A 116,200-nucleotide genomic window follows, 5' to 3' on the forward strand; every position below is an offset into this window, starting at 1 on the left:
TGCTTCCTTTACGTGTGTGTGTTCCTCTTTGACTCCCATCACCCTCTGGAACACAAACTTGGAGTAATCAGGACCCTACACCACCGGGCAGAACATGTTCCCTCTAAGCCTGAGGGAAAAAAGAAGGAACACACACAGGACAAGACTCAGCAGTCCATCTGCATCTTAAGGACAAAGGTCACTCTTTCGAGGATGCCAATGTTCACATTTTGGACAGAGAGGACAGATGGTTTGAAAGAGGAGTGAAAGAGGCCATCTATGTCCACTGTGAGCGACCATCTTTGAACAGAGGCGGTGGTTTACGACACCAACTGTCTGCCATCTATAATCCAGTTTTGAGTTCCCTCCCCAGACGCCTTAATGCCCACTCACATCCTGGGCCATCTGACCTCAGGAATTCACATGACAAGGTGGGGCCAGGTTTCACAATGAGCTCACCCGAAACCCTGGCTGATTAGGTCCCACACCCGCTTTCACACCTTGGCTCATGTGATTAGAGGATCACCAGGGGGTCCTTTGTCCCTCTTTGGGGGGATACTCCCACTGGGTTTAAATCTGGGACTCTCGGCCATTTGACCTTAGAACTGAAGAAGCTTCTCGGATGAGAGGTGAAACGTCTTCAAGCAACTTAAAGAAGTCCAGACGCTTTTCTTTCCAAGCTCCTTAGACTACGATGACCTGGATGATTTAGAACCTTCACAGACACAGTGCCCATTATTGTAATGCTTTTTTAAGATGATCAAAACTTTATTTTACTTTGGGTTAGCTGGGATAAGTGATGGATGGAGGGAATTTTACTTCAGTCAGAAATCCTAAACAGGAAGGAGGAGCAGAGTTACAGTGGATCACTATCCAGCAGGGAAACAAGATTTATTTCAATTTCTTGGCCATGAGTGAGATTTACTAAGTGGGCAAATTAGGGTGATGACACGTACAAAAGACAACAGAAGTGCTCCAGGATGCTAGGCGCAGTGTTGAGCTTTTATTACATAGTGGCTGCACAAGCCAGCAAGTACCAACGACCGGATTTGGTGTGTGGTAGTAAAAGTTAAATAAACATTTTGTTTTTAATCTACTGAAGCGCCTGACATGAGAGCATAGACGAACACTTCTGAGTGATTCTTGTTCATCATCCATGGATAACACCGCGGCAACTCCTGCTAAGCAGGCAAAACCTGATTTTACTTCAGCAGCACAGAAAGCGTCTGAAGGTAAGCTTAAAAAAATTATTGCAGGCTACATTGTGCAAGAGATGCTACCGCTGTGTACTGTAGAGTCACCGTCTTTAAAAAAAAAAAAATTATTTAAAGACTTTAATTTCTATTGTTTGTCCACTCAAGGTTTATAGGGATTTTAAGAAGTATTTAGTTAAATTACTTATTGAGTAATTAAGTTACTTTTCAGACACAGTAATTAGATAAGTATTTTAAATACAATATTAAGTAATTAGTAATTAATTACTTTTTTAAAGTAACTTACCCAACACTGGCCATGAGTGAGATTTACTAAGTGGGCAAATGAGGGTGACAATACCGTTACAGAGTGATCTATTAATAGTGCACCAATTTACATTCAGAGATGCATGCAGCCAGTTCGTTTCAGTATTAACTGGCTTTCTACCAACAGCAGCACAAAAACAGCAGATTCGATCATGGAGACACTGAATCTGCTAAACTAATTAAACATTGTAAGTGCAGGTCTTCAGTTTACGTTTCTTTGTGAAAACAGCACAGCAAAGGAGACTCAGTGAAGTTTTGGTATAAGGGATAAATCTTCTGACCAAAACTGCTGGGACTGTGTGAGGTCCTGAGGCTAAGAGTAAGGATTTATCCACAGGAGAGCTGCGTTCTTACAAACCATACCACTGTGTAAACTTGACATCTGTGGAACAGCTGAGCTGTATGTGTACAAGGACACAAAACATTATTTACCATCAGATCCCGAGCCCTCCGTGTGTTAATCAAGAAACTGCTGCTGTGCTACTTCCATAAATAATGAATAAATTGGGAGCTAAAGCTAAAAGAACAGTTTATTTGTACCATCTTCATGTGAACACATTCAAGAACATCACAGATGAAAGAAACATTAAAAACTTCCACACTACATAAAGCAAGAAAAATAGTTTATCTTTCAGGTGGTTTCAGAAAAAACAAAAACATCAAACAGCTCCAAGACTCTCTTTGAAAGAACTAAAAACCTTTATTCTCATGGTCCAATCATGAGTGAACTCCCCGATGAAGCCTTGTGTGCTAAAACATGTCAGAGTTTTAAAGGTTAAACATGAGTTTCCAAAACGTTTTGCTGGAGAACAATGAACTATTTGACTGAGTTTCAATTATTTACAGATGAGCAAAACCAGGACAGAGAAAAAAGGACAAAACTGACTCAGTAAAACGACAGAAAATAAGATCCCATGTAAATCTGTATTATGTAGAAGTTCAGCCCAGCAACCAGTTCAGTTCAACACAAGTTTAAATGATTCTATCTGAACTCTGTGGAGCCTGATCTCAAGCTTTTTGAGTCTGACACTGAAACCAGAGGATCTTTCTGTCTCTTCAGATTCACTGTGATCCAGTGATGGGAGTGATTTCAGCCCTGAGTGATCACGCTGATGTTTGCACAGAGCAGAAGATGAGGTGAATGTTTGGGCACATTGGTAACAGTGAAACAGTTTATTAGTAACGTGGGATCGTTTGTGTTTGGAGTATGAACTGAGATTCCTGAAGCTCTTGTCACACTGGTCACAGCTGTAGTTTCCTTCCATGTGTGTACGTTCATGATAGTTACGATTACCTGACTGTGAGAAGCTTGTGTCACAGTGTCTGCACTTGTACGGTTTGTCTCCTGTGTGGACTCGTTTGTGTGTTTTAAGCTCAACTGCAGTGGTGAAGGATGACCCACACTGATCACAGAGGTGCTTTTTAACCCCACTGTGAATCAGTTCATGTTGTTTTAAGTGATGTGATGTGGTGAAGCTTCTCCCACATTCTTTGCAGTATTTCAGTTTGTCTCCAGTGTGTCTACGTTGATGTCTTTTTAGGGTCTTTTGCTGACTGAAAGTTTTTCCACAAAGGTCACAACGAAAGTCTTTCCCACCACCACGGTGATGACAGCGTTGAGAACTGGATCCATCTGTGTCGCTCTGCTTCTAAACAAAGACACAAAGACAGTGTAAGTCAGTCCTTCAACATTTTTATGCTGAGCGTCGCCTGAAATAAAGAGCATCTCTGCAGACGTCCAATTACATTTTACTGTTTCAGTTAACACACTCAGTTTACTGGGCTGCAATAACTACAATTCTACCACCATAATACTACAGTAATACTAAAATCATAACTGACATGAAAATCTGAATAATCACTCAGAGCTGCTTTTCCATGCAGTAGAATTGCTAACATGCTAACACAATTTAATGAGCAGAGTTGTTCCAAACAGTCAGGCTAATCAGAATCAGAATACTTTATTGATCCCTAGGGGAAATTATTTTTTTGTTACAGTGCTCCATAATAAAGACATTAACAAGACAGACAATACACTAACTAAGAATAGTACAATATATACAGGCATATATATATACATACGTCGTTTATTAATAAATAGCTAAAAAAGAAAAAGAAAGAAAAAGAAAAAAGAAACAGAAACATGTGTGTTAAAATGACAAGATAACAATATAAATACAAACCTCACAGTAACTGCACTTGTAGAGTCTCTTTCTGGTGTGGATCTGTTGGTGTCGTCTCAGGTAATGTGGAGCTTTAAAAGTCTTCTCACACAGGTCACATTTATAAGGTCTCTCCTCAGTGTGGGTAAACATGTGGCGTTGCAACTGTGTGTGAGTTATAAACTGTTTGCCACACTGTTCACAGCTGTACACATCATGTCTGGTGTGAATGCGTAGGTGTCTATTTCGGTGCCCTATCAGGCTGAAAGTTTTTCCACAGATGTCACAGCTGTATGCCTTAATTCCAGAGTGGGTAACTAGATGAATCTGTAAGTTGCTACTGTGAGTAAAAGCTCTGCCACACTGATCACAGGTGTACGCTTTAACTCCACTGTGGATGAGTTGGTGTTGTTTTAGGTAACCCTTCCTGGAAAAAGACTTTCCACACAAGTCACAGCTGAACGGTCTCTCTCCAGTGTGGATGACCTGATGCCGTTTTAGTGAACCCTTCAAAGTAAAACCCTTCCCACACTCGTCACAGGTGTATGTTTTCTCTCTCTTTCTTCTGTGAGGTTTGTCGGCCTCCTGAGAGCGCTGACTTCTCGCTCCATGTTGGTCCTGCAGTGACAGAGATACAAACAGAGGCAGTGAGTGAAATGCAGTCGTGAAACAAACTGAACCTTCAAACTCCCTCCATTAACACTAGTTTTAAACCTGAAGGTGGAGTGTGGCACCAAACACCTTAAAGGTCTCTTATCCCCACCTGCTGGTAGTTCAAACACATTACATCCAACCTGGTGTTAAAAATAATTCATGACTATTTAAAAACACTAAAATCATGCCCATCCCTCCTGATTGTACACACACATACACACGTACACACGTACACACACATTATTTTATAATTTATATTATTTTGTTGTTTCCTATTACATATTTCTATAATTATGTATAGATTTATACATAATTATTCAGTGATAATAAATCTTATGTTTATTTGTTTATTCAAAAGGAACCCCATTAGCTTCCACAACAGATGTTGCTCGTCTTCCGTCAAATACAATCACATAAAATATTACACAATAAAGTGGATTCAAGATATCCACATAATTTGGCTCTTACATCCACAGTTTCACAACTGTTAAAATATGAGCAATCAATAATAATAGTATAATAATAGTATCATTAGCATTGAGGCACATTACACAAATTTCAAAAACAAATCATCTCTTACAATATTTACAACAACTAAAAACTCTGTAAATCGGCTTTTAAGTGTTCATTGAAGTTTTGAATAGTTGCTAATTCTCTAATTTTATAAGGCAATTTATTCCACTTAAAAGTTGCTCTAAATATAACAGTTTTACACAAAGTTACTTTTAACTCGAGCATTTACTAAATTGCAGTTTGTTGAAAACTGTGTAATATGATTATGTATTTCATCTGGATACTGCAGCTGAGCAGAAATAAATGTGGTGTGTTTAACAGAATTGCTTTCTTTATAACTACAAGTAAGCCATAGAATATTTTAGCCTGTACAGGAAGCCAAGAAAGTTGATTATGCATTTTATCAATATTAGTATAGTATGAACATCTTAGCACTAATCTGGACGCCTTATTCTGGACTAACTGAAGTCTGTTAAGATCTGTCTTATTAGCTGCTGACCAGATGATTGAACAATACTCCAGATGAGACATTACTAGTGCATTAATGACATCTTTCATAATTGAAGAAGTGATACAGAAAGAGCATTTCATAGCCATAGCTATGCCTTGTCCCATTTTCCTAATAATAGAGTCGATGTGCTGAGACCATGAAAGGTGGTGATTTATGGTAACTACTTATGAGCACCTGCAATCGTTCTGGTGCTGTGACATAAAAACAAAATGCTGACCCCTGACTCTGGCACACAGTTTTGCCTCTTTTGCTCATTTTAATGTGTGATTAGTGCACGATCAGCTGGGCCATATCATACCGTTCATAGTAATACTGGTATAATGTTGGGCAACGATAGGAAAGTGAAATATGACGATAGAATATGGGTAAAACGGGCATGCGCAGTGCCTTTGTTTTCATACGCAAATGGATGGAAAAGCAGGGCGGCAACGGAGAATGAGAAGGGTGAAAGCGGATCGTTGAATGAAACAGATGAACCAGAACTGGTTTGTAAAAATGCTGCGACTTCAGTGGTGTGGAACTGGTTTAGCTTTCGTCCGTCAGATACACAACAGAGCACTATTTGTGGTAGAGCGTGCTAGCAGGCCGTCGTTATTACCGTGTTTTTTGGGAAAATACGGCACACTTAAAATCAATCCTTTGATTTTTCTGAAAATCGACGGTGCCCCTTATAATCCTGTGTGCCTTATGTAGGAATTGTTGTTTACCAAACTGTTGTTGGAAGAAGTTGCTGTTGGAGGCTGTTTTAGTACCATTCTTTATTCATGGCTGTGTTTTTGGGCAAAATTGTGAGTGAGCCCACTCCCTTGGATGAGAAGCAACCCCACACATGAATGGTCTCAGGATGCTTTGCTGTTGGCATGACACAGGACTGATGGTAGCGCTCAACTTTTCTTCTCCAGACAAGCCTTTTTCCAGATGCCCCAAACAATCGGAAACAGGCTTCATCCGAGAATATGACTTTGCCCCAGTCCTCAGCAGTCCATTCACCATACTTTCTGTGGAAGATTAATCTGCCCCTGATGTTTTTTTGGGGAGAAGTGGCTTCTTTGATGCCCCTCTTGACACCAGGCCGTCTTCCAAAAGTCTTCGCCTCACTGTGCGTGCAGATGCGCTCACACCTGCCTGCTGCCATTCCTGAGCAAGCTCCGCACTGGTGACACTCTGATCCCGCAGCTGAATCGTGTTTAGGAGACGATCCTGGCGCTTGTTGGACTTTCTTGGATGTGCTGAAGCCTTCTTAACAAGAATTGAACGTCTTTCCTTGAAGTTCTTGATGATCCTATAAATTGTTGATTTAGATGCAATCTTAGTAGCCACAATATTCTTGCCTGTGAAGCCATTTTTATGCAACGCAATGATGGCTGCACACGTTTCTTTGCAGGTCATCATGGTTAACAATGGAAGAACAAGGATTTCAAGCACCACCCTCCTTTTAACATGTCAGGTCTGCCATTCTAACCCAATCAGCCTGACATAGGCTGTATCCCAATTCTGCAGCCTTAAAGGCCGCATTATAAGGCCGATTATGTCACAGCGACAGCGAGGCTGTCCCAATTCAAAGGCTGCTCAAAATGCAGCCTCAAATTTCAGTTCATTACCCTGAATTTTAAGGATGGGCCTGTGAAGCCTTCATGACCCAACATATCCCAGACTTCATAGCGCGGCGGTGGGTGTGGATAATTTTGCCGAAAAAAAACGGCGGAAGAGTAAACTTTTAAAAGTAAGTACTGAATATTATGTCACTTATTTATGTGCAAATGTTGAATAATGAAGAACATTAAAACATTACTGTTGGCCACATTTCGGCAAAGTTATGTGACATTAGTGATGTTTGTACTAACTTGGTTTTAAAGCCTTTACTTTAAAATATTCGCCTTTCAATAGTCGACCTTAATCTTACAGAGAATGTGATGATTTTATGGATAATTAAAGTCAGTCATATATCCACAAACACAACAAGCTGAAAGTCAGTGATGCTGCTCGGTTTGCAGTCCTGAATATCACGGCACAAGCAGGATTCACTGCACTGTTAATGTTAGCTATGTTATATTGCTGCCTCTGTTCGGTGGTGTCGAGCCAAACGGACTTTAACGTGTGTTTGAACGAGCTGACGGTTCACTCGTTAAGCTGAAAGAAAGATGCTTTAATCACAGGAGTCACACATGTGTCCACTGTACCATCTGGGAACTCTTCTTGTTTAGCACTCGTAATAACACAAACACTAAATCCTCCTTCTCTTGTGCTGTTTTGTAGCAGTGTATACACCTGAGACTGTCACCTGTCTGTCTGTCCTGCACTCTCTCTCTGTTTCTTTCTCTCTGATTGTGTAATAAAAGTATGAACATGTATTTATAAGTTACACTTGTGTTTGAATCCTGCAGCTTATCACACATTTGATTTCCATGTGTGACAACTGCAAGTGTCCAGAGTGAGGACAGACTGAGGAACCCACTGCTGCACATCATCTGTGAGGCTTTGCACCCCTGATGATCCACCAGGACAAACTCAGCAGTGTGTGAGGAAGAGGAGGAGGAAGAGCCAGCAGCAGCTGACAGATGGAGAGAATAGACAGACTGTTCCCTGTTTGTGAAGGACTGCTAGGAAAGTTTAAAATAACTAATTGTCTGTCCTGAATCAGTCTTATTAGGTAATGTTCAAATAATTTTATCATTCCAGTGTTTTCAGTGTGGGAGAAAGTACTCAGGGCTTTCAAGTTACACACTATGAAAGGCAGCAACAAGTTTAATATTCAGAAACCTAAAGTATGTATCAGCAGCAGAATGGAGCTAAAAATAAATGTTTGTTTCAGTTCTATGAAGCTTTGAGTATTTTGGATTAGTAGCACTGCTGTGTTTGTTGCATCATATTGCTGTAATTGTCTATATGCTTTATATATTCTGAGGTAAGTTGATCTATAGTGTTACATCATATTCTATAAGGATGTTATGTGTTTGTTTACTTTCTGCCCAGTTTGACCCATTTAGCAGAAATCAGCCTGTTTAAGGCTCTGATATCTATTCTGTATGACTTAAAGCAGTTATGACATGGTCTGATTTTCTCACCCAATAAAGGAATATTTCATATATCAGTCTACTCTTCATTCTATCAGAAACAGTTTTCACAGCTCGTACATTTGCTTTTTACACATTTATGTAAGCGTTGAGGCAAATTTAGTAATGCCAACAAATTAAACGAACAATATTTGTCTCTTATATATGATACATCTATATATACACTGTCAGAGATACTTGTCTTTGAGTGAAGTGATTAATATAATAACTATAATATTGGCCATATTATAGTTACATTACCAAAGTGAGATGACTTTAGTCTCATGAACAACATTAACTAATTGTTGTTTACTAACTAATCTTAAATGACTGTTCAGTACAGACATGAAGCCCAACAATCATGTTTTACAGTCCTGTGGTCTCAACCTCAGATACTTATTAAATCACACAGAGCTCATGTAGAAACAAATGAACAAAATATGTTCTCCTTCATTTCTGTCACACAAAGCTGTATGAAACGTTTCCAGCTGTTAGTATCATGGTTGCTAGGCAACCTGGGCAGCGCGATGGAGGCTAGACCGTCCCATTTCACAAGCCTACAAGCCTCGCACTTCTGGCCTTAGCGGTCTTTGAGTACGCGGCCCTTGAGGACCGTTGAGGCTGCGTACTTTAAAGCTGCAGAACCTGAATTGGGATACAGCCATGATGATCTCCAGCCTTGTGCTCGTCAACATTCTCACCTGAGTTAAGAAGACGATTACTGAAATGGTCTCAGCAGGTCCTTTAATGACAGCAATGAAATGCAGTGGTAAGGGTTTTTGGGGATTGAGTTAATTTTCATGGCAAAGAAGGACGATGCAATTCATCTGATCACTCTTCATAACATTCTGGAGTGCATGCAAAATGCTATTATAAAATCTTAAGCAGCAACTTTTCCAATTTCCAATATTTATGCAATTCTCAAAACTATTGGACACGACTGTATAACCTCTTTTTAAGTTTTGTGGATATTATACATGGTTATGCTCAGGATATGTCGGCCAATTTCCACTGGAAATGCCTTTTGGTTAAACTGTCAGCAAGGAATTTGCATTTGCACTGTTAAATTTTTATATAACTTTAATGCACATAAAAAACAGCTGCTTGTTTAAGTGAAAATACATTGATGGATTTTTTAATAAAGTTGTGGAGTTGTAAAGTATTTTGTCTAGTGTCAATTATATCGTCAGTTATATTGTTATCGCAAATTTTCAAATGTATATCGTGACAAATATTTTTGGTCATATCGCCCTGCTCTGTCTGTCACCTTCTGTGTTGAGCTCATTGTTTTCTCTGTAGTGGCTGAGCTGAGTCCAAGTAGCTGAAAATGTTCCTCTGCTGCTCCGTCAGACTCTTCTCCTCCTGCTGATCAGCTGGGACACAAAACAGATCTTTGTTAGGCTCCACACTGCACTGAAGAGTCAAAGTGTCTCATATGTTCATCTCACAAGACAAAGAACACATTTTTGCTTCCTGAGGTGGACAATTTATTGGAAACAAACACAAAAGGTTTGAGCACCGATACCTGGCATTGCTGGCATTGAAAGACGCAATGCCAGCAATGAGGATTGTCAAGACTAAAACCAATCATTAAGCAAAGACAACAGGGATCATTTGTTTCTGTTTATTTAGCATTCACAACATTTGTAGTTGCCTTCTGTACAGGGGAAGTCCACGCACACTGTGTGGTACCGCCATCTGCAGAAGGTGCATTCAATCTCTGTAAGAAAAACTAGATTGTCTGAGACTGAAATGATATTAACAAAAGGAGTGGTGATTTGTAAAACTTCAAGTGTATGATAAGGTGAAAACAAATACACAATTGCATGTCATGTAGTTGAAGGTTTTTTTTTCTTCTTTTGGAAGACACTGGAAACACTGAAAGTTACAAATGTATTGTACTTGAAACAAATTCAAAATAGGTGATAAAGCCAGCTGCACATGTGTGTCACAAGTAAATCTGGCTGTATAATAAACAGAAACAAGTGATCCCTGCTGTCTTTGCTTAATGATTGGTTTGAGTCTTGACAATCCACATTGCATCTTTCAATATGTTTGTGGGTGGATTTGAATGCACCAGTGTAAGTGCAGCCACTCAGACTCTACTCAGTGTGGTCATAGAAACAGGTGCAGATGTGTCACGAGTTAATCTAGTAGTAGGCTATGGCACTTGGCCACAGGTGGCAGTAGTGGACTGACCTCCATTTGAGACTGCTCCAGCTGCTCTGAGACAGTCAGTAGATCTGCTACAAATTGCAGATCATATGCAAGTTTTGGAAATTACATTATAAATATTCCGTTTTAATTTTGCACTCCAGTATGAACACAAATCCCCCAACTTGAGTATCACCACAACTTAACCTAATAAACCTACACCTTAGTTCACAGATTCACTTTGTCTAAGGTTTATTTCTGGGATTTCACACAACCCAGTATTCAGATCGTGAATACATAATGGGCTTGGATTTACAACATTATGAATGAAATGTGCTCTATTTGGAAGCAGCATGTCCCCCTCCCCTTTCCAGGGCTTGTGTGTGAGACTTTAAATCATCAAACTGTAAATTATAAACTTTTAATTGTTATTGATCCCTTTACCCCTAGTCCTAAAGTGTATATTTATTTTCTTACTCTTCTTATATTTATTGTTTGTTTACTTGCACTGCTGTAACTGGAGCCTCGTCGTCTCATCTCTCTATTTACTGGACTGTATGTAGCGGAGATGACAAAGTTTACTTTGACTTCAGCAGCGAGCAGGCACACCTCGCAAACGGAGGGCGCCTTACTCGCAGCAAATGGACGATAGAAAACCGATCGGTGCCTACAACTAGTAGCGGTTTTAGATACGGGCGACACGGGCGGTTGCCCGGGGCGGCATCACGGGCATCGGCAAAAAAAAAAAAAAAAAAAATTGCTCGTACTCATGCTGCCCCGACATCATGCCAGCGCATATTGGGAATGGCATAGGCACCGATCGGTTTTCTATCGCCCATTTGCTGCGAGTAAGGTGCCCTCCGTTTGGGAGGTGCGCCTGCTGCTTGCGGCACAGGGAGGAGAGGGCGGGGCGGCGGGGGATTCTCTGGGTCGCTGGAGATGCGTCTCCCAACTCGCAAAATAAAACAAAATAAAAACAAACCAACAAACACGAAAACAGCAGACATTATGATACAGACTTATAATTTGCACCGATGTTTTTCCTAAATTCTATACTTGAAAAGTGAGCGCGAGAGTCCTCAGTGCGCCTGCTGCTGAAGTCAAAGTAAACTTTGTCATCTCCGCTACATACAGTCCAGTATATAGAGAGACGAGACGACGAAGCTCCAGTTACAGCAGTGCAAGTAAACAAACAATAAATATAAAAAGAGTAAGAAAATAAATATACACTTTAGGACCAGGGGTAAAGGGATCAATAACAATTTAAAATGTATATTTTATATTTTGTTGATTTAAAGTCTCACACACAACCCGTTTTTAAAGTTTAAAAAAAGAGAAAGAAGAGGAGGAGTGTAGCGACTTCCACAGTCGCTAGAGGCCGGGGATTGAGCCTGCCTGACGCGCTGTCAACTTTACGCAATAATGCGAGAGGTGGAATTGCTTGCTTGTTTATTAAAGTGCTTGAAAAGTTTACAGAGCAATGCGATCGGCTCGCGATTCAAATTCTTAAAACATCACAGGCTCTAATGCAACAAGGGGAAACTCGTTGGCTGCAAAAACTACGGCTACCCAGCCCTCCTCTCTGTCAAAATCAAACCAGTGAAAGACAGACTGACAACGCCCTCTTAATGTCGCAGCTAGCACCCACGTGACTCCCGTTACACATCACCATAGCAACCAAACAAATGAAAACCCAGTGATCATTAAAATTCAATACATTTAATTATGGCTCCTACAAGGAGAAACGAGCAAAAGAAACAGGTAAGCAGATGTGTCATTGGATAATGGCAGGTCATGTATCCTAAAACATTAAGAATCAGAATACTTTCTTAATCCCTAAGGAAATTATGTGGGTTACAGTTCCTCCAAGAAGAAATGGTAAAAATAGTAACAGTAACAGACTAAACTCCAAACAATATATACAATAATATAATATTAATTAGTCTGTGTCAATTGCTGATTTGTCCTGTTCTCATTGTATGACGAATTATGATGTCTGTTTGGTAGCCGTTTGCATACTATGCATACGCTCTCTCTCTTTTCATATGTGTGTGTGTGTGTGTGTGTGGGGGGGGTGGGGGGGGGGGGGGGGGGGCAGAGGGAGTGTTCGCCCAGGGTGCCAAACAGGCTAGGACCGCCACTGCCTACAACATTCCCAATATGCGCTGGCATGATGTCGGGGCATCATGAGTACGAGCATTTTTTATTTTATTTTTATTTTTTTTTGCCGATGCCCCCACGACGATGCCGCTCCGGGTAAACGCCCGTGTCGCCCGTATCAAAAACCGCAACTGCCTATACTACTGCGCTTTGATGTCGCTCGTAAGGGTGAAACTCACTGTGAAACGTTTGAGAACCACTGCTACAGAACAATGGAGATTTCCATTATATGGTAACACCTGCAACTCACGTGACGCCCAGAATTGTACAATACTGATGCTTGAGAGCAGGCGTGTGATGCAAGTAAGTGTAGAGTGTTGAGCGCGTGATCAATGGTGAGAAAAACAACTCACGAAACTTGACCTTTCTATTAGTGATGGCCAAATGAAGCTTTCTGAAGCACTGAAGCTTGTATTGAAAAACGGTTCATTACTCGAAGCTTTTCAACACAGTCCTCTCTGGTGACATCTTGTGTTCAAAAATATGAAGAGCAGCTTGAATCCACAAAATAAAACCAACTGCTTCATAATGATTGCCCACTCTACAGAATGGAATTCTGTCTGATATTGGGCTGCTGTTGTGTACCACTTTTACGTGGTCTTGGTCTCGTCTTGGTCTCGACGGACTTTTGTCTTGGTCTCGGTCTCGACAGACTTTTGTCTTGGTCTTGTGTTGGTCTCGACGGACTTTTGTCTTGGTCTCGGTCTTGGTCTCGCTGTTTCGGTCTTGCTTTCTCAAATCGACATAGTGTTCGGAAGATTTGGAGTCAACCATCAACGGAGCGGGGGGGGTGGCTTACTGGGCTTAAGCCCGTGTCATTTTTTCAGAAGCATGGGGGTTTTTGGAGTGTAATTTGTTAGTTAGATGCCTGGCTGACAACTGTATAAAACAAAAACAACACACGAAGCACAGAGCGCACCGCCGTAAATTCCCCCTAATTCTGGTATGATCCGAGCTCAGGCACTAGCCGACTGAGCACAGCACCCGTGAGCGAGGGGGGAGAAGCTGCTGCCTGCGAGTTTGCTGCAGACAGAGGACAGCTTAAGTTTGACCAGGTACCAAAGCAAATCATTCGTACTGAACTAATAATGTAAATATGACGGTGTATCACAAAAGATTGATATCAAACTGATCAGTTGGTTGCGTTACTTACTCTTCGAGTGAATCAACAAATGGATAAATAAAAAGCCGAACAACAATGCTGATTTTTTAGAGAGTCTTAGCTTACATTTCATATTTTCAGTTGTTACCCTCCACGGCTAAACAAACTCTCTAAATCGGTTTCAATTGTGTACTGATGAACACAACAATGGACATAAGGAGCTTCTTTCAAAGAAAAAACTCAGGCAGATGTTATTTTATACATTATGCTTTGTATGTTGTTCAGTATATCTATGCAAAACAAGAAGAATTTCAATACACAGCAGTATATTCACAGATGAAACCAGATATTTACATACACTTTAGGGAGAAAACATGCAAACTTTTTTTTACTGTTAAACATCAATTTAGAGTAAACTTTTGTTTTAGATAAATAAATGTTGAAATATCTTTTGAATTAGTTAAATGTCAGAATAAAAAGAGTGAGCTGTCTATTTTAATCACTTTCATCAAATTTAGGAGTACATATACACTAAGTTTATTGTTAATTAATAAGAAAACTCCAGACGATTCCATCCTGAGCTTAAGAAGCTTCTGATAGGTTAGTAGAGTCCATGTGAGTAAATTGGTGGCACAGCTGTGGATGCATATAAGGCAAAACACAGAACCTGTTTCTTTGAAATGGGAAAATCAAGAGATGTCAACCAAAACACCAGGAAAAGAATTGTGGAGCTCCATAAGTGTGGCTCAATTTTCAATACAATTTGGCCATTTACAATTAAGAAATACAGACAATTTCTCTCTTTACTCTTAAATTTAACAAATATGTTTTTTATATTTATCAATCTAAATAAATAAACATTTAGTCTGATTTGATGTTACAAGTGTTTTTATCTGAAGAGTATGTAAATATCTGGTTTCAACTGTATATTTGATGATTGTCAGCACAGAGAGGGAGAGAGAGGAGCAGAGAGGGAGAGAGAGGAGAATGAGGACAGAACAGAGATGGAACAAGAGCAGGTGAGACACACATGTTAGTCAAATGGTTGTTTGCCAAAACTCATCAGAACATGTATCTAGTGCCTAGTGTAACTTTTTAGATACCATTTGTTACTGTTCAAATTCTATATTTATTAAGTTATGCAGGCTTGTTTGCACAACAAGGCTAAATAATTATATTAACTTTTCTGAATCTAAATAGTGTACTTTGGTAGAATTAAAAAATAAGTGTAGTGCAGGTCTATGATGATTTTCAGTGCTACTATCATCTAGTTCTGATTCTGGTTCTGTCTTGATTACTGTTGTAGTCCTGTTTTAATTCCGGATCAGTTCTGGGTCTGGTTGAATTGGGGTTTAGTCCCTGTGTCTTGATACAGGCCCGACTTTGTTCTGCCTTGCTGCTTAATTAAAAAACTAGTTTAAGGTGTCCTGCATATATATATATATATATATATATATATATATATATATGTTCATTCTTTTTTGAACAAAACTCAAAACAGAGCCTAATAATCTTTCAGTCATTTCTACCCTCACTTAATTTCCTTTCGCTGCTCAGCTCTCACACAGTGGCTCAGTTATGCTCCAATCCCTCCATATTGTGGCCAATCACATGCGAGGATATAGGATAATATCATTATGTGAAAAACAGAGAGGGTGAGAGATGCGACAGTCAACTGGAGCGTGCGTCTGTCCTCTCAGTAAGTGAGTGAGACAGTAGACAGCGGTGAGGAGGGCTGTGCGAAAGCAAAAACACATGAATATGCCCGACACCCGTAAACGAAGCAGCATCTGGCTGCAGTTTAAAGACTTTTTTTGTCTCGGTCTTGGTCTTGGTCTCGTCTCGACTCGGTCTCGTCTCAACTTGGTCTTGGTCTTGGTCTTGTCTTGGTCTCGATACCCTCTGGTCTCGGTCTTGTCTTGGTCTCGATACCCTCTGGTCTTGGTCTTGTCTTGGTCTCGGATTAGGCGGTCTTGACTACAAGTCTATGTTGTGTTGCTTTGAACGCGTATTTTTTGGTGTTAAAAAAATGTAGTTTATTTGTTTAATAAATAATTTTGACCAGTAAACTTTCCTGGTTTGAACATGCACCATGGTGTGGTCTTTCTTTGCTTGTGACTTCTTGATGTTGGTAAATACAATAATTGAAAAAATACCATGTTACATATAACATACATATAATAATGCACATTATGCAGTATGCTTCTGCTGTGAGGTCCTGCCTCCATGTACTTATGCAGTTAATCGCCGGAGGGGTATATTTATAAATAATATTATATTAGGGAAATTGTTCTATACATATTTTTGACCTGGGAGTAGAATTGATTGTGAAATGGAAAGGGAAAATGCTTATGAACTTGCAAATTCAAAACATGATGCATTTAAGGTAACCCTTTTTCATTTTTATTCAAGAAGAGAATTTGTTCCACTGTCTGATGGCCGAATCTGTTCCTTTTCGTGGAGATCATTTCTCCTGCCTTAAGGAAAATCCCTTCACATGGCACAGAAGAGGCTGGAGTGCAGAAAAACTGGTAGAGATGCAGTTATGGCTCCACAAACTATCAGCTAAAGAGAATAAATAAATTAAATTGCTGCACATTTTGTAGACTAACATTTTAAGATTATTTTTTTAAATAACATATATCTTTTTATAACATTAAATTAGGGGTGGGCGATATAAACGATATATGATAGAAACGATATAGATTTGGCCAACGATAGAGATTTTGACTATATCGCTCTATCGCGATAGCGCATGTTGATGATGTCATCAAGCTGCGCCTGTTTTGGTCGAAAGTATTGCAGCCGCTACAACCATTATCATCTGTAAAATATGTTCTCCTGACTGAAGTTTGGCCCGTGTATAGCATCCTGCTATGCGATTGCATTTGTCCCTAACCACCAGAATCCCTCACGTTAACTTTTATCGAGTGGAAAAAAAGTTGCCGTTCATCCACCGGCTTCACTGTGCTAATGTTATGCTAACATAGCTGTGTCGCTAGCAATCACGTAGCACAACATTATATACCAGGTAGTCCAACTTCGGTAACCCTGCAAACGCCACTGCTGTTTAGTTTTCTGTCTTCATTTATGTTGGGAGTGATAGCAGAGCTGTACGTTTGAATTAGTTTCAAAAATCTCTCAGTCAGAACATGGTATGAAATGTTTAGGTATAAACTAGCGAGCTAATTTCCTGTTAACTTCTAACTCCGTTAAATTTAATAAATTCTGTTTTCATGGATGCATGGATGTTAAACTTAATTGTTACACCCGATAAAGCAGCAACGCTGATGATTTTATTAAAGATGAAAGAATTTAGACTGTTTAACTCTCAGTGTTCGTTTGACTTTGGGACCTGAAGGGGACTGAGTTTTGGACCCAGATTACTCCTTACTACGGCAGCCGTAATGCTCTGGCAATCCATCAAGCAGTCCATCAGCAGGCTTACCAAAGTTGTACTAAAACATTTTTTAACAGATTTCTACACGCCAAAATCGGTTCAAGGTCAGTGAGCACAACAAGAATTCATACATAAGGTACACTCTCGATTTTTGAGAAAATTATAGGATTTTAAGTGTGCCTTATACTGTAGAAAGTATGTTATACAGAAGAAAAGAATATATCGTGATATATATCGTTATCGCACATGCTTCAAATTATATCGCAATATGAATTTTAGGCCATATCGCCCAGCCCTACATTAAATGTTACGAGTCAAATGGAAGTTTTTCTGAAGTTGTTTAATGATATTTATATTATGAAAAGCAGATTTTTGACATTTTAAGTTTTTCCCGTTTTCAGATAAAATAAACACGCACAAAACAAAAGCAAACACCCAGAACACAAAGCTGGAAAACCCACCGACCAAAATCAACTCAAAATACTCCCACACAACAGAACCAAATCTCTCAGTGGAATGATCAGTGGTTCGCTATCTGTCACCATCAAAACACTCCACAAATCCCAGGAATGATTCACTTCCTTCCATTTGAATCAGGTACCGAATCAGTTACGTGCGTAATGAAGCTTCGGACGTCACTGGTCACGTGACTTTTGCCAAACGAAGCAAGCTTCGACACAGTGCTTCGGAACCAGTGTGTTGTTTTTTTCGATACACGCTCCGGAGCGTCAGCTTCAAGCGGGCCATCACTACTTTCTATACTCGTGGCTCACTTGCACTTCTGATCTATTCGTTTGCACACTTACACACACACAGCTGTGGTTTCCTGTTTTGCTACACTCTGGAGAGCCTCGCCTTTAACGGTCTTCTCTCACAGAGAGCAACAGAAAACTTCATTCAGAAAACTTCGAAAAACTCGAGATTGACTGAACTCAGTTCAAAGTTACTTGGCACTTACCTTTAGATGTGAGAGGTAGTGATGGTCCGCTTGAAGCTGACGCTCCGGTGCATGTGTCAAAAAGATCAACACGTTGCTTCAGAAGCACTGTGTCGAGGGTTGATTCGTTTGGCCAGAGTCACGTGATTAGTGACGTCTGAAGCTTCATTTAGAACTTACTTTTTTTATTGAACTTTATTGAAACACAATGAGTATACAACATACAAACAGATGAAGTTTACGAAAGAACAGAACATGAACATACAAAATCAGGGGTAAAAAATTATTATATGAGTACGCGCAAAAATCAACATATATATATTGTTCTGAGAGGCTTCTTGTTGGTTGAGTCTGATATTGATTGTATGTACAATTCCATATCCTTATAAAAAGGCAGAAATATGGTGTTTTATTAATAAACTTGCATTTATGGATAAAAAATTTAGTTAAAAGTATTAACAAATTTATTATAAAAAAACATTTATCATTCTTCCTGGAGAACTTAAAGAAACGGAATAAAACATTTCCCCATCATTAAGAAAACTCCCTTAAAATATGGACAATAACAAAACTGCTAAATTCCTTCCAGAATCTCTGTGTAGAGGAACAGTACCAAAAAAGATGTGCCACAGTTTCTGGATGATCCCCACAGAAAGTTCAATTAGTATTTATGTCTCTTTTAAATTTTACCATATAGTGACTGGCTGGGTAACATTTATGAAGAATTTTATATGAGATTTCCTTCACCTTGTTTACAATTATATATTTATGGGATCATCCAGACTGTCTTCCAGGTGATATCTGGAACATGTCGGTTCCAGTAAGATATTATATATATGGGAGAGACACGATATCTTCTTGGAATAAACTAAGTATTCTCTTATTGCTGTTACCAAGTTCCTGTGAAAAGCAGATTTTTCCCACTGCTGACTCAGCTGGATCAGGGAGAGTGACTGAGGTAGATATTGAACTGTCAGTGTTTTTATATAACATTAAAGTACCTGAGGGTATGGCACCAAGCAGAGAATTCCTGAACACTGACTGGAAAATTATATAGTGTAAGGAATTCATTGTAAGTAAGTAGTACTCCCTCTTTATTAACCAGCTGAGCCACCAATAGGATCCCATTTTGGACCCAAGTTTCCAGGAAAAGTGATTTATTTTGAAATAAAATATCTCTGTTGTTCCAGATGAGGTATTTGTGTGGTGAGAAATTGTGTTTATAAATGAGGGTCCATGCTAAGAGGACCTGCTTATGGTTGCTTATGGTTTTTCCATATAAAATTAAAGAGCATGCGGTCAATGACTTTACTAATTTTCCTATCCAGATGTAAGGATAGAGCAGCATGTGCCAGTCGGGATATCCCTTCAGCTTTAGTAATTAACACTCTACCTGTCAGAGATAAATCCCTTTGCAGCCACTGGTTGAACTTTTTTAATGTTTTTTGTATAATCGGAGTGAAGTTTGACGAGCATCTTGACTTTTGGTCTTTGGATATTAACAGTCCTGGGTATGTGACTTCTTGTTTAACAGAAATGTTACAGATAGCATTTGCAGTGCAGTCTTTAATTGCTAGCAATTCACTTTTTTTTTAGATTTAGACATAAACCAGATGCCTCAGAGAAATCTCTAATAACACTAAGGGCTGGACGGATTTGATTTGCATTCTTCAAGAAGAGTGTGGTGTCATCAGCTAGCTGGCTGATGATGAGCTCTTTATCAGCTATGGTGATTCCTTGTATAACAGGTCAAATCTCGGGGTGGAGCCGTTAATCATTTTAATTGAGTTATTGCCATTCGTGTACAAGGTTTTGAAGCTTTACAGAAAAATTCTCCAAAGCTAATTTTTTTTCCAAAGAGTGGAAAATTAATTGATGTTCATTTGTATCAAAATCCTTTTAAAAATCCAGGAAGAGAATGAAGCTATTGTCAGATACCAAATCAGAGTAATCAAGTAGATCCAAAACCAGTCTAATGTTATTAGAAATGTGTCTATTTCTCATAAAGCCTGATTGTGTCTCATCGATAATTGTATCCAAGAACTCTTTAATTCTGTTATCAAGTACTAAAGCCATAATCTCATAGTCATTATTGAGCAGACAGATGGGTCTCCAATTATCAATAAGAAGTAAGTCTTTGTTTGGCTTTGGAATAAATGTTATGAGACCCTGAGTAAGAGTAGGAGGGAGGGTGTTATTCTCTATACTTTCTATGAAAACCTGCAGTAAGAACGGAGCCAGGAGATTAGAAAATGATTTATAAAACTCTGCAGTTAAACCATCTGTGCCAGGAGATTTTTTTTTCCTGTCCCGTTTGGCTCTTTTGCCATCAGAAATATTGTCTAAAGGCGAAGAAAGATGCCCAATGGATTTACTTTACCAAATGGACCATCCCAGCCTTGCCGTAATGGTCTATTTGATTCACCTTTTATTGTTTATTTTATTTTCACTTGCTGAATACGGGACAGACTTGACTGGGGGAAAGAAAGGGGAGAAAGAAAGAGGGAAAGAAAAACAGCTGAGGAGAGGGACGGGGGAAAAGGGCAAAAAACAAAAACCAACAGAATAAGCAGACAAAAAATACATATATCGATCACCTGGATCACCTGTTGAGAAAGAAAAAAGAAAACAAGCAGAAGAAAACGAGAGTAATAGAATAAACAACATCACAATGATATATGGGAATATGACAGTAAATACTAAATATTAAACATTATTGTGCAGCACGTAAGATCGACAGCGCACAGTGTGCTTTGAGGTAGGAGCCAAAAAGGGTGTAGTTTGTGTGTGTGATCACCCGTGTGTACACCTGTGAGCATGAACGCGCTTGTATTTAAAAGGTTCCTTAATGTAATGATCTGCTAGAGGGTGTGGGGGGCCACAGCCCCGTCCTCCAGGGCATGAAGCAGGTATGGAGGAGATCAAAACTCCAGACATCCAGAGGCCCCCAGAACACAAGAGACCAAGGAAGACCAACAGAGGGGCAGCCGCGCCACTATCCCAGAAAGAGCTGAGGAGATACCCAGATGAGGGGTCACTCAGCAGCCGCGGAGCAGAAGCCAGGGGGGGTTGCAGTGACGTGCCCGTGAGCTCCGCCGGCAGCCAGCTGTGCCTGAGTGACCGAGCCCCAGGCCGAGAGGCCGAGGGCACCCCACCCCCGAAGTGGCCCGAGTGAGCCCCATGCTCCAGGCCCCGATAAGCAGCCACCAAGGACTGAGCCGCTGTGTACCTGGACGCCCATCCCCGGACACAAAGAACCACCAACGCACCGATGTCTGAGGGCGTCCGCCACCGGCAGGGGAAGTGGTGGCTCCCCCGCTGACCCCAGTAGGCACCCCCATACTCTGCAACCCGCCAGGGAAAGGGGGCCCAGGCCCATCCAGGAGATTTGTTGGCCTTAAGTGCAGAAATAGAATTACAAACTTCCTCCACAGTCAGAGGGCTGTCACAGTGACTTCTATCTTCCACAACAATAGTTTTTAGGTTGTTAATATTATTGAGAAACCGTGTTGAGACATCCTCATTATATTTTGATTTGTACAGTTTAGTATAGAATTTGGCACAAAAACTTTGAAATTTCTCTAGGATTGTCAGAGACAATGCCATTAATATTTAGTTGATTTTGGATCTGTATTTTTCAAGCCTGAAAAAGCAGAATTTTGTTCTCCCTCCTCCAGCCACCTCTTCCTGGATCTTACAAAAGCACCCTCAGCCTTGTGTCGATATAAACCGTCCAATTTATTTTGAAGGTCTAGTAAAGTTAATTTATCTTCCTCAGAGATTTCTTCTGGGGATTTCTGGTAATAACCCACATGGAAAAGATATATATAAATCTTATAAAGTTTGTATCTGTCTTGTGTGAAACTTGTATGAAAAGCATACAATAGTGAAAACAGATATAAGATCCCTAGAAAAATTATATAAATGACACTTGTATGTTTTGGATACTTACAAAAACAATGTATGAAAGTGGCGACTTTCATGAGTAAATCATATAAGCCTTATATGATTCACTTTATGAAGTAGGCCACATCTTATCCAAGTCTGTCAATGGAAAATTGTACTTAGTAGTCAGTATAAGCTTTTAATGATATAAGTTTGCATATGATAGAATACTGCATGATGACCTTTTTATGACTTAGACTGATTGTTCTTTATGAAACTTGTTCTGTTATTTTGTCAGTTTCTTTCCCACAGTGATAATAGCTGAACAAGCAGTTTCACTCCCTGGAAGAGGAGAGCTGGACACTTTTATCTGCGCTCCGTAAAAAGAAGAGGGGCCGCGTCCTTCAGAATCACACACACACACACACACACATACACCTGCATACGCACTAACATTCCTCTGTCTATGAATAGACATATTCATTGTTGTATTACTCTTCTTGTGTATAAATAAAGACAAAATGATTAGCTGCAACCAGTGTGGCTGCCAGCACCCAGACAGATGAAAGGGAGAGACAGACAAAAAAGTAAAATAAACAAAAGGCTAAATTAAATTAGAGCTTAACTGTAATGTATTCAAACTAATAATAGCAAGGATAACAACCTGTAAACTGGTATTAACAACGAAACATAGTTGGGATGAAGACCATGCCCAGAATGAATAGAATGAAAGAAAATACATGATTCACACAAACACATATTAAATGAAATAGAGTGATTCATAAGGTATATTAAATTGAAAGTGTGTGAAAAGGAAAATGTCTCCAGCTTGGGAAAAGGTGAAACTGCAGATCACCCGCAGCCCCTGGTGGATACAAATAAAATATAAATAAAATATTGTAATATACTATTGCTGATATATGAAAAAGATAATAGCATTAATAATAACATAATATTAATGTGAGGTGGATAATTGTTAGAAGTAGTCTGCATCAAGCTTAAGGTTTGCTCAAATTCAGTACAATGACATATGAGATGAAGGAAATAAAGAAAATATCTAAACTAATTAAGTGCATAGAGGCACTTGACCTGCTTGGAAACCTGTCATCCATTGCTGAAATATAGAGCACACCTATACTAACTACTAATAAGCTAAACCCTGTATACAACAGCTAAAGTGGTGTCCCAGAAACGATGTGGGCTTCATAGATAATTGGCAAACCTTCTGGAGGAAACCTGGTCTTGTTAGGAGAGATGGCATCCATCCCACTTTGGATGGAGCAGCTCTCATTTCTAGAAATATGGACAAATTTATTAAACCCCCCAAAATATGACTATCCAGAGTTGGGACCAGGAAGCAGAGTTGCAGTCTTACACGCCTCTCTGCAGCATCTATCCTCCTGCTACCGCCCCAAAAACCCATCTCCATTGAGACTGTGTCAGCTCCCAAACAGACAAAAAACAAACTAAAAACCAGCAATAAACAACTTAAACATAAAAAAAAATCACATAGAAAGAACAATACAGTATCCACATCTGAACCAAAGAGTAAAACAGTGAAATGTGGATTATTAAATATTAGGTCTCTCTCCTCCAAGTCTCTGTTAGTACATGACTTAATAATTGATCAACAAATTGATACTGTAGCTCCTGTGAAAACTAAGGTCTCAAATCAGGAGTACCTGACTCCGTGGTATAATTCTCAAACACGTAGCCTAAAGCAGATAACTCGTAAGCTGGAGAGGAAATGGCGTGTCACAAATTTAGAGGATCATCATTTAGCCTGGAGAAATAGTTTGCTGCTTTATAAGAAAGCCCTCCGCAAAGCCAGAACATCTTACTGTTCGTCACTGGTTGAAGAAAATAAGAACAACCCCAGGTTTCTCTTCAGCACTGTAGCCAGGCTGACAAAAAGTCAGAGCTCTTTTGAGCCAACCATCCCTTTAACTTGAACTAGTAATGACTTCATGAACTTCTTCACAAATAAAATGTTTATCATTAGAGAAAAAATGACCAATAATCATCCGACAGATGTTATATTATCTACAGCTACTCTTAGTACCATTGATGTTAAGACTCAAAAACTTCAATAATTAATTCCTCCAAATCATCAACGTGTCTTTTAGACCCCATTCCTACAAAACTGCTCAAAGAAGTCCTGCCATTAATTAATTCTTCAATCTTAAATATGATCAACCTATCTCTAATAATCGGCTATGTACCACAGGCCTTCAAGGTGGCTGTAGTTAAACCTTTACTTAAAAAGCATCTCTAGACCCAGCTGTCTTAGCTAATTATAGGTCAATCTCGAACCTTCCTTTCATATCAAACATCCTTGAAAGAGTAGTTGTCAAACAGCTAACAGATCATCTGCAGAGGAATGGCTTATCTGAAGAGTTTCAGTCAGGTTTCAGAGCTCATCACAGCACAGAAACAGCTTTAGTGAAGGTTACAAATGATCTTCTTATGGCCTCTGACAGTGGACTCATCTCTGAGCTTGTCCTGCTAGACCTTAGTGCTGCGTTCGATACTGTTGACCATAATATCCTATTAGAGCGATTACAACATGCGGTAGGTATTACAGGTACTGTGCTGCAGTGGTTTGTATCATATCTATCTAATAGACTCCAATTTGTACATGTAAATGGAGAGTCCTCTTCACCCACTAAGGTCAATTATGGTGTTCCACAGGGTTCAGTGCTAGGACCAATTCTGTTTACATTATACATGCTTCCCCTAGGCAGCATCATTAGAAGACATAGCATAAATTTTCACTGCTATGCAGATGACACCCAGCTCTATCTATCCATGAAGCCAGGTAACACACACCAATTAGTTAAACTGCAGGAATGTCTTAAAGACATAAAGACCTGGATGGCCGCTAACTTTCTGCTTCTTAATTCAGATAAAACTGAGGTTATTGTACTCGGCCCTGAAAATCTTAGAAATATGGTATTTCTATTATTTCTCCCAATTCTTTTGATCTTTGGGCTGAAGGAAGGACAAAACTCGGTGTATCAATGCTCAATCAACAATCTTTTATTCTATACAATTCAACACTTTATGAGCATAAACCATCATGATGGGGAGACATGCATGCAGAGGGTCACAGCAAATCTCCAACTGGTGGAGGGTTACTCAAGCTCTTATAGCCTCTAGTGGCCCCCACCTAGTCGTAAAAGCCTAAACATTTACATTCTTTCTAACTCTCAGAGAGCCTGTGTTATGACCTTGGCTCCCTGTCTTTCTGACATAGAGAAAGGTGGGGGTAGAACTTCTGTGGAATGTGGTCTGTCTCTTCCACTATCAGAAAGTGTGGCTTACAGCAGTATAATGATTCACACAGTTCGATGATAGGGATAGGATAGCATATGACAAAATAAGAATCTTACAGTATCTAAGCAGATTCTTACTCTGGATGGCATTACCTTGGCCTCCAGTAATGCTGTGAGGAACCTTGGAATCATTTTTGACCAGGACATGTTCTTCAACTCATATATTAAACAAATATGTAAGACAGCTTTTTTTCATTTGCGCAACATCTCTAAATTTAGAAATATCCTGTCTCAGAGTGATGCTGAAAAACTAGTTCATGCATTTATTAATTCCAGGCTGGACTACTGTGATTCATTATTATCAGGATTTCCTAAAAACTCCATGAAAAGTCTTCAGTTAATCCAAAATGCTGCAGCAAGAGTACTGACAGGGACAAGGAAGAGAGAGCATATTTCTCCTGTTTTGGCTTCCCTTCATTGGCTTCCTGTTAAATCCAGAATTGAATTCAAAATCCTGCTCCTCACATCAAAGGTCTTAAACAATCAGGCCCCATCTTATCTTAATGACCTTGTAGTACCATATCACCCTATTAGAGCACTTCGCTCTCGCTCTGCAGGCCTACCTGTTGTTCCTAGAGTATTTAAAAGTAGAATGGGAGGGAGAGCCTTCAGTTTTCAGGCCCCTCTTCTGTGGAACCAGCTTCCAGTTTGGATTTGGGAGACAGACACTATCTCTACTTTCAAGATTAGGCTTAAAACTTTACTTTTTGCTAAAGCATATAGTTAGGGCTGGACCAGGTGACCCTGAATCCTCCCTTAGTTATGCTGCAATAGACGTAGGCTGCCAGGGGATTCCCATGAATCACTCTCTCTTGCTCTTGGCGAAGGCGGTCGCACTTTTTTTTCCTCCTCCTCTCCTCTCCTCTCCCTTAGCTACCCTGCTTAGCCTCTTGTGTCCTTGTCTAGTCTCGTGTTTTTTGTATTACTTTTCCCTGGAACACTCTCTCACAGTCTGTTCTCTAAAACCTAAAAGAGGAATAATGGATTAGATCAACTGGTCTCTGAATGCAATTGACACCCCTTCAACGAGAAGTCTGGGCTCGGGTGAGCCTGAGTGCTGAAGATATCTGCCTATTTGGAACCATGATAACAGGGTTCTTGCTGATCGGAGCTGGCTTGGCCCTGGCTTATCGAAGAATTAAGGAAGCGGAACCGGCTGTTCAAACCCCCACAAGGCTGCCCGCTGGGATTGAAGCGATGGGACGAGGCGTGAGTTTCTCGAAATGGGTCACTGAGCGCAGCACGGATGAGATCTTGGAGAACCGCACGGCTGCCGTGAATACTCAGAACAAGACCTCTGAGTGCAAACTGATTACATCTGGAGGGGCTCGCTCGGAATAACACCTCTGGGCGCAAATTGATCACATCTTGGGAAGCGCACTGCGGTCGTGAGTTCTCAGAACCTGCTCTTTGACCACAAGAATGACAACATCACGGAACGTAAGTTTGGATAACATCATAGAAAGCTCACGGCTCTCCAACGGGAGATTGAGAGACCAGTGTTGGACTGTTAGAACAGCTTTGAAATTCTTATGAGTTGTTCGCACTAAAGTAAAAATCATCATCATTTTATGCGGAGACCCCTTCAGCGCCAGCTGCGGTCTCAAGGCTGGAGCTTAACAACAACACCCAGATAACGACTGTGTTGAGACTGTTCTTCCCATTCTATGCAAGGCCACCTGGGTTGGCTGGAAGACTGTTTACTTAGCCTGGCAGGGCGAAGGACACTGTCTCAGCTGAACTCTGGACATACACACACACACACGCACGCAGACATATACACATGCAGATGTACACTCATCCCCCCTCCCCCTCCAAACGCCTTCGACGCTTATTCCCTTCCAATGCTGACGGTGGATCATGGAGCCCGGATGTACTGTCTACATTGGATGTCTCTTACCCTTTACCCACCCCTGTTGCTTGTCATGTGTTCCTTTGGTGTCTTAAGAGATTTTTTTCATGTGCTTTGTGCAGAAGTGTTTTTTTCTGTTCTCAAACTGATCTCCCTGTTGGAGCTCACTCTGGGGGGAGTTATTTTTTTTCTCCTTATCTTTCCTCATGTTGTGCTTTTCCATGTTATACCCCTCTGACCTGTCTTCCCCATGTGATGTTTGTGTAATGTATGTATGGTCGGATGGGTAAGACGGCGCTGGCACGGCTGGCAGCCTTAACCCAATTTCCCTCGGGATGAATAAAGTATAATCAATCAATCAATCAATGATGCATTGAGTTTTTCCTTTCCAATCACCTTTCTCACTCACTTTGTGTTAATAGAGCTCTCTGCATCGAATCATATCTGTTATTACACACAGCATGTCTTTATCCTGTTTTCCTTCTCTCATCCCAACCGGTCTCAGCAGATGGCCGCCCCTCCCTGATTCTGGTTCTGCCGGAGGTTTCTTCCTGTTAAAAGGGAGTTTTTCCTTCCCACTGTCGCCAAAGTGCTTGCTCATAAGGGGTCATATGATTGTTGGGTTTTTCTCTGTACCTATGAAGCGCCTTGAGGTGACTTTTGTTGTGATTTGGCGCTATATAAATAAAATTGAATTGAATTGAATTGAATTAAAGCTACAAGATTGAGAAGCTGAATTAAATATGTGGTCATTGTAAGCTGATGAGCAACTAACACTAAGGAGCTGCAAGCTCAAACATGCAGCTGTCTGTGAGCTCAGTTTTTTCCCTCACACTTCTGATTTGTTTTTGGCAGCAGCCCTTTTGCATCCTGACTCATGTGTGTAAAGCGTTCATGCCATCAGCAACTTGTTTTGTTGGTTTGAAAAATGAATAAATTTGTGATCATACTTGTGGATCACAGTGACACATAATGATTAGGCATATGATTTACAAATACAGATGAAGTTTATTCTAAAGTTGAAGGAGAAAAGCATTTTCAGTTGTGTCTTGGCTGTTGTTCCTTGTGAAGTGAGCTGAGGTTTTTTGTTTTGTTTGTATTTTTGTTTTTTTTGTTTTTTTGTTGTTTTTTTTTGACGTTGCTTGAGTGAGGAGTACTGTGACTTCTGAAGTAGCTCTCACCATGCAACCTTGATGATGATAAGTTCAGAGCCAGCTGAGAGCTGGGTTGTCTGCTTTGTTTCAGGTGACAAGGCAGAAAAGTTAAAACTCAGTTTCTTGTTTTGAAAAAAAAAAGGGAGGTTTTGTGTTTCTCAGCCAAGAACAACTACAATTTCATTTTCTGTTTTTGAGAAAGGATAATTAATAATAATAATAATTATAATTATAATAAAACAAAGAGTGATGTTTTGTTTAAGTGTTGAAGAAGGCTAATACATACCGTCTAGTGCATGATCTGTGAGCAATAAATGAAATCATCTTATTTACCTTTAAATAAACTCCAATTATGGAGACCTGAAGTCACATACTTAGGGTACACCCTCAGGTGAAGGCAGAAAGCTACTAAACAAAGAAAAGAAGCTATACAAAATACGCCACAGCCACAAAACTAAGCATTCACATTCTTTCTGACTCTTAGTGAGCCTGAGTTATGACCTTGGCTCCCTGTTTTTCTGCTTCCACCAAAGGTGGGGTTGACGCTCCCGTGCAATGTGCTCTGTGCTCCTTACTATCAAAAAAAAAAAGGTCCTGACTCTCTGAACACAATATTCTCTTTATAACTCAGCAGTATGAAATGTCATGAAACAGTGTAACTCACTCACAGTAAATCAGCAGTATAGCATAATACAAACCTATCTAATAAATCTAATGATTTTCACATTCTTTTAACTCAAAAGTATGATGCAAACTAAAACTACATACTGATTACACAAGAAGTATGATGTGGCCTACAGCAGTATCATGATTCACTCATTTTGATTACAGGTACAATGTAATATATAACGGCATAATAATCTCACAACTGCTACAAGCACATTTACCCTTCTTAACACACGCGAGAGAAAGGCAGCTGTTAAGAAAATGCCCTTTTGGGTGAGACAGGCCCACAGGCCCTGCATGCAAGCGTACTAACAAACATACATGTAATGAAGAACAGCTTACACTATAGCACACACTATACATGCGCCTGCATCTTTCATTGGTGTACACACAGGAAAAACTTAACAGAGTTTTGTTATCAAATGCTGAATTTATCCACTGCTGACATTTAACTCTCCAGCTCGCAGGACAATAGATGAAACGTTTGTGAAAATAGAGAAGAAAAAGAAAAAAAATAAAGACAGAGAGAGAGTCTGGTATGACCAAGCAGTAATCAGACAATAAATTTAGTTGGTAATACAATAAATTGTGAGATGCTTTCTGTTTGATTGATGCAACACAAGTAATTTACTGTATGAAGGAAATTCTGTTTTGTGACAATATTTTGAACGTGCATTTCTGTTGACCTATCATCTTAGCGCATTATAAGCTGATATGCAACTTCGTTGATTGATACTAGATTTGAAAAATAACTGGATTATAAAATAAGTGAATAAGATGTAACAACGGTTGAATTTAATTTCTTATTTCTAGTGTGTGGAGGAAGATTTTATCATGGCACACATCTGTTTACATGGGAGGAAACTCCTTATGTGATACGACATTTAGCAATTTGCTTCTGGTGTTCAGCACATCAGAAGGATGACTCTGAAATTACAAAGGGAAACGATTTTGCTGACAAAGCTGCAAAAGCAACAGCCATAGTAACCACAGTCTTACTAACAACTCATGAAAACCACACCATTCCACCATGTGTACTGCAGGACGAACAAAAAGCACCACCTAAAGAACAGAAAACAATGGCTAAAACACGGAGCAGTACTAGACACTGATGGCATATTGAAAATAGCAGGAAAACCCTGCTCGGGAGGTGAGCTGCATCATTGTGCAGCTCACCTCCCGAGTCTGGTCTGGTGGGTCTGGTGCTATTTTGGCGCTTGTCTCCGAGTCAGTGTACGGTGTCGATGGCTCATCAGGATGGATGATCTGAGTAATGGTCTCGATGATAAACCGACAATTTTACACTATGAATTTTGAAACTTCAGCAAAAGAATATGTGAGAACATGTATGACCTGCCAAAAACACAATACCCAAGGTAACTTAAGACCAAAAAGAGGACATTTTCCTACACCACCTCACCCATTTCATACAATTCACATGGACTTCATTGAATTGAATGAGTGTCAGGGCTCAAAATATGCTCTAGTAATCATAGATGTTTTCTCAAAATGGCCAGAAATCTACCCAGTGAAAAAAGCAGACGCTATCTCAGTTGCAAAGTGTCTATGCAACCATTTCATTCCAACATATGGTATTCCTACCCTGATAAGATCAGATAATGGAACCCATTTTGTAAATGACGTGATCAGCAAAGTATCTGAAGCACCAGTTTTCAGTTTAAAACACCATTGTGCCTACCATCCACAGAGTGCAGGATTAGTGGAGAGAACAAATGGCACTATAAAACAAAGGAAGAAACTGGCAGACCATGGCCAGAATATGTAGGCCTAGTAAAAATGTGGATGAGAATAACACAAGGAAATAACAAACTGTCCCCATTTGAAATCATACATGGGCGACCTTTTCCAGTACCAGTTATTAGCGAGCCACTAGATAAATCAATTCGTGAAACCACTCTGGCAGATTGGATGACTCAATTATTGACAGAGAAGTTGTTTCTAATAATAAACTGCCGCAAGACTCTTCTTCACCTATTTCTTACAGATTGAAGCCAGGTGATTGGATCCTAGTCCGAGTGCTCCAAAGAAAAAAATGGAGCTCGCCACGGTGGGAGGGTCCATACCAAGTGCTTCTGACCACTCCAACTGCCTGCAAAATAGCGGCAAGACCTTCCTGGATACACCAGAGCCACTGCAAGAGAGTTGAGGTCCGAGAGGATTCCACTTCCTAGTAGGGGAAAGTTTCACCCTCGCTTGGTTGCTTCAGTGGTGAGGGTGAAGTGCTGATTGAGCATTGCTCGCACTTCCACCTCCAGCCATTGACCAACTCTAGGGTAACCAAGCAGTAGGGTGTGACGGACTTGTACGCAGCCATGGGAAGGTGGACCCTCTTGGTTACCTTGACTACGACGCTCACAGGACCCCAGCTGACGCCAACAACAGCTGAACCATGAGGCAGACAGAAAAGATGGACACATGACAACTCCCACCTAAGAGACATGACGCAAGACCACATCCACCCTTGGATGAATAATGCCAGGTACCGCTATAGCCACGACAGGACCAGAGCAGAACCACTCCATGTGCTATAAACAAAACAAAGGTAACAGACCGCTTGGAAACACCACTAACTGCAACCGGACCGCTGGAGGAGGAGAAGGTGCCCCTGTGAACACGACTGGACCATCTAATGGCACATACTGGGTGCAAGGAATGGCCTGGCTATGTGGACAACGGGCATATTTCATACTGCCCCCAGGCTGGACAGGAGTATGTGCTCCTATATTCCTTTCAGACCACACTTTCAGAATGACTGCAGTAAACACCACTTCTACAGTACGCCGAAAAAGAAGATCAACGCCTCCTGAAATTCAACCACATGACGCAATATGGGGAAGCAACGTACCCAAGGAATTCAAACTGTGGACTACCGGACAGAAAGTAATCCACACATTGTAGGAACCGGAAAAAACATGCTGAGGATTGAAACTCTGGACTACCGTTTTGGACTTTTCCTGAACGCTTCATGCAAAATCAACGAACAGCAGAACCAGGAAATCAATGCATTACGAATTGCCGAGATGCAACATCGAGTAGCTCTGGACATGATACTAGCAGAGAAAGGGGGACTTTGTGTCCTCTTCAACAACACCTGCTGCACTTACATACCAGACAATGTACACTCATCAAATATGACTGACGCCCTGAATGCTTTGAGACAGATCCAGCATGCCCAAAATAAGGACTATGTAAGTGATACAAGTGACTGGTTTTCTTGGCTCCTGGCTAAAGGTGCTAAAAAGACTACTCATCGGAGTTGGAGTATTTTTACTTTTATTTTGTGTCTTTGTAACATGTATCCTGCCATGTCTAAAACTCATGATTAACCGCATAATTGTTTCCACTGTAGCTGCATACATAGCTGTGACACATACGATACACACGATACATACGCACTAACATTCCTCTGTCTATGAATAGACATGTTCATTGTTGTATTACTCTTCTTGTGTATAAACAAAGACAAGTGAAAGAACAGAGCGCACATCAAAGGGCCCCGACTCTGGTGTGAGCGTTCTGTGATCGCCCTTGCAAGTAAAAACTGCATTGTCTGTGTGTTTCTACCTTTAGACTCTTAGCTGAAGAAGTGTCTTTAGAATAATTATCTTGACAAAGTCTTTTATAAGTTTTTTCTATTTCTTTTCCATATGGGAAGAAGCAATTTTGCTTATCACTTCTTCCTCTTCAGCTTTCCTCAATTTAGTAATTTGACTCCCATATCTTCTCAAGAATTTGCATGCTTCAAATTGAAAAAGTTCCCAATTGGTACAAAAGGACTCCTCTGTGTTAGCTTTATTCCAATAATGAGCCATTAATTAATGTAAATTGCTCTATGATCAGTGAGGGGGTGGCAAGTATATTAACAGTAATATTATCTTTATCAATGTAGTCAGAAACAAGCCAGAAGTCAATACGTGATATCCTGGATCCTGTCTTAGTGCTCCAGGTAAAAAGTCTATCATCTGGAAATTTTTCTCTCCAGATATGCATGACATAAAATTTTGCCATGAAATTCTTTAAGTTTGCACGGTTTGAAGATTGCTGCCCTGGAGGCCATCTATCAATTGCATTATCTAAAGCGATGTTAAAGTCTCCACCAATTAAGAGGATTGAATTTGGGTATTTGGAGAGACAGAAATTACTTCTTTCTTCTAAAGAGTCAAGTAATTGATCATTTTCAGTTTTATTATTGTAACCATATATATTTACTGTAATGAAAAGTACTGTTATTGTGTCTAATTATTGAACAAAGGTAGTGATTGTCCTGCAGGTAGGGGGATGTTTTGGCCGCTTTCCATACAGCATCCCTGCAGAATCGGGAGGTGAGCTGCACAATGATGCCTCTGGGTCTGGTGCTATTTTGGCGCTTGTCTCCGAGTCAGTGTACGGTGTCGATGGCATCAGGCAGCCTGTGATTTTGTTCTGCCAGAACAGATCAGCATATCTCTATCACCTTTCCTCTTACGTCTTCTTTCTCAGTCTCCTTGACTCCATGTAGTCTGAGATTCCAACTCCTTGAATCCAGCTCAGATATTCTCTGATGGCCGTTGTCCACCCGGCCTTCCTCTTTAGTTACTTTTTTTTCCAGGTCGCGAACTTTCCCCTTCATGTCTTTCATTTCCGCGCACACAAAATCAATCGTCTTTTTGAGACCCTCAATCTTTATCGTATTATCTCTCATCATGTTTGAGTTCTCTCTCACCATGCTCTCGATGTTATCAGACCTGGTGTTTATTAGTGCAGATAAACTGGAAATTATCTGGTTTACATCAACTTCTTCAGAGCTGGGGATTTAAGAGGTGTAACAGATAGAGGTGGGAACTCCTTCATTTCCTCTTCGGCTAACGTGAGTGTTACCGCAGTAGCTGCGTAGTTATGGCAGCTATCCATTAGCACGTTACTGGGCGTAGCATTCTCCTCGTTAGCATTCTCAGGCATTGTCTTAGAATTGGAACTTTCCAGTCCCCTTTTTGCTTCTTTCTGATTCTGCATTTTGCTGCTTCTTGCCTTATGATTGTTGTATCTTCCCTTGTTTAGTGAATTGTTAGTGTTAGCAGCATAAATTTGAGGTTTTACCATTGCTCACAAACTTTCTGTGCAGAAATCGGTAGAGAGCGTCTATTCACTCCGCCATCTTGGCACGGCCCCCTATTTAGAACGTACCTGATTCAGTGGTTTATAAGCAGTTAATGGCGTTACTTTTTTCAGTAACGAGTAATCTAACTAATTACTATTTCTATCGTTACAACGCCGTTACTGTTAGTAACAAGAAAATGCGGTGCGGTCACGTTATTAATTTTTCAACAGACGGTTGAAGCTGTGTTCAGCTTACTGCACCTTATATCAGTTGCATAGAAGTAGCTGTAAGTAATCTGGACGCTACAGCTTCAAGCAAAAAAGGTAAATGGCTGCAGATAACTTTGTTGTTTGTAAAACTTTTGCATATCATTTTAAAATTGTCAATTTATATTTGCATTTAAAATATAACATATGATTCATTAAACATGTTTGTGGTTGTTACAGTAAAATGTATAACTTTTTCTATTCGGATTTTATGTTTTTGTCTGATTTTAGATCAATTGTGTTAGTACAGTATGTCAAAATGAAAACATGACTGTAGATTCAGACATGTGAGGTTGTGCTGAAAAGAATGATACCAAACAAGGCAAAGTAAATCGTTTTTAAAGGGAAAATCATAAGTAGTTAAAAATGGCCAATTATCCCCTGGAGCCCACAGGGTTAAACGTTTTTTTTAAAGTAACGCAATAGTTACTTTTCAAGTATTTAATTACTTTTAGAATCTTGTAACTCAGTTACTAAGTGACTTATTTGAAGAAGTATCTAGTAACTATAATTAATTAATTTTTCAAAATGACTTGCCAACACTGTTTATAAGGAAGTGAATCATTTGCAGGATTTGTGGAGTGTTCTGATGGTGAGAGATAGCAAACCACAGATCGTTCTATTGAGAGATATGGAGCCAGAGAGGGAGAGGAGAGGTTCTGTCGTGTGGTATTATTAACGTTTGATTTTGGTCAGTTTTGGTTGGGGTTGCCAGTTTTGTGTTCTTGTTGTTTGTTTTTTGCATGTTTATTTTATCTAAAAATGTAAAAAAAAAAAAAAAAAAACCTTAAATTGTCAAAAATCTGCTTTTCATAATATAAATATCATGAAATAACCTTAGAAAGACTTCCATTTCACTCTTTATATTTAATGTAATAAAAAATATATTTTATTTTTAAAGTAATCTTAAATGTTATTCTACAAATGTGCAGCAATTTAATGTGTTTATTCTTTTTAGCTGATAGTCTGTGGAACCCAGGACGACCAGATACCTGCATCTCTACCAGTTTCTGTGCACTCCAGCCTCTTCTGAGAGGGTTTTTTTTAAGGCAGGAGAAATTACTCCATGAAAACAAGCAGACTCGGCCATCACACAGTGGAACAAATTCTCTTCTTAAATAAAAATGAAAAAGGGTTACCTTAAATGCATCATGTTTTTAATTTGCAAGTTCATAAGCATTTTCCCTTTCCAGTTCACAGTCAATTCTGCCACAGGTCAAAAATATGTATGAAAATATTGGCCTAATATAATATTATTAATAAACATATTGTTCAGCTGTCCAGTGATTAATTGTATTAGTACATGGAGGAGAGCCTCAAAGCAGAAGCATACTCCATAATGTGTTGTACATTATAATGTGTATACTATATGTATTTTTAAATTACTACTATCTACCAACATCAAGAAGTCACAAACAAAGAGAGACCACACCGTAAAACCATTGCCCTTTCCTCTCCTCCTCTCATCGCTTTTGCCACCTTTCCTTCATTTTGTGCCGTATTATACTCTTGATCTCTGTCCTACTAACAACAACAACAACAAACCTTATTTATATAGCACATTTAAAAACCAGTGGTATACCAAAGTGCTGAACATGTGAGAGGGTCAGATGCAAGTAAAAAAGATGAAGGCCATGGCAAAGTACCAACCATGCTAGCAGGTTAATGGCATTAAAAACTGTCAGAAGATAATTATGTTTTGATCAGTTACATGAAATGTATTCTTTATATTTATCAGTTAAGCATATTTATACACGACCTTTTGCCTAGAAACCTGTGTGCTAAACTTCTGCAGATACTAATCGCATCCTGTTGTTCTGAACTTTTAGATGTAGAAGAAAACCAAGCTCAGCGCTTTTACGAGAACATACAGATGTAGAAAAGGGGAAGTCCCGCTACTGAAGTGATGTTATCTATGTAACACACACACATACACACACACACAACACACACACACATACAGACACAGACTTGTATAAATAAAGAACGCAGGCAGTGATGAGACGCAGTTCGTGCGTTCCATGACTGCCCCTCGCGAGTGAAAAACTTCTGCAGTGTTTGTGTGTTTTCTGACTCAGACGTCTCAGCTGAAGAAGGCAGGGTGATTTAAAGAAATCCCCTGTCATTTAAATTGGTCCTTCGAGCCTAGAGATGGAAACACCAGACACGTTTCTGTGACTCCAATAAGGTCTGATTGCTGCATCCTGACGTCGTGGGAAAGCCAGAACTGAAGTCTGTCGACAGCCCTCTCCAGGTAGAGGTGAAAGCCCTGGGCGTAAATTCGTATCCAGGCCGGGCCTGGTCCACGACGTTGGGGTCCAGCCAGATGACCTGAACAACCAGCAAAAGACGACTGAGGGTGAGAAAACACTTTTTGGTCTTAAACCGCCGGAAGGGTTTAGAAGAATGCGCAAAATAGGTTAGAAGTAGCCGGAATTACTTCAGGAAATGCGCAAAGGTTTGCTGTAGCCGTAATTACTTCGAAATACGCGTAAAATAGGTTAGAAGTAGCCGGAATTACTTCGGAAAAACACGTGAAATAGGTTGAGTTCGCCGGAAGGAACTAAATTTAGGCTGGTTTTAGAGGTAGCCGGAATTACCTCGTAATAAATTATATTTAGACTGGTTTCAGAAGTAGCCGGAATTACTTCGTGACAAATTAGCGCGCAAATGTCTATCTGTGTGTATGTATATGTGTTTTGTGTATGTGTTTTGGAGGTAAACTAATTTTACAGCACAATACGCTGCTGAGTTGCCTCCAGTTGTTATTGTTGTTTTATTTGCTGTAAGACGCTGAAGTACTGGTGACGAAGAAGTAGGTTGGGTTCTGTCCCGTAAAACTGACATCGCTCCGTGGAAGTAGTCCCGGAGTAGAAGGGCGTGTCAGCAACCAATTCTGAGTCTCATACCAGAGAAAGCTCTGCAGTTGTGTTGTAACAATGGGGAATCAGCCCACAAAACTCACTGCTGACGAGCAGTGGTTAGAAAAGAAATGTCCAGGCGCCGGACAAATCAGTGCTTGTAGATGGAGAAATCCTAAGAAAACAAAATGTCCCACTTGGGAAGGGAAATGCAGCCCCTCAACACTTACACAGTTGAAAGAAGCTCTTTTGCAAGAAATAGCAGAAACAAAAAACTTAAAAAAGAAAGGAAAACTCTCGCAAGAATCACAATATTTCCAGGCCTGGAAAGAAGAAGCAGTTAGACGAGAATAGAGAATAAACAAGCAAAATTAACACCTGATGAGAAATGTTTAGAAAAACAACAAACCAGATCAGGCCTAATCCAAGAGAAAGACAGAGGAATGCTTAGTGGAACAGCAAGAGGTAGAGGTAGGCCTATACACACACCAAAAAATAGCTTTAAAACTGCATACTGGAGATGTGGAAAAGAGGGACATTTTGTACGTGACTGTAAGAAACAAAGAAGCAGTTCAGACTAGGAAGTACTTAATAATCCCTGGTTAAATTAAAGATTGGAAATCAAAGTAGACGTTTAAAAAGGGTTGGATACAGACCCAACTGAATATATATATATATATATATAAATACTCTTAGGAATAAAGTGGAATAAACAAAAGTTTAAATCAAATTAGAGCTTATCTCTACTATATTCAAACTAATAATAGGGAGCATAGCAACCTTTAAATTGGCATTACCAAATGAAACAAAATTGGTTAAATAACCATGCCCAGAATGAATAGAATGAATGAAAGTAGATAATTCACACAAAAACATTTTAAAATAAAATAGAGAGATGCATAAGGTATATTAAGGCTGCGTCATTGTTCAGCCAAGGAAAGTGTGTGAAAAGGTAGATGTCTCCAGCTTGGGAGGGGTGAAACTGCAGATCACCCCCAGCCCTCGATGGATACATAATAAAATATAAAATAATAAACTATTGTATATTAGTAGTATAGTTGTATATTCTAATATACTAATAAATATTGTAATGTACTATTGCTGTTATAAAAAACAACAAAATAATAACATTAATAATATTAATATTAAATAATAAGAGGCACCTCAGTCAGTTATGATGTGAGGTGGATAATTGTAAAAAGTAGTCTGATTTACGCTTAAGGTTTGCTCAAATTCAGTATAATGATATATGAGATGAAGAAAATAAGGAAAATACCTAAGCTAATCAAGTGCATAGAGACACTTGACCTGCTTGTAAACCTGTCATCCTAGATGAGACTTTGTTGTGATGAAGAGCAATCCTATACTAACAACTAATACGCCAAAACCCTGTATAAAACAGCTAAGACTACAGGTTTGAAAAGCTGAATTAAATATGTGGATATTACTAAGCTAATGAGCAAGTTATACATTTTTATTTTTTATTTCATTTGTCTTTTAGAGCAGAAGCTGCATATTAAAGCTCACACATGCAGCTGTCTGTGAGCTTAGTTTTTTCAGCAACTTTTTCTTTTCTCTTTTTGCCTTACTGACATCGGCATTTTGTTTTTGTTTTTGTTTGTTTGTTTTGTTGGTTTGAAAAATAACTTTGTGATCATACTTGTGGATCACAATGACACATAATGATTAGGCACATGATTCACTAATGCCTAGTTTTAGAGCTGTGAGCTATGCAAAGTTTTTTCCTGAGTTAAAAGTTTGAAATATGTAAGATGTGTGAGTTCTTTGAAAAAAAAAAAAATAGAAATGACCTAAATGCCTTAAGTCAAAATGGAGTCTTGCATCTACAAAGAAAAGAAATCAGAGGAAGCATTCAGTAACTTGAAAATAGCCTTTCTACTTACATGTAGATGGAGGTGCAGGTTACATAAAAGCAGTTTTAACACAGGCATTTGGTGAAAAACAACGTCCGCTTGCATTTTACTCCTGCAAATTAGATTCTGTTGTTTGCAGGCCTGTGCAGCTGCAGCAGAGGCAGTAAAAAAGTCAGCTGACATTGTTTTAGGCCACACTTTGATCATCCAAGTACCCCACGCAGTGACTTCAATTTACACTTATTGTCGCTATATGGAAAGTTCGACAGAGAGTTCGATTAGTCTGCAAAAACTAACTAATGCAAAAACAGGAAATATGTGTGCCTGTGGTGTGTCTGTGACAGGAAATCGTGTGTGTAACAGGAACTACATGCCCATAAAAGGAGCTGTCTGTGTCTAAGAAGCAGACAGAGAGACGCACAGAAAGTCAGTATGTTTTTTGTTTTGTTTTTTTTTATTTAGCAGTGCATCGTTTTGCATTTGGCAGCATAGAGGAATGATTAAATTTACTGGAAACCCAGTACAACATGGAGATATTCTAAAGACACTATTAGAAGTGATTACATTGCCAAAACAGTTAGCATTGTGTAAATGTGCTGCACATCAGAAAGATAAATCAGAAATAACTAAAGGTAACAACTTTGCAGATCAAGCAGCTAAGTTAGCCGAACAACAAACTGTAGACACATTAATGTCTGCATCCATTATGCAAATATGAACAAAGAGCAGCGCCGACTACAGAACAGGAGAAATGGTTAAAGTGTGGAGCACAACTATAATATGATTTGATGTTGTGAAGGTAAACCGATACTCCCCAAGTCCCTGTGCAGAACAGCAGCATTAGTGACACATGGGGTGACCCATGTGTCCTCAGGGCGGATAGTCCAGGTCCTTAATACACACTTTTATACTCTAGTGATTATAGATTTCTTCACAAAATGGCCAGAGATTTATCTAGTGTAAAAAGCAGATGCAATCTCAGTTGCAAAAAGTGACCCTTAGAAAAATCTGTCGGAGAGACAGCTCTGGCAGAACTACTAGAAAATAAGGATATTGTTTTGAACAATAAACTGCCGTAAGACTCTTCTCCAGTCTCTTGCAGGTTGAAACCAAGTGCTATTGACAACACCCATAGCCTGTAAAATTGCAGAGAGACCATCTGGGATACATCAGAGCCACTGCAAAAAGGTTGAGGTCCCGGGAAGCCCAGACACCAAGGAGGAAGCGCCTATGCCTGGTTGTTTCGGGGGTGAGGGTGGTAAGTGCGATTCTTGGGCCCCCGTGGGGTAAGCCCGCACTCCGCTCTCTATCCGATCAACTTTAGGCAGCCAGGTGTAGGTGTGAAGGGGAACCCTGGTGGTTACCTCGACTACAAGGCTCACCCTTACAGGACCCCGGCTGATGCCAACAGCAGCCGAGCCACGAGGCAGAAAGAGAAGATGGACGTACGACAACTTATACCTAATGGACATGACACAAGATCACATCCATCTATGGATGAAAAATGCCTGATACAGATATGTGTTTAACAAAACCACAGAGTTACGTCTGCTCGCACATGCCGAGCACATTAACACAACCATATATGGGAAACACCCTGGGACAGGTGCACTAATTCTGATCTCCGACCACCTTCAGAGTGACTTTTGTAAAGTGCACAACAACAACAACAACATCGTCATCCTGATCCAGGAAGAAACGCTCAACTTCAACAGTCAGACCACATGACTCAACCTGGGAAACCGATGTACCTGAAGAATTCAAACTTTGGACAATTGGACAAAAGGTACTCAACTCACTCTTCCTGTGGGCAGGAGTTGGAAAACATGTTCTCAGAAGTGAGATACTGGACTATAGATTCGGCTTGTTTCTCAAAGCATGCTGCAAGGTCAACGAGGGACAACATCAAGAAATAGCCGCTCTCAGAATTGCTGTAATGCATCATCGTGTAGCACTGCACATGATTTTGGCTGATAAAGGAGGATTGTGTTTTATTCAACACAAACGCCACATGCTGCACCTACGTACCAGATAATGTACATTCTTTAAACATGGCTTCAGATGCTATAGAGACTGTTGATTGTCGTTGGACTTTTCCTGATTTTATTTTGTTTTCTTTATTTGAGTTATTCCTTGTTTAAAAGTTGCAATCTCACAGATGATAAGTTTATCATTCACAGCATATGCAAATGTACTGGAATCATTGAAGATCATAAGGTTTCCTTTCCTATTGGTTTCATGAAGATGAAATGTAACTAATGATGTAGTAACTGAAAATGTGAAAAACAAGTAGTTACTCACTGATAAATTGTACATTTCATTTCTCTGATAAACAGGGCCGGATGTCAGAAGATAATTATGTTTTGATCAGTTACATGAAATGTATTCTTTATATTTATCAGTTAAGCATATTTATACACGACCTTTTGCCTAGAAACCTGTGTGCTAAACTTCTGCAGATACTAATCGCATCCTGTTGTTCTGAACTTTTAGATGTAAAAGAAAACCAAGCTCAGCGCTTTTACGAGAACATACAGATGTAGAAAAGGGGAAGTCCCGCTACTGAAGCGATGTTATCTATGTAACACACACACATACACACACACACAACACACACACATACAGACACAGACTTGTATAAATAAAGAACGCAGGCAGTGATGAGACGCAGTTCGTGCGTTCCATGACTGCCCCTCGCGAGTGAAAAACTTCTGCAGTGTTTGTGTGTTTTCTGACTCAGACGTCTCAGCTGAAGAAGGCAGGGTGATTTAAAGAAATCCTCTGTCAAAAACACAGAAATACATATAAAAGCATATTAGAACATTGTGTGTAAAATATAAAAGAGTCAAGAAAAATGTAAAATAATTAAAAGAGGTTAAGAATAGAATGAAGGTAGCAACAAGCATTAAACTAACTAACAAACAAGCATTAACTGGTAGAAAAGGCGAGGTTAAATAAATAGGTTTTTAACCGCGATTTGAAAGATTGAATGGAATCGGACTCAAAGGTGGCAATGGGGAGGTTATTCCACAGATCAGGTGCAGCCAAGGCAAAAGTGCGGTCACCTCTAGTCTTCAGCCGGGACTCGGCTGTACCAAAAGTGACTGGGAAGATGATCTTAGTGCTCTAGCAGGGCTGTATAGTCTAGTTTTGCCCTCATAAGAAATAAGAAATGTTCTTAGCCCAAGCTGCTCTCGGAATTTTGTCTTTTATGTCATACCTCTGAACAATACTTAAAGGGAACATTTGATTTTCATGGTCTCCAGACTTCAGGCCACAAAACCATGCCGACGCTAAACTAAATACACAGAAGACACATTTTCAAATGACGTAAAGAGTAGACCTTGCAATCACTGTGTCTTGCGGCTTTGGTCCCAGTGATCCGTGAGCACGCTGAATCTGCAAATCCTCATTTTCCAGAAGGGCAAGTTCTTTCTTTAAGGTGTACTGAATGCCATCATATCATTGCCCTCAGCACCTTCTTTAATTCCATATATACAGAGATTGTTGCGACACAATCTTCCTTCCAGGTCCGTGACTTTGGTCTGGAGAGTTTTCTACTGGTCCAGACACCGAATCAGCGAATCTCTCAGGTCCACATTTTCTGTCTCAAGTTTTATCACACGTTGTTCTACTTCAGTTAACCTAGTGCCGTGATTAGGGATATCCACGATGACATCTCTTCAATTCAATTTTATTTATATAGCGCCAAATCGCAACAGTCGGATTTGGGAGACAGACAGCCTCAGTAGATCCTATAATAATAGATACAGAGAAAAACCCAACAATCATATGACCCCCTATGAGCAAACACTTTGGCGACAGTGGGAAGGAAAAACTCCCTTTTAACAGGAAGAAACCTCCGGCAGAACCAGGCTCAGGGAGGGGAGGGGCCATCTGCTGCGACCGGTTGGGGTGAGAGAAGGAAAACAGGATGAAAGACATGCTGTGGAAGAGAGACAGAGATTAATAACAGGTACAATTCAATGCAGAAATGTCTATTAACACAAAGTGAGTGAGAAAGGTGACTGGAAAGGAAAAACTCAATGCATCATGGGAATCCCTTGGCAGCCTACGCCTATTGCAGCATAACTAAGGGAGGATTCAGGGTCACTTGGTCCAGCCCTAACTATATGCTTTACCAAAGAGGAAAGTTTTAAGCCTAATCTTGAGAGTACAGATAGTGTCTGTCTCCCGAATCCAAACTGGAAGCTGGTTCCACAGAAGAGGGGCCTGAAAACTGAAGGCTCTCCCTCCTATTCTACTTTTAAATACTCTAGGAACAACAAGTAAACCTGCAGAGCGAGAGCGAAGTGCTCTAATAGGGTGATATGGTACTACAAGGTCATTAAGATACGATGGGACCTTATTATTTAAGACCTTTGATGTGAGGAGCAGGATTTTGAATTCAATTCTGGATTTAACAGGAAGCCAATGAAGGGAAGCCAAAACAGGAGAAATATGCTCTCTCTTTCTAGTCCCTGTCAGGACTCTTGCTGCAGCATTTTGGATTAGCTGAAGACTTTTCATGGAGTTTTTAGGACATCCTGATAATAATGAATTACAGTAGTCAAGTCTGGAATTAATAAATGCATGAGCTAGTTTTTCAGCATCATTCTGAGACAGGATTTTTCTCATTTTAGAGATGTTGCGCAAATGGAGGAAAACAGTCCTACATATTTGTTTAATATGTGCGTTGAAGGACATGTCCTGGTCAAAAATGACTCCAAGGTTCCTCACAATGTTACTGGAGGCTGAGGTAATGCCATCCAGAGTAAGAATCTGGTTAGATACCATATTTCAGGAATCAGAAAATATTTCAAGATTTTCAGGGCCGAGTAAAATAGCCTCAGTTTTATCTGAATTCAGAAGCAGAAAGTTAGTGGCCATCCAGGTCTTTATGTCTTTAAGACATTCCTGTAGTTGAACTAATTGGTGTCTGTAATCTGGCTTCATGGACAGATAGAGCTGGGTGTCATCCGCATAGCATAGAAAATGTATGCTATGTCTTCTAATGATACTGCCTTAGGGAAGAATGTATAATGTAAGCAGAATTGGTCCTAGCACTGAACCCTGTGGAACACCATGATTGACCTTAGTGTGTGAAGAGGACTCTCCATTTACATGCACAAATTGGAGTCTATTAGATAGATCCCAGATAGCAAGACGACATTGAATCTATGTTGATTTTTCATCCGAACCGTCGTATGGCTCTCAGCGAAGGCGGTCGCACTTTTCTCCTCTCCTCCTTCCCCTATCTTCCCTGCTTAGCCGCTTATGTCCTTGTCTTGTCTTGTGCTTTTTTTACTACCCTGGAACACTCTCTCACAGACTGTGTCTAAAACCTAAATAGAACTATGGATTTGATCAACTGGTCTCTGAATGCTATTGACACCCTCTTCTCAACGAGAAGTTTGGGCTCGGGAGAGCCTGAGTGCCCTGGAGGGACTTTCCCTGCTGGATACACGATGGACGGGTGGCAGAAATGGAGGATCGTGTGCCTGGCGGGACTGTCGATCGAGGACGCTGAAGATATCTACCTATTCGGAACCATGATAACAGGGTTCTTGCTGATCGGAGCTGGCTTGGCCCTGGCTTATCGGAGAATCAAGACAGCAGGACTGGCTGCTCAAACCCCCACCAAGCTGCCTGCTGAGATTGGATTGACTGGACGAGGCGCGGCTTCTCAGAAAGGGCTCACAGACGGGGACATGGTCAAGAGCTTGGAGGCTATTGCGGCTGCAGTGAATACTCAGAATAACATCTCTGAGCGGATACTGGGACACATCAGGGAAGAATCAGCTCAAATCAACAACTATGGGCGAAAGCTGGAAAACATCACGGATCAGTTGGCTGCGGTCGTGAGGTCTCAGAATCTGCTCTGTGAGCAAAAGATTGACAAGACCACGGAATTGAAGGTTAACAACATCATGGAGAAACTGACGGCTATCCAACGGGAGATGGAGAGATCAGTGTCGGAGTGCTAAAACAATACAGCTCGAAATTCTCATGAGCTGTTGGGAAGAAATCGCCATCTTAATACGGCTACCCCTCCGGCGCCAGCTGCGGGCTCAAGGCTGGAGCCGATCAAAACAATCCGAGATAACGACTGTGTTGACATTGTTCCTCCCCATTCTAAGGCCACCTGGGTTGGCTGGCAGACTGTTTACTTAGCCTGGCAGGGCGAAGGACACTGTCTCCGCTGAACTATGGACACGCATACACATACACTTACACTGAAAACCACACACTTATCCCCCTCCCTTTCCAAACGCCTTCGATGCTTGTTTCCTGTGGGGGAACACGGCGGGTCTACGTGCCGCGCTGGATAAGATAGCGCTGTGCGAGGCGGCTGCTGGGTTTGCTTCACATTGCTCCTTACCCATCACCCTACCGTGTGGCTTGTTATGTCTTCCCAATGTTGTCTTACATTTATGTGCTTTTTTTTGTGCAGAGGAGTTTTTTTGTTTCCTGTTCTCGTGCTGTCCTACCATGGAAGCACAGCATGAGAAGGGGTCTCTTTTTTTCCTCTTGTACTTTCCCATTGTAATGTACATTTCAATGTTTTTCTCTCCAATGCTACCAATCTCCGACTTGTATCCCCATGTGATGTCTGTGTGTCTATGTAAGGTCGGGGGGGGTCCCATTTCACTGCAGGGCCCCCCTGCATGTGACGAATAAAGCCTTGATTGATTGTATATGGTCGGGGTTGAAATGCCAATGTTGTAACAACATTGAAATACTGTGGTAAACCGACGGTCTTACTATAGAGACGTTGTAACGATGTTGATTCACCGTTGTTTTTTTGTCATTGATATTTGATCTATTTATAGTCGACCAGGTGACAACAACAACGTCGAGAAAACGTCTATTTATAGTTGACGATCATTCGGCTCCAGTCACCATCAAAAACCATCGATTTGTAGTTGAGCATTAAATTGCATTGCAACTGATCGGGTATAAAGTACCAGAGAAAGTAGATTTATTGTTCATTTGTTATCAATGACTTGGTCTAGTTCACCAGCTTTAAAAAATCGTGTCTACGTGCAATTTATGTATAGTTGACCGAAATTAAAGCAGCGATCACTTGGACTATTCCGCAGCACCCCTCTCACATTGGTACATCCCCCCAGGTATTCATTGTCTTCTACAGTAGAGCGGGACATTTGATTTACTCTCAGCGGAATTGACCGGAGAAGGCATCAGGTCATGCACTGCACTGGCCTGCACCACGATTAGTATAAGGTAAGAATGAATGATTTTTTTTTCCTACTCGTTATTTCCATGTTTGCATTTGAATAACAGTAAAAAACCCGTTAATGTTGTACATTAACGAGTTTTTTACTGTTATTTACGTTGCTCCCACAAAATGTGGGAGCCCGAAATTGTGTCTACTTCTTACAATCCGGCAACAAATAAATTGCACTGCGAACAAAGTATATCAACAAAAAAAACATTTTCGTTTCATAATTTCTTCGTTATATTCCCTTACAAAGCTAGCTTTAACGCTTCGAGGTTTCCTTTGTTCTTGCCGTCGCCTCGGCGCTTGACCCAGACTTTCGCTCTGTAGTTGCTTAGTACTACAAAAAATTCTAAATCTGTGATATATGATTGATAAACGTAAAGTTAACTGTATAAACGTGTTCAATGACTTTGTTACTTTTGATGATTGGAGAGCACTCGCTTCAATTCGCACACGAAAACTTTAGACTCAGTTTGAATGCTCACGCAGCATGCCCACGTGACTGTACGTTGCACGCTCACCTAACTTTACGTTGCACGCGTACATGACTTTCCGTTTGTGCCTTGAATAATGAATAAAGCTACGTCCACACGTACCAGCGTATTTTTGAAACCGCTGATTTTTCTATGCGTTTGCACCTTTTGTCCACACGTAATGTATGTCTGGCCGTACATTGTGTTTGTATTTCCAGGCACATTTCACGAAGCAGAACGCAGTCTTCAGAGATATCCACGTGAACGCTGTGATACGTCTGACCTTCAGTCCGAAGAAGAAACCCAGACCAGTCTTAAAAGAAAGCACAAGTAAAACCTTTTTATTCACAAACATATCTTTGATTGTTAAGAATTTATGATCTTGTCTTTTATACATATCTGTGGTGCTTGCATACTGCAATATCACCACATAATATAGTCCAAAAAGTGGAAGTTTGTAAACTTTTTAAAAATGCAAAGCCGTGTACACTTGTGCACTTCAAAAATTCATTGTATACTGTACCTTCTTGCACATCTCTGTTTCCTGTGTGTGTTGTTAGAAATCAAACTAACTTTAGGAAACAATATGCCAAAAGCATATTTATAATTACTTAAGACCGTTTTTAATTTCTTTTCTTTAGACCAAATCCCCTGTACACATATACAGACTCAGAGGATGAGCAGCCTACAAAAAAACGGTTTCCCCAGGCCCCTCGAGTGAAAATACCAGGTAATAAAATACTGTCTAGTGTCTGTGTACATATCTGTGTCTGACACGAGGAAACTTTTTTGACAAGTTGTCTGTATTCTTAAATACTTAAAAAATTATCTTTTTCTAAACAGCCCTCATCACTCCGCAGTCTGCCCCCCAGCCCACTGATAGCAACCATCATAATGCCCCACCCAGCTTCCGGCACCTTTCGCCAGTCCGGCACAAACCGACACAGCTTTGCGATCTCGCCAGCATGCAGAGTCTGATGTCTTCCCTATAGATGGTATGCTTTTAAAAAAGCTTTAAAGCTGCATCACAATGTCATTGTACTCTTATCTAAAAAAAAACCCCAATTTATACTCCTGAATGTTATCTTGTGATTTTTTTTTTCTGTAGATTCCAGAGACTCTGTGAGGCCACTATTACAAGGCAAGTTTGAAAATCTTGGAATTTCACAGTTTACATGGTATAACAAATATATGTGACAGGCAAAAACTAGTAAACACTTTTAGCAGTTACAAGAACTAACAAATGAATATCCAACAAAAGGGAATAGAAATACATTGTACTGCCAATACTTTGGTTTATTCTTTGTATGACTTGAAAATCAGGCTTTAGGGAAAACTAAATGACATGTTTCTATCATCAATTACATGAAGTAAACACACAAGCACTTGCATACACATTTAAGACATGAGACACGCTAATTCCATCTCATAAAATGTGTCTATAGGTGAGACGCTTTGCGTTGATTGGTGCTGCTGGACCACACTGGAGGTGCGAGTCCACTGTGTAATGGTTTATGCCATTACAAAGGAGCTGGCCTCTGTACTCAACTGGGCAGGGGGAAAAAAAACCAAGGACCAGATAAAGCAAAAAAGGGCATTTAAAGATGCATATTTGGTAAGTTTTAACATTTATTGTAGTTTTATGAGCCTAAAGTGAACAATAAAGGGATAAATTGATGTGCTGGGTGCGTTTCACATTTCCTATGTCTGTTTTTTGCTATATTACTTTGTCTTTCTTAATAACAAGACTTTCATGTCCGGTTAATCTGGAGATGGAGTCTTTGGTCTTCGGCTTGTTTTGTCCTCGGGTTGTACACTTTGTACAGCCCGAGGACCCCATGTTTTCTTTTTTCTTTTTTTTTAAAGGATACACGGCACACAATGCTAAGACATATCACATTTTCAGCTTATAGCTTTTTGGGAATCAAATGCGGCAGTTTGCTGATTTCTGCCTGGTGACTTTCATGTTTATCAGCCTAGGAGTTTACATACTTTCTCCCTGCTGAAGACAATTAACAAGAGCTTATTCATGTGCTCTAATTCCCTTTTTTTGTCTTTGTTTTTTTGTGTGTGTGTCTATTTTTGTCCTAGATGGCCTGGCGCAGCAGGTAGGGGCGAACTCTATGTCTGAGTTGGTCTTTGCTCAAGCAGTCCAGAAATGGCTCAGATATGCTCCAGATCGTACGGGTGGCGCGCAGGACGCACATCATCCATCCCCATCCCGGAGTAAATGATAAAAAGTGACGTGAAACATAGAAATGTAAATAGGAAACTTTGTCTTTTAATAAAGTATTTTGCAAATGATACATGTCTATTGACCTTTTTTGTTTTTTTGTTTTTTTCAATAAAAAGCAACTGTGCGAAAGAGGTGGAAAATCAATACCATAGCTCAACAGTGTTTCAATATCAGAATCTGACATTGTTTCAATGTCAACAGTGTTAGAAAATATAACGTCGAATCAATGTCAGGTTTCAACATTGATTCAACATCAAAACCTGACGTTGTTTCAACGTTAAAAATGGGTGCAAGAGTGACGTTGGGTCAACGTCACACTTCAACGTTGATTCAATGACGTCGCCTGATATTGACTCAACATTGTTTCAATGTTTCCTTGCTATCTGGGATATGATTCAAACCACTGCAGCGCAGCACCTGTAATTTAAATTAATTTGTGGCCACATTCAAAAGAACTTCTCCCTGTGACTTTGTCTTTAATAGCGTTTAATGAGTGGTCTTCACAAAAACTGCTTCTTCACTTAGTAGTTGTCAATAGGGATGGGTATCGTTTAGGTTTTATCCGGTACCAGTACCAAACCGGTACTTTTGAAACGGTGCCGGTGCTTAAATGGTGCTTGAACCGGTGCTTAAAGAATGAAGAACACAAACTTTGTCCAAAAACCTCTCATGTTTAGCTGTTTTTTTGTAAAAAGACAACAATATTAGCCTTTTCTGCAGCTATAGGGGATTTATGGTATCACTCTTGGCTGGAAGCAGTACTTAAACAATGGGGGGAAAAAACACCAACTTTGTCCAAAAACCTCTCATGTTTAGCTGTTTCCCACTTTTTCTTTGGTCATTTTAGCCTTTCTGGCCAGGGTGAAGGGAGTATCTGCCATCAAACAAGAAGACAGCTGCATGTAGCTACGACGGTGTTTGCTAGTTCACCTTACATGCATTAATTTAATAACATGGTTAGCCTACTCAACGTAAATTACACACGAACAACATTAAGCTACTCACGCAGAGAAGAACGGCTGCTGCTGCCATCATCATCCATCATCATTTCTGCTACACTGGCAGGGCTAGGGGCCAGGACTCTCCTCTTCGGGTTTTTGGGGGATGTTGCTAACTCCGGGACCGATAACAGGCACCACACCCGCAGTAGATGTGCTCGATGCGAGGTCTCAGCAAGCTATCAAATACAGTGCATTTCTCGGCTTTTCAAAAAAACCCTATGCATCGCCAGGTGTTTCATCAGATTCGAGGAGTTACCTCCTTTGCACAGTATCACCTTAAAGCACTTGTTGCAGGCTGCTGAGTTTGCATCTTTTGCTGTGAAGTACAGCCAGACTTTTGACTGCTCCGCCTTGGGCGTTTTTAATCTGTAGCTCTGCTCTAAAAGATTGTACGTACCTGGGCCTGGCTACTACGCTTGCAAAGGTAAAATGATTGGCTGGAATCCAAAGTGTATGACATCTCAGGAAAAAAATTCGTAGACGTGTTTATTACACCACTGTTAGAATATGTTTTATAGCAGGCTTTCCCCACGAGGTCAGCCCCTGCGGCACATCATCACACACATTGTCATTATTCTTCAGACCCTTTCAGATATCATGGAGAATGAAATAAACTGAGCTTTCAGATGTTGCATAAATAATTTACTGATCTGTTATTATGTGTAATACCAAAAATCACAAAACTGACAAAAAACTACAGCTGGCTTTACTCAATCATATAAATTTTATTAAATGTAATCAACTGTCTCTTGTCCAGAAACACCTGCTCTGTTGCCGTTTGTAAGAAAGTTACATTAAGATAGATTTATAACCTTGTTGAAAAACAGACTTTTAGCTGGTGTTACTGAACTTTGACAACAGAGAAATAAAAACTGTACCTGATACAGAGATGAGCATCACCACACTCAGAAGATCAGAAGAATCAGGCGGCTGGTGGAGAGACTCGAACACATGTTGAGACGCTGAAAGGCACCAAATCTGAGTCTGGATCTGAGCTGTGAACAGGTTTGTTACCAGCTGATGAACTTGTCAAAGTGTGACAGCGGCTCATCTTATATACTGTAGCTTGTGACTGAATTAGGGGCTGTTTGATGATGTATTTACACAAAAATAAACACTGATGGAAACACGATGACCACAGACTGCTGTGGCGTGCAGCTTCCTTCCTCATGTTGGAGTTTGTTGAACAGCTTAATGTGTCTGTAATGGGTTTAAACCTGATAATATGTACTATAAACTGGAAATATGTGAACAGTCATCCCACAAGCATTGACATTTTATAGTAGTAATATTAACATTACTAACAGCAGTAGCAGTAGGAGCAGAAGTAAGCTGAGAAGTGACCCAGAAGTATCTGTGTAGCAGCCACAATGAATCAACATCATGAGCTTTATTAACTGATCAAAGTCTATTCTTTCATCTTCTGTATTATTCAGTTTGCATTGGTAATGCCCATTATTGTAATGCTTTTTTAAGATGATCAAAACTTTATTTTACTTTGGGTTAGCTGGGATAAGTGATGGATGGAGGGAATTTTCCTTCAGTCACAGAAATCCTAAACAGGAAGGAGGAGCAGAGATACAGTGGATCACTATCCAGCAGGGAAACAAGATTTATTTCAATTTCTTGGATATGAGTGAGATTTACTAAGTGGGCAAATTAGGGTGATGACACCGTTCCAGAGTGATCTATTAATAGTGCACCAATTTACATTCAGAGATGCATGCAGCCAGTTCATTTCAGTATTAACTGGCTTTCTACTAACAGCAGCACAAAAACAGCAGATTCGATCATGAAGACACTGAATCTGCTAAACTAATTAAAACATTGTAAGTGCAGGTCTTCAGTTTATGTTTCTTTGTGAAAACAGCACAGCAAAGGAGACTCTGTGAAGTTTTGGTATAAGAGATAAATCTTCTGACCGAACCTGCTGGGACTGTGTGAGGTCCTGAGGCTAAGAGTAAGGATTTATCCACAGGAGAGCTGCGTTCTTACAAACCATCCCACTGTGTAAACCTGACATCTGTGGAACAGCTGAGCTGTATGATGTGTACAAGGACACAAAACATTATTTACCATCAGATCCCGAGCCCTCCATGTGTTAATCAAGAAACTGCTGCTGTGCTACATCCATAAATAATGAATAAATTAGGAGCTAAAGCTGAAAGGACAGTTTATTTGTACCATCTTCATGTGAACACATTCAAGAACATCACAGATAAAAGAAACATTAAAAACTTCCACACTACATAAAGCAAGAAAAATAGTTTCTTCCTTTATGTAGAGAAAATAGAAACATCAAACAGCTCCAAGACTCTCTTTGAAAGAACTAAAAACATTTATTCTCATGGTCCAATCATGAGTGAACTCCCCGATGAAGCCTTGTGTGCTAAAACATGTCAGAGTTTAAAGGTTAAACATGAGTTTCCAAAACGTTTTGCTGGAGAACAATGAACTATTTGACTGAGTTTCAATTATTTACAGACGAGCAAAACCAGGACAGAGAAAAAAGGACAAAACTGACTCAGTAAAACGACAGAAAATAAGATCCCATGTAAATCTGTATTATGTAGAAGTTCAGCCCAGCAACCAGTTCAGTTCAACACAAGTTTAAATGATTCTATCTGAACTCTGTGGAGCCTGATCTCAAGCTTTTTGAGTCTGACACTGAAACCAGAGGATCTTTCTGTCTCTTCAGATTCACTGTGATCCAGTGATGGGAGTGATTACAGCCCTGAGTGATCACGCTGATGTTTGCACAGAGCAGACAATGAGGTGAATGTTTGGGCACATTGGTAACAGTGAAACAGTTTATTAGTAACGTGGGATCGTTTGTGTTTGGAGTATGAACTGAGATTCCTGAAGCTCTTGTCACACTGGTCACAGCTGTAGTTTCCTTCCATGTGTGCACGTTCATGCCTGTTACGTTGACTTGAATGTGAGAAGCTTTTGTCACAGTGTCTGCACTTGTATGGTTTCTCTCCTGTGTGGACTCGTTTGTGTGATTTAAGCCCCCATATAGTGGTGAAGGATGACCCACACTGATCACAGAGATGCTTTTTAACCCCACTGTGAATCAGTTCATGGCGTTTTAAGTCACTTGGTGTGGTGAAGCTTCTCCCACATTCTTTGCAATATTTCAGTTTGTCTCCAGTGTGTCTACATTGATGTGTTTTTAGGTCAGCTTGGCAACTGAAGGTTTTTCCACAAATGTCACAATGAAAGTCTTTCCCACCACCACAGTGATGACAGGGTTGAGAACTGGATCCATCTGTGTCGCTCTGCTTCTAAACAAAGACACAAAGACAGTGTAAGTCAGTCCTTCAACATTTTTATCCTGAACGTCGCCTGAAATAATGAGCATCTCTGCAGACGTCCAATTACATTTTACTGTTTCAGTTAACACACTCAGTTTACTGGGCTGCAATAACTACAATACTACCACCATAATACTCCAGTAATACTAAAATCATAACTGAAATGAAAATCTGAATAATCACTCAGAGCTGCTTTTCCATGCAGTAGAATTGCTAACATGCTAACACAGTTTAATGAGCAGAGTTGTTCCAAACAGTCAGGCTAAAATGACAACAATATAAATCCATACCTCACAGTAACTGCACTTGTAGAGTCTCTTTCTGGTGTGGATCTGTTGGTGTCGTCTCAGGTGATGTGGAGATTTAAAAGTCTTCTCACACAGGTCACATTTATTAGGTCTCTCCTCAGTGTGGGTAAACATGTGTTGTTGTAAGTTTGAGTCTGTAGCAAAGTATTTGCCACACTGTTCACAGCAGTACACATCATGTCTGGTGTGAATGCGTAGGTGTTTATTTCGGCTTCCTCTCTGGCTGAAAGTTTTTCCACAGATGTCACAGCTGTATGCCTTAATTCCAGAGTGGGTAACTAGATGACTCTGTAAGCCGCTACTTTGAGTAAAAGCTCTGCCACACTGATCACAGCTGTACGCTTTAACTCCACTGTGGATGAGTTGGTGTCTTTTTAGGGAACCCTTCAAGGAAAAAGACTTTCCACACAAGTCACAGCTGAACGGTCTCTCTCCAGTGTGGATGACCTGATGCTGTTTTAGTTTAGCCTTCTCAGTGAACTCCTTCCCACAGACGTCACAGCTGTATGCCTTAATTCCAGAGTGGGTAACTAGATGCCTCTGTAAGTTGCTACTGTGAGTAAAAGCTCTGCCACACTGATCACAGCTGTACGCTTTAACTCCACTGTGGATGAGTTGGTGTTGTTTTAGGGAACCCTTCAAGGAAAAAGACTTTCCACACAAGTCACAGCTGAACGGTCTCTCTCCAGTGTGGATGACCTGATGCTGTTTTAGTGAAGCCTTCTCAGTAAACTCCTTCCCACACTCGTCACAGCTGTATGCCTTAATTCCAGAGTGGGTAACTAGATGCCTCTGTAAGTTGCTACTGTGAGTAAAAGCTCTGCCACACTGATCACAGCTGTACGCTTTAACTCCACTGTGGATGAGTTGGTGTTGTTTTAGGTGACCCTTCCTGGAAAAAGACTTTCCACACAAGTCACAGCTGAACGGTCTCTCTCCAGTGTGGATAACCTGATGACGTTTTAGTTCAGCCTTCCCAGTAAAACCTTTCCCACACTCGTCACAGGTGTGTTTTTTCTCTCTCTTTCTTCTGTGAGGTTTGTCGGCCTCCTGAGAGCGCTGACTTCTCACTCCATGTTGGTCCTGCAGTGACAGAGATACAAACAGAGGCAGTGAGTGAAATGCAGTCGTGGAGCAAACTGAACCTTCAAACTCCCTCCATTAACACTAGTTTTAAACCTGAAGGTCGAGCGTGGCACCAAACACCTTAAAGCAGCGGTCCCCAACCCCCGGGCCATGGACCGGTACCGGTCCGTGAGTCATTTGGTACCGGGCCGCGAGAGTGAGACTCGGGTGTGAAATGTATGGTTTTCAGGGCTTTTAATCGGTTTTTAGCGTTATTTTGTTATCGTTTTTTTCGTTAACTCGGTTTTCCTGAGTCTTTTCACGTGTGTTATGAATAAATCTTCTTTTTTTCGGTACCGGTACTAGTTTTATTTTGTTGTATTTATCAGCGGCACCTTAATGGCCGGTCCATGAAAATATTGTCGGGCACAAACCGGTCCGTGGCGCAAAAAAGGTTGGGGACCACTGCCTTAAAGGTCTCTTATCCCCACCTGCTGGTAGTTCTAACACATTACATCCAACCTGGTGCTAAAAATAATTCATGACTGTTTAAAAACACTAAAATCATGCCCATCCCTCCTGATTGTACACACACACACACACACACACACTTTTATATTATTTTATAATTTATATTATATTATATTATGTTTCCTATTACATATTTCTATAATTTTTATAGATTTATACATAATTATTCAGTGATAATAAATCTTATGTTTGTTTATTTGTTTATTCAAAGGAACCCCATTAGCTTCCACAGCAGATGTTGCTCGTCTTCCGTCAAATACAATCACATAAAATATTACACAATAAAGTGGATTCAAGATATCCACATAATTTGGCTCTTACATCCACAGTGAGGTTTCACAATTGTTAAAATATAAGCAGTCAATAATAATAATAATAATAATAATAATAATGATATCAATAACATTGAGGCACATTACACAAATTTCAAAAACAAATCATCTCTTACAATATTTACAACAACTAAAAACTCTGTAAATCGGCTTTTAAGTGTTCATTGAAGTTTTGAATAGTTGCTAATTCTCTAATTTTATAAGGCAATTTATTCCACTTAAAAGTTGCTCTAAATATAACAGTTTTAACTCGAGCATTTACTAAATTGCAGTTTGTTGAAAACTGTGTAATATGATTATGTATTTCATCTGGATACTGCAGCTGAGCAGAAATAAATGTGGTGTGTTTAACAGAATTGCTTTCTTTATAAATACAAGTAAGCCATAGAATATTTTAGCCTGTACAGGAAGCCAAGAAAGTTGATTATGCATTTTATCGATATTAGTATAGTATAAACATCTTAACACTAATCTGGACGCCTTATTCTGGACTAACTGGAGTCTGTTAAGATCTGTCTTATTAGCTGCTGACCAAATGATTGAACAATACTCCAGATGAGACATTACTAGTGTATTAATGACATCTTTCATAATTGAAGAAGTGATACAGAAAGAGCATTTCATAGCCATAGCTATGCCTCGTCCCATTTTCTTAATAACAGAGTCGATGTGCTGAGACCATGAAAGGTGGTGATTTATGGTAACTACTTATGAGCACCTGCAATCGTTCTGGTGCTGTGACATAAAAACAAAATACTGACCCCTGACTCTGGCACACAGTTTTGCCTCTTTTGTTCATTTTAATGTGTGATTAGTGCACGATCAGGTTGCCTTTCATGTAGGGCTGGGCTATATCATACCGTTCACGGTTATACTGGTATAATGTTGGCAACGATAGGAAAGTGAAATATTACGATAGAATATGGGTAAAACATGCATGTGCAGTGCCTTTGTTTTCATACGCACATGGAGGAAAAAGCATGGCAGCGACGGAGAATGAGAAGGGCGAAAGTGGATCGTTGAATGAAACAGATGAACCAGAACTGGTTTGTAAAAACGCTGCAACTTCAGTGGTGTGGAACTGGTTTAGCTTTCATCCATCAGATACACAACAAAGCACTATTTGTGGTAGAGCGTGCTAGCAGGCCGTCGTTATTACTGTGTTTTTTGGAAAATACGGCACACTTAAAATCAATCCTTTGATTTTTCTGAAAATCGACGGTGCCCCTTATAATCCTGTGTGCCTTATGTAGGAATTGTTGTTTACCAAACTGTTGTTGGAAGAAGTTGCTGTTGGAGGCTGTTTTAGTACCATTCCTTATTCATGACTGTGTTTTTCGGCAAAATTGTGAGTGAGCCCACTCCCTTGGATGAGAAGCAACCCCACACATGAATGGTCTCAGGATGCTTTGCTGTTGGCATGACACAGGACTGATGGTAGCGCTCACCTTTTCTTCTTCAGACAAACCTTTTTCCAGATGCCCCAAACAATCGGAAACAGGCTTCACTGGAGAATATGACTTTGCCCCAGTCCTCAGCAGTCCATTCACCATACTTTCTGTGGAAGATCAATCTGCCCCTGATGTTTCTTTTGGAGAGAAGTGGCTTCTTTGATGCCCTTCTTGACACCAGGCCATCTTCCAAAAGTCTTCGCCTCACTGTGCGTGCAGATGCGCTCACACCTGCCTGCTGCCATTCCTGAGCACGCTCTGCACTGGTGACACTCTGATCACGCAGCTGAATCGTGTTTAGGAGACGATCCTGGCGCTCGCTGGACTTTCTTGGACGCCCTGAAGCCTTCTTATCAAAAATTGAACATCTTTCCTTGAAGTTCTTGATGATCCTATAAATTGTTGATTTAGATGCAATCTTAGTAGCCACAATATTCTTGCCTGTGAAGCCATTTTTATGCAACACAATAATGGCTGCATGCATTTCTTTGCAGGTCACCATGGTTAACAATGGAAGAACAATGATTTCAAGCACCACCCTCCTTTTAACATGTCAGGTCTGCCATTCTAACCTAATCAGCCTGACATAATCATAATCTCCAGCCTTGTGCTCGTCAACATTCTCACCTGAGTTAAGAAGACGATTACTGAAATGGTCTCAGCAGGTCCTTTAATGACAGCAATGAAATGCAGTGGTAAGGGTTTTTGGGGATTAAGTGAATTTTCATGGCAAAGAAGGACGATGCAATTCATCTGATCACTCTTCATAACATTCTGGAGTGTATGCAAATTGCTATTAGAAAAACTTAAGCAGCAACTTTTCCAATTTCCAATATTTATGCAATTTTCAAAACTTTTGGCCACGACTGTATAACCTCTTTTTAAGTTTTGTGGATATTATACATGGTTATGCTCAGGATATGTCGGTCAATTTCCACTGGAAATGCCTTTTAGTTAAACTGTCAGCAAGGAATTTGCATTTGCACTGTTAAATTTTTATATAACTTTAATGCACATAAAAAACAGCTGCTTGTTTAAGTGAAAATAGATTGATGGGTTTTTTTGCACTAATAAAGTTGTGGAGTTGTAAAGTATTTTGTCTAGTGTCAATTATATCGTCAGTTATATTGTTATCGCAAATTTTAAAATGTATATCGTGATAAATATTTTTGGTCATATCGCCCTGCTCTGTCTGTCACCTTCTGTGTTGAGCTCATTGTTTTCTCTGTAGTGGCTGAGCTGAGTCCAAGTAGCTGAAAATGTTCCTCTGCTGCTCCGTCAGACTCTTCTCCTCCTGCTGATCAGCTGGGACACAAAACAGATCTTTGTTAGGCTCCACACTGCACTGAAGAGTCAAAGTGTCTCATATGTTCATCTGACAAGTAAAAGAACACATTTTTGTTTCCCGAGGTGGGCAACTTATTGGAAACAAACACAAAAGGTTTGAGCACTGATACCTGGCATTGCTGGCATTGAAAGATGCAATGCCAGCAATGTGGATTGTCAAGACTAAAACCAATCATTAAGCAAAGACAGCAGGGATGATTTGTTTCTGTTTATTTAGCATTCACAACATTTGTAGTTGCCTTCTGTACAGGGGAAGTCCACGCACACTGTGTGGTACCGCCATCCGCAGAAGGTGCATTCAATCTCTGTAAGAAAAACTAGATTGTCTGAGACTGAAATGATATTAACAAAAGGAGTGGTGATTTGTAAAACTTCAAGTGTATGACAAGGGCGTAGATTTGGTTTTGGCATTGGTGGGGACGGATGATTCAACCACCGAACCCTGCCCTGTTTCTTTTTTTTTTTCCTTTTTGTCTTTGCTTCTTGATAAAAAGAAGGAGAAATATACTTGCCTATATATGATATTCTACATGCTTTTAAACCATTTAAAATTACAATTCATAGTTTTATATGTGAATTATATAATGTTAAATTACTATTAAACAACTGACTGACTAAGTATTTTAGACTTTAGTTTACTTCAGCCATATTCCATATAAATCAGGTATCATACAAAAATAAAAACAGCTTCAAATACAGTCATGACAAAAAGAATATGACTTTAAGGACTTAAGAACATTACTTCAGTTATAGTACACCAGCATCTCTGATACATTAGCACTAACGGAACACTGAATGACCTGGTGGGTTTTGTCCATAAAACTACTCATCTAAGATTACCACAAAATTATTATTATGTGCTTGATGTGCCTCACCTTTGGCCCTGGCTCTTCCCCTCTGACTGCACTAGGACATATTGCCACTTGATAAAATAACACATTGATTCGTGCCATATAAAAAGTGAGATTTGTCAATTCAGATTCTTTGTCAAATGAATCAATTTATATCAGCAGCCTAAAAATTGTCATGATAATAAATACTAGTTAATGTATAGCACCAAATCATCAGTCAGTCACCTGTGACCTCGCCTCTTCACCTCTGTCCGAGCTACAACATGGCAGAGCTGCCTCTGTCACCTGATAAATAACAGTGAGACATTCCAAATACATGCAGTCACACATGTGCTTCAAATACAGTCATGAACCACCAAGTCATCATCCAATTCCACCTGTGATCTTGTGTCACCATTACTCTCTGAGCTTTGTGTTGGTTCTTCTGTCACCTGACAAATAGGACATACATTACAATAAGAATAAAATGTGTAGCTGCTTCAGTGTTTCTGTCACTTTGTGCAGATCTTGACTCATCAGTAATGTTTGTAGGGTGAGTGCATTTTTAAAACAATTTGTGCAAACTGCACTACAAGGTAGATTATTTGCAAAATCATGACTACCTCATGATATTTTGTCTCAAAAATGAACCCTGTGAATATGTCAGTACCATTAGGATGAAATTATTGTGTCACCAACATTTTAACGTTAGACATATAATTTTAACAGCCTCTGTAAACTAATATCCTGGCTTGCTCGAGGCTGCCGTTTTCTCTGACAGTTTCAATCAAAATTAGAAATGCTACTCTGGGAGACTGAGATAACTAACAGTGCTGCCTGTTGTGCAGTTAGTTTCCAAAACACGTTATTCATGGTTACATACAATTTTAGACTCATGTGGGCCAAAGCCCAGCATAGCCTGTAACGTTATTATGACGGACACATTTTATGAGTGAGCTTGACTTACAGGTTTCTTTGAAAAATACTTTCTTATATCCAGGTTCTTCCTTTTTGCTGCCGTCCTCCTCTCCTCCTTGCAGGTTCTTGCAGCGCAGGCTTGTCGCTGCTAAAACTAAACAGAGCTCCCTGAAAGGCACAGCCAATCTCATTGGCCATATTTGTCACATGAGGTAGGACTCCAGTAGCGAACGTAATTTAACTCTTTCTGCACCACTGGGTGAATGAGACGTTGACAGATCGTGTTTTTCTTTCTATCGGGTTTGTTTTTCTTTACTTGAAGAGATCAAATTATTGGTGGGGACAATTCAATAATCGCTGGATATTGGTGGGGACATGTCCCTTCCGTCTATGCCAAATCTACGCCCTTGGTGTATGATAAGGTGAAAACAAATACACAATTGCATGTCATGTAGTTGAAGGGTTTTTTTCTTCTTTTGGAAGACCGGAAAACACTGAAAGTTACAAATGTATTGTGCTTGAAACAAATTCAAAATAGGTGATAAAGCTGCACATGTGTGTCACAAGTAAATCTGGCTGTATAATAAACAAAAACAAGTGATCCCTGCTGTCTTTGCTTAATGGTTGGTTTGAGTCTTGACAATCCACATTGCTGGCATTGCATCTTTCAATGTGTTTGTGGGTGGATTTGAATGCACCAGTGTAAGTGCAGCCACTCAGACTCTACTCAGTGTAGTCATAGAAACAGGTGCAGATGTGTCACGAGTTAATCTAGTAGTAGGCTATGGCACTTGGCCACAGGTGGCAGTAGTGGACTGACCTCCATTTGAGACTGCTCCAGCTGCTCTGTGACAGTCAGTAGATCTGCTACAAATTGCAGATCATATGCAAGTTTTGTAAATTACATTATAAATATTCCTAACTTAGCCATGGCAGCCATGTTGATGTATTACCTATATTGGCTGAAAATGTTCATTTCCAGAGAAAAGACACAGGCAGACTATGCTTACAGGATGTGATGTTACATGTTATTATGTGATGTTATTGAAATCATCATGAATGATGATTTCATGAATGATGATGTCTATAACTTTGTGTATATAATTTGGCATTTCTTACTGATGTAGGCCAAACATAAATACATAATAAAATTTCATTTATTTTGAAGGTTTATTTGCAAGACACAAAATCAAACAAAATAGAAAGTTCCACATGTATTGTGCTTGAAACGAATTCAAACGTGGCGATAGAGCCAGGTGCAGATGTGTGTCACAAGTTAATCTGGCTGTAGGCTATGGTACTCAGCCACAGGTGGCGCTGGTTGACTCAACTCCATTTGAGCGCGCACAAAGTAAACTGCACACGTTAATTGTGCAGCTAAAACGCTGAAATCGGAGTGATAACACGTACGAGGGGAACGATGACGAAGACAAGATTCTCCCGATCGTTTACTCTTGCTGTCCTGTGAACAGCATCGGCATGAGAATATCACCAGGTAAACCCGCGACATTTTTAAACATTTAGTTGTTCAAGACGAACAAGACTGACGGAGTGTGTTTGAGGTAACCTCACAAATGTCACAGATGACACATTTGGTGTTTATTTGCTGTTTTGTCGGTAGCGGCTCCTGAAAAGCAAGTCTGCCACACATCTGTTCAACCAACTCCAGTTGATCTGGAACACCAGCTCACTTGTACACACACACACACACACACACACACACACACACACACACACACAGAGCCCTTTTGAATGTTGGCAAGTATGTGTATGTGGTGTTAAATAGGCCTATACTACTGCGCTTTGATGTCGCTCGTAAGAGTGAAACTCATTGTGAAACATTTGAGAACCACTGCTACAGAACAATGGAGATTTCCGTTATATGGTAACACCTGCAACTCACGTGACGCCCAGAATTGTACAATACTGATGCTTGAGAGGGCGCGTGTGATGCAAGTATGTGTAGAGTGTTGAGCACGTGATCAGTGGTGAGAAAAACAACTCACGAAACTTGACCTTTCTATACTCGTGGCTCACTTGCACTTCTAATCTATTCGTTTGCACACTTACACACACACAGCTGCTGTTTCCTGTTTTGCTACACTCTGGAGAGCCTCGCCTTTAACGGTCTTCTCTCACAGAGAGCAACAGAAAACTTCATTCAGAAAACTTCGAAAAACTCGAGATTGACTGAACTCAGTTCAAAGTTACCTTGGCACTTACCTTTAGATGTGAGAGGTAGTGATGGTCCGCTTGAAGCTGATGCTCTGGTGCGTGTGTCAAAAAGATCAACACGCTGCTTCAGAAGCACTGTGTCGAGGCTTGATTCGTTTTGCCAGAGTCACGTGATTAGTGACGTCTGAAGCTTCATTTAGAACGTACTTTTTTTTATTGAACTTTATTGAACACACAATGAGTGTACAACATACAAACAGATGAAGTTTACGAAAGAACAGAACATGAACATACAAAACCAGGGGTAAAAAAAATAATTATATGAGTACGCGAAAAAAAACAACATATATATATTGTTCTGAGAGGCTTTTTGTTGGTTGAGTCTGATATTGATTGTATGTACAATTCCATATCCTTATAAAAACGCAGAAATATGGTGTTTTATTAATAAACTTACATTTATGGATAAAATTTTTTAGCTAAAAGTATTAACAAATGTATTATAAAAACATTTATCATTCTTCCTGGAGAACTTAAAAAAACGAATAAAACATTTTCCCATCATTAAGAAAACTCCATTAAAATATGGACAATAACAAAACTGCTAAATTCCTTCCAGAATCTCTGTGTAGAGGAACAGTACCAAAAAAAATGTGTCACAGTTTCTGGATGATCCCCACAGAAAGTTCAATTAGTATTTATGTCTCTTTTAAATGTTACCATATAGTGACTGGCTGGGTAACATTTATGAAGAATTTTATATGAGATTACCTTCACCTTGTTTGCAATTAGATATTTATGGGATCATCCAGACTGTCTTCCAGGTGATATCTGGAACATGTCGGTTCCAGTAAGATATTATATATATGGGAGAGACACGAAATCATCTTGGAATAAACTAAGTATTCTCTTATTGCTGTTACAAAGTTCCTGTGAAAAGCAGATTTTTCCCACTGCTGACTCAGCTGGATCAGGGCGAGTGACTGAGGTAGATATTGAGCTGTCAGTGTTTTTATATAACATTAAAGTACCTGAGGGTATGGCACCATGCACCATTGAGAATTCCCGAACACTGACTGGAAAATTATATAGTGTAAGAAATTCATTGTAAGTAAGTAGTACTCCCTCTTTATTAACCAGCTGAGCCACCAATAGGATCCCATTTTGGACCCAAGTTACCAGGAAATGTGATTTATTTTTAAATAAAATATCTCTGTTGTTATGGTTTTTCTATATAAAATTAAAGAACACGCGGCCAATGTCTTTACTAATTTTCTTATCCAGATGTAAGGAGAGAGCAGCATATGCCAGTCGGGATATCCCTTCAGCTTTAGTAATTAACACTCTACCTTTGCAGCCACTGGTTGAACTTTTTTCATGTTTTTTGTATAATCGGAGTGAAGTTTGACGAGCATCTTGACTTTTGGTCTTTGGATATTAACAGTCCTGGGTATGTGACTTCTTGTTTAACAGAAATGTTACAGATAGCATTTGCAGTGCAGCCTTTAATTGCTAGCAATTCACATTTTTTTAGATTTAGACATAAACCAGATGCCTCAGAGAAATCACTAATAACACTAAGGGCTGGACGGATTTGATTTGCATTCTTCAAGAAGAGTGTGGTGTCATCAGCTAGCTGGCTGATGATGAGCTCCTTATCAGCTATGGTGATTCCTTGTATAACAGGTCAAATCTCGGGGTGGAGCCGTTAATCATTTTAATTGAGCTATTGCCATTCGTGTACAAGGTTTTGACAGCTTTACAGAAAAATGCCAAATTTTTCCAAAGAGTGGAAACTAAATTGATGTTCAATTGTATCAAAAGCCTTTTAAAAATCCAGGAAGAGAATGAAGCTATTGTCAGATACCAAATCAGAGTAATCAAGTAGATCCAAAACCATTCTAATGTCATTAGAAATGTGTCTATTTCTCATAAAGCCTGATTGTGTCTCATCGATAATTGTATCCAAGACCTCTTTAATTCTGTTAGCAAGTACTAAAGCCATAATCTCATAGTCATTATTGAGCAGACAGATGGGTCTCCAATTATCAATAAGAAGTAAGTCTTTGTTTGGCTTTGGAATAAGTGTTATGAGACCCTGAGTAAGAGTAGGAGGGAGGGTGTTATTCTCTATACTTTCTATGAAAACCTGCAGTAAGAACGGAGCCAGGAGATTAGAAAATGATTTATAAAACTCTGCAGTTAAACCATCTGTGCCAGGAGATTTGTTGGCCTTAAGTGCAGAAATAGAATTACAAACTTCCTCCACAGTCAGAGGGCTGTCACAGTGACTTCTATCTTCCACAACAATAGTTTTTAGGTTTTTAATATTATTGAGAAACAGTGTTGAGACATCCTCATTATATTTTGAGTTGTACAGTTTAGTATAGAATTTGGCACAGAAATTTGAAATTTCTCTAGGATTGTCAGAGACAATGCCATTAATATTTAGTTGATTTTGAATCTGTATTTTTCAAGCCTGAAAAAGCAGAATTTTGTTCTCCCTCCTCCAGCCACTTCTTCCTGGATTTTACAAAAGCACCCCCAGCCTTGTGTCGATATAAACCGTCCAATTTATTTTGAAGGTCTAGTAAAGTTAATTTATCTTCCTCTGAGATTTCTTCTGGGGAATTCTGGTAATAACCCACATGGAAAAGATATATATAAATCTTATAAAGTTTGTATCTGTCTTGATACAAAAGGACTTCTCTGTGTTAGCTTTATTCCAATGATGAGCGATTAATTTATTAATCTGCGTGTTAACCATTTTATCTTTTAGTAAGGAGTTATTTAACTTCCAATAAGAGAATTTATAGGGTATGTTATCCAGTGTGAGCATTTGGATGTTAATGTAAATTGCTCTATGATCAGTAAGGGGGGTGGCGAGTATATTAACAGTAATATTATCTTTATCAATGCAGTCAGAAACAAGCCAGAAGTCAATATGTGATTGCCTGGATCCTGTCTTATTGCTCCAGGTAAAAAGTCTATCATCTGGAAATTTTTCTCTCCAGATATCCATGACGTAAAATTTTGCCATGAAATTTTTTAAGTTTGCACTGTATGAAGATTGCTGCCCTGGAGGCCATCTATCAACTGCATTATCTAAAGCGATGTTAAAGTCTCCACCAATTAAGAGGATTGAATTTGGGTATTTGGAGAGACAGAAATTACTTCTTTCTTCTAAAGAGTCAAGTAATTTATCATTTTCAGTTTTATTATTGTAACAGTTTTATTATTGTTTTATTATTGTATATATTTACTGTAATGAAAGTACTGTTATTGTGTCTAATTATTGAACAAAGGTAGTGATTGTCCTGCAGGTAGGGGGATGATTTGGCCACTTTCCATACAACATCCCTGTAGACTCGGGAGGTGAACTGCACAACGATGCCTCTGGGTCTGGTGCTATTTTGGCGCTTGGCTCCGAGTCGGTGTACGGTGTCGATGGCGTCAGGCAGCCTGTGATTTTGTTCTGCCAGAACAGATCGGCATATCTCTATCACCTTTCCCCTTACGTCTTTTTTCTCAGTCTCCTTGACTCCATGTAGTCTGAGATTCCAACTCCTGGAATATCTTTCCAGCTCAGATATTCTCTAATGGCCGTTGTCCACCCGGCCTTCCTCTTTAGTTACTTTTTTTCCCGGGTCACAAACTTACCCTTTCATGTCTTTCATTTCCGCGCACAAGAAATCAATCGTCTTTTTGAGACCCTCAATCTTTATCGTATTCTCTCTCACCATGTTCGAGTTCTCTCTCACCATGCTCTCGATGTTATCAGACCTGATGTTTATTAGTGCAGATAAACTGGAAATTATCTGGTTTACATCAACTGGGTCAGAGCTGTGTTTGTACATCACCTTCTTCAGAGCTGGTGAATTAAGAGGTGTAACAGGGAGAGGTGGGAACTCATTCATTTCCTCTTCGGCTAACATGAGTGTTACCGCAGTAGCTGCGTAGTTATGGCAGCTATTCATTAGCTAGTTGCTGGGCGTAGCACTCTCCTCGTTAGCATTCTCAGGCGTTGTCTTAGAATTGGAACTTTCCAGTCCCCTTTTTGCTTCTTTCTGATTCGGCATTTTCCTGCTTCTTGCCTTATGATTGTTGTATCTTCCCTTGTTTAGTGAATTATTAGTGTTAGCAGCATAAATTTGAGGTTTTACCATTGCTCACAAACTTTCTGTGCAGAAATCGGTAGAGAGCGTCTATTCACTCCACCATCTTGGCACGGCCCCCCATTTAGAACGTACGTGATTCAGCGGTTTATAAGCAGCTAACGGCATTACTTTTTTCAGTAAAGAGTAATCTAACTAATTACTATTTCTATCGTTACAATGCCGTTACCGTTACTAACAAGAAAATGCAGTGCGGTCACGTTACTATTTTTCAACAAACAGACGGTTGAAGCTGTGTTCAGCTTACCGCATCTTATATCAGTTGCATGGAAGTAGCTGTAAGTAATCTGGACGCTACAGATTTAAGCAGCTGCGTACGGAGCCCCGCAGGGGACATGGGAGAAAAAAAAATTACGATGAACTTTTGCGAGATCTCGCAAAACAAACTCTTTCTGGGTCACAAAATAAACTTCTAAGATATTTTGAGGCGTGAATGTAGTTGTGTAAATGTCAGATATCTGCTCGGTTTACAAGTGTCAATAGAAAATTTTATTTTTTAGTCAGTATAAGCTTTTAATGATATAAGTTTGCTTGTGATAGAATGCTGCATGATGATCATTTCCTTGCTTAGAACTGATTGTACTTTTCATTGTTTTGGACTGATTGTTCTTTATAAAACGTGTTCTGATATTTGTATCTGAATCTTCCCACAGCGATAGTAAGAAGTCAAACAAGCAGTTCTATCCTTACACACACACACACACACACACACACACACACACACACACACGCTCACGTCACTGAACAAATGTATTCATCTTTCTTGTGTATAAATAAAGGCAAGAGCAGAGCGCGCACTTCACAGGGCTCCCACTCTGATGTGAGCGCTCTGTGAAACGCCCTTGCAAGTTAAAACTGCAGCGTCTGTGTGTGTTTCTCCTCTTAGACTCTCAGCTGAAGAAGTGTCATTTAGAATAAATCTCTTGACATTTATTTTGGTCCTTCGTAGCCGGGGCAGAAACATCAGAACTGTTATCTGTGACTCTGTTCCAGGATCCAGCACTGACTCCTGACGCCGTGGGAAGCCAGCACCGAAGTCTGTGCACAGCCCTCTTAGACGAGGCCGAAAAGACCTGGGAGGTTAAAATTTGGGTCCAGGCCGGTGTTTATAGTCTGGTCCACGGCGGTGGGATTCAGTTTGACGATCCGAACCACCAGTGAGACGTCTGAGGGTGAGAAACACTATTTTGGTTAGGATTCGCCAAAATGAACCGAATTAGACTTAGGTTTTAGAGGTAGCCGTAATTACTTCGTAACAAATTAAAATAGGTTAGGATTCGCCAAAATGAACCGAATTAGACTTAGGTTTTAGAGGTAGCCGTAATTACTTCTTAACAAATTGTAAAAGCGCGAAAATGTCTATGTGTGTATGTGTCTAGGAGTAAGTTGATTTTACAGCACAATACGCTGCTGAACTACTTCTATTTTATTTTGTTGTTTGCTTGAGGCTCACGTACTAGTGACAGAGGAGAACGGTTGAGCTTCGTCTCATAAAACTGGTACCGCTTCACCTCTAGGGTGAAGTCGAAGGCCGTATCAGTAAACCACTCTGAAGTCAAGCGTGCCAGTGAAGGCCCAGCAAAATCTATGAAAATGGGGAATAAACAAGCAAAATTAACACCTGATGAGGAATGGTTAGAAAAACAACATTAACAAACAAAGAAGACAGTGACTCAGAACAGGATAGCAGCTCAGGTGAAGAGAATAGTTCAGATCAGGAAGAACATAATAATCCCTTACCAAGTGAAAAATTCAAGATCAAAGTAGAAGTTTAAAAAGGGATGGAAACAGACCTGACTGAATACATATAAATACAAGAGGAATAAAGTAAAATAAACAAAAGGCTAAATTGAATTAGAACTTAACTATAATGTATTCAAGTTGATGATAGCAAGGATAACAACCTGTAAACTGGTATTGACAATGACACATAGTTGGGATGAAGACTGTCGCGGGGTCCTCTCTTAAACAAACAAATGCAGGCGTAGTCAGGAAGCATTCAGTGTGGATAGTTTATTCTGCCGGCCTCCCAGGTGCACAAAAGGTTATTTACAAAGAAAATAGAAAACTAACTTAATTCAACACAAAACAAACATCTATATACAAAACACAGTCTGCATGTTACCCTCTCTGTAACATCTCACCGACTCCTCAGGTAGGCCCTGACAGCCTCTTTTATACCCCATTGCCCCTCCCACTAGGCATAATAGTCATCTCTTTATTATTTCTTTTCCCAAACATTCTTTTTCCCACAGCTTATTTCCTGCTGTATTCCTACAATACATTTATATGTATATACAGACATTTATGGCCAATTCCAGGCATCCTACAGTGTTTCACAATAAAAAAAACAAAAACAAAAATAATGCAGTTCACGTGACCTTTCAAGCATGCGCGAACCCACTATTTGAACCCCGGAACACCATACCATCGGCTTGCATAACCACCCGTATAATCGGCGATCACAGCGAGTCTACGCGACCGGCTTTATTAAAGGTAAGCGGGGAAAATATGTTGGCCACACTCTGCGCCGCTCAAAATATACCTCTCACCCCTTTTGTTTATCCGCCCGGTCGACGAAAAGACGCGCAGCCACGGTAATGGTAGAAACTAATGGTGGTGCGTCCGGTACGGACGTTGGCGGATGGGATGTCCATCCTTTAGGCGTATCACATGTTCGACAAGGGTGGTCCTGCCGGGGTTACCTGAACACAGAGATGGCGTCTCCCGAAGGATTTGGAGTAGCTCAGCAGCCTGCTGTGGGGTAAGATGAGTCAGCACCGGAGACATTGGATCGGATCCCTGCTCGGGTTCTGTCTTCCCTTCTCTTGGCACTTCTCTTGCCATCAGAGCTTTCGCAGGGGCCTGGTGGGCATGCTCTTCCCATTCTTTCAGGAGATTCACATGGTAGGTCTGCTTCGGTTTCTTCTTTTCGGGATGATAAATCTCATAGGTCACTGGCCCCATTCTGCGAAGAACTGTGTATGGCCCTTGCCATTTCGCCAGAAGTTTACTGTTGGCTGAAGGGAGAAGTAACAACACCTTTTGACCAGGTTGGAATTCACGTTGCCGGGCCTGTTGGTCATACCAGGTCTTCTGACTTCTTTGAGCGTCTCGCAAGTTGACCTCGGCCTCTTCATGGTATCTTCCCAACCGTTCTCTCATTTCCAGCACAAATTGCACCACTCCTTTATCATTTGAAGCAGAAGCAGGAGACTCCCAACCCTTCCGGAGGAGATCCAACGGCCCCTGCACATCCCAACCATAGAGTAGCTCGAATGGTGAGAAACCAGTGGAAGCCTGGTGAACTTCTCTGTACGCAAACAGCAGGAAGGGCAGCCACTGGTCTCAGTCTTTCCCAGTGTCTGACACAAACTTCTGCAGCATCCTCTTCAGAGTTTGGTTGAACCTCTCCACCAACAAATCTGTCTGTGGATGGTAGGGTGACGTCCTGATGGCAGAGATGCCTAGCTGGTTGTGGAAGAGCTGCATCAACCTAGAGGTAAAGTTAGTCCCTTGGTCTGTCAAAATCTCATCTGGTATCCCCACCCAGGAGAACAGCTGTACCAGTGCGCGCACAACATTGGGTGCCGTGACCGCACGCAGAGGGAAAGCTTCTGGGAAACGAGTCGCATAATCACACACCACCAAAATGTACTGATGACCCCGACTACTTTTTACCAGAGGACCCACAATGTCCATAGCTATTCTACGGAAGGGGGTGGAGATGACAGGCAGTGGCTGTAGCAGGGCCCTGTCAGACTTGCGGGCTGGACAAGTTTTCTGGCAAGTAGGGCAGGTACGGCAATATTTTTGTATGTCTGTGTACATTGACGGCCAAAAGAAATGTGAGCTAACTCGCATATAGGTTTTTTGGCGACCCAGATGACCTGCCCAGGGGAGGGTATGTGCTAGGTGCATAATGAGGGGTCTACAACTAGAAGGTATCACAAGCCGTTGGTGGTCACCGTCAACTGCATACAACACATTTTTGTCAACAATGAACTTCTCTTTCCCTCCCCATTTTCCAGTTCCCCCTTCAGTCACATTAGCAAACAAAACGTTCAATGTTTCATCCTCCCTTTGCAACAAAGTGATATTTTCTGGTACATCCCATTTTATGCTCTTAGTGTCCGGCCCCTTTGACCATAGCTGCTTCTCAAAGCGGCGTTGGCGACGGGATTTTCTTGGCCCATTAGTGCCACCCTCACACAGACTGGCAAGGGCTGGCATCCCGCCTTCGCCTGGGCTCTAGTGACCACTGAGCCAGACACATTTAATTTAGCATTCCCCTTATCCCCCACATCAGTCTCTTTCCACTGTTCTTCTTTTCCTTGCAGCAAGTCCATGAGTACAGGCGAGTCCATCCCCAGAATAACCTCTACAGGCAAGTTCTGTACCACCCCAACTGACAACAGGTAGGGCTGTTCATTAATAGTCACTGTTACCTCCACTTTTGGGTATGGATGTTTATCACCATGCACACATAAAACTTCTTCCTGTCTGCTATAGTCCACACTGTTCACTGGTACCAAACTATGCTTAATCAAAGACATAAAACTACCAGTGTCCAGCAAAGCAGTAGCCTGCTGACCATTTACCTTTACTTTTTTATAGCGTTGCACATCCACTGGCTGGACCCTTGTGGGCTCCATCTCCAGCCGGGGTGCATAGCAGGCACCAGTGACTTTAGCCTTCCGGATAGGGCATACCGAGGCTTTATGACCTGGCTGCTGGCAATAATAACAAAGAAAGTCCTTACCCGCTGCTCGTAAGTTTGATGCCCTGGGGTTTTCTGGTGGCTCTGGGTTGCTCTCCCTCTTCAGAAGACCCGATGATGGAAGTGGTGGTCGCTGTGGCGTCCCAGATGAGCGTGCAGGTGGTGCTCCTTTACGCGCATTGAAGTACTGTGACACCAGCTTAGCAGTGGTCAGTCCATCTGCTGGCTCATGCTCCCTCACCCAGGTCCTCACCTCCCCTGGAAGTACCCGGATTAACTGCTCCAAGATGATAGCTTCTCCCATCTCTTCTTTAGTATGCTGCTCTGGTCGAATCCAGCGCCGATAGAGGCCCTTCAGGCGATAATAGGTTTCAGTGGGGCTCTCCCCAGGTGGAACTGTATTGGACCGGAACTTCTGCCAATACATCTCAGGGGAAATGTCAAATTTGGTTAGCAACGCAGCTTTTAAACCTTCATAATGATGGACTCTTTCTTCATCCATTGCAGTGTAGGCCTCCAACGCCTTTCCCGATAGCAGTGGAACCAGACGACAGGCCCATTCACTCTCTGGCCATCTCCAGGTTTTGGCAACCCGCTCAAAACGCAATAAATAGTTCTCAATGTCTTCCCCCAACTGATAGGGTGGAATTTTTGGCCCAGCAGGTCGCATCCACTCTGAGACTGGCGGGTCGAGTCTGTTGGTCACTGCTTGTGTCTGACGAGAGGGAACCTCCTCTGGGGAACCCTGGTATCCTCTTTGGCGTGCAGGTGTAGGCAGTACCATTCTGGGGCTGCTTGCGGTTGCGGTGCTTGGCGTGGCCATTGCTGCTGTGGTGCTTGCTCCGGCTGGTGCTTGGGCTGGGCTTTCCTGACCAGTCCTCAGCCCCCTGAGTTCTGCCAAAAAAACCTCCTCTCTCCTTTGCTGTCCTGCCAGCTGCTGTAGGCACTGCTGGACCAAACCTGCCAGAAACCTCCTCCTCCTCAGCTGAAGAAGACGACGCTGGCACTGTGTCCCATGCCAGCTCCTCTGCTGTCTTCTCCTCTGGAAGCTCATGCTGCTGCGACCGCAGCCCTGTGCGCTTAACTGGGAGGCGCGTTTTCCTCTTCCGACTAGCCATCCCACTGCTGCCACCATATGTCGCGGGGTCCTCTCTTAAACAAACAAATGCAGGCGTAGTCAGGAAGCATTCAGTGTGGATAGTTTATTCTGCCGGCCTCCCAGGTGCACAAAAGGTTATTTACAAAGAAAATAGAAAACTAACTTAATTCAACACAAAACAAACATCTATATACAAAACACAGTCTGCATATTACCCTCTCTGTAACATCTCACCGACTCCTCAGGTAGGCCCTGACAGCCTCTTTTATACCCCATTGCCCCTCCCACTAGGCATAATAGTCATCTCTTTATTATTTCTTTTCCCAAACATTCTTTTTCCCACAGCTTATTTCCTGCTGTATTCCTACAATACATTTATATGTATATACAGACATTTATGGCCAATTCCAGGCATCCTACAGTGTTTCACAATAAAAAAAACAAAAACAAAAATAATGCAGTTCACGTGACCTTTCAAGCATGCGCGAACCCACTATTTGAACCCCGGAACACCATACCATCGGCTTGCATAACCACCCGTATAATCGGCGATCACAGCGAGTCTACGCGACCGGCTTTATTAAAGGTAAGCGGGGAAAATATGTTGGCCACACTCTGCGCCGCTCAAAATATACCTCTCACCCCTTTTGTTTATCCGCCCGGTCGACGAAAAGACGCGCAGTCACGGTAATGGTAGAAACTAATGGTGGTGGTGCGTGTATGCGCCCAGATCAGCTGTCTGCGGCCCGGGACGGTATAACTCCGTCACAAAGACCATGCCCAGAATGAACAGAATGATTCACACAAACACATATTAAATAAAATAGAGAGATGCATAAGGTTGTGTCATTGTTCAGCCAAGGAAAGTGTGTGAAAAGGAAAATGTCTCCAGCTTGGGAAAAGGTGAAACTGCAGATCACCCGCTGCCCCTGGTGGATACAAATAAAATATAAATAAATATTGTAATATACTATTGCTGTTATATAAAGAGATAATAACATTAATAATGAAATAATGTTAATATGAAGAGGCAACTTAGTCAGTTATGATGTGAGGTGGATAATTGTTAGAAGTAGTCTGCATCAAGCTTAAGGTTTGCTCAAATTCAGTACAATGACATATGAGATGAAGAAAATAAAGAAAATATCTAAACTAATTAAGTGCATGGAGGCACTTGACCTGCTTGGAAACCTGTCATCCTAGATGAGACATTGCTGAAATATAGAGCACACCTATACTAACAACTAATAAGCTAAACCCTGTATATAACAGCTAAAGCTACAAAATTGAGAAGCTGAATTAAATATGTGGTCACTGTAAGCTGATGAGCAAGTTACACATTTTTTTTACAGCAGGAGCTACATAAGAACACATCAGAGGGAGGGAAACAGCTATTAAAGCTCAAACATGCAGCTGTCTGTGGGCTCAGTTTTTTTCCCTCACACTTCTGATTTGTTTTTGGCAGCAGCCTTTTTTGCATCCTGACTCATGTGTGTAAAGTGTTCATGCCGTCAGCAACTTGTTTTTGTTTTGTTTTTTTGTTTTGTTGGTTTGAAAATAAGTAAATTTGTGATCACACTTGTGGATCACAGTGACACATAATGATTAGGCATATGATTTACTAATGCAGATGAAGTTTATTCTAAAGTTCAAGGAGAACAAAGAAGAACAGCATTTTCAGTTGTGTCTTGACTCTTGTTCTCTGTGTAGTGTGCTGATTTTTGTTTTTTTGTTTTGACGTGTTGCTTGAGTGAGGAGTACTGTGACTTCTGAAGTAGCTCTCACCATGCGACCTTGATGATGATAAGTTCAGAGCCAGCTGAGAGCTGGGTTGTCTGCTTTGTTTTAGGTGACAAGGCAGAAAAGTTAAAACTTAGTTTCTTGTTTTGAAAAAAAAAAGGGGAGGTTTTGTGTTTCTCAGCCAAGAACAACTACAATTTCATTTTCTGTTTTTGAGAAAGGAGAATTTAAAATAATAATAATAATAAAACAAAGAGTGATGTTTTGTTTAAATGTTGAAGAAAGCTAATACTGGAAAATACCGACTAGTGCATGATCTGTGAACAATAAATGAAATCACTGAAATGATGCCACCAGTAGTAGCAAATCCCCACACTATACTGAATCAAGTCACTCCAAAAGAACAATGGTTCTCAGTGATAGATTTATCAAGCGCTTTTTTCTCAGTGTTTGGCTTCACTTTTGAGGGGCAAAGACAGTTTCTACTCTACGTAGATTACATTTTAGTGACTGGTCACACAGAGGAAGGGTGTAAGCAAAATACTATGGCTGTGTCACGTCACTTGGCTGAGTTAAGGCCACAAGGTATCTTTAAATAAACTCTAATTGTGGAGACCTGAAGGCACATACTTAGGGTACACCCTCTCAGGTGAAGGCAGAAAGATACTAAACAAAAGAAAAGAAGCTATACAAAATGCACCACAGCCACAAAACTAAGCATTTACATTCTTTCTAACTCCCAGTGAGCCTGAGTTATGACCTTGGCTCCCTGTTTTTCTGCTCCCGTGCAATGTGCTCTGTTGTCTCTACTATGAAAAAAGGGGGGAAAAGGGCCCTGACTCTCTGAACACAATATTCTCTTTATAACTCAGCAGTATGAAATGTCATGAAACAGTGTAACTCACTCACAGTAAATCAGCAGTATAGGATAATACAAACCTAACTAATAAATCTAATGATTTTCACATTCTTTTAACTCAGAAGTATGATGCAAACTAAAACTACATACTGATTACACAAGAAGTATGATGTGGCCTACAGCAGTATCATGATTCACTCATTTTGATTACAGGTATAATGTAATATATAACAGCATAATAATCTCACAACTGCTACAAGCACATTTGCCTTTCGCAAAAGTTTTGCGAGATCTCACAAAAGTTTTTTTTTAAATGAACTTTATTTAGAACAATAACAATGACAATCTCAAAGAGACAAGCGACATATTGAATCATTCAGAACAGAATCGCACCTCCTTTTTCTTTTCTCCCAATCAGAGGAATACACATCATTGCCACAGTGCAGTTGGTACACCACAATGAAATCAATGAAATCGACAATGACTGAAAGTAAACATACATACATACACACATACATATGCACATACATATGCAAACACACACATTTATACACACACGTCTACATAATAATAATAATATAAAAAATGAATAACCAATACAAAAATAAAATAAATAACAATAAAAAAGAATGGAAAAAATGAAAAACAAGGAACAGAAATAAAGGAGACAAGGGGGATCATAAAATCTCTAAAAGTGAGGTTCCATAAACAAGACACATAACTTAAATAAGGGGCTAAGAAAAATCAAGCTCTTCTAAAAATCTATGCAATTTAATTGCTTGGGGCTTATTTATTAGCTTAAGAGATTTACGGAACAGGGAGAGTTTGTTTTTAAGAGCAGACCATGAAGGGGGTGGATTTAGCATATCGGCATTTATGAATGTAATACTTTGTTATAATAATAAGATTGTTAACTAAAAACTCAATATTTTTGTCCTTAAGGATTACTCCAATTTGAATATTTTGAAAAGACCAAAAATCAATATTTCCATACTGGGACAATATTAGGACATGGAGGGATTTCTATAAGTTCTGGATTGTCACACACCCATAAAACATGTGCTCTGTTGTTTCCGAAGTTGTTTTACAAATATAACAGTTGTCTAACACAAATTTAAATCTGTCTCTCATAAATTCATTGGAGGGGTAAATATTTTTTGTAGTTCTAAAATGGACTTCTTTAAATTTGGGGGGAAATGGAAATTATAAATATTTGGTTCTGATCAACGAGATCTCAGATTTGTTATAATCTTTAAAGATGAGTGAATGTTTTGTCCTACCTGGATATAAGATGTTAACCAAATACCTCCTCAAAAACTGATTATTGCATTTTTCATTAACCAAGTCAAGACCATCTAATTTAATTTTATGTAAATTTGGAGTCGGTATATTTGAAAAATTGTTCTTTATCGTATTGACAAGGACTATTGGGATTTTCTGTGAAACCTTTTTATAGAGCTCAAACGAGCAACTCATGTCATATTTTTCATTAAACCTGTTTAATTCAAGTATATCTCCATTTTCATCCATTATATGTGTCACAGACCAAATTTGTTTTGTCATCCATTCTTCCACAAACATAGATTTCCCCCGATTCAATATCACCCTATTATTCCACAATGGAACGTTGTGGGGACTAAAGTTATGTTTAAACATTAATTTCCAATTTAACAAGACTTGTTGATGAAATTTGGAGTTTTATGGGCAGTTTAGAAATTTCAAAATCACATACTAAAAGGAATTGGATCCCCCCAACTTTGTTGAAAATAAGAGATGGTATCAAAAAACAGATCTTTTTTTTTTTTTTTTTTTTTTAAAAAGATCGGAGCCAATTAATCTTTAAGATGCCATTCATTATTTCAAAATCGATTGCTTTTAAACCCCCCTCGTCATAGTCTTTTATCAAGTCCCTGTTACTGATATAATGATGTTTATTTTTCCATATGAAATTAAAATTCAGCTTATTGATGTCTTTTATAATTCTTGGTGGGATGGCTAGGGAATAAGCTGGATAGATTAATCTGGATAAAGAGTCAACCTTGGTCAACATTATCCTGCCGAACAAAGTTAAATCTCTCTGTAGCCAATAGTTTAGAGTTTTTTTGCATTTGTCAATTGTATTCTGAATATTCTTTTCTTCGCTATCAGCCATGCATTTAGTTAGCCAAATTCCAAGATATTTGATTTCATTTTTGACAGGTATATTGCACAAAGAAGAGTGAGAACAATTGTGGATACTTATGAGTTCACATTTGTCCAGGTTCAGGCGTAGTCCAGAAGCATCAGAAAAGATGTCTGTGAAGGTTCTCAGTCATCCAGGTCATCGTAGTCAAAGGAGTTTGCAAGGAAAGCGTCTGGACTTCTTTAAGTTGCTTGAAGACGTTTCACCTCTCATCCGAGAAGCTTCTTCAGTTCTTCATCAGAAAAGATCTTTATTGTATCTAAGGCCAATGGAATTTGTTCTTTATTTTTTAGAAAGATTGTTGTATCATCGGCAAGCTGACTTATTATTAATTTGTGGTTATTTATGTCTAATCCTTTGATGTTTGAATTTATGACAGTAATAGCACGTAGTTCAGTGGCTACAATGAATAAAAGAGGTGAAATGCTACAGCCCTGCCTGATACCTCTCTCCACCCTGAACCTGGTACATGTGCCTTCTGAAAGAGAAACACAACTATTAATATCAGTGTATAACATAGTGATCATATCCAGAAATGCATCTCCAAACCCAAAATGTTTAAATGTCTTAATAATAAAAGTGTGTTCGATAGAATCAAATGCTTTATGGAAGTCCAAGAACAACATAAAACCATCATCCTTAATTAGGTAATTGTAATCGATAAGGTCCAAAACCAAGCGGATATTATTTTGGATCAACCGTCCTTTGAGAAATCCTGATTGTGTTGGGCTAATTATTTCAGAAATGCCTGTTTTTAGTCTTGTTGCTAAAACCTTTGTAAAAATTTTGTAGTCTGTATTTAAAAGTGTTATAGGTCTTAGATTACTTAGTTTTTTCTTATCTTTCCCCGGTTTTGGAATTAATTTTATAACTCCTTGTTTCATTGTTGCCATAAGCTCCTTTTGATTTATACATTCATTTAACGCACTGAACAATAGTAATTTTAGATCTTCCCAAAAGTGCTTATAGAAATTAGTCGTTATTCCATTTGGTCCTGGTGAGCGATCAGATGCCATGCTCTTAATAGCAAAATCAGATTCTTCTATAGTTAGGTCTTCATCACAAATTTCTCTAAAATTATCCTCAATTACTGGAATCCAATTACTGATTTTGTCAAAGAAGGAGGTGACGTTTTGTTCTGAGTATGAAGACTTATAAAGGTTACTGTAAAAAGTAAATACTTCACTTGAAATGCGTTTAGGGTCTGTACATTCCTCTCCGTTGATTATTAGGTTACATATTGAATTATATTCTTGTCTACGTTTTTCTAGATTGCAAAAATAGGCAGTGTTCTTTTCACCCTGTCGCGCTGACCTAGTAGGTGTGGCTGTTACTCTTCTCTTCCTCCTCCTGCTCACTACCTGCTCTGTGCTGCTGCTGATTAGACCTTGTGTGCAATCTACAACTAAGCGCGGCCTGGTGCGCGCCGCTCCGCCAGGTGAGCTGAATTAGAGCAATCAAGGGCTGGCGTGCCTAGTAGACCTTAAAATGCATGCAGCAGTCATTTGACCCGTGTGCGACATACTGAGAGGACAGCAAACAAAGCACAATCCACTTTCTACTGTGAGGAAGATTTTGAGCTAGACGGGCTATCGGTAAGCTCTTGGACTCTTATTGCTGCTTATATGTTTGGGAACTAGTGATGGTAAATTCGATTCTTTTTACTGAATCGAGTTTTAATGAGTCACTCACCAAAGTGAATCGGGTTTTTTGAGTCATTTGAGTCACTGAGTCAGTTGACCAGAGTGCAAAAAATGTACACTTTCACTCAAACTTAATTTGTTTCTCTTTTAATGTTAATCCTACTGCTAAGATGAGTGATTCTAAAAGAAAACTATTTTATAGAGCAAAAAACAGCAAAAAAATTTCTAAAGGGAACATTTATTTTGTTTATTTTTATTTTATTAGTATTTTCCTTAAATGTGTCAAATATATATTTTCTCATCTAAATGTCCACTGAGCTGTGAGCCAGGGGGCGGTAATGCGCCTTAACATTGGTTGCCAACCAAGAAGAAGAAGCTGTGAGCCAGCACAGGAGGGAGGGGGTGAGTGAGTGATTCGTTCGCTCTATGATTCAGCACAGGAGGGAGGGGGTGAGTGAGTGATTCGTTCGCTCTATGATTCAGCACAGGAGGGAGGGGGTGAGCGAGTCATGAGTGATTCGCTCGTTCTATGATTCAGCACAGGAGGAAAGGGGGTTAGCAAGTCATGAGTGATTCGCTCGCTCTACGATTCAGCACAGGAGGAAAGGGGGTTAGCAAGTCATGAGTGATTCGCTCGCTCTACGATTCAGCACAGGAGGAAGGGGGTTAGCGAGTCATGAGTGATTTGCTTACGCTATGATTCAGCACAGGAGGAAGGGGGTGAGTAGCTCAAATGTGCAGTTAGCATGTTAGCAGAGCAATGCTACTGTGAACCGAGGAGCTATTGTCTTGATGTGAGCTTCTACTCAGGGTTTTTTTTCTTCCAGTTCAGAGCAGAAATGTTTTTGTTAAGATACTGGATGTTGTGTTTTTCTTCACAATTTGAATTATAAGCTAGATATATTTCTGCTAATGAAATTAGTTTGCTAACAGCAACAGGAATGAGTCAGTGAGTCAGTTGGGCTTGTGAATCATGATTCATGAGTCAGTAAAGTGATTCTCGAGTATTGAACAATTCGTTCATGATTCGCGCATCACTATTGGGAACTATGGAAGCTCAATTGTGGAAATGTCTTTATGCTTTGGGGAAATAGTTACTGCATTTAAGTTTAAAAAATTATATTGATATTAAAATGAATGTTTAAGTTTGAATAAATTGTTTATGTAGATAGTGTTTCCCACATATTTATGTTAATTAATACTAAAAATAGCTACCCCAAATCCTTGGTTAAATCTTAAAACTAGTGTAAATATGTTTGGTTTAATTTAAGGAAAATAATTCTTTGTAAAAGAAAATCCCTGATTAAAGTCTCTATTAAAATATTTGCAAACTTTAAAATGTATACTTTAAAAATGTAATTGTTTATAAAAAGTATAAAATGCAAGGTAGGCTTTACTGAAGTGTATATATTTTTATTTTATTTGTATTCTGTATAATGCATTTAATTAATCTGAATGATTAATGAAATGTTCTTTATTTTTTGTATTTAAAGGTTTTTCACCTATCTAGCAAAACAGCTATCTAACTGGCTAACTACCAGACTGAATGAACCTGAAACTGGTCAAAAAATTGAGTGAAATTCAAAGTCTGGTCTTTTTCAAGTGTGGGCACCTCACACACAGAACACTTGACACACCCTCTTCTATCCACTTGGCTTTGGATCGCAAATAAGCGCCCTTGGCTCTATAAAGGTACATTTCGTCCAATTCAATTTGCAATAAAGATTCATAAGTTCTTGAACTACATTTGATTCCTCTTCTTTCCTTTGTCTGTTTAACTTTTTACCGAATGCGATTGAGGTTTTTCTGATTCTAAATTTAAGATATTCCCATTTGAGTATCGGTGTATTGATGGCTTCATCATTCTGGATATCTAAGATAAATTTTTTAATAGAATTACAATACTCATTTCTCAGCACTTAATTTCCAATAATCCTTAAATGTGGTGTTTTGGTCTTTGCTTTTTAGTCTTAGAATAATGGCGCAAAGGTCACTTAAGGGACCGTTGGAGATGACTGTTTCCTTAACATATTGTAAAATTGAGTTGGATACCAACCAATAATCAATACATGACCTGCTTTGACCATTGGGTTTGTGCCAGGTGAATTGTTAAACAAAGATGTAAAACAATCTCCATACATCTATTTAGTATCATTAGAAAAATTTTCAAATATTGGGTTTTATGTTTACTTGAAAATTTTGAAGGCCATCTATCCAACCATTCATTGGGAGTCACATTGAAATCACCTCCAACAATTATATAATCAGTGGGGAATTTGGTATTAAGTTCCTTTATCTGTAGAAACTTGATGCAGCAGGTTCTTATTCTCTTGATCATTGTTGTATCCATAAACATTAACCAACGTAATCAGAGTATTCAGTATTTAACACACAGGCAACCCGATGTCCATCTTTGTCTGCCATGTTGCACAAAAACCTACCAGGACATCTGTTGAAACAAATAGCAACCCCAGCTGACCTGTTTGTACCATGACTAAAAAAAATTTATCTCCCCGTTGTTGTGACCAAAATTTCACATCAGATTCCTCAGAATGAGTTTCCTGGAGAAAAATACAATTTGCCTGTTGCCCCTTGCAGAACAGAAAAACAGCTTTGCACTTAATTGAGTCTTTAAGTCCCCTTGTGTTAAAGGGAAAAAAGTTTTCAATTGGAACATGGAACACATGAACAGCTTTAAAGAGGAAGTTTAGGAGGTGGAGTAGGAAAATCTTGAGATAAAAGTCCCATCATCCGAAATGTTCCACTGTATATTCCTTTCGTAGTCAGATGTCAGCCCGTACCTGGAGTCTCTTCCCTGATGCGTTTGCCTTCTATGAAACCAAAAGGGCCCCTGAAGCCTGCAGCCTTGCCTTCCTTCCGAGCCTGGTCGATTTTTGGCCACAATGCTTGTCTGGATTTCCAGTCCTCCGGGGTCAGGTCTTCAGCAAAGCGGATGCCTTCTTCTTTGCACACGGGAGAAGCCTTTGTTCGCCTACAGATGTCATCTCTCACGGCATGTCTCACAAACAGAATAATGATTTGTCGATGCTTATTCTCCGCCGCTCTTCCCACTCTGTGGACAACATCAACCGCTTCTTCCATCTTCATCTTTAGGTCCGGAGCAATCCTTCCTAGAAGTTCCACCACTTCTTCTCTGATATTTTCATTTATTTTCTCCTTTTTCCCTTTGATACAGAGGCACCATCTTCATTTGTATCTTTCCTGGCTCAATACGCGATCTTTAATGTCGTCATTATCTTGAGTGATTCAGTCTCTTTTTCCAGGTGTTTTCTTTTCTTTTTGCATTCTTGCAGCTCCTCTGAATTAAACTGCACCGATTTAACGATGGAAGCCAGCATGGCACTATGTTGTTGAATTTGTTTGCTAACTTCATCCATGCGATCATCAACACGTTTTCCAAGACACTCAATAGCTTTCAGTATAGTGTCAGTGGATGTGTTGGAGTCGTTATCATTAGCCGTACCTTTTGCTTTTTTTTTCTCCATATGTGGTTTCTCAGGAGTATTATCAGGGATTGTTAATAGTCTGTCCCTCTTGTTGCTGCTGGAATTAGCCGTTTCCATCGGGACTGAGTAGTCATGCTCGCTGTTTCTCTGGGTTGTGAAAGGGAGGTTTTTCACTGCCGGAGGTTTCGTGTTGTTGTTGTTGTTGTTTTTCTTCATGTTCGGGCTGAAACGTCGTCAATATAACTCAAAGGAGTGGATTATATAACTTCAAGATGAAAACATCGGGACTTTAATGAGGAGTTCAAACGGATGCGACTGCTCAGTCCGCCATCTTCTGCATCCTCAGATTCACAAAAGTCCATCTTAATTTTTTTTTTTTTTTTTTCCTCCCATGTCCCCTGCGGGGCTCCGTAGCTGTGCGGAGTCGCGGTAAGCCAATCACACGACCACGTCAAGATGACAAAGCAACAAGGTGATATATACCAGTTTTTAAATTGTGTTGATAGGCCACGTAAAACCAGAGTCATGATTAGGGATGGGTACCGGTATCCGGTGCCATGATGGCACCGGTTCTGACAAACAGTAGTAACCCGACCGAAAAGCAACGCACATTTCGGTGCTTTATTTCGGTGCTTTTTTTTTCCTGAGCTGTGATGACTTTAGATTCTAGCCAATCATTTTACATTTCCGAGGATAGTAGGCGGGTCCAGGTAGGTACGTTCTTTTAGAGCAGAGCTACAGATTAAAAATGCCCAAGGCGAAGTGATCAAAAGTCTGGCTGTACTTCACAGCTAAAGATGCAAACTCAGCAGCCTGCAACAGGTGCTTTAAGCTGATACTGTGATACTGTCAAAGTATAATATTAATAAACATACCTGTTCAGCTGTCCAGTGATTAATTGTATTAGTACATGGAGGCAGGACCTCACAGCAGAAGCATACTCCATAATGTGTTGTACATTATGTGTATATTATATGTATTTTTCAATTATTACTATCTACCAACATCAAGAAGTCGCAAACAAAGAGACCACAACGGGGCGCTTGTTTAAACGAGGAAAGTTGATAAAAATTTATTAAACAAATAAACAACAATTTTTTTTCACCCAAAAAATACAAGTTCAAAGCAACACAACGGTGACCCAGTATCAGACAGAAATGTAAACTCCACTCTGTAGAGTGGGCTGTCATTATCGAGCAGTTCGTTTCAGTTTGTTGTAGATTCAAGCTGCTCTTCATATTTTTGCCCACCAGATGTCACCAGACAGGACTGTTGAAAAGCTTCGAGTAATGAACCGTTTTTCAATACAAGCTTCAATTCTTCAGAAAGCTTCATTTGGCCATCACTAGTGAGAGGGGAAAAAATGAGAACCACACAGGAATGAAATGGGAACTGTGCGGCTTCTTCTTTTTTTTGGGTTTTTTTTCTTCTTCTTCGTCTTCTTTATAGGGTTTATTAGTGGTTGGCAAAAAGAAAAATGGTGCATTAGCGCCACCAACTGGTGTGGAGTGTGGACCGAAATGACCAAATTAAAAAATCCCCCCCAAACAAATGACTCTGCCTTAAAACCCCAAATATGGCCTGATAGCTTTCACTTATAGAGTTCTTGTGAAATAAAACAACCAAGTCCACTTTCAATTTCATATCATCAAGTTTATTGATCAGTCGTCTTTCAGTATCATAATACTGAGAATGCAATAAAACATGTCCTATTGTTGCTTGTTCTCTACTGCACTCACACTCCCCTGTACGGTGTTTCCCTATTAAAACTAATTTGCCATTCAAAACAGTGTGCCCGAATCTAAGTCGAGCTATAACCGTCTCCTCTCTCCTGTTGCTTCCTGTGCTTCTCATTTTCCTTTGGACTTTGTAAAACCATCGCCCTTTCCTCTCTTCCTCTAATTGCTTTTGACACCTTTCCTTTATTTTGTGCCGTATTATACTCTTGATCTCTGTCCTACTAACAACAACAACAATAAACTTTATTTATATAGCACATTTAAAAACCAGTGGTATACCAAAGTGCTGAACATGTGAGAGGGTCAGATGTAAGTAAAAAAGATGAAGGCCATGGCAAAGTACCAAACATGCTAGCAGGTTAATGGCATTAAAAACACAGAAATGCATATAAAAGCATATTAGAACATTGTGTGTAAAATATAAAAGAGTCAAGAAAAATGTAAAATAATTAAAAGAGGTTAAGAATAGAATGAAGGTAGCAACAAGCATTTAACTAACAAACAAGCATTAACTGGTAGAAAAGGCGAGGTTAAATAGGTTTTTAACCGCGATTTGAAAGATTGAATGGAATCGGACTCAAAGGTGGCAATGGGGAGGTTATTCCACAGATCAGGTGCAGCCAAGGCAGACGTGCGGTCACCTCTAGTCTTCAGCCGGGACTCGGCTGTACCAAAAGTGACTGGGAAGATGATCTTAGTGCTCTAGCAGGGCTGTATAGTCTAGTTTTGCCCTCATAAGAAATGTTCTTAGCCCAAGCCGCTCTCGATATTTTGTCTTTTATGTCATACCTCTGAACATTAACCTGAGTAGACCTTGCAATCACTGTGTCTTGCGGCTTTGGTCCCAGTGATCCATGAGCACGCGGAATCTGCAAACCCTCATTTTCCAGAAGGGCAAGTTCTTTCTTTAAGGTGTACTGAATGCCATCATATCATTGCCCTCAGCACCTTCTTTAATTCCATATATACGGAGATTGTTGCGATGCAGTCTTCCTTCCAGGTCCGTGACTTTGGTCTGGAAAGTTTTCTGCTGGTCCAGACAGCAAATTAGCGTATCTGCTGGTCCAGACAGCGAATTAGCGTATCTCTCAGGTCCACAGTTACTGTCTCAAGTTTGCTCACACGTTGTTCTACTTCAGTTAACCTAGTGCCGTGATTAGGGATATCCACAATGACATCTCTTCAATTCAATTCAATTTTATTTATATAGCGCCAAATCACAACAGTCGGATTTGGGAGACAGACAGCCTTAGTAGATCCTATAATAATAGATACAGAGAAAAACCCAACAATCATATGACCCCCTATGAGCAAACACTTTGGCGACAGTGGGAAGGAAAAACTCCCTTTTAACAGGAAGAAACCTCCGGCAGAATCAGGGAGGGGAGGGGCCATCTGCTGAGACCGGTTGGTGTGAGAGAAGGAAAACAGGAAATCAGAATCAGTAGAAATGGTTCTAGTTGCTGCTTTACTTCAACTTTGTTTCATCGTTTCCATCATCATCATTTAGAAATCATTGGAGCATGTCACGGTCCGCAGTGGCTGACCGTGTGGAGAGTTTTTGGAGGACCCAGGTGCGGACACAGATAAGCAGACCAAATTAACTTTAAACAAAAGATGAGCCTTTGAGGCTGGAGTACACGAACTAAACTAAACGAGAACTGAACAGGGACAACAACTAAACAGGAACCTAAACTGGGAAGAAACTAATAACAGTGAGATTATGAACAAGATTTAGGGAACTGTGAAAATATAAGAATAAGCATCATGAGCCATGACCTGCACAGAGACTTGGAACCTGACATGAAATAGGGCGTGGAACACAGACGACGCAACACAGACTGAATGAAACACAGAGACTGAATACACATAAGGGCTGATCAAGGGAAGTGGAAACACATGAGGGAGAACAGCTGATACACATGAACCTAGTGACAGGACAGGGAAAGTGAAACTACATACACTGACATTAGACACAGACTTTCAAAGTAAAACAGGAAACATGGGGATTAGACGTGACCTGAACTGAACATAGCCACACAGACATGACGCATGACAGGTAGACGCACGGACAAGGGAGACTGAATACAGGAGGAGATGACATAAACACCTAAGAAACAAAGGACTAAACAACAACCTCGAAATTAACTAGATGAACTAAACTAGGGCACAAATGAATACCAAAATATATAAAAACTCAAACACTGGGTCACAGACCCAGCCCATGACAGAGGACACAGCAGAGTTTCCTGTGGTAGTGAAAGAGAGAAGGTGACATGAAAAGAAAAAGAAGAAGCACCATTAGACAGATATACACAGTGTCTTTTTATTACCTATATTATAATCCTCACACTTTTGCTAGAAAGTCAATTTTTGGTGTAACTCTTGTTATAATGTAAGTACAATTGATATATTTGTTGCACTGTCTGCTGTCCTCTTGACCTATACCTATACCTATTACCTATAAAAAATACATTTATAATGTCAACAAGATTGTTTTTGAACTGGATAAATAAAGGATATATAAAAGTCACTGCCAAAAACTGATTGCAGCTTCTACCTTGTTACAGGAACGTTGCTGGTGGCTCAAATGGTAAATGGCCTGCATTTGTATAGCGCTTTACTCAGTCCCTAAGGACCCCAAAGCGCTTTACACTACATTCAGTCATTCACACACAGGTGATGGCAAGCTACATTGCCCTGGGGCGCACTGACAACGGCTAGGCTGGACACTGGCGCCACCGGGCCCTCTGACCACCACCAGTAGGCAAACATAGGTTAGTATCTTGCCCAAGGATATTTGGCATGCAGCCAGGAGGCAGCCTGGGATCGAACCACCGACCTTCTGATTAGTGGCGGACCTGCTCTACCACCTGAGCTACAACCACCCCTCAAAGTGACTTGATATCATTAATGAGGGATACATCTGACATATGTTTCACGTATTATAGACCAACAAGTTATTTATAGCAGGTTAAATACGAGCAATCACCCCTCAAAGTGACTTGATATCATTAATGAGGGATACATCTGACATATGTTTCACGTATTATAGACCAACAAGTTATTTATAGCAGGTTAAATACAAGCAATCAGTTTAGGGCAAAAACCGTAAATCAGTTCTTGATAGACGATCATTTTATGGTGCAACATCGGTCATTCTTACGCATGTACTGTATCATGTAAAATATATAAACTAAATATCTTTGAAACGTATAGAATCTAATCTTTTGTTTGTTTGGGTTTTTTTTACATAGCACTTTATCAGACTGTTATCTGCTCCAGAGTTACAAGTATTATACTAATAATATAGCATCCAACCATCTCCTGCTTGCATATTTCTGAAAACATTTTAGTGGTGTGGCAGCCACGATTGAGCCAGCCCTGCAAACCCTGTGGATGGACGATGCAGTGGACAGTGGGAGGAAGCATCCTAAAGCTCTCTTTGCAGACTGTGTGATTCTCCACTCGCAGACCAGAACAGACAAACCGCAGGTCTCAGTTGCAGCACCCCATCCATGTCTGATCTTGCTCGGGCAGATTCAGCAACACTGCCAGAGACTTCCTGTAATCTATTACAGTTGTTCAACAAACGGTCCAGGAACAGGTTGATCCTGTGTGAACAACTGTAAATGTTGTTTTTCCATCTTTACATACTGTGTATTTGAAATATTCTTGTTTAATTGTTATTGTTATTTACTTTATTGCTATCAAATAAATATCCATGTAATATTCTTCCAAGTTAGCGTTACGTTCATACATGTTAAAAATGCCTGTAAATCAAATTGAGTTCAGTGACAATTACTTTGTTTGAATCAATTTATTAATAACATAAAACCTTTTACCTAATGCAACACATATAACAATGTAACAAATATATTCAAATAAATAAATTTCTCAATACATAACTCATTTGGGAACTAATCTTTCTAGAAGTGAAAACAGTCTGTCCATCCTCTCCCTGCTCTCCTCTCCTCAGCCTCGTTTAGTACCGGGCCACGGGAGTTAAGGCTCCAGTGTGAAATTTATGGTTTTCAGGGTTTTTATCATTAACTCGGTTTCACTGGGTCTTTTCCAGTGATGGGAATAACGGAGTTACAAGTAACGGCGTTACTAACGGAGTTACTTTTTTCAGTAACGAGTAATCTAACTAATTACTATTCCTATCGTTACAACGGCGTTACAGTTACTAGCAAGAAAACGCGGTCCGTTACTATTTTTCAACAAACAGAGGTTGAAGCTGTGTTCAGCTTACCGCATCTTATATCAGTTGCACGGAAGTAGCTGTAAGTAATCTGGACGCTACAGCTTTAAGCAGCTGCGCGCTCCCGCGGACGGTAATCACGATCACTGTAGCACAACACCTGGAGCTCAGGGGGCAAAACAATCGCATGAGTGCTGCTGTTTGACTGAGGAAGAATAAAGTAGTCGTGGTAAGTCAATAACATGACCACTTAAAGACAAAGCAACACGGTGATATATACCAGTTTATAAACTGTGTTGATAGGCCACGTAAAACCAGAGTCATGATAAACAAGATATACGCGGCGTTTTTTCCTCAATAGTTTTGTCACGTTTACTGTCTAAACAAAGCGCTTGCGAGCACTCTCTGCTTATGAGCAAAAACAAACAAACAAACAAAAAAAAAACAAACAGGGGAAGTTTTAGGAGTGACAGCGAGAGAGCGAGAGACAGAGCAGAAAAAGAGAGAGAGCGAGTTTTGAGATGTGAGAGTTTTGTGTTGTTTGTCAGAACAATGAGGCGACTGCTGTCTCCAGGTAGAAACAAGAGTGATACACCTGCTGCTGTCAGACCTGCAGGTATCAGGCTGTGATGTTCTCCTTTATAGTGGACAGCATTTTTTTTTTTTTTTTTTTTTTTTTTTTGGAGTGTCCAAATATTTTATGCGGCTGAACAAATTGGATGCAGAACAGCTGATTGTTCTGTAAATAGTTTGAAATGGTTATTTAAAAAATCAATGTAAAAGGTAAATGGATGCAAATGAATTTGTTGTTTGCAAAACCTGTGCATAGGATTTTAAAATTGACAATTTATAATTGTATTTAAAGTTATGAAATATGATTCATTAAATATGTTTGTGGTTGTTACAGTAAAATATATAACTTTTTCTACTCTGATTTTATGTATTTTGTCTGATTTTAGATCAATTGTGTTAATACAGTATGTCAAAATGAAAACACAACTGTAAATTCAGACACGTGAGGTTGTGCTGAAAAGGATGATACCAAACAAGGCAAAGTAAATAGTTTTAAAGGTAAAATGTGGAGGGAAATCAAAAGTAGTTAAAATGGCCAATTATACCCTGGACCCCACTTTTTTTTTTTTTTAAGTAACGCAATAGTTACTTTTCCAAGTAATTAATTACTTTTAGAATATTGTAACTCATTTACTAACTCAGTTACTTTTTGGAAGAAGTAACTAGTAACTAGTAACTAGCCCAACACTGGTCTTTTCCAGTGTTGTAGTCGTTACCATAGCGACCAGAGAGCATTAAGCGGCAGAGAGGAGGATAATACTCTTAATGTTGGCGCATTTTCAGGAGGACGCTGCTAATAAAGTTACACAATTAAACAGTGTATTCACATTTATTATACAAAATACCACATTTTTTGTCTTGGTCGGATCATTTTGTGTGGTTGTATCTGCGATACCTTAAAGGCCGGTCCGTGTCTGACATAAACTGGTCTGCGGCGCAAAAAAGGTTGGGGACCACTGCTGTACAGCATGAGGGTTAATAGGACCGTACTCATATGAATATGATGTGTAAATTGATTTATTCTTCTTGATTCATTCTCAATCATCCAGGAAAGAAAATTTCCAAAAAGTTGATTCTGTTCATCTGGACGTAGCATTTTTGTCGGAGAAACGTTTCGTCACTCATCCAAGTGACTTCTTCAGTCTCAGCTGACTGCAGGTTTCCCCAGTCTTATAAACAGAAACCAGCCCACTGAAGGAACAATGGGCTGGAAGGTCAGTTCCTTAATCTTAATTATGCAAATTCTCATGACCATTGATCAACAACCACTGACCAAAACCCACTGATCAAAGACCACTGATCAATGGCCATGAGTACCATTCACAGAGAGTTGGGGAATGGCTGCAATCACAGCATTGTGAGATGGCGAAAGATGTACCCTTAGGCCCCCTCCTCGATTCAGAGATGGTCTTTCCCTTTTCACGTAAATGGCCTCCTTGACTCCGCCCTCAAACCAGCGTTCCTCCCTGTCCAGGATGTGTACATCCTCATCATTGAAAGAGTGTCCACTGGCCTGTAGGTGTAAATAGACTGCAGAGTCCTGGCCTGACGAGGTAGCTCTTCTGTGTTGTGCCATCTGCTTCGCCAGAGGTTGTTTGGTTTCCCCAATGTATAAATCCTGGCAATCCTCCTGGCACTTAACAATGTACACTATGTTACTCTGTTTGTGTCGGGGGACCCGATCCTTGGGGTGGACCAGTTTTTGGCGCAGCGTGTTTTGAGGTTTAAAAGCCACAGAGACCCAGTGTTTAGAAAAAATGCGTCTCAACTGCTCTGATACTCCTGACACATATGGGATCACTACAGGTTTCCGCTTGGGCAGCGGTTGTCCTTCTCTCCTGGATCGGCTGGAGTTTTCTTTAGGTGCCTTTCCAGCTTTGACAAAAGTCCAGCTGGGACAACCAAATTTACTCAGGGCCTTCTTGATGTGCTGTTCTACTGCCTCCCTGGCCGCTGTTTCAGTGAGGATGGTGTTCGCTCTGTGTTTTAGCGTCCTAATGACACCCAGTTTGTGCTCCAGTGGATGATGAGAGTCAAACCTTAAATACTGATCCGTATTTGTAGGTTTACAGTACACATCAGCTTTTAGATGTCCCCCATTACTGATGGAAATCTCACAGTCTAAGAAGGCTAACCTGCCACTTTTCATGTCCTCCCTGCTGAATTTGATGTGTCGGTCCACCAAGTTAATGTGATCCGTGAACTGTGGTACTTCCTGTGATTTGATTTAAATCATGGTTTACCGTTTGGTCTTTGTTCGCCACAACATATCAATAAATTTGATCATAAATTTGAATATAATTCGATATATTAAATATTCCTTTATTGGGTGAGAAAATCAGACCATGTCATAACTGCTTTAATTCATACAGAATAGATATCAGAGCCTTAAACAGGCTGACTTCTGCTAAATGGGTCAAACTGGGCAGAAAGTATACAAACACATAACATCCTTATAGAAAAAAAAACATAACCCTGGGCCTTGTCTCAATATGCGTACTTGTGCATATTTGCGTTCTCGTGTACTCGTGATACGTCATCAGTCGGAGACCAAGTACTGTTCCAATTCGAAGTACGCATCAAGCCGAGAACGCGAAAAAGTCCCGGATGTGTTCTCACTCCGCCTGTTTTATTGAGCATGCATCGGTGGTGACTTGTGTGGACTTTGTACAGCTAAATATCCCAGAATGCATTTAGTCCAAAACTCAAAAGCGGCAATGCCGGACGAGCGGGGCTAAAAACGTTTAAATATTACTCTTTCTGGGTCATAAAATAAACTTTTAAGTTATTTTCAAGCGAGAATGTAGCTGTGTAAGCTTCAGATATCTGCTCGATTTATCAAGATATCATATATTTCCAAACGTGCTCCGACGTTTTCGGAGATGTCTGTGACCCACCAGCTCCATAGCAGACAGCGAGGTCGAGGATCACTAGAGCCGACGAGAACAGCAGACTCCCGGCACATCGTTTTCAACCCCCCCCCACGCGGTCTTTTCGCTACTCAGGTTAAACAAACCCCATTGTATTGTATTGAGTGTCCATTAAAATAAAAATAAAAGCATTCTAACATCTCACCTGCTTGTTTTTATTAAGACATACATGTACACTATTTTTATTAATAGAGATTTCGCTACTGAGGTTAAACATGATATATAGGTCACTTAGATCGCTTCTAAATGTTAATGTTTGGTTTATTTCAGTGTTTTACTTGTTCCTGAGTAAATCGGTTTGGCTGTGATTAAAGTTAAGCTTCATAACATATTACTCACAGTTAAATTAAGAGGGGACAGCAGTAAAAACTCCGGACCTGTGACATCATCAAGTACGCTGGTGTTCCAATTATACAAATCGCGAGTCTGTGCTCGTGTTCTCGGCAAGTCCATACTCCCGTGCGGTCTCGGCAAGTCCGGTCTCGCCGAGAACGCGAGTACGTACTTGGGTACTTGAAATTGAGAAAGGGGCCATGTGTCATCAATTTGATTGATGGCCCTAGCCGTGACCTTTTGACCTTACTGGAAGTACTCCGGAAGTGTCTAATCGATTCCATATGTCCCAGTCAACACACATATGTGGGGCCCAAATAGGGAGCCCCCCCACGTGGGACCCAGCTACTTTTGTCCTCAGTTTCCATGGTGGCCCAAATGTGTTTGCCCAGATGGGTTAATGACGGGCCCTGGATGGGCCCCAAATCAGGCCCAGCCAATAAACAAGTGTGGGACCCAGATGGGTAGAAGCGGGTCTGATATTTGGGGCCCACCTGGGTTACCCAACTGGGACCCAGCTACTTTTGTCCTCAGTTTCCATGGTGGCCCCAAATGTGTTTGCCCAGATGGGTTAATGATGGGCCCCAAATCAGACCCAACCAAAAAACATGTGTGGGGCCCATATGCATAGAAGCGGGTCTGATATTTGGGGCCCACCTGGGTTACCCACCTGGGACCCAGCTATTTTTGTCCTCCATTTCCATGGTGGCCCCAAGTGTGCTTGCCCAGATGGGATTTTGGATAATACAGTAAGCTAAAATTTAAATCACCTGTACAACAAAGTCAGTTTATCTTTTTTATTAATACTGATTAATATGAAATTTTAAAACAGTATGCAGGATAACAGTAATTTTTTATATACTATACAAATAAATTTTTTTTTGTTTAGAGAACATGTTGACAAAAAAGGTCCCTAGTATACACAAAACAATAACAAATCAATGTTATACAGTTTAAAAGAAAAAGAAATGCACTGAAACACAGCTTCTCACTCACTGATCCATTGGTTCTGAAAAAAAAGTGCATTTTTTCACAAATAACATCAGATTTGCAATACTACTGGAGTTGTTTTGAAGGTGGGGCTGATCAAGTTGTTTGACCTCTTACATTGAACTCTTTGAAGACCATGAGTATCCATGGTAACAGAAAAGCTATTTACAAAAGGATTAACCAAGTAGGCGATCAAATATCAAATTAAAAGACATCTACATAGTTACATTGATAAGTGTTGTGGGGTGTCTCAGTGACGGACAAAGCTTAGAACAGGCACGTGGTTAACCAGTTGCATGGTGCAGAAACAATCACCTCATAGTGAACACAAAACAGAATGGATGATTGTGGATTTCAGGGGGAACAGGAGTAAACAAAGCACGCTGAACAAACAAACAAACAAACAAACAAAGCATGCTGAGAGACGAGGGAGAAGACTGGAAATGTAACGACTACATCTACCAAGGACAGAACAGATTCTACTTCTTGAGGTGTGTGCCGGGTGGGCACTGAAGATTTTCATGTAAAACAAAAATAGGGCCATCAGATAGTTTGGGTACTATCTGATAGATCAGTTTGGGAACTACTACTTTAATGTCTGCACCAAGATGTGGAATATCTTCTACAAGTCTCTTGTGGAAATTCCTGCTTTCCAGCCATTTGTTAGGGCAGCAGCATCAGAGTCTGTGAGTTTGAAGTCACACTGGTGACACACTGGTAAAGAAGGCTGGCACTGGAGTTCCTGGAGCTGATTGTGCAAAGAAGAATATTGCACAAACTGCTAAACGTAACTGGAAATTGTTCACATACCATAACACAGTGAGGAACCAAAAAACGGTTTAGTGAGAGCCGTTTTCAAGTATGCTGCAAACCAGAGAGAAATATGTGGTCATTCCTGGCAGCAGCTATCACCCTCCAGAACAACATGAGCTGATGACCCCCCCCCCCCCCCGCCCCCCCCCCCAAAAAAACCCCAAACATAATTTTCCTCAATAATAAAGTATTTGTAATTAATTTCATCTCCACAGTCTATCTAAACCGAGTCACTAAGGTATACCTCTCCTGCACACGACACTGTGCCCTTGCCATGCGATTTCCTCCTCTATCTCTTGCACCAATAAACCACTTGGATGCTGCCTTTTCTGCCTCTTTTCTGGTAATCTGGCTTGTAAGAGCATTTTTTTTCAAGCTGCCTGTAAAGCACAGATATTGACCACAAGAAAGTGAGATTATATTACTGAATCTAAAGACACAGCTGTAATTCTCTTTTTTTTGTTACATACTTATATTTATACTGTGACATGGCATAAAATCTCACATAAATGTAGAACAAAAGTATAAAAACCTTAAGTCAGTGATTAAATTGATTGGAAGACTGACTACAGCTGAAGTGAGCATCTGTTATTCAAACATCAACAAAAGTTATATTGCCTGGAAAGAGCATTGTCCATAATGAAGGCCATCATTCTTCTGGTGGCTTCATCAACAGTGCTCCCTCCGATCTCTGCCACAACAGCAACCTTAGGACACACAAGGACAATAATTTTACTGACAGTAGTACCATCAGTCACACCTAAAAGAAAACCTGCACAGCTACACAGTAATTAGGCTTAATAATTTTGATGCTGTTTGACTGAGAAAGAGTTAAGTATCAAAGTCAAACACTGTCTGATGTAAATGCAAAGAGCTAAATGATTGATCCACCAAAATTAATTTCTTAAGGTTTGGAGTGGCACAACTTGTAAAGTACAACTTATTTTATTTTCAAAAACAGCAACTTTTGTGGAGCTCACCTTCCACTATTGCACTGACCATGTTTGAACAAACAACAACTTTCCTTGATCATAACTGCTAGCATAAAACGCAGATTGAGGCATTAATCAATGACTATTACGTCATTATTATTTACCACTTCTTTCAGGAAGACAGGGTCTATCAGTTTTTGCTCCAGTGCTTCCACGTCTGCGACTGTCCGGAGAGGAAAAACAGCACCCTCGGGTAATACTGCAGCAACTGGTCCATCACGTTGTTTGAGGAGAGACTGTAGCATTCGACTGTGGATCCTCTGAGTCTCCTTAATGTCTTCCAGGAGGGTTAGAACACGTACAAACATGCTGGTATTGGTGGCTTGTACAAGTTGTCTTGGAACTGGTTGTGAAACCACAGGTGAAGGAGTTGAGGGTGGTGGTAGCTGAACAAATGGATGAGTGATGTTATGGTGGGGATTTTCACTTGAATGTCTATTCTCCATTGCTGATGGTGATGAGGTCTCTGGCTGTTCCGCAGCATTGTCCCAGTCCTCATCCGAGTTTGACTGGATCACTGGCCTTAAAATGAATTTCAAAAAATATTTAAAAAAAAAAACCCACAAACAATTTAGTTACTGGTTAGTCCTACAAACTAAAAACATTAATGTACAGTCCGGCATCAAAAGGAGTCTAAAACTGATTTTTAAAAGTCAAAAAGTTACAAAGTGCTATTTTAAGATCATATCTAAATCTGATGAGCAGCAATGGTCTGCTAAAGATACTGTCAGTTTGTTTTTGTTTTTCTTATAATCACCACAATAAATTGTTGCTTTTAAGGCGTTTTTAAGAAACATAATTACCTCCTTTTCCGCTTCCCTTTTTCCCAATCTGCTTCCAGAATCCGACTCAGTCTGCAGATCAGAGGTTGCTTCAGACCTCCGCAGTTTCACCCTGGCATTTTCATAGTTTTCTGTAAATTTTTGACATACATCATCAAAATGATGTTGGTGAAATTACAGGGAAATTTTTTGTTCTGTCTTTAATGACAGAATATTTGGTAGCAATAAACAAAAATGCTTCTTACCAGCTTTCCCCAATATGCGAACTCTGTACTGTGACCAGTTTGCATCTGGAGTAACTCCATCCTTTACAGCCTTATTGATATTGACTCTCCCTGGTGGCCAGAAACAAGAATCTTCCGCTGGTTCTTAAGGTTTGGAGTGGCAAACCTTAAGAACCAGGTTTGCCACTCCATTCCACTTGCAAGGAATTATGGATACACCTCCACCATCCAGAAAATCAACAACTGCAAATGGTAGCATGCTGGGGAGAAAGCAAAAAGAAGCCAACTAGTACAGCAGGGGCAATGCCACATATCCAGACTTCAGTGGCAAAAGCACCATTTTCTGTTTTAATTCATCAAGTAATACAAGATGCATTTGTTTAGACAGATTTGAAACAAAGTAAATTCCAAGGCATGTTGAGTCCAATGGATAGCTGAAAAAGCCATTACAGTTTTCAAAGACCTGACACAGTGCTTTGACAACTTGGCAATCCTGTAAAATGTTTGCCACAATAAGAATTTTTCCCCCTACATTGAAACAGTTATCTCCCATGGAGCAAGAAACATATGTCTGTCCATCAGTGTATTTTCTGTACTGCTTAAAAGTTCCAAGATCACTTGTTATTGGGCCAGAGTTATGAGGCTGTTTAAGAGGGGAGGGAACAGACATCCTCTCTTTTCTTTTCTTCTGAATACTTTGCGTCTCATAGACGCGCTTGACAATTTGTTCCACAGGTTTATGAGGCCTCCGCACAATCTTTTTCAGTTTACCCAGGAAGGTTTCAAATGGGAAGCAGGAAATACTGTCCAAAGGTCCAAACTTTCGCGCATCTTCAGCTAGGTGTATTAAATTATGTACATTATAACCAACAAATTCAAGACCATAAATTGAACCAAAATCTTTCACAAACTGCTTTAAAACATCCTCTGCATAATCACAGTTATCAATACACAAATCAGGACTTAGAAGAATTCTTATAGCTACAGATAAAAGTATAAAGTGTCTATACATTTGGCTTGGTATATTATTAAATAAAACAACTGGGCCTGTGTAAAGCAAAAATTGTCTCAATTCAGTTGCTTTCCACATGCTAATTTCAAGGAGAGATCTTGGTTTCCTTGCAAAACTTTTAGGCAAATATTGCCTGACAGAAACCATGAATGCTGAAATCACAGTTAGAATTTGCATAGACTGTTTGCATTTTCGGGGACCTTTTAACCAAAGATAAATAAGCTTTCGCATTACCCCCAGACACACAAGGTGCATATAGTCCAGCACAAAACCTGAGACTAGTCCCACACCCAACTCATTCAGAGGTGACACCCCAACCTGATGCTCTTTGTAGGCCATAGCACGAAAAGTCTCATCAGTCCTTTGCTCAGCAGAAATTTCAGGAAAACACAATCTCCTATTCACATACATGCCCTTTTGAGTGCACCGCTCACACGCATAATAGCCAGTGTGTCCCTTCACACATTTAAGAAAAGCACGAGCAGGTGCATCACAAATGAATGCATCTGGAGCAGCAACACTGAAATGGACACCATTATACTGAACTCCATCTTGTATAACTGCCCTTACATCTTGTACAAAGTCATTCAAGTACTCCTGTACATTAGAAGGTTTGGTTGTACCTGAGTATAACCCGATCACAAAAACATCACAATTTGGGATCTCCTTGATTCTACCCAGAATAGGCCACAGACTAACATTGTTGCTGCGAAATAAGGGTAGACCATCAACATTAATTCTAAGTGTTAGATTGTTTGTTAGTTTCTTTAAATCAAAATCTAAAAGCTCCAATGCTGCAACGATTGAATTCTTTAAACCAAAATGGTAGTATGATCCCCCAGCCACATTTATCACATTACATTTGCGGGCAGTTGACATCAATGTTCGAGCATCTAGTGGTACATTAAGACCTTTCTGTCTAAGAATTTTAAGCAGGGCAGACAAAGCATTATGTGACACATTGTATTCTGCAGCCCACTCTTCAGTTTGCCTACCAGCCTGGCATTGGAGCGGATGATGCCGTCATTCACCTCCTACATCGTTCCCTCGCTCACCTGGAGACCGCTGGAAGCACTGTGAGAATCATGTTCTTTGATTTCTCCAGTGCCTTCAACACTATTCTTCCCTCGGTTCTGAAGGACAAGCTGGAGAAATCAGGAGTGGACCATCACCTCACTACCTGGATTTTGGACTACCTCACCGACCGACCACAGTATGTGAGGACTCACGGCTGTGTGTCGGACAGGGTCGTCTGCAGTACGGGGGCCCCACAGGGAACGGTTCTGGCTCCGTTCCTCTTCACCATCTACACTGCAGACTTCTCCCACAACTCCACCCAGTGCTTCCTGCAGAAGTTCTCTGATGACTCTGCTATAGTCGGCCTCATCACTGATGGGGACGACAAGGAGTACAGAGGACTGACTCAGGACTTTGTGGACTGGTGCCAGCTGAACTACCTCCAGATCAATGCCAGTAAAACAAAGGAGCTGGTGGTAGACTTCCGCAGGCACAAACATCCTCCACTGCAACCACTGAACATCCAAGGTATGGACATTGAGGCTGTGGACAGTTACAGGTACCTTGGTGTTCATCTGAACAGCAAACTGGACTGGACTCATAACTCAGACGCCCTCTACAGGAAAGGGCAGAGCAGACTGTACCTGCTGCGGAGACTCAGGTCGTTTGGAGTGGAGGGCCCACTCCTGAAGACCTTCTATGACTCTGTGGTGGCCTCAGCCATCTTTTATGGTGTGGTCTGCTGGGGCGGCAGCATCTCTTCTGGGGACAGGAAGAGACTGAACAGGCTGATCCGAAGGGCCAGCTCTGTTCTAGGATGCCCTCTGGACCCAGTGGAGGTGGTGAGTGACAGGAGAATGGTGGCTAAGCTGTCATCCCTGCTGGACAACATCTCCCACCCCATGCATGAGACTGTGACAGCACTGAGCAGCTCCTTCAGTGGGAGACTGCGGCACCCACGGTGTGGGACGGAGAGATTTCGCAGGTCTTTCCTCCCCACTGCTGTCAGACTCCACAACAAAGACTTTAACTGATCAAACACACACATCCACAAATGTGCAATAACACTAAGTGCAATAATCTTTTCTGGCATCGTTGTATTTTTACTCAGTTGTATATAGCATTTGTATTCTATTTTTATCTTATTGTATATTTTATTCTATTTTATTCTAGTGTATATAGTATTCTATTTTATTCTATTCTGTACAGTTGTGTACTGTATTTATTCTTATTTTATTTTATTCTAATTTTTGCTTCATAACTTTTGCACTGTCCACTTCCTGCTGTGACAAAACAAATTTCCCACGTGTGGGACTAATAAAGGTTATCTTATCTTATCTTATCTTATCTTAAGTCCTTTTGTATCATCTGGTGTGTCTGAAAAAGCATCAGAATCGAAACAGTCATCGTCCAGATCAAATTCATTAAACTCAGACACCCCACTTTCAGAGTCTTCAGGAAACACGTCAAAGTCCAAAGCATCAAAAAAAATGTCTGCAGATTGTTCATTTTGTGAACTGACTCCAGCATGTTCATCGCAATCATGGTACTCTTCCACAAGGGGTTTATTCTCAAAAGAATCCGAGCAAAAAATTAAGTCCTGATGATGATCTGACTCATTCTGCTGTGAAACGAGACATAAATGTTCAACAACCTTCTCAGCTATTTTTCTTCTCTTTGTCCTCTCAGATTGCTCCATTGCTTTCTGAAAGATAAAACGTATAAAAAGGATAAAATGTAGTATTTTTCAGTCACCTGGGTAACAGCTTGGATAGGTTACACTAACTACATCAACAGGTCCTTACTCAGAAATATTATTGGGGCCTGACAACTATCCAAAGCACATTTACATGTTATTAATCGTGGTTAATAAGGACATTTTCTTAAATTTCATTCACTTTAGCATTTGGCTGTCACTTGTGTATCAGAAATATAGGAACAATCATCTTCTGGTGGGGATTTGTGCTGTTGGTCCTTCAGTTTAGCTTTAGATATTTAGAAGTCAATGTGGGCAAAGATCTACTTCTATATAATAAGCTCTAGTACATCAATCTTTATTATTTTCAGCTCATGATTTATTTCCATTTTTCAGCAAAGCAGCCTTTGAACTATGCACAGCACCTGCAAAGGGAGTTTTTCCTTCCCATTGTCACCAAAGTGCTTGCTCATAGGGGGGTCATATGATTGTTGGATTTTTCTCTGTATGTATTATTGTAGGGTCTACCTTACAATATAAAGCACCTTGAGGCGACTGTTGTTGTTATTTAGTGCCGTATAAATAAAACTGAATTGAATTGAACCATCTCACAAGCTTCCTCACAATTAGGGGTAGGTTTCAATATCCGATTTTCTGATTAAAATCGATTTTAGTTTGAATTAAGTGATATGGATTCATTAAAATCCTGAATTGACTTTTAAATTTAAATGTATTTTGCCAGAATCTCAGGCTACGTCCACACGTACTCGGGTATTTTTGAAAACACAGAAAAACAAAAAAACTCCCTCTGAGACTGTTCGTGGCCAAAAATGGCCACCCCTTGTTTACATTTACAAAATGCTATAAAATTCATATATATTAAGAAAAATGTCCAGTTTTTTTTATATGATTTTTTAGATTAGCATCAGGGCTGTTCATGAAAATCAAAATTTCATTAAAATTCTGAAATTTAACCCTTTAAATACCAGTTAGAGCACATAATCATAACAACTCATAAATAGAGAAAATCATAAAATTCCAGTTTTTTTTCTAAATAATACATGCCATCTGATTTATTTGCTAACCATAATGAAGGTTAGATGCATAGCAATAATTAACAGCATCAATGACATTTATGCATCTTTGTTTTTTTGTGCAGTGGCAGAAAAACAAAAAAACTCCCTCTCAGCTTGTTCGTGGCCAAAAATGGCCACCCCCCGTTTACATTTACAAAATGCTATAAAATTCATATATATTAAAACATTTTTCTATTATCATTGGCTTGATTTTTTAAATTAGCACCGCTTATAGTCATAAAAACCAAAATATAATTCAAATTCTGATATTATACCCTTTGAATACCAGTCATATTATGTATTATTATAGTAAAAATAGTAATAAAGTTCACATCTTTTAGCATATAAATGGTGAAACCTAATATGTTTTTTATCATCAATGCAGGACAGTAACAGTAACTGTTACTTTATTTATTTATTTATTTATTCTTTCTTTTTTTTGGGGGGGGGGGGGGGGGGGATGAATGGCCAAAAGCAATGTCACACATGGTGTGTTAGTGGCCAGAAAGGCAATTTAATGACCAAATAATCCCTGCAATCACCAATAAAATCATCAAAATTTATATTCCAGTATCTGTGTGCTTCTGTGTGCATCCTCATTAGCAGCAAGATGTACTAACTACATTAGAGTGGTTTTTGTAGGCACACTTTCTACACCTGGTTCAAGGGGCTGCAAGTTCCGTTCCTTTCACGCATCCTTTATTCCCCATCACCGACTGCTGGTTCCTTGTGTGTTGCTGTCAAAAGAAGCATATTCCTCCGTTGCTTTGGCATGTGGGATATTGCTGTGGTAGTTTTGGTGAAGCCAAAGACAGACAACAAAATCTTCCTCTGTTGCAACTGGAGGAGCTGAGGAGGAAGCTCTGGGTTGTTTCCCCTGTGCCGGTTTTCATCTGAGGAGTTCCTCTGCCAATGTGACCGAAGGAAAGACGTTGTCCTCGGAGCTCCTCCGTCAGTTGGAGTCTGAACCCCATGCCTTTTTTACTTCCTGAGAACTTCCAGTGTTTTCATCCAACATGCTATGTATTGCTTTATTCTGGTGTAGGTTTTATCTCCACTTCATCTATAATCCTCCAATCCTCACACCTTGGCCTCCCGTGCAGGTTTGTAAGGGTGCACAGCAGCTAAAAGATCTCCTTTGTTATAAAAAAAGTCAAAAGTAGATCTCAGGCTGCTAATGCAGGACTAGGGTGACCCCTAGTGGGTACTGGATTGTGGTGCAGTCTCTCTTCAGTAGTGGGACCCACATGGTTTTCCTTTCATGGCGGATCCACTGAGTCGCCAGCTCCTCGGTCTCAGAAAATGTTCCTATGTTCTTTGGGGGGGGGGGGGGGGGGGGGGGGGGGGGGGGGGCCTCCACCTCCATGCCCCCCAACCCCAATCCTCCCAGAATAGCCAGAATAAATGATCTGGAAGCTGTTAGGCTTACTTACAGCAGTAGCTCTGTCTGCACCTGCATAAACTCCAGGACACGTTTGCAAATAGTGTTTGTTGTTGTTTACGCTCCAGCTGCAGCTGCAGGTTTGAACTCTGCAAAATGTCCCGTGATTGGGGTTTTTTTGGTTTTTGTTTTTGTTTCTAGAGTTGATATTTTGGGTATGGTATCTTTTGATGAAAAATACAAGAGTAAAAGTGCTTTTAACATGTGCTTCAAAGCTAAGTTTGACTGGGAACCTCAAAGCTCAATATCCTGCATCCACAGAAATTCACTGCAGCCTATGTAATGTTTGAATTTATTCCAGTCTATCTTGCAAATACATGTTTGTACTGCAATGTCATGCACAAACACAAACTATTAGATCCTTAAGATCAAACCTATGTCAAAATTGTTTCATTATATTGGTCCATTGGAGTGTGGTAGGCCATCAAAGGCCGCTACTAGAAACTCAGAATATTACATGAAATTGCTTGCTTGGCCAAAAATGGGTAAATGATGTAATTTGGTGAAAAACATTAAAAACTACAATTTTCATGTGTTGAGTTTAGAATGAAAGCAATTTTACCTAAATCGCATGATATAGTACTGTCAGTAACAAGGAATCAAAAAAGGTGGTTATAATGGGTTTCAATTGGCCACAAATGGCCACGATAGAACTATAAGGAACTATTTAGTGTATAGTGAATATTATTGACATTATTAAGGAGCTGATGTTGAAAATTAAAAAATCTCAAAAAAATACACACCTTTGGGAAGTTTCATTCCATTTGCATTAACAGAACAAAAATGGTTGAAAAGCGAAAAGCAAAGTGGCCACAAATGGCCAGGATAGAACCCCAAGGGTTAAGCAGTATACAGGACACCAGACAATGCTTTCAAACTGTGAAAATTGGCTAAATCCAACATTACGTAAAAATTTCAACTAGCTTAGCCTTGCTTGAGTGCTAGGAAAAAGTTCGCCAGCACTTGTGCCATACATTACTTTGCAGCATCATAACTTTGTAAACATTTCATTTATACTTAGGGATTCAAATTAAGTCAAAAAGTTCTTACCTTTAGTGCAGAAAATAAGTCCGTAGCTCAAAGATGCACTTAATTGAAAAATTGCCAGCTTAACTGTCAGCTTTGTCCAAGGGCGCGAAATGAAGAATGTTCCAGAATGGGGGGGACGGGTTTGAGAAAACCTCGTGATATTTCATGAAATAATGCGAGATTTCGAAAATCACTCCTACATGGAGTGAAATTTTTTTCCCACTCAAATGTAAAATCATTTATTTTATTTTATTAAGCATCTTACAATTTTAAGTCACATCTGTTCTTTGTGTTTCACTCATATTAATATATTTTACATGTTTTGTTATTAATTAAATATACATATGCTGCCTCTGACATAATTTATTATCAGTTATTTCATCTTAATTCATGTTTATACTTACACATGACTAATAATTATACTTAACTAAGGTCGTTAAACTCAGTTGCCTGTTCATGCAACTTCCCATATATTACCCATATGGTGCCCATAGAACATAGCCCATCTGGGCTGGCTCAGGTGGGTCCTACTTGGCTAACCCAGGTGGGTCCCAGATTGGATGCCCATTGTAAGCCCATCCCCACTTGGAACCCCCATAGCCCATGTGGGGCCCACATACTGGTGTTTACTGGGGTGTGACTAATCGTATCCGGTGGGAAAAAAGGAGGGGTGGTTTCTGGGGGGAGGAAAAGTTCAGGGGGGTGACGCAGCAGATTTCTGATGATTCAGCGGAGATCGGAGCACATGCTGTATAGAGACAGACAGAATAATCGAGACAGTTAGTTTTTCACAGACAAACTCATAGATTGAATTCTGTTTAAATGTTTCAGTATTATGACAATGATCTTGATAACCTTTTTCTCGGTAAAGAGCTATTTCTTTTTCAATAGCGGCTTTATTTTGATTTCTTATGTTAATCTTATTACAGGCGCAATAAAATAAAAACCTTTAAGATTATCTGACTAGTAACGGATTGCATTTATATTTATAGAGCCGGGTGGAGGCATGCTACACCAACGCTTGTAATGAAAAGAAGGACTTTCTATTGCTTGTAGAGAGCCATTTCTTTTTACAATTGCGGGTGCATTTTACTTTCTTATATTAACCTACAGGCCGCCCACTCGTCTCCTCGTATGTGTAAAAAAATATCCCTTAGTGAAAAAAGCGCAGCTCACATATTCAGAACTCTATCCCAAATAATTTTATTAAAACACCTCGATGAGGTATTTTGGTTTTGTGCAGCCACTCATACCAAAGTAAAGAGTTTTTCTTCATTTTTATAGCTACTTTTACAACGGGTTTTCCCGTTAACAGAAAATAGATGTAACCGGTGTGATTCTGCGTTGTGTCTGATAAAAAAGGTAAAAGAAAGAAAGGCCTCCAAGCAAATAATTTGCCCACTCCAGCTCCTCTCCCACAGGGGAATTGTAGAAAAGGGCTGGCATTTATTATTACATTAAACATAAAATATGCATTTACACGTAACATATTTGACATAAGATAAAACAAAAACAACAACATGAAATCCGACATACCTGATAAAAAAGGTAAAAGAAAGAAAGGCCTCCAAGCAAATAATTTGCCCACTCCAGCTCCTACGACCAAATACAAACAGTGGGGAAGAGGGTTAGCTCAACCCACCACAACTTCCAAGCTAGCAAGGAGTATATATTCATGCTAGCATTTATGGCGCCTAAAACACATTTATGATACACACATACTACACACTTATAACATCTAACAAAAAAAAAAACAGGCTTAATAATGACAATAATGAACTAAAATCGCAATCAGAAACATCCGGGTGGCTAAATATGAATTATATGTGTGTTTTAAAGTGTTGGGAACGAAATTACACCAACCTCTCCCACAGGGGAATTGTAGAAAAGGGGAGAGGCAAAAGGGGTACACTGTATTTATAGGGTTGCACCAAAGAAGAAGAAGAAAAGAATGAGGAGGGGCTCTAACTGATAATGAACATAACTGCAGGCTTGGAGGTCCTAAAAGTCAGGTATAAAAGGAACGGTTTGGAGGTTTAGAACACATTTTTTGTAATTATAACAATGTGATTTATGACCCTGTTACATTCCCCCCCCCAAGAATTACACAAAATCCTAAAGAGTACACCAAAAAAAATAAAAAAATAAAATGTATAAACCCACAATAACAGATACAGTGGCCTCAAACAAATTCACATCACATATACAATGAATTAGATCAGCAACATAGCTTCCTCCAAGGAGGATAAGAGACCTGAGACCCACTCGGCGCCTAGCAAGATCCCAGGACACACTATAGACAAAGTGAGGTGCCATTTACAGCACACAAAACAGGCCATAATATCTATGGGCATCACCATCAGACTGCACAGACTGACAAAATACAGTCAACTCTGTGCTTGTATTATACTTTTCCAAAAACAATAGCAATGGACAACATACAGCAATAAACAAATTCACACATCGATAACCGCTGCTTGAACAGGTTCAACACCAAGGAGTGTTTTGAGTTGAGCCATTGATTCAATCAAGCGACGAACTGGTTTAATGATTCTACCAAAACGTGTGGTAAGTCCCTGATCCACGTCCACATTTTTGGGTTCAAGAGAATGAAAACTGTGGGATGGGAAAGCAGCAGGGGAGTCTGGGGAGGCTCCATCACCAGCCAGCCCAACAAGATCAGGAACACCCATTATGGGAGGGGTCTCATGAAAGCCATCTTCGACAAGGTCAGCGGTGGATTGCTGATGGATCCATGATAGTGTGCGGTCATCACACTCGCCAATGCTGGAGACAGAATCCACAGTACGCGTAGCAGGGGGTACAGCTCTTGTGTCCTGTTAGGATTCAAAACTTGGATAAAGGAGTACGGAGGGCTCTTAAGCAATAACGGCTCTGGTCCAGCAGGTAAGATCAAAGCGAAGATTTATTTGGTTACATGCATGGAGTTCAACACTGTGACAGATTCAGCATTGAACTGTCTTACAACAGTCAAAACAAAGGCTTTATAGGGTTGGGATAATACAGCCCCCCTCTTTTGCATTAAGCAGACACAATACAGCATACGTCAATCCAAAACCACAAATGTTCAGTTAACTTTTGACACAGTTTAAAAGAACATCGCGTCTCGTCTCCATCCAGGTGTCGTCCCACAAGCTCGCCTTCGGTGTCGCTTATCTCTGGGACATCTGGTGTCTTCCTGGAACAGACTAGCACGTACGCACCCAAACTTTGCAGTCACAGCAAAACACATCTTAACCTCTTACCTACTAAACTGAGTCTGCTACTGTGTGTGTATGTGCTGTGTACATGTATGGGTGTGCAGGTGTTGCCCTCGCTCTGCACCTTATTTGACCTCTCCTGCACCCCGGCTCACCTCACACCTTCAGTCATCTTGAGACATAAGGCCCGCACGTACACAGCTGAAAGTATATGTGTCGGTCTGTGTGTATGTGTGTAATAATCTTGACTTATATGTAAAATGTATAAAACAAATGTTTCAATCTAATACAACTACTTAAAACTTAATCAAAGCTTAATCAGAGATATTAATGCATAATAAAACAGCCTGCTCAAAACACCTTACAATCTGACTCTGCTTTCAGTTTCACTTTTGCAAAAGCATGGCGTTTCCTGTCAGCCTGCAGCTCCGTCTCTCACCCACTGAAGACTTCAGTGTAAGAATATAAAAACATTCAAAAGCCTTTAAAATTATGGATTCAACTCAACAGTTTAAAGTGGTTCTTCCTGGACCTGTGATAAAAACTTAATTGGGTGCCAATATATTTAAACATCTAAATGCACTATCCCTACTTGGAGATTATGTGATTAATGCCATGGTACTATGAACAATAGCAGTGAAATAATTTCTCTAATCCCAACAGTCCCCAAGAGACGTCACGGACCCATCCAGGTCAGACTCAAGGGGGTCACTGACAACACTCACAGCAGGATGTGCAGCATCGTCATTCAATGTTGTTTCCAAGGGCAAAAAATTAACTTGAAGGAGCAGGTTACGATGCACCACACGCTCATGACCTTCTTTGCCTCTGATACGGCAGATGTGAAGAGCAGGATCCAAGTCGACTACCGTGTACACAACAGGTTCCCATTTGTCAGAGAGCTTCCTTTTTCCTCTGACTCCCTTGTTTGCCAACAACACCTGGTCCCCTAGTGAAAGAGGCAGACCCTTCACCTTCCTGTTGTACTGGCCAGACTGGTGTCTCTGCTCCATTGTGCTGTGTTCCTGGGCTTGGAGCATGGCAGAGCGCAGGTCATCCATCAGTGACTTGACATAGGTATCATAGTCACAAATGGTGTTATCATGAAGGACATCCCGAAACATGAGGTCAACTGGCAACCTTGGGACCCTCCCAAACATCAGGTAGAATGGCGCAAAGCCGGTGGTCTCGTGTGCCGTACAGTTATACACAAACGTCATGGACTGTATCATCTGCGGCCATTTCTGCTTAGATCTGGGGGGGAGGGACCGTAACATGTTTCCAAGGGTGCGATTAAATCTCTCCGTGGTACCATTACCCATGGGGTGGTAAGGTGAAGTGTGGGATTTTGCAACGCCACCCAAAACCAGAAGCTCTGCAAGCAGCTCACTCTCAAAACTAGTCAGAGTGAATGCGCTGAGGGAAGCCATACACACAGAAGAATCCATCCCAGAGCTTTTTGGCAACTCTCTTAGCTGTCTGATCTTGGCATTGGAATGCATGTGCTAATTTTGTGAAGTGGTCAGTAATCACAAGAACATCCACAGACTTGTTGTTGCTGTCCTCAGCTGACCAGAAGTCAATGCATACAAGTTCCAGTGGAGCACAGGTCTTAATGCTTTCCAACGGGGCCCTAGCTGCTGGCTCTGGGGTCTTACTGAGAACACACCTGCGGCAATTTCTCACATGATTGCGCACATCCTTCTCCATATCATACCAGAAGAAACGCTGACGAGCCAAGGAGAGTGTGCAAGGTTGACCTTGATGACCAGCATTATCGTGTATGCCAGACAGCACCATTTGTTTTAGAGAGTCAGGTACCACAAACTGGAATCTCTTGTGTTTGGTCAGTGGGTCCCTCACAACTCTGTAGAGAACACCATTGAGGAATGTGAGCTTATCCCATTGTTTCAGGAGCCACAACGTATGTTGGTTTTCATGATAGCGCTCACGTCTGGAGGGTCTGCGCTTACGCTCAACATAGCGGGCTACTCTGGAGATCACAGGATCCCCTGTTTGGTGAGACAGGAGATCAGCCTAGGACAGCGCATGAGAGACATCACAGTCAGGTGGACTAATGGAGGTCAGGTGACCAGCGAGGGATGTTGCACACTGGCGAGAAGCACACTCCCACTCACAGAGGGAAGACATGAGAGAAGACACGTCATCAGTTGACAGAGACACATCAAGCACAGCAGAGGATGGAGCACTGTGTATCGACTGAGGTTGACAGGTCAAATTGAAGGCATCTTGGACACTGGCATCTTTCACATCACTGACTTGCTCTAGCAGCTCAAAGTAGGGCTCCGAAAGGAGGCGATGGGCCAAAGGCCTCACAAACGGTTCCCAGCTCAGGGTGTCTGCCACGATGTTCAGCTTTCCAGGAACATATTTGATCTCGAAGCAGTATGGCGCAAGCTTAGAGACCCAACGCTGTTCACAGGCATCCAGCTTTGGCTTAGTCAGAATGTATGTGAGAGGATTGTTATCAGTCCAGACAGTGAACTGGTGACCCTTGAGCCAGTGGCTGAACTTATCGCACACAGCCCACTTCAAAGCCAAAAATTCAAGACGGTGTGCTGGGTATTTGGCCTGACTGCGGCTGAGAGGCTCTCTCCTCACCAGCTGGCACCTGGGATAAGACAGCACCCAGCCCATCCATGGATGCATCAGTTGAAAGGATGAAAGGCCTCTCAAAATCAGGATGTGTCAGCACCGCACAGCTGAGGAGTGCACCTTTGAGTTCCTCAAATGCCTTCTCACAAGCAGGAGTCCAGTCTTGCGGGGTGAGCTTACCAAAGGTTCCAGGTTTTCAACTCCCATGGCAGCCTTTAGTCCTCTTCTGACCGGCAGTTAGAGCAAAGAGTGGCTTTGCAATACGAGAGCACCCTGGAATGAAATGCTGGTAAAACATCACCATGCCAAGGAAGGATCTCATTTTCCTCTGAAAAGGAGTGCAACCATCACCATCCATGAGGTCAGTCTTCTGAAAACTGGCGATAACCCTCACTTTATCCTGATCAACCGAGACACCACCAGCATCCACTACATGACCCAAAAACCTCACAGAGCGTCTGAGAAAGTGACATTTTTTCTGTGCCAGCTTCAGATTGCTAGTCCTCAGGTGAGAGAAAACAATCTCAAGACGTTTTAGGGCCTCCTCTTCTGAAGGTGCAAACACCAGCAGGTCATCAAGATAACACAGGAGGCTGGAAAAGTTCAAGTCACCAAAGATGCTGAGCATCATCCGCATAAAAGATGCTGGGCTGTTGCATAGACCCTGGGGAAGTCTGTTGTATTCATACAGGCCAAGAGGTGTAGTGAAAGCCGTGTACTGTCTGTCAGACTCATGGAGGGGAACGTTGTAGAACCCGGATGTGAGGTCCATGGTGCAGAAAGCATTTCCACCAAGGGCAGCAAGGCAGTCAGCCTGATGGGGCAGTGGGTGAGCATCCTTAACGGTTTTGGCATTGAGCCAGCGGAAGTCAGTGCATATCCTCAAGTCACCTGACTTTTTCCAAACCATTACCAGTGGTGAGGCGTATTCGCTGGTGGACTTACTGATGATGCCTTTCATCTCCATGTCTGACAGCACCTCTCGCAACTTATGATAGTGAGCCGGGGGTACTCTGCGATAGGGAAGACTGAAAGGGTGGTCGTCAGTGAGGTGGATACGATGGACAAAGTCTTTCACCTCACCACAGTCCAGTTTGTCTCTAGAGAACACATCTTGGTAAGTCAACACAAGCTCCACCAATTTCCTCTTCCACCCATCTGACACTTCACAGCCCTCAATGTCAATATCAGCCAACCCAGTGTCTTTGAGTAGCTGTGCAGATTCAGGCACAGGGTCTGATGAGGGGGAAAAACTGGTATGCTGGTCAGTCAGAGTCTCGCAGAGACCTTGAGTGATGGGCAGGTCCTCCACAGCAATACAAGGGAAGACATCAGCAATCTTAGCATTGCGACGAAGTGTCACAGGGCTCTCCGTTGGGTTAAGGACTTTCATAGGGACCCAACGATCTCCCCACATGGGTGTTATAATGCGCCCCACCATTATGTTCTTTGGAGTGGAACGGGCTGATGTGGGTTCCACAACAACAGTACTCCCTGGAGACACAAGGGCAGAAGGTGGCAGCTTTCCCCAAACTACATATTCTTTTATGCAACTTACCCATGTTGCTTGTCTGTGTTTATTGTGTTATGGTGTGTTGATATCTGTGCATTCCTGTATTATCCTTTTGTGTTACACATTTCGATGTTTTTTTTCCCTCGCTACCTGGCCTGACCTGTCTCCCCAATGTGATGTTTGTATTGTATGTACGGTCGGCAAGGTCTGTCATCTCGGTTGTGGGCAAAAGACCTGAAACTGACAAATAAAGGCTATCTCATCATCATCATCATCATCATCATCATCATTTTTGTGGCAGGAGAGTGACACTTTTCCGCAACCTGACTGTACCTACTTTATCTGGCATCACAGGAGCAGACCACCGTGAGATACAGCTCAGCAACTGCAGGAAGTCTTCACAGTCAGTGCCAGTGTAATTGGAGTTAATAAGCTCCCAGTACTTTGTATCAGCCTTCATCTTCTGAATGATGGGCCGGATCACATTGCTCCCCACGATGAGTTCATCTTTTTGCCCAGGAACCACAAATGTTGGCACAAGAATCCTGGTCCCATATACTTCAATGTCCAAATCATAGATGCATTTCGGTTGTGTGAGAAGGCCACCGCAACCAACCAGCACCACATTTTCAGGGGCATGCTGCAGAATCAGAGCAACACCAGCAGCTCTTAGCTTGCTATCAGCCTCTTCACTTAGTTTGCATGACATACTTCCTGAATCAAGCATGCCTGTCAGGCAGCACCGGCCACTGACCGACACTGGAGTGTAAAACAACTCACTAGCCCTGCCAACTCTTTGTGAACCCATATTAACAGTCTTCTCATCAGACAGGCTACTACAGCAGTTAACATATATGGTTTCTGGGTCTGTTGCATTTGTGAGGGTTTCATCAACACTGCCCATGCTACCCCTCTCGTTACATGGGCTGGCTAGTTTAAAGCAGCATTGGTGGGAGGAGGGACTGAAATGCTTGGTTTCTGACGCAACTGTGGGCATTCACGCCTCGTGTCCAGGGTCAAAGCAGCTGTGGCATAGCTTGTACAGCCTACAATGCACATGGGTTGTGTGTTCGTGTTAGCCACACACTCTGCACGAAGTACGATGAGCACTGCGGTGCCCATGGGAATGACCCGTGGGTTGTGGGCACCTAGGACCAGTGGCTAGTGATGCAGTGCACATGGACAGAACCTCGTCAAACAGCGCTACCATCTGTTGAACACCTGGCTCAGTTGGAGGAGGGCCGGAAACTGGCAAAGATGGGGGCGTGACATGAGAAGTCAAGGGAGGACAAGCAAAGGGCTGCTGCACACTTACCATGTCCGCAGAAGAGAGAGGCTGACATGTGGCTGCAGAGGGAACAGAGGGCATAGGATACAAGGATGGCTCATGTGTTACTGGGACTGCTTGAGCACCGCTGGAGTGGGGCTGGCTGTTAACAGCAACAGGGCTCTGATGTGGGATGGACAGACATGCTGTATTATGAGACAAAACACTAGACTGTCTCATTTTCCTCACATAGTTGTCCAGACGGCTCTGAACCTCAGCCGCAGTCCACTCCTCAGGAGCCTTCAGTTGAAAAGACAAGGCAAGACTGTGATCAGGACAGTGATTAATGAACATCGAAACAACCTCACTACTGGGGTCTTCTACCAGTTTGCCACGCCTGCGGAGACATTCATCAGCAGCGTCAATAGACTTGTTCAACCGGATCCAATAATCCATGGCATTCTCACCTGGTCGTGGCACAGTATTATAGAAATCTTTCATGGGCAGGCTGGAATATGTCAAGTCGCTGAAGTTAGACCTCAGTATGTCAAACACAGCAGTAATAAGATCAGTCCCATTCAACTCAGGGCGGCAACGAAGTGACACCTTGACCACATCTCTGGCTTTGCCAGTCAGTCTAGACATTAATATGCCGAACATTTCTTCATCTGTGTCACAGCTGATTCTGTGCAGATAACATCTCATCATGTCCTCCCATTCACTGATGGGGAATAGATCTGTGTTGTCACCCTTTGTCAATAGAAAATTGTATTTTTTAGTCAGTATAAGCTTTTAATGATATAAGTTTGCTTGTGATAGAATGCTGCATGATGATCATTTCCTTGCTTAGAACTGATTGTACTTTTCATTGTTTTGGACTGATTGTTCTTTATAAAACGTGTTCTGATATTTGTATCTGAACCTTCACACAGCGATAGTAAGAAGTCAAACAAGCAGTTCTGACCTCGCACATACACACACTCACACACACACACACACACGATCACACACACACACTCACACACACACAATCACATACGCACATGCTCACGTCAAATGTATTCATTTTTCTTGTGTATAAATAAAGACAAGTGCAAGAACAGAGCGCGCATCGCAGGGCCCCCACTCTGGTGTAAGCGTTCTGTGATCGCCCTTCAGCTACATGTAAATGCTGCAGCGTCTGTGTGTGTTTCTCCTCTTAGACTCTCAGCTGAAGAAGTGTCATTTAGAATAAATCTCTTGACATTTATTTTGGTCCTTCGTAGCCGAGGCAGAAACATCAAAACTGTTATCTGTGACTCTGTTCCAGGATCCAGCACTGACTCCTGACGCCGTGGGAAGCCAGCACCGAAGTCTGTGCACAGCCCTCTTAGACGAGGCCAAAAGACCTGGGACGTTAAATTCGGGTCCAGGCCGGTGTTTTTAGTCTGGTCCACGGCGGTGGGATTCAGTCTGGCGATCCGAACCACCAGCGAGACGTCTGAGGGTGAGAAACACTATTTTGGTACATAAAGCCGCCGCAAAGGTTTAAAGAAACGTGATGAAACAGGTTTAAGTTCGCCAAAAAGAACTGTGTTTAGACTGGTTTTAGAGGTAGCCGTAAAATACTTCATGACAAATTAAAATACGTTTCGACAAATTGAAATATTTTGACAAAGTAAAATAGGTTTAGTTTCGCCAAAAGGCCAAAAGGCCAAAAGGAACTGAGATAAAATAGGTTTAAGTTCGCCAAAAAGAACTGTGTTTAGACTGGTTTTAAGAGGTAGCCGTCAAATACTTCGTAACAAAATAGGTTTAAGTTCGCCAAAAGGAACTGTGTTTAGAGTGGTTCTAGAAGTGACCGTGAAATGCTTCGTGACAAATTAGCGCGCAAATGTCTATCTGTGTGTATGTATATGTGTGTTTGGGAGTAAGTTGATTTTACAGCACAATATGCTGCTGAACTACTTCCATTTTATTTTATTTTGTTTTCTTTGCTGAGGCTCACGTACTGGTGACATAGGAGAACGGTTGGGTTTCATCTCATAAAACTGATACCGCTTCATTTTTTAGAAGTGAAGTCGAAGGCCGTATCAGTAAACCACTCTGAAGTCAAGCGTGCCAGTGACGGCCCAGCAAAATCTTTGAACATGGAGAATAAACAAGCAAAATTAACACCTGATGAGGAATGGTTAGAAAAACAACAAGCGGAGCAGGACTAATCCAAAAGAAGGGGAGAGGAATGGAGAGGCAGACAGGCGAAAAAGAGTAAAAGCATTAACAAACAAAGAAGACAGTGACTCAGAACAGGATAGCAGCTCAGGTGAAGAGAATAGTTCAGATCAGGAAGAACATAATAATCGCTCACCAAGTAAAAATTCAAGATCAAAGTAGAAGTTTAAAAGAGGGCTGGAAACAGACCTGAATGAATACATATAGATACAAGAGGAATAAAGTAAAATAAACAAAAGGCTAAATTGAATTAGAACTTAACTGTAATGTTGATGATAGCAAGGATAACAACCTGTAAACTGGTATTAACAATGACACATAGTTAGGACGAAGACCATGCCCAGCATGAATAGCATTCATGAATAGAATGAATGAAAGCAGATAATTCACACAAACACATATTAACTGAAATAGAGAGATGCATAAGGTATATTAAGGTTGTGTCATTGTTCAGCCAAGGAAAGTGTGTGAAAAGGTAAATGTCTCCAGCTTGGGAAAAGGTGAAACTGCAGATCACCCCCAGCCCCAGGTGGATACAAAATAAAATATAAATAAAATATTGTAATATACTATTGCTGTTATATAAAGATAATAGCATTGATAATGAAATAATATTAATATGAAGAGGCACCTCAGTCAGTTATGATGTGAGGTGGATAATTGTTAGAAGTAGTCTGCATCAAGCTTAAGGTTTGCTCAAATTCAGTACAATGACATATGAGATGAAGAAAATAAAGAAAATATCTAAACTAATTAAGTGCATAGAGGCACTTGACCTGCTTGAAAACCTGTCATCCTAGATGAGACATTGCTGAAATATAGAGCACACCTATACTAACTACTAATAAGCTAAACCCTGTATACAACAGCTAAAGCTACAAAATTGAGAAGCTGAATTAAATATGTGGACACTACTGAGCTAATGAGCAGGTTACACATTTTTTACAGCAGGAGCTACATAAGAACACATCGGAGGGAGGGAAACAGCTATTAAGGCTCAAACATGCAGCTGTCTGTGGGCTCAGTTTTTTTCCCTCACACTTCTGATTTGTCTTTGGCAGCAGCCTTATTTGCATCCTGGCTCATGTGTGTAAAACATTGATACCATCAGCAACTTGTTTTTGTTTTGTTTTTTTGTTTTGTTTTGTTGGTTTGAAAATTAATTAAATTTGTGATCACACTCGTGGATCACAGTGACACATAATGATTGGGCATATGATTTACTAATGCAGATGTAATAAGTTTATTCTAAAATTCAAGGAGAACAAACAAGAACAACATCTTCAGTTGTGTCTTGGCTGTTGTTCTCTGTGTAGTGTGCTGATTTTTGTTTTTTTGTTTTGACGTGTTGCTTGAGTGAGGAGTACTGTGACTTCTGTAGTAGCCCTCACCATGCGACCTTGATGATGATAAGTTCAGAGCCAGCTGAGAGCTGGGTTGTCTGCTTTGTTTTAGGTGACAAGGCAGAAAAGTTAAAACTTAGTTTCTTGTCTTGGGAAAAAAAAGGAGGAGATTTTGTGTTCCTCAGCCAAGAACAACTACAATTTCATTTTCTGTTTTTGAGAAAGGAGAATTTAAAATAATAATAATAATAATAATAAAACAAAGAGTGATGTTTTGTTTAAATGTTGAAGAAAGCTAATACTGGAAAATACCGTCTAGTGCATGATCTGCGAGCAATAAATGAAATCACTGAAATGATGCCACCAGTAGTAGCAAATCCCCACACTATACTGAATCAAGTCACTCCAAAAGAACAATGGTTCTCAGTGATAGATTTATCAAGCGCTTTTTTCTCAGTGTTTGGCTTCACTTTTGAGGGGCAAAGACAGTTTCTACTCTACGTAGATTACATTTTAGTGACTGGCCACACAGAGGAAGGGTGTAAGCAAAATACTATGGCTGTGTCACATCACTTGGCTGAGTTAAGGCCACAAAGTATCTTTAAATAAACTCTAATTGTGGAGACCTGAAGGCACATACTTAGGGTACACCCTCTCAGGTGAAGGCAGAAATAAACTAAACAAAAGAAAAGAAGCCATACAAAATGCGCCACAGCCACAAAACTAAGCATTTACATTCTTTCTAACTCCCAGTGAGCCTGAGTTATGACCTTGGCTCCCTGTTTTTCTACTCCCGTGCAATGTGCTCTGTTGTCTCTACTATGAAAAAAGGGGGGAAAAAAAGGCCCTGACTCTCTGAACACAATAGTCTCTTTATAACTCAGCAGTATGAAATGTCATGAAACAGTGTAACTCACTCACAGTAAATCA

General features: G+C 40.5%; 1 protein-coding gene and 3 long non-coding RNA genes across 4 annotated transcripts; 2 read left to right on the forward strand and 2 right to left on the reverse strand.

Moving 5' to 3' along the window:
* Nucleotides 1–2,175: 2,175 nt before the first annotated feature.
* On the reverse strand, nt 2,176–4,322 carry LOC134634571 (uncharacterized). The gene is made up of 2 exons (XR_010573818.1): nt 3,683–4,322; nt 2,176–3,148 (listed from the first exon to the last, which is right to left on the reverse strand). It is a non-coding gene; the product is annotated as an uncharacterized LOC134634571 (long non-coding RNA).
* Nucleotides 4,323–47,081: 42,759 nt separating this feature from the next.
* On the forward strand, nt 47,082–47,742 carry LOC134634473 (uncharacterized). The gene is made up of 3 exons (XR_010094839.1): nt 47,082–47,182; nt 47,494–47,582; nt 47,696–47,742. It is a non-coding gene; the product is annotated as an uncharacterized LOC134634473 (long non-coding RNA).
* Nucleotides 47,743–47,786: 44 nt separating this feature from the next.
* LOC135933555 (uncharacterized) lies at nt 47,787–48,353 on the forward strand. The gene is made up of 3 exons (XR_010573797.1): nt 47,787–47,847; nt 47,961–47,993; nt 48,298–48,353. It is a non-coding gene; the product is annotated as an uncharacterized LOC135933555 (long non-coding RNA).
* A 3,934-nt stretch (nt 48,354–52,287) lies between these two features.
* LOC134634108 (zinc finger protein 345-like) lies at nt 52,288–69,505 on the reverse strand. The gene is made up of 6 exons (XM_063483177.1): nt 69,244–69,505; nt 67,992–68,123; nt 67,612–67,704; nt 57,721–57,761; nt 53,697–54,797; nt 52,288–53,376 (listed from the first exon to the last, which is right to left on the reverse strand). Exons 1-6 carry the CDS (start codon nt 69,503–69,505, stop codon nt 52,816–52,818), a joined length of 2,190 nt encoding a protein of 729 aa, XP_063339247.1. The 3' UTR covers nt 52,288–52,815.
* Nucleotides 69,506–116,200: the final 46,695 nt, after the last annotated feature.

Source organism: Pelmatolapia mariae, linkage group LG9 (genome assembly GCF_036321145.2).
Source record: "Pelmatolapia mariae isolate MD_Pm_ZW linkage group LG9, Pm_UMD_F_2, whole genome shotgun sequence".
Taxonomy (NCBI): domain Eukaryota; kingdom Metazoa; phylum Chordata; class Actinopteri; order Cichliformes; family Cichlidae; genus Pelmatolapia; species Pelmatolapia mariae.

Excerpts from the sequence above, each read along its gene's own strand:
- LOC134634108 (XM_063483177.1), bottom strand. The coding sequence starts at position 69,505 with ATGGGGCCAGTGACCTATGAGATTTATCATCCCGAAAAGAAGAAACCG. Across the intron at positions 68,124-69,243 it reads GACGCCATCTCTGTGTTCAG|ATTTTGCTGGGCCTTCACTG; the intron begins GTAACCCCGGCA and ends CCATTTTCATAG. Across the intron at positions 54,798-57,720 it reads TAATCGTCTTCTTAACTCAG|GACCAACATGGAGTGAGAAG; the intron begins GTGAGAATGTTG and ends CTGTCACTGCAG.